Below are 144,179 nucleotides of genomic sequence, written 5' to 3'. Positions count from 1 at the left end.
ATTGGTGTTATGACTGTTGGGATAATAAAATGAATGTATATTTTTATCATAGATGAGCTTAAAATCTGTTGTACATAAATGAAATTTTATTTTTCTATCACACCGCACCTAGCCTTGCACCATCGCTTGGCACAGTAGTGGTCGTAACGGTGGACCACGCATCCCCTTGTTCCCTCGCACAGTTACGAACATACGACGACAGTCTCACTTTGTCAAGCTGCTTATAGTATGGAAAAAAAAGGAAAGAGAACGGGAATGTAAGGATAGGTAAAGTTAGGGATGGGAACGTAAGAAACGGAGTTAGGGTGCTGAGAGGGAGGGAGGGAGTTTGCGTCGTCCTCTATGTCAGATGAAGAAGATATTGTGTTAAACTCTAATTTAAAGAAATGGTATCTTTATAAAAAGCAATTAAAAAGTACAATACATTCCGCTTAACAAGAAAAGACGTTATTATTTTGATGAATTTCATCATCTTTATGCCGATCTGAGAAACGATCGTAAACGTTTCTTTGAATACACGAGAATGACAGGGGAAACGTTCGATTATGTTGTAGAAAAAGTCCAACGCAGTGTAAATAAAAATTGGAAAAATTATCACACTCAACCCATAACAATTCAAGAAAGGGCTATGTTAAGATTAATGTAAGTAGGACCAAATTGATTTAACTATGAATCTTAAAAAAATACAAAAAAAAATATTTGCTCCGTCAATGTATGTACGAGTATGAAGGATATAAAGAAAAATTCTCGGAATGCTCACTGGATTAAAAAATTGGACGACGGTGGGGTGGAGTATATTGCAAATTTGGAGTTTGTGTACTTCTTTTCTAGGTTTGGAGGAAAAGTCATTACAGTTTTAGCCATACTCTGAAAAAAGTCATTATGGGATCCGTTTCAGGTGTAGCGAGAGATGCAGATGGAGCTGACAATAATTCACGAAATAATTTATTTTTCTCTTTGTTTCGGTCAGTATTTCTCTTCGTTTGCACTTTTCTTTGTAATTTCAGCAATTTTCGCGCCATATATTATCTCGCACCACATTATCTTTATACGTTTTTTGCGAAGCATCGTATAGAGCAGGATGCAGTACGTAATCAATGTTAGATTCATTAACGAGGCAAACATATTCATATATACAATCATTTACAAAAGTAGGGGTACGAATAGGTGTGGCTCTACAGAATAGTTTTGTAATATGATGGGTCGCTTACTAATCAATTATTGTACAAGTTTAGATCATTTAATGCGAGTTCCAACACAATTTTTCGATGTACTACTGGTTGCAGTAACTTTTCCTATATAAATGCAAACTGTTATCTTACCGTTTGGAAACTGTCGAATCAGACGCGAGCGCAGTTGTTATGTGCTAAACAGCTGACCTGTCTGTAAACAAAAGTAATAACTATAACCTATAATCTTCAATTAATAAAGGTCTATACGTGTACGAGTAAAACAATTTCAAAAAATGTTATTGCGGATTGGATCAGGGACCAGGGTACCATGAGTGACGTGAGCACTGATAGTGGGCGTTGATTTAGGAGTTCCGACTCGAGCGAAGAGGATGATGAATTGCTTCAATGTATGAATTACTAACGACTATTTCGAAATAACAGTTCCACGTGTACTCACATGCATGTCTCGACTGTGTGTATTTCATATGGATAGGTACCATAAAAGGAAAAAGGCCAACGTGTTTCATTCCTCCGGCACCCCTGACTACAGGGATACCGGAGGCGGGCTGCTCAGGGCTCCTGGCCCTCTTCAGCCAGAGAACGGGATTGTAAGGATGGGTCAAGTTAGGGATGGGAACGGAAGGAACGGAGTTAGGGTGCTGAGGGGGAGAGTACTGCTCCAGCATTCGCCTCGTAGATTTCAACATAATGCTAGCATTATGCGAAGCTACGTATGTCTGAGGAAAATCCCCTGACAAAACCCCAGACAGAGCAGTCGGCAGCGGGATTCGAACCCACAACCTTCCGAATAGCATCGGTGAGCGCATCCACTGCGCCACGTGCCTCGGTAGGTACCATAAATACCGGCTGTTAGAAGCAGAAACCAGTTACATTGAGTCTTGTTAGTGGATACACGTGGATATATATATATATATATATATATAGTTTTTATTTTTCCGCTGAAACGTCTCAAAAATGAACTGATGGGTGGTTCTCCACCAGGTAGCAAAGGATTCTGTCAGCAAATTGGATGGATGAATAGTGATAGATATTAAAGTTGCGTTTATTTATCCTTAATGAATAACCTTTCTCTTAATACATACATAATATATATTTTTTTGTTTATGAATTTATAAATTACGATTTTTTTGTAACGGCATCTGATTATGAAGGCTCTTGTAGTAAGATGTAAAATCTTTATACAATAAAATTATTATTAAATGATTACCTATTATTATTAGTTATATTTTTATAAAATGGTTAGAGTTAGGCGGGGTAATTGTAAAAACGGGGCAATTGTGAACGCGCCCCAGAATACGCTCATTTAGTAATTTTATGCTCTGTGGTTGCTGCTACTCTTTGGTAATGCAGTTCGCACCTACATTCAGGAGGGTTTTTCGCCGGCAATGAAAAGCGCGGGTTTGTAGCGAGGGTTATGTTAAGTGCTGCGTTTTCGTTTGTTGAAGGAATCTACTACAAATTTTTGAAAAAATACAAATTGCCCAATTAGAAGGTAAGCGACAAATGTGTGTTTGGTCCAATCAAAACAGCCCGGGAGAAGAAATTGGTGTCTTTTGGAAAAGCCCAAATAGGTAAAGGAAATGTACGTTTAACAAAGGAAAATTTTGGGAAACTATTGGGAGAGGTATGGACAGAAGGTATGGTGGAAAAAAACATTGTATCTGGATTTGTGTCTACAGGCTTACATCCTTTGGATTCAAGTAAATTTCCTGAGGATTTATTCGATCCCATAGATCTTCAGCGCTATAAAGCTAGAAAAAATCAACAGGCTGTAATAAAACCATGTACTTCAGATCCGCAGCATACAGTGAATATGCCATCCACTTCAGCAGCACCACCACGACCTTCATCCTCAAACTATACAATACAGACGTCATCAGAACATCACACTTTTACCTTACTGGAAAATACAGATGCAGGTAACGACATGGAAAATGCAGTAGTCTTAGACCTCTCTATGAGAATACCGGAACATGCGACGAAGAACTCAACAGAAGATTCCAGAACTGTAATTGAAATTTTTACAAAAGCGTTGGTAGATCAAAAAGCACAGTCTACACAGCCACTCCCTGATAATGTTAAAAAACCTATACCACGATTAAAACAAATGCAATATGGCGAGGTTTTAACTGCGACAGATGTTATTGAGAAAATCAAAGATGCAGAAGCAAAACGAGGAAAGACGCGGAAAGAAAAGGCCCCTGCGAAAAATAAGAAGCCGAGAAAAGACGTAGCAGTAAGGATGACAATAAACGTCTTTTTAGCTTTTTTAATTAAAGTACTACTTGAATTTGGGGTAATTGTAAACATACATGTAAAATACGTTGCACCATTTGATTAAGATGCTTTTACACGATGTTTACATTTTCCCTCATAAATTGTTCTTCATAGTGAAGGTATCTACTGCAACTTGTTTCCAATTACCCCGGTGTACCTGGGGTATATGTAAACGTCGAGGGGAAATTGTAAACAATAAAAAAAATTTTTCGGCTAAAATTTTTTTGAGATTGCTGTGTAAATCTTGATTATTAGAAGCCTCTCGAAAGTAGGTTTTAAGCACAGCTGTTAAATAATTATTTACAGAAGCACCAATTAATTTACAAATTGGAAACGCTTGAAATCCTGAAATTTTTGAAGATTGTATGTTTGCACCTTCTCTCACTACTGACAAACCTCAGGAAGGGCGCACAGAAATCCATCTGCCCAATCAAATAGAGAATCGACCACAGATATAGTGTCAGGGACAGAAACAATTCCATCAACATCGATTGAGTTTGTGAAATAAACACATACCAAACAAATAAAGTCCATAATGCTGGCTAAAAGGAATTGAATATAACAATATAACTGATTGATTTAAAATTTAAAAATTGACATGTCTATCACCATAGAGGATTGCGACGACTAAAATAAAATCTTAAAATTAATTGATCATAGACTAATTGATTAATCAATTTGATTAATTAATTAAATGATTAATGAATTATTTGGATAAAATATACGCCACAGGTTATTAAAAATTTCTGAATTTCTGCGTAAGGGCTAACTTTAGTGAAAATATGCTAACTACATTTTTTGTAGGAAATTTTCGTTTCTTTAATTTTGCTCACCACATATTTTCTCGTAAAATGCGCAGTTTTGGAGATATCGGCGGAAAACCGCCTTTGACGGCCATCTAAGCAAGATGGCGGCAAGTTTAGAATTGTGCATTTTATGAATTTTAGTTCTACGCACTCAAGCATACAAAATTTCTGTACTTCCCGAGTTATTTCCAGGTAAAAATCCTCAATGACTGGCCTCTTAGCAGAACCTCTAAAAATCGAAATAATTTCGAAACCGTATGTTTTGCTGGCAAACTTTGTACGGCACAAACGAAACACTAACCAATCCACCCAGTCCCGAGATTTGTGCCGACAAAAGTGTGCGAAGTTAGCAGCACATCTAAAAATCGAAATAATTTCCAATCGGTACGTTTTGCTGGCAAACTTTTTACGGCACAAACCGGCACAAACGAAGCACAACCAACCCAGCTAGTCTCGACATTTGTGCCTTCAATGTTTTGCTAACTTCACGGACCCGAAACGAACGGCTTTACAACAAACTTATATCTTTCTCTGCTTCATCGGCCACCAAACTACTTCCTTTCGAGATGTGGCTGACCGATTTAAATCGATTAGTTTATTGTTTAGAATTATGAAGCGTCTAACCTTTTATTATTTAAGTGATCTGTCCCCAAATATTATTACATGGCGTGCACAAGAGGAGAAGCAGGTAATTGAACATCATTTCCATCAAAATGGATTCCCAGGGGTGATTGCCGTTATTGAAAAATTGATAAACCAGCGATCAATCCAGAGTCGTACATTAATAGAAAGGGATATTATTATTCCATACAAGTGAGTTTAACATACAATGCGATCAAATATGACTTGCTGTCGAGTCACCTTTGGATTGTTTGTTTACATGGGAATTCGTACTTCACTTCAACTTCCAAAGGCGACTCGACAGCAACTCACCGTTACTATTTACGAAAAATAGTAGATATATTAAGATACAAGTGTATAATCAAGTCTTTAAAGCATGCGCAACGCGTTTAATGGCACGACGCGAAGCGGAGTGCCTTTAACGTAGCAAGTGCTTTAATGATCAATTATACACGTTTTTCTTATAGTATTTTTTATTATACTATGCGATCAAAAATCAGTTGCTGTCGAGTCACCTTTGGAATTTTTGTTTACATGGGAAATCGTACTTAACTTGAACTTCCAAAGGCGACTCGACAGCAGCTCATTTTTGTTCACCCGTTATCTGCAGTTTAATTTAAAAATAGGAAATACAATGAAAATATTCCATGATTAAGAAGATGCTGTTGGTGAACGAAAACATTGACATATCCGCTTTTTCTAAAGTGTGTGCCTTTTTAAAACAAACATGTTCCCGATATGAGCCAATTCGGTCTAAGGTTTTTACGCAGGCTGAAATTCAGAAGTTTTTGAAAGAGGCACCTATCAGTCAATACTTTCTAATGAAGGTTGTTGTTATTAAAGGTATAACAGGTGCTTGTCGATGTGATGAAATGCACAAAATGTTATTCCAACATGTAAAAGATACAGGCACACAATTGGTTGCGACCATACCACAGGAAAACGAAAAAACAAATAAGAGGCGTACTTTCTCTGCCATCAGTGAAGATGACGGAGTAAATTACTTGGAAATATGCCGACAGTATGAAACTCCTCGTTTTTTGTCTTATCGCAATCAAAAATGCATTGATAAACGAATTGGAATTCACAAATTTACTGAAATTGTGCAAGTGACTGCAAAATTTATTGGATACGCGGAAAATGAGGCTAAGGAATTCACTGGACATTATTACCGTCGGACTTCCGCTACATTTCTCGCAAACGCCGGTGCTAATGTCATTGTCCTTAAGCGGCATGGAGGATGGAGGAGCTCAACGGTAGCAGAACGTTATGTGCAAGATTCTGCAAATGAAAAAGAGAATATTGCCCGAATGAGGAGGAAAATCTTTTGTAGAAGTACTACAAAGCAATGGGAAAGAAGTGATGAAGAGCATTGAGAGTACTTCTCAACTAACAATGCCAGTAATTCATCTACAAGAAAATGTGAATTGCACTATTAATATTAATTATAACGGTCATAAAGTTTATTTGTTTGATCTGACAGTAGTTTGACACATGAATATATGTATACCTACGTTTAGATGGATGTCAGTTCCAGTCTGGTAAAAGTTTTCAGTCTTGGTAAAATACCATTTACCAGACTCATATGAGTCTGGTAAAACGGCGATTAGGTACTTACTTGAAGTATCAATCTTAGCAACTTTAAAGCGCGTGTGTTCTAAAGGCCTTTTTTCGCACGCATTTGAGTGTTTAAAACGGAGATTGTAATTCAAGTATAATAAAAAAGAAATTGTTTGCAATCTTTTTAGTTACAAGTGGTCTGTGACTATAACAGGAAGATCAGAGACAAAGTTATTTTATTTCAAAACAATCTTGGATCAGAGATGTATTTGTAGGTTATCCTGGCTCAGTCCAAGATAGCAGAGTTGTTAGGGTGTCGCTACTGACCCAAACTTTAGCATCAAGAGGCGGAGTTTACTATATTTTAGGAGGTAGCGGCTAACTATTATTACGTAACGTGCATGCTGTGTATTACACAATATTGCTCTAGAGGACACAGTTGAGGAAATACTCCCGTTGTTGACATTGACCTCCACTTTGAGAGATCTGCAAGATGATGAGAATGCAATTCAAGATGAAAATGTTGATAGACGAAATGCCATGTTTTAGTTAGGTACTTAAGATCTGATAGTAAATTTATATTATTCTCTAAATACAGTTTTAAATACTCTTTAATTAACAAATTTGTTTGTGTCAATAAATTCAATTTTTCTTTTTCAATTTGCATTTTTTCCAGTTGTATTTTTAAATTTTCGCTATAGTATTCTTTTCTATCACACTGCATTCTTTCCAAATAATTATGCTTTGAGAATGGTCGACGATTCCATTTTTTAGTAGTAGGTGTTTCGTTTGCTTGCAGCGGTGTATGTTCCATATCAGCCCTTTCCACATTTGTGGCCGCATTGTTTGACAGTGGTACGTTTTCTGGATTTTCCTCTGTGTGATCTATAACAACATGTTTGGTAACGGTTTCTATAGACAATAATATTTCTGGGTGAATATTTGTTTTCTTTTCAACTCGTCCAGTTCTTTTGCATACCTATTCAAAGTTTTTCCTGCCTCTCCCTGTCCTTACTTTGTTGTCCACATATTTTCTATTTCTATCGATCTCTCCATCTATTTTCTACTTGCGCAGGTGTAAATAACATACCCAATAGATTCTTGATTTCGTCGGAAATCACTTTCCACATTTTCTTCATGTTCGGAATTGACAATGTTCCAATTTTGTTTCGGTACTTATACAAGTTTATCAACACCAATGTTGCGGTATGTGTACACACTCCTTCCATGATCATTGATCATCCATTGCTTTTGCATAGGTTCTCAATTGAGGTTATGTACACTTTTTAAGCGGGTACGTAAACATAAACAAAACCGTTTCCACACAAACAAATTGCAAACAGTTCCAAATCAGTTGCAAATCGCTCATGCGTATTAACCTGAATCGGCAAACTTATCACGGATCTGTGTATTGCAACAAACCTATTGTTATTCACAGTAATTTCGAAAACTAGGAAGTAATAGTAATAAAAGTCATTTAAATTTGGTAGAATGGCGTGGGTGCAGTCATTATAACGCCCGTTCTCACCACTTTTACTTAAAACTGTTCCTTAACTGAGTGCAACTTAAAGTTAAGGTCCATTTAAATCTAGTCGTCTGTTGCACGGCGCACTTCTATGTAACACTTGGTTAAAGTGTTACTTACAATTGTGGATGTCTGGCAACAATGTTAAAATCTGGGGATTTCTGTTATTTCTAACGTCGGTGAGGTTATGTTTCGTTGTTTTGTTCATTGTGTTGACTTTCAAATCATTTTAAATTTTAATCAAGTCTGGTAAGTATCAACAATCACTCTAATTGCTGCATCGTGTTGGAAAAATGATTTTTCTTAAATTTCAGCGATGGAAGCCCGTGGTTCTCCTCCACCGACAAAAAAACAGAGAACTGCCAATTACTCAACAGATGAGAAAAATGTGCTGTTTAGCATTATATGTGATTATAAAGGGATAATTGAATGCAAAAAAACCAACGCCGTCACGTGGAAGGAAAAGGAGGCCACATGGGAAAAGATTTCCTGTAAATTTAATGCTCAATCCCCAGGCGGTGTGTACAGGTAAAATGTGACACTATGCAATGCACTTACAAAAACACTTACAATTTCTGTTGTAGAAATGTGACATCACTTAAAAAATGTTATGAAAACGCAAAAAAAACTGTTCGTAAAAATGTGGCCCATGAACGGTTAGAGTATATTAAAACTGGGGGTGGTACACCTAATACAATTGTCGACGATAAAAACGAAGACTTAATTTTATCAATCGTCAATCCGAAGACTGTCGTAGGTATCCATAATACCTTTGACTGCGACATGGTTATGGAATGTTTGCCAGAGGATATAGCAATTTCTACAACCATGTCCCACGAAGCATTGCCAGTATCTAACCTGGAGGCTCCATCAACATCGGCATCTGAAATGGCCCCAGAGGCTGAAGAGGTGTGTAGGTTTTATTTTGCATAGTTACAGATATTTTGATTTCTGGTTGTAGGATGTTGATTGGGGCGATTACAAGGTGGCCCACTTAAAAACGCCGGTAAATAAAGCCTTGCAAACAAGTGGAAATACTAATAAAAAAAATGGACATCCAGGCGCCGACCAGTGGGTCAATCCCTTCACTCGACAGACTTAACAAAAACATATAGTGAAGTGGCTAAACTCAAACATGAAATGTTAACCATCCAATTAGAGATAATTAAAGAAGAGAGGGAGGCCAAAAACCTAGAGAGCCAGCTGCGACAGGAGGAGCTACGACTCAACATAGAGCTTAAAAAATTACAAATTGAAAAATTAAAAGAAATTAAAGAATAAACTTTATTTAATTAAAAACAGAAAAAGTATTATTTTATGTACCTATCATTTATGCCATTTTACAATGTATTTATGTTCTTATTGTAATTATAATCTTCCAAAATAATCATTTATAAAATTCAAACGAACATTATTTCCTCCAACATGATTTATATCTGCAGGAACAACCGGAATGTTCCCTTCTTCTATCAAGACATTTAATTCATGGGGATTTCCTTCTACTGGTGGAATTTCATCCTCCCCCATCTCTTGTGCCACATTATGCAGTATTGCTGTTGCAACTATAACTATCAATGTGGTGTCTAACTTTAAACGACAGCCGTAAGCATTCACAGGAAACCTACGTTTCCACACACCAAATAGTTTTTCAACTACCCCTCGTGTTCGAATATAGGATTCATTATATAGTTGCTCTTGTTGTCCATTAGGATGTAAAAGTGGCGTAAGTAAGTATGACTTTACTGGGTAACCACTGTCACCTACAAAATAGGTAATTGATAAAAAGGTATTCATAATAAAGCAAGTATGCTTACCCAGAAGCAGACAATTTGGATAACTTCCATTTTCAAACCTTGCCTTCAGTCTACTACTATTAAAAATTGTTGTATCATGTGCTGATCCCGGCCAGCGTACTACTATATCTACAAAGTTCAATCTAGCATCTGTAACTCCTTGTACATTAATAGAGTGATAAGATTTTCGGTTACGAAATACTTCAGCATCGTCTCCACCTGTTTTAAATAGTGTTTAAATTTGTTTAAAATGAGTTAAAAAACAAACCGGGAGATTTTATTCTTATATGAGTCCCATCAACTGCTCCTATCACCCTTGGAAACCTTGCCACTTCATAAAACTGTTGCTGAAGTTCAAGCAATCCGTCTGCTGTAAATGGTAACTTGATGTACCTAGCCCGAAGTGAAGCTATTGCTACTGATACCTTCTTAACAATTCTAGATACACTTGACACATGCACACCTGCAAAATCAGCAATGCTGAGAAGGTGGTTGCCAGTAGCATAGTATCGAAGTGCTATTAATAATTGTTGCATCGGAGATATGCTATTATTTCTAAAAGTACATCAGAATACTTATTGTGGATATTAATTATTGCAGATGTATCTTACGTATCATATGGGAACTCCAAATTATTTTCTATTTGGATTAGTACTTCCATTACTGTTGGTTTCGTTAGTCGAAACCTTTTAAAAAATGATAGATCATCCATACCATAAAAATGATCATTTCTTTCACGTATTTGTCGTGGAACTCCTACTTGCAGTACCTCCAACACGTCTAAATCGTCCTCAATAATATCATTTCCCAAAAATAAATCCATTTTGAAAATGTGAAGGTTTACAAGGAATGTAACTACCGAACTTTTAGGTTAAGTATCAACTTAAGTAGTAAAATTCTTAGGCTTAAACTTAACTTCCACTTAAACATTTAAGAAAGACTTAAGATGTTGGTACAATGAAAAATCTGTCCCTTAGTTTTTAAGTCGCACTTAAAGTAACTCTTAAAAGTTAAGGAAATGTGGTGAGAACGGGCGTAAGAACTCTTAACGTTTATTATTTTTATTCCGAATAACGTGAATATCACTAAATCACACAAATCGGGTGACTATTATAACCCCTTGGACGGCAGTGCACCAAGCTACCACTTAAATTATTGGGTGAATCAAGTCACATAGCGCAAACACAATTGCTGAACTTTCCAGTTTGTGGTGAAACGGACCTAAATGGTTTGTAGGCCCTTCCACGCTATGGTCTCAGAGGAACCTATGCGATGAGGAACTCCCTGAACAAAAAACAAGAGTTCTGGATTGCATTTTACCAACTTCCGAATTAATCTCTTTTGAACGATATTCGAACTTGATTTCTTTACAGCGAACGGTAGCATTTTGCTACTACGCCAACCAAAACTTACTAGGTTCAAAATGAGCTTACGCGCGGAATGTTCGTGTAAATTAGTCAATTAAGCGTGAATGAGACATGGATCACTTCTTGGGCATCGAGCAATTGATTTTGGTCTTTTTCCCAAGAGAATGGTTGGATAAGTAGCGATTTTGGCATCTAAAAATATTTTGCTTACCAAAATTGGTACATAACGATTTTGACGGATTTTAGGCGACAACGTGGAATAGCGAAACCCCGAAGTCGATACTCGGTCTAGGAACTAAACTATAGCGCAGAACGACGGACAGACGGGCGTCAAAGTGAGGACATAAGCGCTCCACTTTCGAGGAAACTATATGGGCAACTATTTCAATACCTTATGATCATCTCAACCTAATGTCTATGCTGAGATGGGCAATTATGTATTTGCATTTTCAAAATTGTTCAACTTTTTTCCTTTTCTTTTAGCACAGTTTAGCACGTGTTTTTGAAAAGATTTAATCCATTTTTTCATAATCAAGTATGAGATATTCAAGACCAAATCTAAAAAAAAAACTATGGCCATCTATCCCTGACTTTACCCTATGCCTTACAAGCGGAATTTTATTCATTATAAGTATAACTCACTATTAGAAATTGGAACGCAACTACGAAGTTCCCAAATTACGGAATTTGTGGAAAAGGAAATTAATGATTTAACTCTATAAATCCAAACTCAATGCAGATTCTAGATACGCCCAACTGCAATTTATTACATTTAACACAGATACCACCACATTACGTCGGTTGTGTCCCGATTGATCCATGAAACCGATATAATACATATTGTAGAGGGTTCGGCGCGGCACTTAGTTTAGCACATCAAATTACGCACGAACTAAGTATGCGGAAACCACGATTTTAAAGTAGGGTTACCGCTAAAATGGAAATATTCCGTAATTGATTACGGTAGCCGTACTTGGTAGGTAGTAGTGATGTACATTACTCTCCGAAATTTACATAATTACACTCGTGCCATAATGTAAATTTCACTGCTTTGATTTTAAAAGGACCACCTGGTGTTCTCTGAGTAAAAGTGCAATGTCAGGACAGTCTTCTATTGAAAAAAAATCATATGAAAAAAGTACAATTAGGTAATCTTAAAAATTATCAGTCGAAGTCTTTGAAAGGCCAACTAATTTTTAATTTTGTTTTTTTTGTTTGCCAAATAGTTCTGTTATTATTGACTGATTGGAAATGTGTAAAGGCAAGATATAGATAACTATGTAGTCATAGCGAAACCGTTTTCTCGTGAAGGAACCATTTACCGAGTATATTGCTGTGTGCAATGGCTATGTTATAACTATGTAATATAGTGCATTATATAGCATCATTGTGCAATGGTGTGTGATCATTACACCACCCACAAAACAACATATGCGATATAAGGGGTACTTAACTCATAGACACGCTGACAGAATCTGAACTTCACTTTGCTTGATAAAGCGAAACTGGCTTGATGAATAAGATGTACAAATTTTCGGTGGATGTTCGGACGGTAGAAACTTCTAACTTCTAATAAGAAACCGTACTACATTGCTTCCTTTTTCCACTCTACAAAACTTTTTCTGTAATTGAACACGCGTTAAAATTCTCACGGTGAGCTTTTGCATAGATTTATCATTTAAAAAAATGACTGCGTCTTCATCAAAAGAAATAGGGTTAACTGCCCGAGATTTAGCGTAAACCAGTAGTAGCAGCGGTATCATCAACTCCGTTGTTTCCAATATTTCAGGAAACACCACTTCCATCATTAAATAAATCCGACAAAAGTAGGATAAAAGCATTCGAGATGTGGTGCTGTGGAAGGATAATGAGGAATGAGGATTAGCTGGATGGATAAGACTAGAGCAGGATAGGAAAGGGTACGTCCAACCAATCCTAGAATTGTGGACCCCGAGAAGAACATAAGACAAGTTATTAAATCGAAGGCCGTAAGTATATTGCTCTAGACTAGTAATAAGATTTGAAGAATCACGATGCACCGTGACTGCGACGTTTACTCGCACAGTCGCACATTACGTAAACGACACTTCCTAATGGTTCAATGCTATCATAATTAGTTCCCATAGTCACCACATTATTGTCCATCCATCGTAAAAACAAAAGCTTTGCATTTCCATCGTAAGCAAGTTCCAAATAACCCCGTTCTTTTCTTGGGAAACCTTTTTTATCTAACAAGGGACATTTCTCAGTTCTGTTTTCACGAAGAGTTGTCGTAGCCCCCATTCCTTGTTCTTTTAGGGTTTTTAGTAGCCCATAACTCTCAAAGAAATTATCCAAAAAAAACCGCATGGTCGGAAGACACAGCTATTATGTCTAATAGAGACAAGACTACTCGTGATCCCAGTGGAAGGTTGGAATATTTGGCAGAATTGGTTTTTGAAACTTGTTGTGAGTCACAGTCGGTAAGTGTCGAAATAATAACAATATCGGGTGTGACTGCACAACAACCAATTTTTGTACCCAAACCGACAGGGTTTCCCACGGAGAAACTGTTTGGCGGAATGATGGCCAAAGTATCTAACCATTGATTCATCAATGGCTAAATGTTCATTGAAAACGCCCCACTGTTGGTCTTTATCATTTAACATATTCATTAGTGGGCGTACTTTGGCCATTTTATCTGTCTTATCCAAATTGTCATTATTGGCCAAATGAATGTATTGCTTTATCTGCTGAAATCTATTTCTACACATTGCGTTGGCAAAAAATCTTACACCCAAGTCATCATCGAGACTCCAATCATATTTTTCGCGTGGTAATTTGTGATACCCAGATAGTAAAAGGATTCCAATAAATATTTGCATATCTGGTTTCGATACAATGAAGCTATGATTATTATTTTGCGTAGAGTATTAGACCTGGAGGCAGCGTACATAGTAACTAAACCATAAGCGACAAAAAATTCGACAATACAGGCTGAAAGTACGTTGAAAACTAATAATAAAATCACTCGTCTGCCAGTCGTAAATGGCAGCATTAACTTGGGGCGGCGCTGAATAGGTGACTTCTTTAGGTGATCAACTAAATTAACAAACTATAAGGGTCACGGAAAAGATTTGTATCAAGAAATCCCATTTTTTCCATAGTTTTCAAATATGCTATGGCAGACGATTTCAAGTGCAGCGTTGGTAGCGAAAGACGCCTTCCAATGTAGGGAAAAACACCCCTGAACTAAACATGAGGACCGTATAAAAATTATACATAAAAAATTCCTCTTTTTGTCACTACTTTAAAATATATCCTGGCAGACGATATTAAGTGTAGGTTTAATAGTGGCAGACGTCCTAGAAGTTAAAAAATTTAGGTATAATCTCAGCGAGTGCGAGCGTGTGAGATAAGCGTGCGAGAGCACAACGAACAGAGATAGCTATATTTACGCACCGCTTGGAGTTACCAAACGAATTAAATTAGGGAAAATAATAAATTGTTTATTTCGCGATAAGATTGTCGGTATTTCTTGAATTCTTCTCAGACTGAGAAACAGAAAACTTGAAGAGAAAAGAAGATAGATCTTCAGCTCGTTCTATCCTCAACTATCCTCTGACTCCAGTTTCGTTGTCTCTATGCAACATTGATGGATCGATGATTAAAATCGACAAGTTTGTTTTGCTGAAACTTTTTCGGAAGTATGATTTCTTCAAGTGCTCCTAGTCCATCGCCAGTTGTAGATGTTGTTTTAATCGATGGATTATTTTTTTTTGCATCTTTTAAAAGATCTCCGGTAAACCTTTGAGCGATTTTCTGAACACATCCTCGGCAAGATTTGTGCTGTGTCAGCGAGAGAAGTACATCTTACTTTTGACAGATAGTTACCCCTTCCATGAAGGACGCAGAACATGATCGTTGGGATCAAAATAAGGAAAGATTATAATCCTACTCAACTTCTGATTCCACTCAGAAGCAGCCTGCAAATTTCATAAAACCACTTCGCAATGATAGCTCAAAGCCTCTCTTATAGATTACTTATACCGTTCATAGGCAAAAAAGACCTGTCGTGCTTTACTTGGAAGGAAAGTTGTGTTTGCCACATATGAAGATAAGTGCTATAAATTTGTGACAAGAGAAGATGATGTGGTAAAAACTGAATTGTTCTGCAGCCACTAAAAGGCAGATTCTCGAATAATTTACCATCTTGGTAAACTACCAAGTAGCGAAGTCATTATTAGCGCTTCCGATATGAATATTGCTGTTATTGCTTTGGGAAATGTAAAATTGACGCTACCATCAAGGTATAGATGGAAGTAGGTCTCTTTTCCAATAACACGCAGAAATTCATAAATCTTCGAGAGATGTTCGTGAATTTGGGTGTTGATGTGTGTAACGCGCAGGGTAACGCGTTACCGGGTTCCCACGCATTTACCGCATGTATGACTTGTGTATGGTCCTCATGGTTTAGTTCATCGCAATGCCACCGAAAAATGTCTGAGTTTCTACAATCCGTTTGATTGAAGTGGATGGAACTATGTGAATCAGAAGTTTAGAATCAAATGGTTTGAAAGATCTCAGTAGTTAGTATCCTATCGCTATCTCTGTTGGTTATGCTCTCGCGCGGTTATCTCTCACACGCTAGCACTCGCTGGGATTTACTATACCTAAATTTTTTAACTTCTAAGACGTCTGCCACTATTAAAGCTACACTTAATATCGTCTGCCAGGATATATATTTTGAAGTAGTGACAAAAAGAGGAATTTTTTATGTATAATTTTTATACGGTCCTCATGGTTTAGTTCAGGGGTGTTTTTCCCTACATTGGAGGGCGTCTTTCGCTACCAACGCTGCACTTGAAATCTTCTGCCATAGCATATTTGAAAACTATGGAAAAAATGGGATTTCTTGATACAAATCTTTTCCGTGGTCCTTATAGTTTGATAAATTAGTTGATCACCTAAAGAAGTCACCTATTCAGCGCCGCACCAAGTTAATGCTGTCATTTACGACTGGCAGACGAGTGATTTTATTATTAGTTTTCAACGTACTTTCAGCCTGTATTGTCGAATTTTTTGTCGCTTATGGTTTAGTTACTATGTATGCTACCTCCCGGTCTAATAAATTTGTTGGCCGAACAATGTGATCTAATACCTGGTCATAACAAAATTTTTCAAAAATTTCCAGTGGACTTGCATGCTCGAAATCATTTACAACCAACTCAAGGTGTCGTTGGTTCCAAAAGTTTTCGACAGGATAAGTGGACCACTTGCGCAGAGGTGATTTCTGTTCTTACTGCGGATAGATGCTGTTTTACCAGATGAAGTACTGGGATCCGTTAGTCGCCGCCTTCTTTTGAGTACAACAATTGGTACATTTGATTCGCTATCACTGCTGCCATCATCACTTTTATGGAAGTGAAGTTCAATTTCACCAGGCACATCGTGGGGCAAGGAATTTTGTGCGTCCTGGATGTTGTCATCAACGCCTTCTTCTTCCTCAGTTTGTATGTCGACACTTGGAGGAATGACGACAATATCCACAGCATCCATTGTGGTGGAAGAAAGTATATTCTCCACTGCATCTCCCAACGTTTTATATTTCTTCCCGTAGAAGTTTATGGCTGGAATGGCTTCCAAATTGTCAACATCCATCACAAACACTCTTATAAACACCTACAAAAAGTTAGCCTTGAAAATATGTATATTGAGTTGCATGATCCCATTGTACTCAAATAGGTACACCAAAGTCTACCCCTCCCCGTATAAGAGATTGCGAGTAGTTTATGCACATAAATCATTTTAGGCACTTCATTGGATTTAAAGCAAAGATTTAATTCAAGTTGAATCACTAAATATTTTGTAACAACATAATATGATGTGATAATTACATACATGTTCACAAAGCGTTTGCAGTTCTTAACACAAATGGCAGTTAAACCATTTAAATCACAACTACGGTGTGCAACATTGATAAATACTGGTAGAAAACAATGTAAGGAATCTTATAACTATTGCTAGGATCAAACATCTTCTATTACATGGCGCACATATGGACTTAAGTCCTTGTACTCAAACGAGTACATTGGGAACGAATGGGTTAACTAAAGCACAAAAATCCATTATTAGAAAGAGATATTTGCAATGCTTGCATAAGTAAGACCGCAGAGAAGGAGCAAACATTGTTATCAAATAAAATAAACACTCCAAGTAAAATGTGCTCAAACGTGTTGAGTTGCATTAAAAGACATTCATTGTCAGACGCAAAACATTCGTCTCTATTTATGAATTGAGATATTTTAACGAAGTTTATAATGTTACATGTACATTCGTTAATATAGAAACACTTGAAATTATACGAGACACCGTAGTTTGATGACTACCCATAAAATCACCGAGGGATAGTTGATGTTAATTCGTAGCATTATATCATAAAGTAGTTAAAAGTTGGTTAATGGAAGATACACTGTTGTTCCTACAAAATATGTGTTAGACCGGTATTACACTATCAAAGATTTGATTTACTAAGTATAATAAAAATATGTTTTATAAAAGATTGACAAAGATGTTATCAAATGTAATAGTCTGTTATTACTTCCTATAAAATATAAAATTTTTTGTCACATATCTTTGTCTAATACAGGCCTTAGATTATGAGAATTGATGAAATTGATTTATTTATTTATTATCTCTCTCTTGTTCTGGGCCCTCAACAGGCTTGCACGCAATTACAGAGTGACCCGCATAATGCTTTTTAGAGGTGCAATTAAAATTTAATTTGAATAATACACTGTATACATGGGAACTTACAAATTATTATCAAATTCGAGTTGATTTTCAATCTCTTATACTAAATTAGTAATCCAAAACGAAAAGAAAACCTATTTAGATTACCACATTAGGACTAGTATTAAGAGGTGCTTGTGAATACCACCGAGGCACGTGGCGCAGTGGTTGCGCTCACCGATGCTATTCGGGAGGTTGTGGGTTCGAATCCCGCTGCCGACTGCTCTGTCTGGGGTTTTGTCAGGGGGTTTTCCTCAGACATACGTAGCGAAATCTACGAGGCAAATGCTGGAGCAGTACTCCCCCCTCAGCACCTTAACTCCGTTCCTTCCGTTCCCATCCCTAACTTGACCCATCCTTACTATCCCGTTCTCTGGCTGAAGAGGGCCAGGAAGCCCTGAGCAGCCCGCCTCCGATATCCCTGTAGTCAGGGGTGCGGGAGGAATGTTCTAGAATTGCCTTTATTACTTCTACTGACTGGTCGAGCACATTTATTCCATTTATTCCATAAGTGTCAACATTCGACCATGATAGTAGTACGTTAAAGTGGCACTTTTGTTAGTTCTAACTATTGAATAAGTATGGGTGACGCAACGGAAATGATTAGGCAATACTATCTCATCATTATTCGGTTTATCCTCATCCTTTACATTGGTCTCTATTCTCTAGCAATTCGTCATCTTCTTCTTCTTCGTCCGTGTCAGTCATCAACTTCTTCAGTATCTGAATTTAAAGTGCTACCTTATGTATGTTAATACCAAATTATTTAAATGCCTTTACAAAATTAGATCCATTATCTGTTACTGTTCCTACTATTTTCGTTTGGGATAGGTCAAAGAAGTTATTTGTATCTTCCAACATTTGAGCAATTTCGTCGAAAGAATGTGTACCACCAAATCGTTTACAAGTCAGTGCCACGGATTTTCTATCTAAAGTTTCCTCTTCTATCCAGTGATAAGCGCCAAGAAAGCTTCTTTTTTTTGAGGACCACATATCAGCCATCCACATTTTAGTAAAAGTTCCTGGTTGTGGATGAGAAAATGTTCTTGATATTGATGAAATTGTGTTTATACTGGATCGAGCAAAAAAGTTAGTAACCAACAGGAACATAATCTGGATCCTCAGCGGTAAAATGAACTTCTTCCTCATGATAATCCATGCCATCTTCGTCTGAGACTGATGTAGAAGGTATTACGTCATCGGAAATCTTTGATGTGTTCTCAGAATAAAAACAAATTATCAGAACTTTCGAATGATGAATTTTTTTCATGTCTTAATTGCATAAATTTTGTCAATCAAGTAGCTGTGTGTTTAATCGAACCCAAAGTGTGCCCCGGATTAGAGTATATGATATTCGTGCCAAAATAGTTCAAAATTTGAATAATTCCTTCGAGTTGTTGAAAGTGAAAGTCTTGAGAAATGTATTATCAAGTTTATTTAATTTATCTAGCTGCACAGGCGTTTTGTAGATGGCTTAGTGACCGTTTGTCATTGCACACAGCAATATTTTATCACCAAATATAATTTATTAACTTTTACTGAAATTACAATCTTCTAATTAGCTTATATGATACACATAATCAGTGATACCACCACCATACATCATTTGTTTAGGTAATTAAACTGTCCTTAATCATTAATTATAAATTTAATCAACATTTCTAAAAAGCTATAGAATTGATATATCGTCGATTAACTGACAACTACGTACTCAATTTCTCAACGTTAAAAAGGTACTCGAGATGTTTTCAAACACTCACCAGAATAACTAGCGCGCAATCAATTTTGAACGATTCAAAAGTTTTCAATACGAAAAGCGTTAAATAGGAACGTCAGATACAACTTTTCGTTAAAAAGTTGACATGTTGATATATGAACATAATTTATGGGTATTTCTCGCGATAACGACTTTCAGATTTACTCCTTCCTTGACGTTGTCAGTCACGTTGTTTACGAAAGTTTCCTAAAGTTGCAAGCACAAAATATCCCTACCTTTACAATAAATGGCCTTGTTTTCCGTAAATATGGCAACTGTTTGTTTCCTTATTTTATTTCTTCGTCGATATTCTCCAATTATACTTATGAATTAGTTTGCCCGTTAAGAAACGTGGAAGCTGTGTAGATTCTGTAGACAATTCCAAAGTAAATACTTACATAAATAGTATCAATGTCAAGTTACTTCACTACTTGTTTATTCGAAAGTTTGGATCGCATGGAAGGTTCAATGCTTTGCTGCTTCATTGAGATCCATGCTGTTTTATTTATATAATAATTGTAAATGTTCAAATATTGAATGTTATATTCTTTACTACCTAATTAAACGTGTTACGTTTTTCGGAGCAGCATACAAATACAAGAAACGTCAAACGTATTGTAACATAAATTTAATTACGTGATTTATTTATTTACAAATTATTTAACAATACATTTATAACAGTCTTGAAATAGATTAATTATTAATTTATAACAATAAATTAGTATTTATCACACAATTTATTATGTAACACGAGCACGACCTATTTATCACTAATATTGACTATCCGCACTGATCTTGGAACTGTCTCGAAACACAATTCGATTTGCGTATATAGCAAACAATCTTTCTAGAATGGTTTAGAGTGGTCTTGAACGCTTTCGAATGTTCTTGAACAAACGCGTCATATTACCCGGAAAGAATGCGTCAGATGCGCCTTAATTTCTTATCGCTGACGACTAATTTTCCGTGGCGCTTCGATGTCTATCAGAATTCCTAGAATATTCGCTACAGTATTTGTTTTATTTCAGGTATACGTACTGAGAAGAAAATTAGAGAACAAAGGTAAATTTTTGTATTTTTAGAGACGTCGCTCCGAAACGAAACATATATTAGAAGAATGTTTGTTAATCCTGTATATTCTCTACAAAGTTCTTTTATTAGACGTCAATTTACATATTTATTCAATCATCGCAACTTGCAGTGCAGTGGTTTCATAATAAATAACAACCTTTATGAATATTAATATATCATCACTAGATTTTAGAGGCGTCGTTTGTTAATCATTACGTTCGTTATATTAACTAACTAAAAGAGTTGGGTAATAATGGAAAATTTAATTAAACATTATTCTATTTTTTGTGGAGCCATGTTTAATAGAAATTTTAATTGGGTAGGTATAAAACCCGGTACACGTGGAATCTATTGTTTGACGTTACTAAAGGTTACATTTTCCTGTTTAATTGTAAAGAACATAAAAACGGTTACAAATGTATGTAACAATGCCGCCCTTACATCAAGAGCCATTTTTGGAAAATTTACATAAATAAGATTAAACTCACCCACGATGATTCAGGTGCCGACGGGATCTGAAACAAATTGATACTTTCAAACGTCATATAAAAAGAATTCGAATATGTTTTCGGTCAAACTTGACTTTGGTATCAAGTTTATTCGCGCATTTTCTGAGAAAAATGCGTGACAGAATATCAGTATTTTGTACCTATTACTTTTCTACGATCACATAAGATAGCCTCGGTTTCGACATAGATCGTATTATTCGCGTATACAGGCTGTTTCACGCAAACCTTTACCTAACAGTATTTAGGCTGTGATTGATAATTTAAATCTGAAAGTTTGCGTACCGACATAGTTTTTCATGATCTATCGAAAGAAAATATTACCATGATCATTACACTTCCGGTTGTATCCGATGTGGATAGCAACTTTCTAATTTTAAATAGAACACCCTGTATTTTATTGCATTTTCGAAATCTAGATGACGTAGTTTGATACCGCACTTCTTTATACCCAGCAACAAAGGTTTTCAAGTTATTCAGGATTTTTCAAAATTTTTGACATTTGACTGTACCTCCTGTGCCTACTCCGTTGACTTGAATTTCAAAAACTCTTCCAAAATCAACAATACTGATTTGTGCAGCGAACCTCGAGAAGGAAAAGAAAATTGGCCACGGCCAGCCAGGGGAAACGGATCTTCGGGTGAAACAACCACCGAGGTCAAAGCTCATTCACAGACAGACAAATACATTAATTAAATGAATTACTTTGCGTCAATACTAAAACGACAAAGGCAAAAGATAAATGTAAAGTAGTAAACAACCATAACTTTCTATTCAGAGCTATTCGTCACGACATTGGTAAAGATAAACGGCAAAAGATAAACGGATAAACTAACGACTAAAACAGTTACATACACGAAAGTTTGCAATTTTTGGTATTTGCCATAAACATTTGGGTAGCGGTCCTTCCATTTTAGATACAATGTAATAGATCAGTTCCAGCTAGTCGACAGTTAGCATTCTTCAATACGAAAGCGAGTGTTTGTATTTCATGCAGAACACGGCACTTCTTTAATACAATCAACCCAATTCCACGTAACGTACAAAGAAAAATATATCCAAAAACTACAATGTGAAAAATTAGATCTGAATCTATTTAATTCGAACTACGTAACCCATTAATAAATGGGTTCCAGATTACGAGATAGATAAAACAAAGATAGGTAATTAAATTAACACATATTGCATAACCTACCAAGAAACGTGCTAACAAACAGCAATTATATAAAAATAACTTTGCCTCAGGAGGAATATAGCCCCGGCCCATTCGCGTAAAGACGCTTAGATAATTAAACAATTTTAGCGTGATGACTGGAATTTTCCAATTCAAATCGACATTCTTCGCAAAGATAGACCTGTCATTACCACGACACCAAAGTAGCACACACTCGTGTTTACGTACGAAAGTGGTTAAAAACTTTTTTTTCCGTTGAGGACACTTTTCGTGTATCGGACAACGTTTTTATTACGTGAATATAGCGGGCTATTTCTTACGATTCTTTAGAGAACGTGTTTTTTTACGTTTTTTACGCAGACGTGTAAAATGCGTTTAAGGCGCCATGTGAATTGTCGGTTTAATATAACACGATTTATAAAGGTTTTTAGGTTTGTTAGGTTGGTTTAACACCAACTAAATAACATGATTTGCACGTAAAAGTACCATGATATTCTTATACGTAACAGTGATGCTAGCGCGGACGTCTGCATATGGCGACTTGGCGTAAATGTTTGTTACTCGCGCTTACTTCAGTTTTTTTTATAAGGGCTCGGGTTCAATGCCCATTAACCCTACGTTTAGCAAAACTCAGGACAAGAAGAATTTGTACTTTATACGCCCCGGGCCGATCAGGGCGACTTCAGACAAGACTGGTAGGCCGCGAAAAATCAGGTATGTACCTATATTGTATAGGTAGGTATACAGAGGTCAGAGAACACAGTTTTAAAGAGCTTAGAAACGACTATACTAACATAGTTAAATTATTTTTGCGCGATCGGTCATTTCTGACTATTTACCATGGGTGTTTCCATGAATTTTTTTGAAATGGAATTAAATGATGGTGAGACACCGTGGGGGAAATATATTATTTCTGACAAGGGTAATACACTACATACAGGGTTAGAACCTTCCCTATTCGTTTTCTATAAAAATGATGCACTGCATAACGTGTATGTTGAGTATATAAAAAGTGGCTGACAACGTTGCTCCAAATAAAAATACTAAATGGGATACATTTTAAACAGCTTTATTTCTTGTATTGAAACAAAACTTAGTATAAGATTTTTCTCCGTGAGTGAAGCGGTTACGGGGGTGGCAAATATCTGTAACCAAATGAGTTACGACGGACGTTTCGCGGAACTTTTGAATCTCGGTAGCAGTCGGCTCGATATGGATGGCACAAATGAATGATATAATCAAGAAGGGGATTGAATAAAACGCAGAATTTTGTGCGTAAGAAAAGACAAGAACAGATAAATATATTACGCACACAACAAGGCGATACCAGGGAAACCTTCTTCGGGACAAAACCCCGGCATAGCCCACACAAATACATGAAATAAATGAAATATAACAACATAATTTAAAAAAAACTTTTAACATTGAAAATTGCAGTCGGCAATAATTGTGTATCAAATTATATAAACTGAGGCTATTATTAACGTCTCTTATTCTTACATAAGTGAACACTTAAATCAATGCGGTGATTACGTCTTCAGGAGATAGTAGATGTTTACAAAAAGTTCTACCATGGACTTTAAGAAATTCTTGTCGAATGCTTTTTCCTAGTTGAACTAAAGCCCGTTTGTAACGATCATTTATTTAGTCAATTTTTAAGTAATTTTTTTAGGAACAAAAAAATTGAACATTTCATACATCAACTTTGATCAATTTTTTGGTACTTATTTTAGGAACTGAAAGTTGTCCTATTTTTGTAATGTTTAGAACCTGTCCTATTTTTCCCTCAATTTTTTAGTTACTTTTTACAGATTATAGGGAATTTGTAAATTTAAATGTTTTTTCTAACCTTAAATTATTGTCGGTATTAGTTCTTCGTCAGCGGCAGCAAGTGTTTAATAAAATAAAATTATAATCATTTTTATTAGTTTATGTTAAAAGGTGAAAATGTCTTGGAGCCAAGAACAAGTCTTACAACTTATCGACCTGTATAAAGCTAGACCCTGTTTGTACGCCGTCAAAACAACCGAATATAAGAACAAGCACATGAAATTAACAGCTTATCAGGAGATAGAACAAGGTCTACAGAGTCTTCGCCCAAAAACAACAACAGGGGAAATTAAATCTAAAATAAATGGTTTGCGAACAAACTTTCTAACGGAACATCGTAAATATAAATCGTCATTAAATAGTGGTGCTGGTGCAGAAGAGGTATGTTGACGTTATTTTAGAGGGATCTAATTAATATTGCTAGAATTAATTTATATAGGTTTATTATCCGACGTTATGGTATTATGAACACATGTTGTTCATTATAGACCACACAAATCCACGACCAGCAGTTGATTCAATAGCCACCCAACAAACTGCAGAGGACAACAGCCAGGTATATTATGTAAGTTAAAATATTTGACTTATGGGATAATTAATATATTACTCTAACCACAGGACGAAGAAAGTGACACATTCTTTCAAGACGACGATCAGTTTCAAATTGAGTATGTAGATGAAGGTGTGTCTGACACTCCTGTATCTGGTTCGTCTACACCAATTTTGTCAACACATTCAGTAAGCCAACAACCGCACAATGTAAACAACAAAAGGAAAAGAAAAATGGATGATGCATCATTAATAACAACTGCGAATGACACAATGGGAAAATTAGCCGTGGCAATTGGGGATATTGCAACACAACAAACCATTAGAACGAGACCATTTGAACATTTTTGGAGATTTTGTAGTTAGCCGGCTGAGAATGTTAGTAGATAGGAATGTTTTGAATGATACGCAAGAACAAATTGTGCAACTTCTATTCAATGCAACTAGAGACTAGGACTCAATTAAGAAATATCTCATTTATAATGATAATGACTAATAAAAATAAATTCCATAACAATGTTTATTACAACCTCCATTTGAAATCAAGATCAGTTACATGTTATAGTTATTCACAGCTCTTTCTTGCCACTCAACGCTTCCAATATTTGAACAAAAGTACTGTTTAAATTCTTCCCGAATGTCCCTTGCATTCTGAGTCGATTTATTACCACCTTGTCTACTGATTTTATTTATGTCTTCTTTAGTACAATCATTTTCATTCAAGTCGGTGTATAAATTTCCATTTTCTGTAGCCAGATAATTATGTAGGGCCACACATGCAAGAGTAATTGTTTCAACTTTGGTGACTCGAAGATGTATAGGATTAAGCAAAACTCTAAATCTATTAGCTAAGATGCCAAAGGCATTTTCAATAATCCTCCGAGCTCTAGACAACCGGTAATTGAATATTCGTTCGTCATGAGATAAACCCCTAAATGGATATGGTTTCATAATTGCATCTTTGAGTGGGCACGCGTCGTCTGCAACAATTACATATGGTACTGGTCGTATTCTTCCTGGTAATGCTGTTGCAGGTGGAAAATTGAGACGGTTTGTGGACATTGCTGTTGCTAATGCAGAATCTTTGAACCCTCCTCCATCGCTTACACGGCCATTACAACCAACATTAATGTATGAAAATTTATACCGAGCATCGGCTAAGGCTAATAGTACGATGCTGTGGTCCCCTTTATAATTGAAGAAATATGACCCATCGGACCTAGGAGGAGTAAATTTAATATGACGGCCATCTAGAGCACCTAAGCAATTTGGAAATTGCCATAGGTTATCAAACTCTTCTGCAATCGTCAACCATTCTCCCACGGTATCTGGTGTCTTAACATACTTTATGTGAAGATGTTTATATATTGCTTGAGCTACTTCAGGTATAAATCTAGATATGCTACTTTCATGCACTCGTGTAGAATACATTAAGGATCTATATGACTCCCCTGTTGCTAAGAATCGTAAAGTTATTTCCAGCCTGTCAACAAAAGTAAATGATGGGTAAGTACTAATCGAACATGAATATATATTACTAGGTACCTGGTCTTTGCAGAAATTGTTTCTTGCATGAATGTATCTGTCTTTTCAATGTCTTTTTTCAACATACTTAATAAATTATTAAATTGTTCTTTATTCATCCTCAAGTAATTCCTGTAAGAAGGACAATCTTCTACAGCGAGTTCATCGTTTAACATTTGTAAAACTCCTGGTCCAAGAACTGTTCTGCGACTTAACCATTTCCGCACAGGTTTCCTTTTCATAACTTTTTTCGTTACTTTTTTATAGATTACTGCGGTTGTAACAACAGTAACCGCAGCAGCAAGGTTTAAAATTAACAAAAGATGATCATCTAATAAATTTATATTTATATTCATTTTTCAAGCTCACAATAATAGTTGACAGTAGACAGACCTTAATTTAGAGAAGATAAATATTTAACTCTCCAGATTTAATATAACATATAGGTTATGTACAAATGTTTACATTTTACAGGTACTAAAAAATTGACAATATTATGGAATGTTACATACAGTTTCATCATTTATGACATTTTTAGGATAGCATTATCTTAATTGAAAGAAAAAATGACTAAAAATTTGACTAAATAAGTGATCGTTACAAACGGGCTTTAGTCTGCACTCGGGTGGTATAATTTGTCTTTTGATACATAATTGATCCAACTTGGCAAATCTGATGAAACTGACATCTCTTCGTTGGTAAATAATTTATATTTATGCTTAAATTTAAACGCCACATAACCCGCAATATATTTTAAACCGTCATCCTGTATTTCATTTGCTATTTCTAAATTTTCTTTGCTCATTTCAAGCTCTTCTAATAACCTTTCATAATCTTCAAAGTTTGCTATATTTAATAATAGTAATAATAATAATATAGCTTTATTGGGTGATGCAGCAGTTGACAAATACGATTAGGTAGTACATATTTTTACAGTTTAAAGATACAGATGCACGTATATGCAATAGACTGCAACCCCAAAGGCGAAGTTCGGTTGAAGAGCAATACTGAGGGACTGCTCTTCTCCGCTCTACCACTTAACCTCAAAATTGCTGCGAAAAAACCCATAACTGACAGAATGTAAATATAATCCGACCAGTGTTACCCTATAGACAGTGATGCCTACTGTGATTGCCATATTTGCTTTGTGCACGTTAATCGTCTAACATTAAAGATGTCATACGATATTTCAATAATTTTAAGGGTAAGCGTTTCAATTCGGGTGAAAGGGCATTGTACATTACAACTGCGTTGTAAGAAAATGATTTCAGATAAGCTGATTTAGAAATAAACTTGAAGGAGGGCATCGATAATAATCCCCGTATATTCACGTTGTGTACGTCGGTACGGTATCGTATCTTGTTATTAAGATATTTCGGAAACCCAGTAGTAATTAAAGAGTGATACACACATAAAGAATGAAGCTTCCGTCTTTGTGACATATTAAGCCATGCTAATTCTCTCAATTTGTGAGAGATATGACTGCGACGCCTAAGACCAAAAATGAAGCGAACACAATCATTTTGAACAACCTGTATACGTTTGTCAGAGGCAGCATCAAGACATGGCCCATAGACCATGTCACAATGATTAAATTGCGACAACACTAACGAGTCGCACAACATTTTTTTTGTCTTAACGGACAGGAATGCTCGGTGCGGATACAGGCATTTCAAATTTCCATAAGCCTTGCGTATACAGTTCCTTACATGTTCTCTAAAGCAAGATCACTATCTACGCACAATCCTAAATTTTTAGCGACATTTTTTACAGTAATTGGTACATCATCAATACGTAATTTTACATACTCAGCAGAAAGTAATGCTCCTGCACCAAATACCAACGCGACGGATTTCTTAGGATTGAGCAGTAAATTATGATCTTTGGAGTGGGAATAGAGAAAACTCAGATCCGCATTTATCTTTGTACAAGCATTATGTAATTCATGTTTAAAGAAGGAGTAATATAATTGTGTGTCGTCCGCATATAGATGATAACTGCAAGTCTTTAGAACTTTGTGCAACTGACTTGTGTACAACGTATAAAGCAGTGGTCCTAATATAGAACCTTGAGGTACGCCGGACTTAACAGTCAATACATTAGAAAATGTATTGTGATTTAAACTAACTAATTGAGATCTACCCTCTAGAAAACTTTTCATGAGGTTAAGTGCACAGTTACCAAAGCCAAGGTGCCGTAACACTGCTAACAGTATATTATGGTCAATAGTGTCAAATGCTTTACTGTAGTCTAATAGAACCAACACCGTAATCTTCCCACCATCAATTGCACAAAGTATATCATCCATCACATGCGCCAAGGCTGTAGAGCAACTATGATTTGGTCTGAATCCGGATTGCATTTCCGGTAGTAGATTGAATTGTGTGACGAAGTTCCTTATTTGCAACTCTAAGCATCTTTCCAAAACTTTAGATAACATTGGCAGTATAGGTACTGATCGGCCTAAGGTCCGAATAACTTCCTGGTTTTAATATTTTTGGTATCGGTTTAACGATTGCTTTTTTCCACAAGGACGAAACTCACACTCCAAAATGGCTGTATTTACAAGATGAGTGATGAATGGGATTAAGAAAGGACAACACAATTTGATGAATTTTACATTAAAATTATCTACACCACAAGCGTTAGATTTCAGGTTTAGAATAATGTCAAATATTTGATCAGGTGTGACAGTTTGAAACTTAAACTCCGGAATGTTAGCATTAAGCTTTCCACTATTATAGAACCTTATAACTCGATCAATATTACCGTTTAGATTAGGTACAGACTTGATGAAGAACGTATTAATATCATCAGGTATTTGAAGGTGCAAAGGTATGTCGACGACTTTTTTAGATATGATTCCGCTGCTGTATAAGTTAAGCCATGAAGTACATTGTCGTGCACGGAAATTAAAATAAGCTTTTTTATCATTCTTAATAGTAAGATTAGTAAAATTCCTCAGAGATTTGTAATAATCTCAGTGTTGCGGTTTTCCAGTTTGCCTACTTTTCCGCAGGGCGTTATCCCTTAATTTAATTAGCAACTTTGTGTTCTCGGACAGCCACAGTGAAGGAGTTTTCTTAAAAACTTTGGATTTGAGAGGTAAATGCTTATTCAGTAGGTAACTAAGCAGACTATTAAAGTATTCTAATTTTAAGTTCACTCCTTCTAATCCTAGCATATCGAGAAACGGTAAGCAATGCAGTTCTTGATCAAAAGCATGCATATCTAGTTGCTTATAAGCACGGTATAGTACAGGGAGATTCGGTACAACATGGTCATCCAACTCCAAAGTCGCCACAACCAAGTCATGATCGGCTAAATCACTGACTGACACTACGTCACAAGCGGACACTAAACCACAGTCGTTGGTAATTAGGAGATCCAAGAGACTACTAGTTGTTGACGTGATACGAGTCGGGGAATCAACCAATTGATAAAACCCAATGTTTTGCAACGACATAGTAAAATATTCAACTGAGGAGTTATTGTGCAATAGCAGATTGAAATTAAGATCGCCCATGGCAAGTACATAGTCATGGATCATAATCAGATTGGTTAGTGTCTCCTCGAGCTCGTCCACAAAAAAGTTGGGATCGCAATGCGGCGGTCTATATAAACAACCCATTGTCACCTTCTTACGATTGATTTCAATACCTACCCATAATTGCTCAATACTGGATGGTGTATTCAAAACTACATTATTCAACGGTTGTTTAACGTAAATAGCAACACCACCACCACGACTGCACCTATCTTTACGCAGAACTGTATATCCTACAATATTAATAAGATCATCACTTATATCACAGTTCAGCCAAGTTTCCGATACCATAACGACATCAAATTTTCCCTTGATTACCATATCCTTAAAATTACTAAACTTACTGATCAACGAACGAACGTTAACGTGCACAATTTTCATTATTATTTACAAACCGTGATTCAGTTGTAATAGGCGAATATCGAAATTAGACAAAAAACAAATGAGTATTGTGAGTCAACAAGTAACTTACAATCTTAACAAAGGTCGGCGCTTGATTGCTTACTAATAAATTAAATCGGTTCGGGCTCCCTCACAGCAGGTAAGTATCGCAAAACAGAGTGTTAAAGCAAGCAAAAGATCAGAGACCATTTCTAAGCATATACGTGCACTCCATTTCACCCAGAGTAAATCAGCTCTTGGAATTAATTATGTTGGAGATGTACTGAAATAGAAAATTAATATTAAAAGCATATTGTAACCGTTATCAAAAATTCAACAAACCATGTATCCTAATACAAAAGTTAATTTCTATTATTTAATGAAAAAAAGTTAACATAAATTGATAATTCAAAGAACAGTGCAACAATGAAATTAAATTCCACCTAGAAAGTTTTACATAAATATCACTAGCGAAGTATTGAGCTATGATAAGGATAACACATAAACAGATAAGCTTCAACTAGAAAAGGAAGCTCCTAAAGTTAGTAAAATGAAGTTTTTGTTATACAGAGAAAATAAAATGAACTAATAACCAACACCAAGATTTCCCTCACTTCACAGATTACACGTTGGAACCCATCACCGTTTAGATATCTTCCGACGTATTTATAGCTTTGATCTTGCCATTATGTTTGACAAAAATTTTTCCGTCAATTGTCCAAGTATTATGTGCACTAAACTTCTTAGCTGCGGTTTGGAGTAGTTGCAATCTGTACTTGGTAAGATCTTCTCGAATAGTGATGCCGGAATTTTTCAGTAGCTTTTTCGAAGAAAAAACAGCTTGCCTAATCTTATAGCTATGGAATAGGACGATGATGGGCCTGGGTTTTTGATTATTTGGAAGTTTAGGTCCAATTCTATGAACGCGTTCAATGTCATTCGGTTGTAACGCAAGTTTCAGTTGCCCATTGAACACACCTAAAACTAAATTTTCGGGATCATCCGAACCACTTTCTTTTATCCCAAAAATGCGAAGACAACGCCTGCGACTATATTGTTCTAATGAATCCATCTCTTTCTTCAAAATAACTACTTCCTTCTGCAAACTTTTGTTTTCCCTTTCCAGGTGAATAACTTTTGCATTAAGTTCCTCAATTTCTTTTGATGCATTTTTGAGTACGACGTCAGCCACACTAGTAGAAATGATATTAAGGAACTCTTCAGTTTTAAATAACTCCTTGATATACGTATGAGAAAAAATTTGTAGACTAAACAAAATTGGGGCATCCGTTATCATACGAGGAGACGCTGTAGCCGAGTCAAAAAAGAACGTTCTTAGAATAGAAGAATAAGCTTTGTACAAAATTACTTAATATAATTAATCTGATTAATACGATGTAAGTGAACTAGGATATTTACAGTACGCGGAAATACTTTTATTGCTTCGATCATTTAGATATACGTGAGTATATCAAATTATTAAATACATTTTGATTGATTACAAGCCCTAGTCTAATATATTTTCAAACTGTTTAAAAAATAGAGGTACATGATCTTCGTTTTCCATTCACGTACAGCCGCTTGGCGCACCATTTGAACAATACCTCTACTTACATTTTATCTGCTTTGCATTTCATTGTAATGTTTTTGTGCGAGCTTGCATTTGTGTGTGTAATATTATATAGACACTCAAATAAACCTAAATTTCGCCGACAGATACACAAATAATAGTGCGTTTCCGTAACCTCTTCCCTATGCATTTGTATACGCGCGCCGGAGTTTGTAACGTATTGACATCATACGGCGTGGGGAAAGGGGACACGATGCGCGTTGCGATACCGTTATTATACCATGCTCTGAAGACAAAATTGGATCTCTTCAGCATCAGAATATAGAAAGCCTTTCCGGTTGACGAAGAAATTAAAAGAGAGATCTTATTAACCGGAAGTTCGTCAATCAATCGCAAACTGTCACCATGCCAGCGCCTAATTTTGAAATAGGCGGGCCCTAGGCCCCTCAATATTTGGGGGCCCCACCTCATGCCCAAACAGTGCATGTGAATTTTAGGTAAAATCAAACTACTTCAGACATTAGCGTATATGTCAGATTTAGGTATACAAAAAATTATAATAAGCATAAGTAAAAAATATATAAAATTTAAATCAAACAAATATTCTCATAATGCGATACAAAATATAAAAATCTAGTGAATAATAATTAAAAATCAGTTGTAAGTTAGGTAGGTAAATACTACAATGCGCACACAAACATACATCTAAATTACTCGTTTCCGTATTTTCAGATCAGCGAATTGGTCTATAAGTTTATTTACATCTATTACATTTAGGATGTCACTTTCTACATTAAGAACTGCCAAGGACGAAGTATTGTCTTGATTCAAACAGTTCCTTAAATAGGTCTTGACTCGTTTTAATGTGGAAAACGATCTCTCACCCGATGCGTTACTTATAGGAATTGAACGGTATATGCTCAATAGAATCTCGATATTGCATATCTAGATTTACATATCCTTACAATCCATTTTGTAAATATCCCCACATTCTTTTTAAAGGATCGTATAATTTCTGTGTGTCCATGAAACACCTCAAATCGTTAATTTTAGATCGCATTTTACGCGGAAATTAAATAGCCCTGACCAATGCTACTCAATATTTGAAATTTGGTTCTTATTTTATTGTAATCACTGTGTCGATTTCGGGCCCTTTCAGCGTGCGGGCCCTAGGCCAGGGCCTGATGGGCCTAGTGGAAAAAAAGGCGCTGCACCATGCCATGCCTTTTACATACTACCGAGAATCCCAGTCAGCATTACTGTAACTTGCATCTTGGAAAAAAATACCATCACGCGAAAGACCTACGTAAATCGAACCTTTAAAAGAGAATTTTAGGTATTGTGCTGTTTATATTCCTAGTACAATATAGACCACGCTCATCGGAATAATGTACCTATACTCTTACACCAGAGAAGGAACACAAAATAAAACCGAAGTACCTAGTATAATTTGTATATAGACAAGTCTTCGTATTTTGATCAGAACCGTTGAGTACCTATTTTAATAGTTAATAATCTCGAATAGGTAGGTACCTACCTAAGCAATAGCAAAATTATGTTGCCAATGAGTTGTAATAAATGTTTGATAGCAAAGCATGATAAAGTTAAATCTTCACTCAACGGTTAAATCACATAAGTAAGAGTACTACACGAAATATAGTAATTTAAAAGCAAGTTGCAAAACAAGAAGCAGATAACAAACCTAACACTGAACTGAGACGGAGAAATTGTCATTTAAATTACTTGCTTTTGATTGGTGTTGATCACTCAATTTTATAGGAGTTTATTTTCTTTTGTAGTTTTATTATTAATAATTTCATTTTATTTAACATTTAGTTCGGTTAATGTTTTTATTTTTTATTTATTTTTTGAAATTAGTTTAATTCATACTTTAATATTGATTTTAGGCTGAGGCTATCAACCTTTTATTCATGGTGTGGATAAACTCGAACGACGTTTATTTGAAGTACGTGGAAGGTTAGCGTAGCCGAATTTTGGCATTTATTACTATTTGAACGTTTTCTATTAAGGCATCCTACTTTTTATATGAATTTAATACTGAATGAATTAGGAGTAAATGCTCAATTCAAACCACCGGCATACACAACGGTCTCGAAACATTGTTGTTTGAGACGTCTCTTACATGTCGTCAGAATCGTAGTCCCTCACTTAGATACCGGGTGGCGCATAATTAAGGATTAGGCACCCACATTGTATAGTCAAAGCGAGTATAAGCCCGCGTGTACGTTGGCGAGCGGTGAGCATTGAGCGGTGAGCGATGAGCGTTTGTAAAATAAAATCAAGCACTTGTAAAATTAATCCAAGTGTGTACATTGGCGGAAGCTGTGAGCGGCATCGCTAAGCGGTAACGCTGCGTTTCAAGCTGACTTGAATTATGAGCAATATCGCACAGTAATATTCCTATAGTGCGGCGCAGTCTATGGCAGTTTAATGTGCTCTTGAAGGTTTTTTTAAAAATATATTGGTTTCCTTTCCAATGCAAACGAACTGCCCTTGAATGGAGGCATGTAACACTGTAATTTTGCGATGTCGACGCTCATTAAAGTACACATACCAACGCTCCATCGCACAACGCTCACCGCTCACCGCTCAACTCTCGCCAATGTACACGAGGCCTAAGCGTACGTACGTACTAACGGTTTCGAATTTTCCATTTTTTTTAAATTCTTTACTAACAATGGCAGTGCTATGTGTGTACTAGCAAATGTCTCATGAAAAGAAGATTTTTGCTACCCGCAATAGTAAGCTGGAAGTATTGCATTGGGGTGAAATGACCCCACCCCCCATTTTTTTTACGGAAATACACGTTTTAAAGCACAAGGAATCCGAATCATTTCCGGCTAAACGGCTCTACCGATTAGAACCAAATTTGGTACACATAGGTATTCTTAAGACATAAAAGAAAGAGCATTTAATCTTGCGCAGGCCGTACGCGAGTGTGCGCACTAACGGGATGGAGATATAGTGACAAATCAACAGCCATTGCCCCGTATGAATAAAAGTAAGCAAAATGCTTATACTGCAAAATTCAAAGTAAATACTCGGAACTGCCCCTTCATGCTGGTCTGTTTAGCATGGTTTAGCAGCGCTGCACTGCGTCTTGTCCTTCTGCTTAGAAGCGTTGCTAAATCGCCCAGTGCGAAGGAGCACTTACGAGTATTTTACTTTGAATTTTGCAAGTATCATTTGCTTACTTTTATTCATACGGGCCATTGTATATACATACATCGCAACAGCGTAGCTGCGAGCAAAGCAAATCAACTGATTCGCCTTTCACGCACCGCGCATGTGTCACAACGGCCCGGCCGTTGAAACTATATAGTGTAACGAAGCACCCCGAATTTCTGAGTGGAGTTTGCAGTTTACGAGGACCACCCTGTATAGTAACGATTGGTTTGGGCTTCGTTACATTGAAAACCTTAATTATCGACGCGGGGGCATGGAGATCAGGAGAGGCCATAATTAATTAGTCCGCCTACCACCGTTCCTGTTGGTATTTTGGAATTATTTTTGTAAGCACCGAAGGATCTTGTTCTGGAGAAGATGAATGACAATTAATATTCTTTAGTTTCGGCGCCGTTAATTGTTTAGGTATAGGCCGTTTTATTTCTCTATACTTAAAAAGTAAAACCAAGGATAGAACAAGTTCCGAAGCGAGTTGTTTTGCTCGTTAACAGTTGACGGCCTGCCTGCAAGAAGAGATAACCGCAAGCAGCCTTTGTGGCCGAAAACGTGAAATTAACATAAAGATAATTAATGTAAAGAATTCATGAGCTTTCATTTGAGTACCTATGTATAGTTAGCATACACTAATTAAATGAGTTCCAGTAAAGAAGTACCTACCGGTGAGATTTTGGTGTCAAATTGTGCGCGCTTAATTAACGAATCGATTGCCAGATGTTCGGGAATTTTAGCACGGACAGAGTAATTAATTAAAAATCGAATTTATTGGTTTCGATTTCGTATTGAATGCGCGACGAGTTGGATTTTCCTTGTTTCACTTCTACCAAAATGGGTTTTCTTTATAAGGAAAACGCTCAATTTTGGAAGGATCTATCTATCTTTTTACGTTCTGCTTGCCGTAAGTAAGTCCGTAATATCTTTTACTATTTTGCGTACCGTAATTTAGATCTATCTATTTGCGTTTTACGTACAGGGAGTAAGTTTCATCTTTTGTCTGTTTTATTGACCTTTGTCCGACCGCGATATTAATTTTCGAAGGTAAACCGTTTTTTTTTAATTGGGGGGGGGGTTGTCCTTTTTTCCGAGTCTGTCCGCTATAAAAACGGCCACCTTGTGACTAATTACTTTTCTTCCGCTAGGGAATTTGCCGGTAAGCCATATTTTGTTTTAGAGTTCCAGACACTGACCTCTATTTCAATTTTTTATTCAGGTCAGTGGTTCCAGACAGTACCGCCGCCATTTGCTGAACCAGGGCCGCCGAGTCCTGGAATTAACATCTTCGATTGCAACTACTTCCGAGGCTACCGAAACCGACCCATCCGTCCGTGATTACCGCCGACATCGTCCAGGCGCGAGATTTTGGTCTGGTGGCGCCCGAGTCCACCCGTCCGTCCGTCTCTTGTACTGCCGTTTTCTACCGCTTAATCAATTACCATACTTTGTGTATTAATTAAATAGACTCAAATAATAATTCCACTCCACTAATTGGTTTTTAATTCCGCCAGCTCACCGGCTATGCGCGAGCAGCTCAAGTTTGTCGCAATAGGTATGTATCCACTGTACTTGGTTGGGGTTATTTTTCCACGCGCAGGGTCCTTAATGTACTGCTTCTCTATTTACAAATGTAACTCTGTAGTTCACCCGCGGTGTTCATCATCTCCACTATATTATTTATATACATAGCGATCAAAAATGAGTGACCGTCTAGTCACCTTTGAAATTTTTGTTTAAGCTGGAAACACACGATCGAACATCACGACAAACATGTACGCGCGTACATGTTCGTCAAACATTATCGCACAGACTAAATGAATCCACCTCAGAGATATAGATCTATATCTCTGATCCACCTACATGTTCGAAAGCGTTTTTCGGTGCAACACACACGCGTTGATGTTTGACGAACATGTATGCGCGTACCTGTTTGTCGTGAACGTGTGTTCCCTACTTTACATGGGAAACCGTACTTAACTTGAACTTGCAAAGGCGTCTAGACAGTCACTCATTTTTGATCGCCCGATATATGCACGCCACAAGTAGACGTCATTTTGTTCTGAATATAACCTCACATATTTTAATCTTCATTTTTAAAATTTAAAATACAAGTAAATATGTTAGAAATGGAATTGTATAGTGATGTAATAAAATTGATCAGCGATATTAGGCATAGGTAAAATATAATAGGCCCACCAATCGGACCTACGAAAACAACCATATGTACATTTTAGTAAGCTGCATAATTCCTATGATATTGCTATCCATACTGAGAAATTGATTGAAAAACTAATATCGGAGGGAAAATGGAACTCTGCAGAGTATTAACTTATTGTAGATTGTATTGCACAATTTGATCATTATTTTTAGGGATCTAATGACGTTAATAAAACTACGTATCACTAGGTTTGCTAATGCTCTACCACAGGAGGCTACATCTGTAAATATAATGCGGCATATTTTAAAAATAATACGGGATGAGTATGATAGCGGATTTAAAGTAAGTCTTCCAAAAAACAATGCATGACTTTTTAAAATGTGATCACTATGAATTTATGTTTAATGTAGAATAAAGGCGAAGGACAACAGTCAGCACATCATCTTGGATCAACCACTATGGATGACTGTGAAGATTATTCAAAAGTGTTACCATCTTTAAAATCATCACTTTTAGACAATTTGGCCGAATATAAAGTTGAACTGGAATCAAGGTATTTCAAAGGATCTAGGTCTATTTCTAAAAGTCTCATTTTTATTTTAAGTGCGGACAACATCGCTGCACAAGCTTTAGAACATATTCATGCGAATGAAATTATTTTAACTGTAGGTAAATCAAGTACAGTAGAAAAGTTTTTGAAATATGCCGCAAAAAGTCGTAAATTTCAAGTCGTTGTCGTTGAAGCAGCGCCCCGATTTCTCGTAAGTCCTGAGCTGAAAACATAATATGTTACAGTTGTTTTCAGGGTCATTTGATGGCATCCAATTTAGCTAAAAATAATATAGAGACAACAGTTATACCAGACTCCGCTGTGTTTGCTATGATGTCTCGGGTTAATAAAGTAATTATTGGAACACATACTGTTTTGGCTAATGGAGGACTTAGAGCTGAATCTGGCGTCCACATGGTGGCTTTGGCTGCTAAACATTATTCAATTCCTGTACGTATATAGTGCGGCTTTATTTAAGGGTATACGTCGTATACTTGAGGATGAGTACCATTGTCAATCGTAACTATATGTTTATATATGCACATAAACCAAGGGTCCAAAATATTTGGTATGGTCAAATATTCCCAAATTAATGTGTTTTAATTTTATTCTCAGCAACCTTAACAGAAGAATAGAATTCACAGGTTTGCTTAGGTTTTTAAAAATGATTTTCTTAAATACAGAAGTGTAGTGTATTCATGAAATTCTGACAATTTGGTGATCCCATCATGAATTGCAGTTGAATTCTTTCTCAAATTTTCTAAAACTAATTTCGGATTGGTTATTTTCATGTTGATGAAAAACCCTTACCAGATTTTGTCAAGATCTGAACTTGTTACCTCCCACAAATTCCATTCTTCTATTTGTTATGGTTTCCGAGAATAATTAAAGATCGTATTTGTGTAATTATAACACCATTTTGCAGATAATGGTATTGGCACATATGTATAAATTAAGCCCAATGCATTTATGTTCAAGTGAGCAAGATGCTTTTAACATTTGCGCCTCCCCAGCTGATGTGTTGCCATATTCAAGTGGACCACTGTTGGATAAAGTGCATGTCTACAATCCTGTGTTTGATTATGTCCCACCGGAATTAGTAACACTGTTTATTTCACACCAGTAAGTACATACTCGTTAGCAGTTTTATACATTCTGTTTTATCCAGAGGAGGTAACGCCCCATCTTATGTCTACCGTCTATTGTCCGAGTTGTATCATCCAGATGACCAAGAATTGTAAAAGTCTTGCAAATAAATACCACTTCTAAGAAATGTGATTATTTATTTACCACTGAATACAAATTACAAAGGTTTAATGCATAAAATACGTAATTGGCTAATTGTAGCCATTATAAATTAAATGGTGTAGTGTACACTGTAAACTATATGGGTTTAATTTTGAAGTGTAAACCAATCAAAGAAAATACGAGACATTTTAAATCTTGCACCAAATAGTAAAAACATCGCAATCCCTCAGGATCTTTCGACTGACTCACATCAACCAGCGAGCCCGTTTTTGAAGTTGTGAATGATATATGTTCGTCGCCGATCACAATTTCCAGTTCTTGACGTCCAATTCGATCAGGTTGGGGCCACAAAGAATCGTCCTCCTGCATAATTTCAGAATCCAAAATTATTCTTCTTAGCTCCTCCATAACACAAGGATGCACGTAGACTTCCTTACGAATCATGGTATCATTTTTATAGTTCGAGTTGTTTGCATACCGTAGTTTACCATCAGGTCGAAACTCGAACTCGAGAAATTCGTGTCCGAATTTACCTTTATGACCAACGTAATAACGCAAATAGAATTCTGAAGAAGAAGTAGCCATATTAAGTGAAAATATGTAATAACTGTAATGTGCTTGATAATTAAAACTGGGGAAGGAAATAAATGAGGTTAAGTTGTATCAATTGAAACGTCAAACGAGAGCGTCACTCTTCAAGTTGAGTGTTGACCACATGGCACATGCGCGCAGCGCGTGCCAATTAATGGTTGCATTCATGAATTTAGATTATTCTTTTCAGTGTTGGTATTTAAAGTATAGGGGCGGGCAAGTCAACAGACTTGTCGTGGTCTAGAGTCTAGGCAAAATCTACAACCATCGATCGATCATAATGCTTCTCCTCTACCTCTAAACTAAAAAAATAAGTGCCAGGTATATCCACTATATTATTATTAGTATGTATATATTGTCGCAACACAGCTAATAATTTTGATATGAGTAGGCGAATGTCAATGAATGAAAATGTAAGAAAAATAATAAAAAGTCATTCGAAATAAAGTTGTAAGGTTTTTCAAGAATTCGTTTGTTATCAGGTTTCCTTGTGTTTACTAACACTTATTCAACGTGTGCAAGTATTGGCAACGCAATATTTTCCCGACCAGAATCGAAACGGTGAATTTGATCTTCGGCGGGATACAACATTTTTTGGCGACCGTGACAGGACATTGCGTGTAAATACAGCTGCAAAAGAATAAGTGTACGTACGAAAAGTAAACAGAGGTAAAAATGGTTGACAACCTGAAATCAAAAAGGAAAAATCAGAGAGTTCTCCGCGCGTCCTTTATGAAGATCGCAAATGAGTTAGACGGACATATAATACAAGTTCCTTTGGTGAGTAGCAATGTTGAACTATTTTGGAAGTGCTTACAGACCAAGTGGGACAGTTTAAATGCCTGTGATAATGGGATCTATGACATAATGCTTGAAGAAGACGTGGAGGAGGACGCGTTGTTGATAGAAATGGATGAACGAGAGGTCTACTTCAAACGGTTTACAGAGCTTAAGTTACGAATCGAGAAGTGTCTGTTGAAGCCTGCAGTAAGACCAGTTATGGATGAACGAGAGGTCTACTTGAAACGGTTTACAGAACTTAAGTTAAGAATGAAGAGGTGTCTGTTGAAGCCTGCAGTAGGACCAGTTATTAGAGATGGCAGCGAGGGTAATGTAAATATTGACCTTACACCAGGTAAGGACAAATTTAAACTACCTCGAATGCAATTTAAACAATATGATGGAAACATAAGAGAGTGGGTAGGGTTTTGGTCTCAGTTTAAAAAAATACACAGCGATAGTGGGATAGGAAACTGCGACAAAATCGAGTACTTGATACAAGCTACAGTTCCAGGCAGTCGTGCGCGTCAGATAGTAGAGAGTTTACCAAGTCTTGGCGAAAACTACGATAAAATTATTGAGTGTATGAAAAGTAGTTTTGGGCGAGATTTGCAAATAGAGTTCTACGTGCACGAGTTGCTAAGACTAGTTCTAAAATGTAATGATTCGCGTCAAAAAATGGATTTGACTAAATTATATGATCAGATAGAGACACAGTTAAGAGCGCTTGCCACTCTGGGCATCAGTTCTGATAAATACGCTGCTGTTTTGTTTCCACTGATGGAGTCGTGCCTGCCACAAGAGTTGTTAAGAATTTGGCATAGGTCGACATATAATTCATGTCGTAATGTTGAAGCTGAGTTAGATGATAATCAGAGTGTACAAAAAAGTGACCGTAATAGTGAGTCACCATATGTGGAGATAAGACTTAAGAACCTGTTACGTTGTTTGCGATCAGAGGTTGAAAACGAGCAGAGAATTGTTCTAGCGAGCGACGGTTTCGGGTTATCGAAATACGAAAAATCGAAATCCTTCAGTGATGAAAAACACAGCTCTAAAGCGAGTATAGCGGGTATAATGATTGCCGCTGGTTTAGTAAACAACACCAGTACGGTAAAATGCATATTTTGTTCGGTTTCAAACGACAGCAAACAATTCTGTTTTAAAGAAAAAGGTATGTTACTTGGTTGTGAATATCCACAACAAACAATAGAAAAACTTGCCAGTACATTCTATGTTAACAACTGCGTAGCCAGTGGGTCAAGTAGAAATGATGTAAATAAGTTCATCAAAGAATCTGTACAGGCCATGGCAGAAGCGCCATGCGATTTAAGGGGCTGGGAGTTTTCGGGAAATTTAAGTGGCACTGAAAATAATATTTTAATGCTTGGCTTAAAATGGTTTCAAGAGAAAGACGTGTGGTGTTTAAATGACACTTGGAGCACAATTGAAATAGATATCGTTGTGACAAAGAGAAAACTATTAAGTATGGCACAAAACGTTTTTGGTCCCATAGGCTTCATTTGTCTTGCAACTTTACAACCAAAATTATGGTTACAAGAGGTTTGGGCTAAAAACATTACATGGGACACTGAAGTAGACCAAGAGACGGCTGTAGCATTCCAAAATTGGGTCAAAGACTTAACAAACTTGTCAAAATGGTGGGAGGGACCTCGGTGGTTATATGTATGTGAAGAAAAATGGCCCTACACTATTAATGTTCAGGTAAATGTGAAAGAAGTAAAAGAGGCGGAAAAAGAGTGTTTTTCTGGCAATACTCAGATTAAAAGTTTGAAGCCCAGAGACAATGAATTTGCCTTAATTAGAATTGAATTGAAAGTAGCAAATAGACCAAATGAGACAAACGACTACAGATATCTTACTTTGCCCAGTAAGTACCCAGTTCAGAATTTGATTTTGGAGAAACGTAAGGAGTTTTGTCGTTTAGGAGTCCAAGGTTTGTTTGGTGTGCTGCGGGAATGGTATTGGATATTAGTGGGTAGAAAAAAGGTGAAAATTAAAAAATCACGTTGTGAGCTGCTTAGACCAGTCCATCGAAGACTATATCCACAGGAGTGTGATACAAATGTTCCAGAAGAAAAGCTTGAAGCAGAGTTTGATAACGAAGCTGTTACTGTTCAGGAGATGACAAAAGAAAAGTCGAAAGTAGCTAGTTCAAGATTTCTTAAAGATAAGCAGACAGAGTCAGTTTCAAATGATTATAAGGACTGTAATAATTGTAGGATTACACGTAGTGGCCGTATTATTAAAATGCCACAAAGAGTTTGTTAAATATGTAGGTAGGTTTCAAATTGTGAGAAAAACTTTCTGAAAAAAAAAGTGTTTCTCAGGTGGGAGAATGTCGCAACACAGCTAATAATTTTGAGATGAGTAGGCGAATGTCAATGAATGAAAATGTAAGAAAAATAATAAAAAGTCATTCGAAATAAAGTTGTAAGGTTTTTCAAGAATTCGTTGGTTATCAGGTTTCCTTGTGTTTACTAACACTTATTATTCAACGTGTGCAAGTATTGGCAACGCAATATTTTCCCGACCAGAATCGAAACGGTGAATTTGATCTTCGGCGGGATACAACATTTTTTATATTATTAGTTAATTATAGGTAATATAAAAATAAGTAGGTAAGGATAGATTAGGCCCGTTTGTCACGTTCACTATGCACTACATTCTGCATTTTTTAGGTGGAGGAAAAACACTCCATAAAATTTGTTTTTTTTTCACTATTATACTCTTTTTGGCGTTCGCAACCTTTGCCTAATTCTATTTAGTTATTTCTCCACTCTTTGCATTCTGTCGAGGAGTTGTAGTAAAGATGGTTCTTTTCCATTGGATAACTATATCACCATTCACCAACTACATGTAAAATGAATGACTGTCTGGTAATGTAGGTAATTTATACAATAAATGTAGTTTTAAAGTTTTTTCGAGACGGTGGTTAACTTTTCCCAATAGATAATCAAATGTTCTGACGGATATTCTTAGATAATTAAAAAATCGATCTCGATACATTCTTAGCTCATGATACAAATGATGAAATTCACCAAATACATGTCTTTCCCTATTTATGGGATGGATCTCAACTTTTCTGTTTAATCTGATAACATATGGTGTATCTAACAAGGCCATTAACGTACCTAAACGAACTGCTTTTCTTGGAGCCATTATTCCAACTGAGTTTACTTGTTCACCAGTCTAGGGAGACGCTGTTACTGCGAATGCTATGACACAACGCAAGGCAGCGCGACGCACGACGCTCGATGCGGCGCGACGCCCCCACTCTATACCGGCCTTTAAACTAAATGATAGTTACTTATTCAAACTTTATGCAAACAACTACATATACGACATTGTTGGAATTATAAGTATGCAAGAAGGTCTTCAATATTCAGTACACAACTTTTGTATCAAAGGAACAAATCACACGTTTCATATCGTATTATACTTAGTAATGCTGGTTTTCACTGGATTACTTTCTGTAAGTTATTTTATATTCACAAAGTATGTAACAATTTCTCTCAAATTATTTGACATGCCAATAATATCCCTGCAGTAGAAAATTAGAAATAAGCACTTCAGTACTTTTGGTTTTAACGACCAGATAGGTAGATTAATTTATACCTGCAACATAATAATTGCTTATTGACGAATTCGATTATGGAAACGGAAAATAATTCAGAAAGTAACACTAAGAGCTTATCCAGTGGTGGTAATTTTTTGCGTTATAGAATTATTGGCAGTGTTGGTAATGCTTTTGTAGGTACCGTTGAAAAGCGCCCAGATCACAAGGAACCCGATGGAACAAATGGAGGAGCAGCAGAACAATTATTACAGTACCAGACAATACTCACTGAAATTAGAAGGTACAATTTAACAATATGTATCATTGAAAAATTGTTAAAAATAAATGCGCCATAAACGTGTTCATTTAGATCAGATTCCCACGTACCGGAATTCAGTAGGTAATTCAACCAGGAAGAATATCAATTAAGTTTAGCAGTATAGATAAGGAAATGCTGGCAAACCGGGAACAGTTGCTATACTAGGAGGCAACCTATTCAAAACAACATAGTATGCAATTTTCGCAAGGACAAGGCGTCAGCATTTCCTCAATAACAATAGAAGTAAACTAGGTTAAGCGCATGTAATCTCTGTGATATAAATAGCTTGTAAGAATCTGCAATAAAACATTATCAATTCGCAACAGTCAAGTGAAGTACCGAGTTCAACAGGTTACAGGAGGAGGAATAGTGCGACAGCTCCAGACGAGTGAGTTGCGGTGGCATGGACTACGATGGCTTCAGGAAGAAACAACTGCGAGGAATACCATACCTGTACCAGAGACCCAAGAAGAAGCACGAAGAAAGTTGGCCACCCTCAGCATTCAAAAACAAGACTGCATCACGGCCAAGTTTTTCTCCCTTGACAAGATGATAAGGGTGATAGCATACTGTCGAAGGTTAGGGGGTAATTTATTAAGCGGTAGTCGGCGGTAGAAAACGGTGAAACGGCGGTACAGGGGACGGACGGACGGACTCGAGCGCCACCAGACGAAAATCTCGCGCCTGAATGATCTCGGCGGTAATATACAGGGTGGTCCACATAAACGGCAAACTCCACTCAGAAATTCCGGGTCCTTCGTTACAACATTTGTTGGTATAATAGACACATGCAAACACAGTAGTTAGAGCGCGTTCGGCTGAAGTCAAGTGATGTACTCGGCCTACCTATTACTTACGGTAAACGTCCCCAAAAAAATGTTGTTATGAAGGAAACATAATTAGAAATACGGTATGAGTGGTATTTTGTACCTCAGCACAATGCAAACGACTTACATGATTTTTAAAAAGGTATATACAGTAGTCAACTTGACTAGTCTCCCTACTTTTCGACCCTGTTTCAAACCTTTGCACACTAAATGTTGACGACACACCGCGACTAAATATTCACAGTTAAGCGGTAAATCCTAAACGAATGTATTTCTTTTTAATCAACACGTATGCGAGACGTATGTAAAAACCGGGAAACTAAATAATTTGGCGTTTTACGTGAAGTCGGTGTAGTGGATTTGGTTTTTCGATGTTGGCGCCAGAGATCCCCAGCCGCTATTTTGATTTCGATCCGATCAGTGTGTCAACAAGACGTGTGCAGGCCTTGATAAATATCGCTGGTTTTGGTGTTCTTTCTGAAAGACACCATGCCTTTTGTGAAGAAAAGTGCTTAGCAGAAGAAGGAAAAGATTGTCCTAGCTCAGTTATATATACTAGACCTAGTGGAAAAGTCATCAGATTGAAACGCGTGCTGCATAGCGTGCCGCCGCGTCAGAGCAGACGCCGCTTCGGCGGTAAATATCTTCCTTATTTCATCATGAACATGTACTTTTCCGTGCAAATTTAGATTCGTCAAAAAATGTCGCTTCTAATGAGACCCATCTTATTTAAGTCTTGATACAAACACCTTCGCTAGCTCAGAAAAACTGAGTCTGTCCATAAGAGCCCATGTTAAAATACCCTGTTTTTACTGTCAAATATCTCAGAAACGGTACATAGGAACACTTTTTTCTTTTGACCATTGGAAAGTGCGTCTCTCAGAGAATAAGTGACCAATAATTTTCACCAACTTCTTGTTACTTTTACCTAGGCGCTCTAACTACTTTAAAAACTCGTTAGTAGTGAGTGGTGATTAGGGAAACATAAAATTTCACGTTGGTAGAAGGATCCAAAAAGTGTTCTCAAGTTTTGTTGATCATCCGTTACACGAACAAGACCTTTTGGCTTTTGTAAGATAAATCAGTTATTACTGTTCTGTGTCAGTTATTATGACAATCTCGATAACAATTGACATTTAACCGAGCGACAAAAAGCAAGTTCATGATTGACTTCCTGTCGTCCCTCGGCCCGTCTGTCCGTCCGTCGCTGTTTACATGGTACCTAATAACTCGCGTGCACAACATAATTATAGAACATACATTTGAAATCAGGAGTCTGGCCCTGAGTCATGGATTTGTGAATCAATTTCAGTCGTGTTTTTTATCGATTCGCACACTTGATAGATGCTATAGTGTTTTAGCGTATGTTGGAAAATGATTGACAAATCAATGACGCAGAGCCACAGAGCAGTTATAGTATTTTATTTGTTACTCAGTTGTAAACGTTGATTAACAAGACAAAACGCAAACGGGTAAACGTCATGTTTAAACGCTACTGACTAGTAAAACTGACAGCAGACCTGTAAAACTGACAGCAGACCTGTAAAAATTTTACAAGTTAGTAATCTAGTAATTTCATTGGCCAGAATTAATGCGAAGTCTCTGTTACATGGATAATATGATATTTTAGACATTTCTTCGAGATCAATTTAAGAACTAATTATTTACGTTTACAAATGAGTAACAAATAAAATATTGTACATTATACGCCAGGTAATAGTTTTTACTGGCTCTAGGAGATGACAAGCTCGCCTAACGGCTCGCTAGTCAACTTCTCCTATCGCCAGTAAAAACTCAGTTACCTGGCTAATAATGTAAAATACTATTACATTATTAGCCAGGTAAGTGAGTTTTTACTGGCGAGCCGACTGGCGAGCCGTCAGGCGAGCCTGTCATCTCCTAGAGCCAGTAAAAACTATTACCTGGCGTATAATGTACAATATTTTATTTGTTACTCATTTGTAAACAATAGTAAACGTAAATAATTAGTTCTTAAATTGATCTCGAAGAAATGTCTAAAATATCATGTTATCCATGTAACAGAGACTTCGCATTAATTCTGGCCAATGAAATTACTAGATTACTAACTTGTAAAATTTTTACAGGTCAGCTGTCAGTTTTACAAGTCAGTAGCGTTTAAAGATGACGTTTACCCGTTTGCGTTTTGTCTTGTTAATCAACGTTTACAACTGAGTAACAAATAAAAAAAATAGCACAAATGTTGGGTTTTTCATGTTCACTTATTTTTATGGCATGCTTGATTATTATATATAAAATTCGTCTTGGGGACATAATAATAATAATAATAATAATAATAATAATAATAATAATAATAATGATTTTTTTTGTTTTGTTTTCCTCTTTCCTGATAGCGTTGGCTATTGTGCCCATCAATAGGTATGTTGGTAAGTACGAATTACATTATCCCTAGATGTCCAATGTACGTGTGTGATTTTTTTTTTTTTTTAATGACCCTACATAACTTCACCAGACACAGACACAGACACTAATCGTTACTTGATTTTAATCCGTGCGATTAGTTAACCAGGCTAGACCTGAGTTCTCACAAGAAACACCGATAATAATAATAATAATAATAATAATAATAATAATAATAATAATAATAATAATAATTTATTGCCATAAGTTTTACATTAGTTACATATACATATGTAAACATTAGCATTGTCAGAGTAAGAGAGGAAAGATTTAACAAATAATTTATATGAAATGTGCATTGTATAGATAGGGTTAATCGTGTTAAATAGTTTCAACTCATTTTAAATCGATGCGTTGGTATTATCTTTTTAAGTTGCAGTGGTAGCATATTATATGCTTTAATTGCAAAATAATAAGGGCTTTTCTAAAATGATGTAGAGGAATTCTCAATTCTTTGTTAGGCAGATTTGTCAAAATTTTACCATCGAACAGCTTAAATACTCCATTTAACCACCATGATATAAAATATTGCCTCGATTAAAAAAAAGTTGTAGTGGCATCAAAATTATTTCTACCCCACTGAGTTCTACGTGAAAATGTACACTTACAATTTTTTTTCATAATGAAACATCAATTTATACCCGCATACGCTGTGCTGATTAATACCCTGTATATTTACCATGACACCCTAATTTTTCAATTAAAGAGCATAATATACGAGGTCAAATTTCCACTGGAATTCATGAGATCGGCAACATGATACCACAGATTAACTACTAAATCCTCTCTCTTCTTCCTTGTCTTATCTTAACCTATAAATTTTTTTAATAATAATAATTATTAATACATGAGTAACCAAAAGAATGTTTTTCTACCACCTCTTAGAAAGTGGAAGAGTGAAGAGGTTCTCCCGACGGAATTTGTTAGTCTTTCCAGTCTATCAAAGTCTGTTTCAAACTTATCGTGGATTCTTCCTCAACGACTTATATCGTCCTCGCATTTTCTGAAACCTGCACCCGCTTATACCAGATACCTACACTTAATCGCTTTAAGATGTTTATTTTGTCAGGCAGACTACGATTATAGTTTACAAATACATACCCATATGAAAACTCTAGAAAATTGTAAATCATTATGGAATGATCTTGATGTAAATATTGTTATTGAACATGCTAAAGCTCAAGAGAAAGTAGACGAGATGTTAAGCAAGTTAATGCCAAAGCTCGACTCTGTGGTTGGCGAATTTTTAATAGCAAATAATATACTAGAAAGTATACAAAATTACGATAAGTTTGTAAAACTAGCCAACAGTTCCATACAACAAGTGAGTAGCGATCCACTCCAAACAGAAATTGACATCAACAAAATATTGATGATTCTTCTATCTCATACAATTACCACAGAAGATATAAAAAGAAACACAACCAATTTTCCATTGATGATTAAACATCTTGTATACGAAGGGAAAAGATTTCGTAACCTTGTCTGCCTTGTGATATCTAAACAAACTGTGCTTGCCAAACTCTTAAAAGATCCCGCTTCAATTAAAGTTACTGATGTTCCATATGGACTTCCTAAACTTTGCGACATAGAAGATGAGGCTGCTGCATTTTCAGCCGATGATTCAGAACCTGAGGATTATGTAGATTCTTACCAGTATGGTGATGATGAAGTCTGATCGCAATATTTGTTTCTTTAATGTTTCGTTAATTAAATTTATTTATAAAAATGTTTTTTATCATTGTATGTATGTTTAATGAAATAGAACCAAATAAAATCAAAATATTTAGCATTATACAAAATTTATTACTTTAGTATTACAAGATTGGAATGAGATTTACACTTCATCACCAAAAATATCTAAACGTGATAACCATTCATTGCTGCAAATTTATCAGAAATGTTTTTCAACAATAACACATCAACTTGCTCCAGAATTTCGGATAACATTTTTTGTTTTGTCACCAATGCGGAAGAAAGGCTGAGAAACTTTTCCCTCTCAACACAGAGCTGTTCATAGAGTGAAGCATGTTTAATCTCTCCTGTTAATTTTCGTATCGCATTAGCATTACTGGAAATTGATGATGCAAGCTGATTATAATCACCTTGTGTCTCAAATGGTTTAATGTTCACCAAACTAAGACAATTCGTAACTTTCTCCACAAAATTATTGTAATATTCAATATTTTCTAAAACATTATTATCACTTATGGTTTCATTTAATTCATCGACTGCATTTTGCATCTTTAAAAGTACATTATTCGCATCAATGTCTATCTCCGTTCGAGCAATTTCATCTTCTAAAACCTGTTGGTGGTTTAAGGCTCTACGTAAAATATTACACTTCTCTGCCAATTGATCATCGATGAGCTCCTCGTATTTTCCAAGAGCGTTTGTTACTAAATCTTTGATAGCAATGGCCTGAACGTATTTATTGTAAGCCAAATCGAGCTCCGTTGAAAGATCCCGGGTCACCGAACAAGTTACTGTTTGGGACGCCAAAGACAGGTCGCTTAATGATTTTGCTCTGTTCGATAGAAGTTTTGGAGTTTTCCCACTGGTGGAAACATTTCTAGCATTTCCAGGTGTACGAGGATTTCTTCTTTCGCTCATCATGATATTTGAAAACTTAGGTTAGGATTTTATAGTAAACATTTACAAATATGGTGCCTCCCAAGCCTGGTATCTTAGGGTGGGTCCACACCACATTGCTCCTGTTCGTACTCGAGCTCGGGCTCGTGATCGCGCTTACACCGTTGCCGGACCATTGCTTGTTGCGATTGTACTATTTTGTCAAGATCGTTTTGTTGTTTGCGCTCTTTCGATTCGGATATGGACAACGAACAGTAAAAACTATAAAATGACAAAACCGCCGTCAACTATGCTCGCGCGCACAAGATGTATCCCTTTGATGTACCGCTACCTGACGGAACAGTCGAAACAAGTGTTTTGACTGATTGCAAGCACAAGCTAGTTGTTAATGTTCACTCGATGTTTTAAACACATTTAGATTGCGACTTCAATTCCTTCTGTCTTCTGCCTTTTTGGAACGTAATTAACTGTTTCACCGTGCAGAGGTAAATTCCGGAGTGTTAAAGGTAATTAGTGCGATTCATCTCGAAATACAACTTTAGTCTAAGGTTACCATATCTAGGACCTTCAGATACCTTATTTGGACTGGAGAAGGTCTAGCTAATTAACAATGCATTTCATGTACTTTTTTATGCAAGAGACTACGGAATGTTATTTTTCACAATGGGAGAGAAGTGGAGTCGCTTTAAAATATTTGAAATATATTTGAGCTGGCCAATTGTTGAGTGTGAGGTTTGTATTACTAGGGCGGTGTTCAAAGTTCGCGTTTTTCCTGTTTTTGTTAGGCAGGGGCTGTCGACTTAGGTACACGTTCATATGACAAAGGATATCGAACATATCGATCTATTTCAAAAGAAAATACTTTTTAACTACTAAAGAAGGATATAAATTCTTCTTCAGAAAACTGGTAAACATTTCAAACCAGAAGATTCCAGAACACACTATTGTAACTGAGTACTCGTGCGTTCGCATGGAAATTGTTGAGATATTGAGATATTCGGCGCCACTTATCAAGAACTTGCTTGAAAGGAAAATGCACAACCCCACAATAGCTCAGCTCCAAATAATCGATATTCAGAAAAAATAAAAAAAGAGAGGAAGAGAGAGAGAAAGAGAAGTGGAAGGGAGATGATGAGGGCGAGGGGCGAGGGAGAGGGAGAGACTTAAATAAATAAATAAAGACTGTACATCGTAAATAACGATCATATAATTCTGCAGTAACAGTACATAATTATAAAACAAAGCTTGGAGCACGCCATATTTGTTTATTGAAAACAAATATCATCATTTTATGCAAAATAACCATTCAGAAAAAGCAGCACGCCAGCACTGCTCAAGCCATCCAAATCTAGGTTACTAATAGCAAAGACTATCCTCCTCCTGGAGGAGGATAGTCTTTGCTAATAGTAACCACGTCAAGCCTTTCGAAAATCCCTGCTCTTCGGCATCTTCGCAGAACGGTCGATGAAGTCACAGATTTATCACGATTGTTGTGTAGATTTCGTATTTATTCCATATTATGATATTGGTATTCGTTTGAGATGGAAGGGGTGTTGCCTAACCGTAGGTTAGCATAGCACACTTTCTAAACGCCTTTCTGAGTACCTACCCCAAAGTTCGTGACATACCCTCCTCCGACACTAAAGAATTGTAAGATCTCGATAAAGTATAGAGTGGTGGTTGGTAGATAAGGTTGATATAGCACAAATCGCGACAAACGCGGCACTCCAACACACCAAGTTTCGTTCGGTACGCGTCAACTCGCCAAGGGCGACTCGCCACCGGACCACTCGCCACGGACTGACTCGCCAACGGGACAACTCGCCAACGCGACAACTCGCCAATGCGACAACTCGCCAACGGACGACTCGCCACTGCGACAACTCGCCAACGAAATATTTTTCCCTGTTTAATGTGTCGTTCAAATAACCATGTGATTGTCAAATTTTCTGTTCAAATAATAATTTGCAGAAGATGTCGTTATATCAAAATGCAGTAATAGAAACAGGTACAGGCGGTTGGGTCTTCATTCAAATATTGACTACAATTTTTCGATAAACTTTTTTTACAAAATTAGGGAAATTGACTATTGCATTTGTGGGATGCATTTGTATGACACATTAAACAGGGAAAAATATTTCGTTGGCGAGTTGTCGCAGTGGCGAGTCGTCCGTTCGCGAGTTGTCGCATTGGCGAGTTGTCGCGGTGGCGAGTTGCCCCGTTGGCTAGTCGGTCGGTGGCGAGTGGTCCGGTGGCGAGTCGCCCTTGGCGAGTTGATCGTGTCCCAGTTTGTGTTGTCAATGCCCTAGCTTCACGGGTTTACTTGCTTTATTTGGTTTCAATGCAAGATTATTTAAAACGCAGCGATGCCTTAGGGCTTAGTTTCTGCAAATGTACACAGTACATGCTGCATTATTTCTTTAAAGTACAGGCATTGGTACAGGTATTTAAGGTTAAGATATTACTATTTAACCCTTTGATTATATTATTAACCCCGAATGGTATATATTTGGTATGTATTTCATTCCTAAAGAAACAAAAAAACCCATGAACGGACGCACGAAATGTGTTTGTCAACAAAAAAATCAGCAACGTTGCCAAACTTACAAAAAGATTACAAAATGCACATAAAGTACTTTAGGTTCGGCTCATTTAAATAAATAAATGATCTTCAATAAGCAAATAGCGTCGTTTTTTCTCAATTAATTATCTCTTCCTTGCACATATGTTAATGAATGTAACCTTATTTTTTGTTCAAAATTCACTTTTTCAAAAAGTTTTTTTTCACATCTCCAAATCAAAGGACTGTAATAATGAAATTAGGCGTAATCAAAATGCCCGGTAAATCGCGTTTCGTTCCATTGCATTCATAAATATTCGGTTACAAATTACATCAGTTATTTAGAAAAATGGCGGATGATGAAAAACTAGAAGACGTGCAATTACTTAAAAGCACTTTAATTTCGGTTTACGTCGATGAAGCATTGCAAGATATGCTCGTTGTTACATTTAAATATGGGCTGAAACTGTTTAAAGGGATTCTTTTGGATTCTACCAAAAGGTAGGTTAATCATTTTTGTTTTTGTAGCATAGATACGCAATTGTTTTTGTCAATATGCCTAGGATGGGAAATTCGTTTCAATTGTGCCAAATGCAGATTTCGTGTGATATTTAATATTAATATCTCAGTGGCTGTTGAATGAAAGGGAAACCGATTATCATATCTATCTAATCGGCCTAGTCTCAGGTATACAATTCCAAGAACAAAACAAATTACTGTCATTATGGTTTCGGATATTGGAATATTTGATTGGAGTACTAATGCTGACATATACCAATGTGTTTTTCTATTTTATCTTGGTCGCAGGTTGGTTGGGAGCAGTTACTGAATTGGAATGTCAGAAAGACATTTAGGGATAGTGAAGTAATCGAACATATCAAATAGTGGTACTGAGCTTGGAATGTTGATAAAACAGGGTATTAGAGTTATTCTGAAAACGCATAACCTTCAACCATAAGGTCGGGGTATAGGCTTGATAGCATTTCCGACTATAATGCTTGTTATACAGCAATGCATTGAACAACAATACAGCATGGAGTAGTAGATGTGTAATGAAATGACCAAAACAGTAATTAACGTTTCATCCGAGCCTCAAAGCAGAACAACGGGAGACATAGAAACAAAATCATTGCTGCAGAAAGGTTGAACAATTGGATGCAAAAAAATGTGCTCCCAAGGTCACACCTGTCAGTCCTGTGGCACCGTGCCGATCAGTGACTGCAGTTTGTAATGATTTTTCTGTGCATTGACGAACATGGCAGCTTCCGGAGAGCGTGTTCTTTGTTCCTTATTTCTAAACAATTTCAGAACTAGGCTCCATTCTAGTGTTCCCGTATATAGACTATCACGTGGTACTTGCAGAAACATTAAAAACACTCTGCTTTGGTTCATTTGAGGGATTTATCTATTGCAGCATTGTGGTGTGGAATACTGGCATTATTTAGCATTCTGGTATGTTATTCTGCTTAGAAGCAAGTCAATTATAATCTCGGAAACAAATGGAAATAGATTTCTGATAATTTGTATGTAAGGGGTATTTAATGATACCGCCTCAACTAAAATGTTATCACTTCTATATGATTTCCGGTTTTACCTGAAATTGACCCTCACTTTGCTATTTAAATGGGGGTTTTCACTAATTACTTTCTGTGGTGCAAGCCAGACCGATTATTTTCAAGATTTGTGTAAATAAGATCTTATACCTTACCCAGTACTTGTGTAAAATATTTCTGTGATAGAAATCGCCTTTCCTCGCTTCATCAGTCTATTCCACACTACAAAATATCGAGCAGTTTCTGTGCCCGTGTAAAAAATTAATGGTTCTTGCAACAAAACGAAAATTTGTGCAGCTACTGCAACAGCTGACTTTGGTTTAACAGCATCATCATGAAAGAAATGGTATTTTATCATATAAATAAATTAATTTGGAATGTTAAACTAGAAAACTTCTTGGGATTTAACAAGAAAATTCTAATTGCCTTAGTGTCAGAAAATATTAGATAAATACTAAAGAAGCAAAAATTAAAAAAAGACTTCTTCCACAGAACACAGGATCTGAACTAAAAAGTCAAAAATAATTTTTTATTATTTTATTTTATTTGTGCCTCTATTTTTGAGTGGGCGGGGTTTCAGCAAAGGCTGTTTTCGGGCCGTAAAACTACTTAAGAGATTTTAATAGGTGACCAACAGTTTTCAGAGCTTCCAAGAGTCGATAAGAACCTTCTAAAGACTGTTAAAGTTTTGTATGTAAAAAACCTTTCATTTCAGGAATATTCAAACGAGTCCAAGGGTTTTCTATGGGCTTTGGAAGTTTTTCATTGACTTTTGGAGTCTTTACGTCTAAACGGGCGTTTGAAAGTAGTGCCTTGAAGAGAAAGTAAACGTTTTCCACTAGTTTCTAGAAGCTTCATAAGGTCTCCAATAGTTTTCCAGAAAGTTGTAGTCATTTTCTCGATCCTTGAAGAGCTTTTGTGAGAATCTTTATAGGCCTTTAACATTCTTTAGGAGCGGGCCTTCTCGGGTGCCTTTAAAGGATCTAAAACGTAATAGAGTCTACATTTCGTCTAAAATCTTCAAGCACCTTTTAAAACCTTTAGTAGACGTTCAGTTTTTATGAGCTTTTAAGAGCCTTAGTCTGTAAATCGTTTAAAAATCAAACTTTGAAGAGCCTTTAAGGAGCTGTTATGAGTTTTTAAGGTTTTCTAAGAGCTTTAAGAGTTGTTTGTCAAAGAAACTAATAATCTCAAAGTCTTTGAAATTAATTCTTTAAGGTATGAAAGAAGCAAAAACATTTTTTCCAATTAAAAGAAAGTGGTCATTCTGGCTCGTTTGGCTCCATTTTTTTAAACCTTATTTAAAGTGTGTTGGAGAGAAAGGTTGCTCGGGGACCTCCTTGTGTAAGAAAATATAAAATAATAAGAGTTATATACTCTCTATCCTTATCTTTCTTAAAAGCTGGGCATGATTCCAGTTTATGGTCGATTCTATGAGAGAGACGCCAAATTTTTGCTCCGTGTATCACACTTCCACCATTGGAGTCTTACGTGGAATTTCGATCGATCGAGACGATCGCGTACATTTATTTCAAAAAGCAGGGCAAACCAAAATAAATTGTTAGCACTATCAATAAAAGTAATAGAGACGTTGTGTACTCTTTTTGAGTTAATCTTAAAATTGGAAAATCAAATGACCCCATATTTTCTTAGTTAAAAAAGACACAGAAATATGTTATTAGAAAAGTTCCTTTATAATGATTGTTGAATAATCCACCTAAATAAGGGAATACGGGATCTGGTAAAAAAGTTCCCGGACCTAACCTCATTTTCTTTTCCAAAATATAGCACAAAAGAGAAATTCTGAAAAAATTAACTCAAATTCATAAAGGTTAAACAAATTCAAAAATCTTTTTAAAATCATTTTTTAATATCTTTGAATTGTTTTTAATCACTTGAATATTTTTTATTATCATCCATGGTGCGTTACTTATGTTTAGAAACAAAATTTAATATGCCATTTCTAAGTACCGAAAATTGGTTTATTTTTTCTCGATAACGTTCGCTAATAGGAAAAAATTACAAGAAACCAAAAGTTTCCAAAAAAATCAGAAAATCAAATTCTTATTTTACAATCTACCAGTGGTGCACCGAAAAAAGTTTGAGAGTAGAAAACGAAACCCTTGAAACAACAACACCCTGTAGATTCTTGCTACCACTAACATGACCAATGATGTAAGCCCTTCAGTGTAACTTATATTTTAAATTTGAGCAAGATACCTCAAAAACTGCAGGAGATATACAAGAAAAACTTAAATAATTGTGAATTAACACCCTGTAGATTAGTAATCAGAATTAGCCCTTTCCATACGTACATCATATTAAGGAACACCCTGTATAAGGTATAAAAAATTATACTGCCTCAATTGCAATTTTTTACTCAAAAGTCACCCCCGTATCACCACCCCTGGCCATCGCCGGTCAATTTCGAGGACATATCTAGACGCTGCGCTCCCAAAAAAACCTCGAGTAACGATTTCTAAGCAATTTCTCCACCTAATAATAAATACATTTTTGCCTCCATTACGCAATTTAAAAAAAAAATGGGCTCAACCAGTAGTATGCAACATTTTTCTTCGTATTTATCTACACACTATGCCAAAAAGGCAAAAACCGCATATCTGTTTGCAAAAATGTACAACTGTTTTCCTTATTTCCCTCATCTATTCTACAAACGGTATATTATTCAACATTCATTATAAATAAGTGTAAGCGAGAGTGTAAGTTTCACCCAAAAAAAGCACATAACGCCTATCTTAAAGATGTAATGTAAAATTCGATTAAAGAAATCCTATCCTTTGTGTTTCTTTTTGATATTTTGAAAAATAAGTCATCTTTAAAAAAATAAATATGACAACCGCGCAGTTTTAAAAATTCGTTAAGCCGCTTGTGAGCAAGAGGTGACGAGTGCACTTTCAAATTTTTTTTTCGATTTTAATAACCCTTGTGGCCATTTACGAATTTACGCCCCAATGCTAATTTCTTTATATCGAAATATTTTCTGCCATAATTAATGTAGTTTTGGAGCAAATATATGTACCTAAATAGGTTTCTTGTAGCTTGAAAAATTCTGCGTCTGCTCATGTCTCATTTATTATTTTTTAATTCGGGAAACCGGAAAAATTAATAAAGTAGAATTTAGCATTTGCGTAAAAGCATGCTGCATGGACGAATTTTTGTTTCAACAATCTCTCTACACGAGTGATTTTTACTTAAATGCTAATTTATCATTTCCTTAATTTCTCCCATTCCCCAAAATAAAAAATTCCAAATGGGCACATGAATAGACCCAGAATTTTACAAGCTACACAAAATTTATTTACTTTGGTGTAAAATAATTAGGGGAGAAAATATTTCAATATAAAGAAATTAACGTTGAAATATCTATGGTGCGTAAACCAATTCTCGAGCCAATTCTACACCCTGATGTATTGTGCTATCTAATGCTTTTCCATTCTGTAAATCTCTACTTTAGCCACACCTTTATTTCCTTGTATTTTTAGCATTCTTAACTCTCTTCAGTCGTATTTTAACTTCCTCCACACACACATGAGCACTATTTATTTTCTGCATCGCCCAATGCTGCAGTAGAGTGTCCCTAGTCTGCGATATGGACCATCAAAATATTGTGTCTGCGTTGCGGGCATTCGGCGAAGCAGGGGCGGATGGGCAACCTTGCACCGGCCCTGGAGATAAGCCGCCCGGGCGGTGGGGGGGGGGGCTTCAAAATTTTTTAAATAAGCGGAAATGGTTGAATTTTATTTTATTTTAGGACATCTAGTTAAATAATACATAAGTAAGTGAAATAGTCGAACTTAACATAGGTAAATGGATGACTAAACTATCTTAGTAAAAGCATAGGGTAAAAGTAAACAAAAAATGTAACTCTAAACCTAATTTCACTTTGCTGAATCAGCAGTCAGTTTAAAATTTAACCAGCCCACTTCGGCAAATTTAAAAGAGCTAACTTGCCTTTTTACTTGGAAATATGCTACATAGGTATACTTTACGGAAAAGTAGTTTTTTTCTAAGAAATTCAGGAATTGTTAGAATTTCGTCGCATAACGCATAAACTATTTAGTAGGTAGGTATTTATTTAGGTACATTTTGCAAATTTGAAGTTATTATAAGGATTACGGTCTACGGATGGTGAAAGTGAAAAAAGCGTATTACTTATTAGAAAGATGACATCAGACATCAACAAGTCTAAGCGCCTTCTAATTTGTTCACCGCGCCACGCCGGACTCCACCTGCCCATATGGAACCGGCCCTTCGGGCACTTGCCCGAATGCCCGGCCGTCCCATCCGCCCCTGCGGCGAAGTGTCCTAGACCCCTGCAGTAGAGACCACTCAATACTATCCATGTATACTACAGCATTTCAATCCCGCATAAAAATACTGCAGCAACCTTGTCCTGCAACTCTCGAGATGGTTCCAATTTTTCTTCAGTTCTTTCTCTACCTCCTCATCATTATGATCAGTGGTAGGCCTATATGAAATGCGAAAAAAATCAGTTTTAGTTGTTTATTTATCCACCACTCACAAGACCACGAACTTATAAATTAAGATGGACTGCTAATGCTGAATTAACAAATGACACCTACATGGGGGCCGCCATGATGTGCACTCACATGGCGCGAAATTCAAATCAACTAATAAACAAGCATTAACCTCACGTTTTCTAAATAAATTACTGTGATACATGTCATTTTCCAAGACTGCAATAGTCTTAAAACTTGAGCACTAGGAAAATTCCCCTAGAAAATAACTAAAATGTGCACATCATGGCGGCGCCCACGCTAGGGCCATTTCTACCTCTATGCAACTGTTTGATCAGCAGTCCATCTTAATTTATAAGTTCGTGCACAAGACACATGTGCAGCTAGTTCAAAACAAATCAAAATTGAAACTACTGTTGACTTAAAATTTCTCAATTTGGGAGACTCAATGGCCTCGATCAACTTCAGAAAATTCCAAATGATTAACTACACAAATTTTCATTAACACCTGACAATTCTTGGAACACGAAGAGAAGAGAACCCTAACAAAAGGCCTCACTGCTTCCTTTTTCAACTCGAAAAAACTATCCGTAATTGGACAACACGCGTTAAACTTCTCACACAACTTTGGTTAACTTGCTTCTGCACATAAGTACATATTTACTTCCCCTAATTTGTTGTACACGTTTTTTAACTGTCGTGAAAAGTAACAGCAGCAGAGGGCAGCCCCGTGTTTTCGGTGGCTCCAGTATTTCAGGAAGCACCACTTTCACCATCAAATAAGACTCCTTCGTTATTAATTTTCAGATAAATCGCTAATCTGCGACGGAACGCGCCAAACGTCCCCATTTCTCCATTATGAAACGCACAATTCTTCGTAACACCTTATCTCTTATTAGCACCAGATATGCATTCCCTTGAAATTAATTAACTTTTGCCTCCTCATTGCAACCTTTTATATAATATACAAACTTGACCAGATGTGTCTCACTTATAACACTTTATCTAAATTAAATAAATTACAAAAGCGATAAAATTTCAACAAGAATTACGCCTTAGCAAAATTTTTAAAAGGAAAAACAACACTGAGATACAAATTCAAATAAAACGAGCCAACTCTGTGCTTGTTTCGTAAATAATCCTCCAGATTTACATACATTAAAATATTCTCATATAGGTACAGGATGTCTCCATTATTTTTGGTGTTTATACCGAAATAACGTCTACATGACGTTGGTTACGCAAGTCTTGAAATCGACTTCCTAAATTCTCGATGTAACTTTTCAGTTAAAATCAAAGTTGGCCTTAGATGCGCAGTAAACGAGTTTGCGCGGTTTACTCGAATCGACTCGAATGTTTCCAGTGCTGTAGTCATGATAACAAGCCGCAAGCGTGATATTATAAGTGAGATATACTCGTCAACTGCACGCCACTGAAGTAGAAATCTCAATCGTCAAGTTTTCTCGACAGTTGCCGATTTCATAATCGGACTGCGCCGTTAGTTGCCGTCGAGGTTGCGATTTGTACTTAATAATAATAATAATGTATATTTTGCCCAAGAGATGAGTTAACAGACAAAATCCATATAAACTATACACAAGCAAGTACAGTAACAAAAAGAAAAATTTAAATATATGAGTAGAATAACAACAAAATTAAAAATACATCATATAGCAAAGACAAAAATATTTTAACATTTCTTATAATATTAATTATTAACAATAAGAATCTAAAAATTGAACCTTTGACATACAATACAAGATATAGTTTTTAGAAAACATGTTACAATACTTACACATTCTATAAAATGGCGAATTCTTCAAAATATTAGATTTACAATACGGTATATAAAATGTATCATTACCACGATAACCAACACAGGGAACATAAAAGTTAAGGGATTGTAACAAATCAGGACAATCGATCTTATTGTGGATAAGGTTATGGAGAAAAGATATACTCGTTTTTACTCTAAGATTTTCTAGAGAGTCCATATTCCTTGCTAACAATAGTTCAGTCATGATCGCAGTGTAAATCGGGATAGGTGCGATGCATGCTAAAGTATAAGTATCGGGCGATCAAAAATGAGTGACTGTCGAGTCGCCTTTGGAAGTACAAGTTAAGTACGATTTCCCTTGTAAACAAAATTTCCAAAGGTGACTCGACGGTCACTCATTTTTTATCGCTTTGTATTTACAACATTTCCTTTTGACAGACAATTTATACACATTATAGGGCTCCATATTAATGATGCATACTCAAGCTTAGATCGAATTGTCGCAAGATATAATGATCTATACTTGCAGCCAACTAAACTTTTTTAGTACCCCAGCTATATTAAAAAAATTTTAATGAATTTATTTGAACAGCATTTACATTGCTTACATCTTTTTTAGGAATCTGCCGTTTGGTGTGTCAAAACTGCATCCCGCTTTCACAACGAGTAATGCAAAACCAAACGCCGATGATGACGTCTTATACTCGGTCAACCAAAGATTTGCATATACAGATCCCACAAATCTCACAAAACCTAAAAATGTTCGAATTCCATCCAAATATAAGAACAATAAAATGACAGTTAGACTTAGGCCACGTCAGGTATTATGCTCAAAATGTAAAGGTATTTGCAACGAAAATTCGGAGAATATTTCCAAGAAACGAAAACTGCCCGAGAATGTTCAACAAGCACCGCCACCTAAACGATCAGCAAATGCACCGATGACCCGATCAGTATATAGCGAACAATTAACTAAAAAGAAAATCACGGACCAGCAATTGCAACCCACATTAATTCCAAAATTGTCGAGATTATTACCTCAAGATATATCGGATGCACTAAATGGTAATCTGGATAATTTAAATCCGAAGGACGAAGTCAAAAAAGAACTTGTAAATATATCGAATCCCGTTACAAAATTAAATAATAATAGCGATACGGACGTAGATGAAGATTCTAACAAATCACTTACCGACAAAATAATAGATCATTCCATGCAGCATTCCGACAATTCAAATTCATCTCAGATCGTATCAAAAATTCCCGTATTAACTATGACCACACAGGGTACAGAGCTTTGCGTTAAAAATATTAAGCGAACTTTAAGGAAAAAGCGGAGTGTCGGATCAATGGAAGATTTATGGGATGAAAGTGTATTTGAAGAAAGGGTTCATCTCAGGAATAATGACTCAAACGGTAACAATGGAGGAATAGTAACAGAACAAATGAACAATAACTCAAACACATGTATTAGTACAAGAACGATAAAAATATGTTACGGTCCACAGGGTGAGGGTACTGTACTTAAAATTCCAGCTCCCATAGACAAATTTAATGCTAGCGACGATTCGGAAGAAAATATTAATATAGATAATCAAAATGTGGAGCAGGATTCCGATAATAAAGCAGTTAGAAAAGCTTTGAAACGAGCTAAAAGAAAGGCCCGCCAAAAACGTATGCTGTCAGGAAACTCGCCTAATCACATTCACTCGTTATCACCCAGATATAGTATAGGGGCGGGTTCGCCGAGGTATTCGTTTGGCACCTCCCCACGTCATTATATCGGGGGTCACTCGCCTAGATATGTAAGTTCCTCCACTGAACTCCATCTTTCAAGAAGACACAAACATAAATTAAAAAGAAAGAAAAAACATAGAGTGGAAAAAGATCGGAAGCATAAAGATGGTGATGTAAGTATTACGTTCCGTTACTGTTCAATTACTTACTTTATCATTTTTAGACATCTGGTCCGGAAAATACGGGAAAGGAACAGGCTGTGACCCAAAAGTTATCTATAAACTTAAAGCGCTTAAATAATACTTACACATCATGTTCAAATGCGTCGGACAAAGGTGAAGAAAATACGTCGAGTTCGGACGAACAAAGTGAACTGGTGCCCGACTTTCCTCCTTCCAATTCTCCCATACTGTTACGCGTAAATGCACAAACTGTCGTAAGTGCTTCGGGTGCTGATGGTAAGACAAAAAGTGTTACATAAAGTGTGTCTTATTTCGATAAGTTCAGGAGGTCGTGTGCTGGCGGGTGATGTTGTGTGGGGTAAAATTCACGGATTCCCATGGTGGCCCGGTAAAGTACTTACCATCAGTTCGGCTGGAAATCAAGTACCTCAAGCTCATGTTTCATGGTATGGTTCTTCTACCTCATCTTTAATACAATGTGATCAACTGGCACCCTATTTGGAAAATTTTAAGGTAAAGTTTATGAATATTACTGAGACCCCATGATTTTCAATGACACCAGTTGCATATAGCACTTTTGGAAATGTTGATCTCTGATTTGCATCCCAACCGAGCTCAGAGTGTCACCCAGTCCTTCTTTTAAAAATTTAAATAACTATATATCTGTGTTAAATCACATAAATGAACAAATTGTTAAAAATGTATTATGTTTTATAGTACAGTTTGTATAATGGATCTTTGATCGCGTGTTTTTTAAGAAGCCGACAAGAACACAGTGTTCTGTTTCAGCAGGGGCGGATGGGCCCACCGGGATACCGGGAAATTTCCCGGTGGCCCGTCGTAACCAACTGTTATAAATGTATAGTTGTATTTGTATACTTAGTCGTTCAAGATTGGAAGAGACATAGAAAAATAAAGTACGGAAGATTTTTCTCGATTTAGGTCACAGGAATGACTGACTCTCGGTCGACTGAACTGTGATTCTCAGCGCGAGGCGTGGTACGGTGACGATCGTAACTTGTACCGTATCCGTACGTTGACTGGCGATTGCGTCTGCTCACTGCTCTATTTCACGGAAACACTTGTTTGGCTAGTTCAAGTTGGGCACTGCACGATGACGATGGTTTAGAAACAAGATATGCCGAGGCCGAGGAAGATGGATCAAAGTCAAAAACATGCACTGAAACCAAAAAATGCCAGAACTGCGTTATATGCTGCTATTGTGCAATTTTAAAATATAACTTGTTTAAGGGAGCCTATTCTACACTGGCACTGGCTTATCAATATATACTTTCATTACCCATTTCGCAGGTAGCTTGTGAGCGTTCTTTTTCGACGCTAAAATTAATAAAGAATAGGTTAAGGAACACTTTGTCTGATAATAGACTTGAGTCATTCATGCGTTCACAGAGTTGGACTGGGTCAAGCATAGAGTGACCCAGTGACCCGGTGACCCAGTTAGTTTACTGACCCGGTGACCCAGTTGACCCAGTGACCCAGCTTGACCCAGTGACCCATCTTGACCCAGCTTTACTCAGTGACCCGTCTTGACCCGGTGGCCCAGTAATTAAATTATTGTTAGGTATCATCCAAAACAATTTCAAGTAACTTTTAATTAAAAAAAAACTTCCTCAATAATATTCGGCAACAAGCACGTAGCCCAATTTCATTCAAGAGAACTAATACCTAAAAAAAATCAAATGCATTTGTTTATAGTTTGTAGTCAAGTAGTCAATGAAAGTATTTAGAGAAAAGATTTATTTGGATTAAGCTAACTAGTAGAAAAAAATTAAATGTGAATGAACACCTGTAAGCAAACTGGAAAGCCCTGAAGCAAAGAAATAACATTATTCTAATACAATTCGGGACATGGAAAGTTTTTTACGGCAGTATTAAAGCAAACATCACAGAAATATGGCAGTTGTCAAGCAATCGAGTATTATTTTCAACAAACCAGCATTTCATTTATTGCATAATCTGTACACTTGAACCGAGGGCACTGAGTTAACTGCGTTATTCGATCAAACTAGGTGACTGGGTCGAATTGGGTCCCCGGGTGAAATTGGGTCGCTGGGTCAAACTGGGTCACTGGGTCTAACTGAAAAGAGTATGACGTGACCCAGTGACCCAGTTTAATTTAGTGACCCAGTTGACCCAGTGACCCAGTCCAACTCTGTGATGAACATCGAGAATGAAATTTTAAACGATATCGACAATGAAGACGTAATCAATCGTTTAGGTCAAACTACCAAACTAATGAAGGGTGCATTATTGTATTAATGATTTTTATATTATAAATTATAATATTTATATTCTCCAATAATCTGTAAGAATACTAATGTTTTGGGTTACCTTACCTACTGTTTTATTATAATAATGTTTATGTTCTGTAAGAAACTTAATTTTATGATTTTTTTCATTATCATACATATTTTTTAATAAACACACCATTCGTCAAAAAAAACATAATTTGCTGATCGCTGCTTATAATTTTGGCCTGCCATCAGTCAGTTTCCCGGTATGATTTTAGTTGCCCATCCGCCCCTGTGTTTCAGTCTCTAGTGCACAATCCAGAATTTATGGTAACTTGATGCGTGTCTGCATTGATTTCATTTCATAACGATCGGTTATTGTTGCCAATCAAAGATCCATTATACAAACTGTAGGTGTATGTACAGCTGTATAAACTCACCCGGTTACTTAATTTGTTTGATATACGTGAGCGAGTGGCTCTGAAATACGGTCCCAATTTTGTAAATGCGTGCGAAAGCTGGCGGCGCCAGTGAGTCGTGATAGATGGCGTGTTCGCTTCAGATTACAGGAAATATTTTGTTTACTTTGCAGCGAGCTTGCTGCGCAGGATGGGTTTTGCAACGTCAGCGGCAATTACTTCACGTTGAATCAATTTATTGCTGTCAAGTTACGCAAAGGTTGGTTTTAATTGGTGGAAAAGACAAAATGAGGGTCAATCAAAAAGTAAAGTAGTGGTAGTGTTTGAGAGAACCGTGACGCATTTAGTTATTTAATATTGAGTCGTCAGACAGATAGTGTGTAGCGCTGAGCGAAATTAAGTCGGTCACCTGTGAATCACTGTAAGGTGTGAAACGGGTAACATTTTAAACGCGCTAATAAAAATTTAGTACCCTCATACACAAAGTAAAATCTACAGCTTAAAAACTATTACGTTAAATACGAACAATAATGGAAAATTTAACCCACAAAGATTAAAGATGCGTGATAAAGTGAATAAAGTTTCATTGCAAGAAGGGGAATATTGTTACGGTAAATACGGATAACGGCGTAATACTAGCAGTGCGAAATTAAATTCTTTCATTCAAGGCGAATACACTTATCACTGGAACTGGAAAAATGGGGAAAAAGTATAACGTTTTTTTTTTCAGGAAGTCGATGTTGCCTTAGAATTATAAAATCAAAAAATGATTTACTTTTCCGCACGGTAGCATTTGTTGAGACCCAGCACTTCCCTTTTATTGTATTTAATTTTCATGCATCGCTTTCGCCGTTTATTGAACAAAGTAGCAATTTTTCACATGGATGTTCAATTTGCTTTTATAAGATGTACATACCGTTAAAATTTCACGAGAATGGGGTCATCCCGCCTTCATTTTTTATTTCTGATCCACAAAGTACATTAAAAATAAAAAGACCCGTGTGTCCTCAATTTTTATTTGCGAGTAAAATAAACCCAAAATAAATTATTGAAAAGCTGTATTTTTAGTCCGAATTTGAAACGCTTCAGACTAAATACGTCACAAACCTACAACCAATCACGTAGAAGTGACCTTACGCGAGGGTCTGACGTTTGTCACATTTGACGTTTTGAGAGGGATGTTTAACTGCATCTAGCACGAAAGTGACAAGTGCCTGTAACAGGTGACGCAAGTTATAAATGCCACTCTCCTGCAATATTGCCAAGTCGTTATGTCATCTGAATGGTTCTAGGAGCTGATTGGTCGGGCTTATTACGTCACAGAGCCCGCCACAATCATATCGTTTTGAATAAACCTTTAAAACCGCACATGTTCATTATTTTTTTGTTAATCAGCCTCTATTTTTAAATAAACTTTTACTGTCTACAAAAATGTTTTATGGTTTCAGGTACACGCTTATTAAATTAGAACTGCGGAATTCAACTATACTGTAAACCCCCATTAGTCCACAAATACATAATTTATTTTTGCACATGCGCGCGCTAATTGATATAATCGATCGATTTATATGTCCTCTGAAATGACTGAATAAAGACAAATCTAAAAAGCTCAATTTATATTACACTTTTTTCGTCTAGAAACTTTGACTAGAACTTGTACTAGATCCGACACTATACTAGAAATTTAAATTTACCGCTTTTTGGTGCATTGACTTTTTTTGTTTCAATGGCAGTGCGGCCAATTTCGGAAAACAAATCTCAATATTGTACATTTTGAGGTTAATTTAAATGGCTTGAAAACAAACATGAATAACATGCAAAAGAAACTCTTTTTTGCTATGTACATGTACCTAATTCAAGAGACATATTTGAGGTTATGTTCAAGAGTATAAAAATAAAGTTGTTGGCAGCACGTAATTTGTTCTAGTTTGGTACTAGTGCGCAAGTCACAAGTATGAAAGTTGGATGGAAAATGGGTCTGGACCGAGTTTCAAATCTAGTGTCTAGATTAGAAACTTGGATGGAATTTTCTGATTTACATTGTCAAAATTTCAACAAGTTCGTCTAGTACAAGTTCTAGTCAAAGTTTCAGGACGAAAAAAGTATAATGTAAATTGAGCACAGTTGCAACAGTTGGTTTTGCGCATACGCAATGCCAACTTCCTTATTTACTGAAGCATTTAAATGAAATTTACTACATAGACACTTGGAATTCAACCAAATCTAACACCAGATTTAAAATTTGGTTTTGCGCATGCAGAATGGCAACTTTCTTATTTATGAAAGCAGTTAAATGAAATATAATCAGAGCTGGGTAACATATGTACTTTTCAAAATCTATTTAAAATAGAAAATACAGAATAAGAAATGCTAATTTATTTTAAATACAAGATACTAAACAGGTTTGGTATTTCTATTTAAAATACCAAATAGAAAATAGGTATTTGAACTAAATATCTACCTGTTCATTGAGCGTTATTATTGTAACATTCATAAAGCAAGAGAATATTAAACAATCGTTTCTCATGATTTAATTATTTGTTTTAAGTAAAAGCAGTTTTTTAAGTTGTGCGTCTGTTAAACATCTTCTTTTTGGTCGCATAATCATTATTTCTGCATAGGAAAACAAGCGTTTCACAAGAGCCGACTAAGGAATTGTAGTTCTATTATTATTGGATATTGATCCAACATGGGCAAGTCCATAGGCAACACTAAAACCGATAGAAACGATAGATTAACATAGGCTCAAAAATGTTTCAAATATAAAATAGAAAATACCTTGAGAAATCTATTTCAAATACAAAATATAAAATAGTTTTTATAAGTTTATTTAAAATAGATTCATTGATTGAAAGAGAATGGGGGTAAGGATCTCATGCCTACCAGTATTTTTTCCTGGTCCTAGCATTAAATTTATTAGGAGGAAAATACGCTCTCGTCATTTATGTTTGCATAATGACTTTTTGCGCTTTAGGCGACAAAACACATACTATATCGAAGTACCTACTACCATTGTATATACGAATAATATTGGAATTAATAACAAAAATAGCAACATAATACCATTAATTTTTGTACTCGTATTACGCAATATAATATGGTATGGTATTACTAATAATACTAAAACACAGTGTAAAAGGTACTGTACTACGTATTATAATACCAGCGAAGTGTACCCCTTACTGAGTCATCCCTCATTGTGAAGATATGTGATTCTGATGATAATGTTTATTGATAACACAAGTCATCTTCATCAAGCATGCTTTTACCAAAAAATTGCTGCCGCAATGCGCTCCTAAATCCAGGAACTAACAGATTATTTATATATATTATATATGTTTGTTTTGTTTTGTTTTTTGTATTAGTGTACTAAAGTATATACTTGATGACCCATCACGCACGAGCCTTGGCTTATGTAATTGTTGCCAATTTTTCATTATATTCAATAACCATATATTATGCTAAATAAATACAAATACAAATTCCAGCAAACAAAGTTGTCCACAGTGGCACAACGAGTATTTTGCATAAGAACCCTGTTATCATTGCTTTGATTTGACAGCATTCGATTTTCTGCAAAGTCAAATTCAATGGTCTTGTAAACCGTTGCTTTAAGCTGAATTTATAGTTCCGTACCCGCAACATTGTACCGTAACGTTTGGAATTAAACCATACTTCTTGCGCGTGAACATTTATAGTTGGCGTTAACGTTGCGTTAGAACGGTTACGGTACGTAGGAAATGCCCAAATCTTATTTCTTACGGTCAATCGTGCTAACGCGCTTGTCTTCGGTAGTACTCGGATAATTCAAACAGTTGAGTTTATTCTGACGTTCGTTTCGTTTATTTACAATAATTATTGACACTTTGTTGGTTATTATTATTTTGAAATGCACGTTACTCTTACTGACAGATGACATCACAGAATAAGACATAATAATAATAATAATAATGACATACAATGACAGAATTCGTTACGCGCTAATGTGCAAGCTGCCGCTTGCCACTACGGAACTATAAATCGTATTATTTTCGTTAACGTAAGATTTTACGGTTCCGTTCTTACGTTATTACGGCTACGGAATTATAAATCCGGCTTAACACACGAGCCCAATGGATTGCGGTACTTTCTATATTTAGTGACTTTAGATTCCAGATTGCAGTTACGCCCCCTAGCGGTCATTTCAGAAACTTAAAAATATTTTCCAGGTTTTGCTCTTGGCCGTTTTAGTAATAAATTTTTTACCGCAAGCCTCTACGATGGATAGATTCTCAGATACTCACATTCTTAGTTGGCCACCCTGTACAGATGGTCCTTCGGAAGCGTTAAGAACTGCCCCTGACACGTTTCTCCCTTTATTAACGAGCTCATTTATAAAAGTAAATGAAATTTGATACATAATCACTTGGAATAAAACCAAATTTAACGCCAGTGTCCAAATTTCGTTTTGCGCATGCGCAGTGCCATCTTTCTTATTTATGGAGGCATTTAAATGAAATTTCATACATATACACCTTAAATAAAAGCAAAACTAAGATCAGGTTTAAAATTTGGTTTTGTCCATGCTATAGCCATACCCAGGAGCTCGTTTTCTATATATGTTTAGTTTATTTTATATCAAACGTAAATTCAACACCTTGTATAAAGTGTGTGGCCGGGTCCCCTAGAGATCTTGCACTCATTTTTTAAAATGTTGTTTTTTTGCGTAGCATCCCACGATATATAAACAAATCGAACAAACCGATCAACGGGGCGGTATGCCTTACACGAAATTTCTGTGCAAAACTCCTCCGGGCGAAATCAATCCGCTCGCGGAAAATGAGGAGTTGAAGACTGCGCGCCTGCAAGCGGCCCGAGCGCGCCTGAACGAGTACTCAACGCCAGCCAGTCCCAGTCCGCCTAGGGACGTTTCGATTATCACGCCCCCCGTTGTTATACCAACCGAAAAGGTTCCACGGTAAGTCCATTCCGGCAGATGGTCACATGCTAATAATAAAGCGGTGCCTATTTTCAGAAAGCCGAACCCGGACGATTTCATGATCAAATCATGGGACCACACCTTCGAGAAGCGTTCCTCCCATTCCAACTCTGAGCATTACAAAACCGATAAGCCCGACATATACAGGAGGGCCGCGGAGAGTCTGACGGCCAATCTAAACAAAAAACCCGTCTTTGAAAGGCTCGGCACTCGCGTTGATATGAGCGTACCGCCTCTGTCGGCCGAGGACCTAATGCAACTCACCGAATCCGACAGCGTGACTGTGACCGATTTGGAGCACGTCCGTGACGACCTGAAGAAGAAGCTTAGCCAGGAGGAAGGCAAATGTCATATACCAGATTTGCGAATGAAATTGACGAGGGATCGCCAAAAGGAGCACAACAAAAGTCAGAGCTCGTCAAAACCGCGGACCGAGAAGGTCTTCAAGGATCCCGACAGTAAATTTGGCAGTCTCCTCTCCAGCATTGACGACCAGATTTTGGAAAAGAAAGACACTAGCAAAAAGGACGAGAAGCGGTCGCGAAGTGATAAAGACAGAGAACGGGATAAACACAAGCACAAAAGCAAAAAGCGGGATCGGTCCAAGGAGCGACGTCGGTCGAAGGATCGGAAGCATCACGACAAGGATAGAGATAAGGACAAAGACAAGCCGAAGGACAAGAAGGAAGAGAGCAGTAAAAAGGAGACTGTTAAGAAGGAGAGCGAAAAGAAAGACACGGTGAAAGAGAAAATCGTCGAAAAGGTGAAGGTGGAGGTACCCGAGAAGCCGGTGTTCAAACGCTTAGCCGACAAGTACAATCCGCGCCCCAGGAAGAATAGCATCGAGGTGGTGGAGCGGCCTCCCGAAATCCCGATCAAGGAAGCCGTGCCCAGTGTTAACAAAGATGCGATACTGTCAACGGTGAAAAGTAACCTGTTGCGTAGTATCGACGAAACTCTACTGTGCAACGTTAAAGAGGTACTGCTCTCGAACAAGGATACGCTAACGAGAAACCCAATCGCGAGTCCGGTCGACAAGTTAACCGCCACCATGAAGGAAATCAAGTCGGATAATGATCAGTACTTGACCAGCATTAGAGATACATATTGTCCCCCGAAACCGATTAAAGATATTGTTGGGTCGACCAATCAGATTGAGAAATTTGCCGGTACTGTTGCTAAAGAAGCCAAAAAAGACAACGAGCAATATTTAACCACCATTAAGGATACATATTATCCTCCTAAACCGGTTAACGAAATGTGGAGCCCTTCCTATGGAATGATGCCACAAACCACCATGGAATTCATACCTCCGGTTACCACAAAACGAGCGGGTAACACTTACCTGAACACCTTTATAGTTCACAATAACGTAAGCTCTCACGGCCAGTACACTCAACCGAGCAGCTCATTTCCTCCTAAACCGTTTCATCCGTACGATCCGCTTCCGAGTCCAAATCACTACGAGTCGAATCAACAGCAATTAGACTACTACTCTCATAACCAACGGCCAAACTACCAAAACCGCCCTTATCAACAGCAGTACTCGCGCGATCGCCAACTCACCGACGTGTGGAGCAGCGATCGGCAGCAACCCGACAATTGGAACAACTCGGATAACACGTGGAACCAACAGTCCGACGCAACTTGGACCCAAGATCGGCAACCTTCGGAAAACGCGTGGAGCCAAGAGCCGCGCCAACATTCGGATAACTGGAACCTGGATCCGAGGACCGCCGCTCGTCCCTCGACGTTTAATAGAGATCCCCGCATACGACAGCGAGAGGAAAAGGAGTCGACGCAGAAGATGGTGTTCGTGCCGCCGCCGTCGCAAACGAAGCGGCGCTCCGTCGACGATTACCCCACGTACGGTCAATCGAGGTACGACATGATGTACAACCAAGACCGGATCAAGAACGAGGAAACCTTCACCTCTCCGCTGAACAGCCTGTATACCACCGGCAATGACAGTCAACGCACAGGCAAAGGGTACGGGGTACAGAAGTTCCGCATACCGAAAAAGAAAATGGAAACCGAGGAGCCGAAGACCGAGGAGTGTCCGAAACCCGCCGACGAAGATAACGTCGACGAGTGCGTGCCCAACGACCGAGACATCGACGAGCCCACCGACGTGACACAAGAGGAACAAAGTGAGGCGATACCGGAAACCGTCGCTCCAAAGGAACCGGTCGAAGAAAAGGAACCGGAACCCGCAAAGGCCTCGGTTGCTGAACAGGCGATGTTAACGAACTTTTTTTCCGACTTTGTAAAAAATCCCAATAGCAAGACCATTCTAAACGCCATCCTATGCTCAATGGCGGACAACACGGGCGACAAGAGCAAGTACAAGCAGATCCTGGCGATCATGAACTCCGATGGGAACGAAGAGGAGGAGAAATCGCAGGCGGAAACTGACGACAAAGATAAACTGTCGGAGATTACCGAGCCGGTGACCGAGCAGGCGGAGGTGGTGCCGAAGCAAACGGGAAAGAAGACGGGCTATCGCAATAGAAGAAAAAAGCAAATCGCCAAAAAGGTGAGGCTGAGGAAATCTCGCCGCAACAAGCTAAAGGCGGCGAAAAAAGCGGCGCTCGCCAAAGCCGCCATTACTAAGCAATCGGACACCGTTATCGAGACCGTCGGCGAACGCATTAAGAACCGGAAGCGCAACATACCCGCGCCCGATCCACCCAAAGTCCGCTGTACCGAGCTGGATCGCCTACACAACGACATTAAAGAAATGTTCATATGCGATGGCGTATTGACGGCGACCGGTAAGCGAATGTGCCGCATTTTAAAATCCGACTCGTCGAGCGACAAGGAATCGCCCGACCTGTCCAAGTCGAAAGAAGACGACGCCACGGTCTTAGACTCCCCGAAACGCAGAGCTCGCGCCTCCAATCCCAAGGTGCTAATCGAGAAGACCGACCTCTCTAAGCTAGTCTCGACGAAGGCGAGCTCCGATTCCGACTCGGAACCCGAGTCGCCGGTCACGAGACGAGCCTCCAGACGTCGCCTCCTCGACCTGGACAGCACACCGGAACCGGTCCCTCCCAAACCGGTCTCGGCGCGCGCACTGCTCAAGCGCACATCTAAAATAAAGCCAAACTACACCGAGCCATCCGAGGACGACATCCAGCTGCCGAAATCGCCAAAGCCAGTCGAGAAAAAAGAGGTCGTCGAAGAGAAGGAACCGGCTCCGGAAAAATCGGTCGAGAAAAAGGGCATCAAGAAGAAGAGGCGAGGCCACAACTGGGCGGTCGGCGTGATCAACAAAAGGATCGTGAAGAAAAAGGCGTCGGTCGAGGAACCGGAGACGGTGGCGGCGGAGGTACCGGAACCGCCGGCCAAGGAGGAGAAACCCAAGACCAACGAGCACGACACCAGTTATTACGTCGACTCAGCGGAGAAGAGCGACTGTCGATTGTGCCCGTTCAAGGGCAAGTTCATCGTTCACCACTACCGAACCGTTCATCCTCAGCACGAGGTTTTGATCTCGAGAGTGTCGCCCGAGAACGGGCAGAAAGCGATCGAAGAGTCGACCGAGAACAATTACGAGGAAGTCGAGCCGGTGCATATTTTCGAGGCGAAAAATCGCAAGAAGAGGTTCACGTACCAATGCAGGTTAGTGGATCACTTTGATTTAATCTAAACATACCATGGGTAGAAGGGGGGTGGGTTGATCATTGATTGGGCAAAACATAAAGCTTGCTCGGGTCAGCAATAATGCGCACGTGTTAAAAAATGATCGCGCATGCGCAGACTCAACTTCCTTAGTTACGGACGGATATTTCTGAAACTTGAAGGATGCGCATGCGCGAACTTATATTTCTTATTTGCGACCCAATTCTTCTGAAATTTGAAGATGCTTCTTGTAAAAGCAAATTGAAATTAGAGATCGAATCGAGCTGACCCTAGCGCAGCTTTCTCAGAAAACTCGACTCTGCTTGAAATTATGGATGTTCAGCTCAGACTCGAAACTCCGAAATAAGCTTGGATTCAAAACAATGGATTTTAAAATATTAATTAACTCGTTCTTTAGAAGTTTTTAAACTTGCAGATGAAATAGAAACTTGAAAATTGGGTCACATAAGCGATTGTTGCGAATTGAAATAAAATAACTTTAGATGGCGCCGCTTCTGTAAATACTGGAAGTTGGCGCCATTTTGGTTTTTTAAATAGAAACATTTTCTTTAAAAAAAGGTAATAACTCAAAAACTACAGAATGTAATTAAAAGTGGCCCTAAAGTTCAAATCTACATTCGTTTCTGGCGTCAGAAATAGTAGCAATTAGAAAATATGAAGTTTTTGACATTTTTTGATTCCTAATTTTGAAAAATCGCGGTAGCCCTGGAAACTTTTTCAGCGGTCATTCCAAAAGTTCCTTAGACTTTAAGGATTTGTTATAAACAACAGCACTCACGTATCTTGAACAGTTTAAGAGATGAATTTTTGAATGGACCCTTGCATCTCCAAATTTTTAGAGAAAAATTGACATATGCCAAAAACTAGGTACGCAAAATGGCGCATTTAGAAAAAATAGAAAATGGTATGTTTCTATTTAAAAAAAACCAACCAACTTCTGGTATTTACTAAAGTCACTAAATATAGAAAGTACCGCAATCCATTGGGCTCGTGTGTTGGAGAGAGAACGCATGATTTTTGCCCAAAAATGGCGGAAGTTACCAGATTCTAGTAACTTTAATGTTAGGGATTGTTCCACCTGTTTGGAGATATCTGTATGTATTTTTCAATGAAGAAAGAATACCAGGAAGGAGAACATCAACAATTTACGTGAGACCACGATGGCTTTTGCAAATGGCGGGCAGTAGTTTCCTGTTCCAGTGGCGTACCTACCTTACCGTTGTAGAAGGATACAGTTGTAAACTCCGCCTATGACTTTTGTTTAACTAACCTCAAAGTACATTCCGATAAAAAATTTGTAAATTTACATGTACTATATAAAAATAATATTGGTATCAATACTTACACATGAAATGTAATTCCCAAACTTTTATTTTTTTCCATTTTGGAGCAACCACAAGCACAACAACTAACCATTATTTTATGTCACTTCAAAAGCCACAACAAAAATGAGTCATAAGTGGCTTTTGCAAATGGCCGACTTTCATCCCACTCTCTTGTATACAACCTGAGTAATGCTCCTTCCTGGTATTCTTTATTCATTGGTATTTTTATAAAACATGACAGTACTATGAAGTTAGGTTATAAAAAATTGCAGCTATTCAGATTTTATTTGTCAATTTTTTTAAGTTGCCAGCAAATTTGCCCAAGAATGGCAGATGATTGCGGTACTTTCTATATCTACTGACTTTAGTATTTACGGAAGCGGCGCCATCTTGAAATTATTTTATTTCAATTCACAATAGTCAACTATGGCTGTGAACCAAATTTCAAGTTTCTATGTTAACTGTAAGTTTAAAAACTTCTAACTAACTAGGCTACGTGAATCACCCTGTATATAGATATGTGTAAACCTAAACAATGAAACCTCTGTTTAAAAAATAAAATTTTTTTTTGTACTGCAAAAGTGAGGCATCAGGTGCCTTTAAAAAAGAAAATTGTTTGCAACCCAAAAATTACGAGGAACATGGGGCTCCTGACTGAGTCTTTTTTTGTTTTGTTTCCGTAGCACCAATCCGGCCATTTAGAGTCTGAATAGATTTAGTCGATCTGCTCGACAAGCTCGAAACTGGAGTCTCGTGAAAATTTTAGTACTAATTTAATTTGTCTAACCAACAGAATCGAACGGTAGACGCCATTTTTCAAAATTTCCGACACCGATTTTATTTTGTATGTATTACTGTATAAAAATGACGAACAGTAAATGACAAGTAAACAAAAGGGCTGACTGCCCGAAAATTTAGCGTAAAAAATACACACACACGTCTTCAAACCTGGTGACACAGCAGCCTCGTTTTTTCGTTCATTTCAGTATTTTAAAGAACCACCACACCATAATCTCCTTTAACAAAATTTCAGAAACCTCGCCAATCAGATAATCCGAAGAACGCGTTAAAAACGTCCTCACTTATAACGACACAATTGTTCAGCACCAGATGTGCATTTTTTTATAAATTAATTCACTTTTGCCAGATAAACAGTCCCAAACGATTAAATAAAAACCTTTTTTTCACTACTAGCGTCTGATGACATAATTATTAACCTTTTTTCCACTTGTAAAGTAGGCTTTCTCGGCAGTTGTTCAAAGTGGTTAATAATGTGGACATTATTAACTAGTAGTCAATAATGAGAACTGTCACGCTGTCACTTTTAGAAAACACAACCCCAAATTTCGCTCAATAAACGTTTAGACAAGTTCTCTAAAATGAATAATTGCCACCATCCGTCATTTTCAGAGGAATTACATACCTAAAATTATCACATTTTGAAAAAATTCGAACGAAATTACTCTTTGAAAATATCTCAATGACAGAACAAAATACGGCCTGTTTGACTTGTATTTCTACGTACTTGATTGACATGTTAAATTAATAAACAAAAAATTCTGTCCAACCGTTCATTTTCTTATCAATATAATATGTTAATTTAGAGGATTTCAAGTGCTAGTAGTGAAAAAAATAGTATATACAGGGTGATTCCTATAGTACCTGCCACCGTTTAGGAGCGTATAGGGGGTGTCTAGGGGAGTATTTTGATATAGGACACTTGGGGGTCGGAAATATAAAATAAGGGCGCCAGAACCAAATTTATCTTCTGGAATTTCACGCCTGTATGTAGGCAACCCAACCGACCGCCGTTTCGCGCGGAGCGATGCAGAGCGAGTTAGCGCGAGGAAGCGACATGGGAGGGAAGGAGGGAAAACGACAGTCAAAAGCAATAACGTTTACAAGTGTTCAACGTGGCCACCGTTGTTCTCAATGCACTTTCTACATCTAGCCAACTATTATTATACTATTGCCATAGTGTTTATTCACTTGATACGCGTCGTTGCAGACGGGATTTCGTGGGTTTAACCAAAATTCTGATCAAGTGTCAGCCACACATCGCCGCCTGAGATCGCTCCGTGTGCACCGCCGGCCGGTTGGGTTGCCTACCTACAGGCGCGAAATTCCAGAAGGTAAATTTGGCTCTGGCACCCTTATTTTAGATTTCCGACCCCAAGTGTCCTATATCAAAATACTCCCCTAGGCACCCCCTATACGCTCCCAAACGGTGGCAGGTACTATAGGAATCACCCTGTATACCACGGTAGAGAAGTCTTGCTTTCGCACCTTACACCCCTCGGCGCAAGCGCCTCGAGATGTAATCTTGGTGCTCAGGCAATAATACTGTACTTCTCTACCTTGATATATAATGTACTATTTTATAGTGTTCCGTTCATTGAATATTTGGATAGATATCTCTTGGATGTAGGTACATATCCTTTTCATTTTTTCATTTTAGGAGGGTAAGAAAAGAGCATCAGTGCACACTTACTTTAAGCTATTTTGGATATCTTGCTCTGGAAAAGATTCGTTACAACAAATGGCAGTGTATACCTCCGTGCAATTATTTGTGGATGGTTCGTTACCTTTAGATGCACAATAAAATGGCACCTTTACGAAAATGCCATGAATTTCAAAAGCCTCAGGTGCAAATTTCCCTTTAGTCTCCGACACTATCAACAAGTAAAGGCTATCGATGCGAAGATAAGCTTACCTTGCGGAAGATTTGTCCCTTTTTCAAACGGTCGTCGGCGTTACTATGTAGGATTATCTGTATCATCCTTTTTAATCCGCCTCTTCATAGGCGCGAAAGGGTACATTTTGTATTCCAAACAACAACTATAGTGTCTCATTTCGACACCAATTTCTATTATTTCACATCATTATCCAAAGGGTCACTGACGGCTACCTACTGGACATCGTTAGTAACATCCTATGCGATGTCGCCAGAAACGTTATACCTTCATCCGGTCAAAATCAATTAGTTAATACTTATGTAAATAAGATTGCCGCCTTTTATAGTTTCCCTACACTTGTTTTTACTTTCTTTTACGCTATTATGCACAGAATATGGAAGCGCGCTTCAATGAGCATTTAATGAAACAATCACACGAGTACCAACAAATGAAGCGAAGAATAATGGGTGGTACGGGTCCTTCGGAAATCGGGGTCGCAAGCCACTTCTCAGCGTTTTTTATCAAAAATTTTAAACGGTTTTGACCTGAGAATCGAAAGGAAAACTAAGTGGAGCAACGTTCACTTGTCTTCTTCTCATTTTACACAACACCTCCTTCTTCCTGTGCTTTGAAAGAAATACGTTACGGCCTTTTTGAGAGTGACAGTATTCTAATTTCATCCCATAGATATCTAACGACTTTTATCTGTACGTTTTTTTTCAAATCTCGATTTTCAAAGTTTGTATGCGAACGCGGCATAATAAAAGCTTTTGTATGTAGTGCATTTTAAAGCAATTTGGCCATATTAAAGGCAATTTATTTGAAATTTATTGCGAAAAGGGAGCAGCTGTTTTAAATCATATATCACTTCACCTAAACGACGAAAAATCTTTAACTAATTGTAGAGAACCCGACCTTTTATCCATTCACCCAATTCTCTAAGAACCATTGGTGTCTTCAATGAGTTGCCCTTTTTGTCACGTACTCATGCAACCGTAAAGAAATTCAAATAAACTATCCATAGGCGTTACGTAAATCGTTCAGGAAGTGCACACGTTTCGGCCCATTGCACATGCAAAATTGATGCATTAACTACCGAAGTCATTAATTTACAATGTACCCTACTCGAGGTGTTAAATTACCGTAAGAAATTTTTAAGAAAAAATTAATAATCGAGGGGATACGCCAGTGATGCTAAAATCTAGTGGCTAATAAGCTTCAGGGCGAACACTCAACAGGTCCTTGGAAGGGATTTTAAAGGTGGGGGTTGTAGATATCAATTTGAGCATCTTGAAAGCTTCCACTAAACGTCTAAACTTTAAAAGTTTGCTACCGTAAGGAAGAGGTAAAGTTAAGTTTGATTGATTGTGCGATGAAGAACGATTACAAAAAGAACACCCACGTTTCGGAAAGCAGAAAGGTACATTTTTTTATTAACTTTAGTTGCAATTACTAAACAAATTGTCCCTACGTCTGTCGTCACTTTTTCTGACCGCTTCTTTAAGATGAAGTTTGGCGTGCGGTTACTACAATAAAAATGATGGATAACGTCCGCTAAAAGAATTATCTATACATATAAACATCCTAGTTTGTAGATGTTTACATAAACTGGCAACTTTTGTAAATTTCTTGAAATGTGCACAACTTCTTTATTTAACAAATGTAAATAAGGGGGGGGTGCATAAACATCGGTAGAGTAAACAAAGCAAGGGTGATTTACGGGCGTAGTTGGTTGTTTGTAGATTATAGGGTAACATATTGTGGGATGTCAGAAGACGACCAACGGACCAACAATTACATCCCCCTTAAATTACTGTTGGGAAACTTTGTCTTTTGATTTGAACTACTGCAACTTTATAAGGGTGTTAACTGAACTTGGGTTTCGCCCGTCTGTTATTAGCTATGTATCCTTTCGGGAAAAGTAACCACCCACCTGCAATTACTTTCGCATAAAGAGATGTTAGGTGCCTATACGATTTTATTGCCGAAAGAGATTTGGTGCTCCGTTATTATTTACAGGGCGGAATTTTTTGCCCTCTTTTTCTAGATTTTGATAGACAGGGAACTTGAATCTTAATTAAAACATTAATCCAAATAAAGTTTCACGTGGGCGTTAGCTTAAATTTATCAATGGTGTTATTAATATTTGTTTTATTTAGGTTACGTTATTTACTAAATGCAAAAATAGTGGAAATTCTATTATTGAAACAAAAATAAAATTTAAAATAAAACCAATGCAAAGATGCAAAGATTTTCAGTTGATCAATTAATTATTAGCATCTTGTAGATGCAAAACACACCTTTTTTAAAAACTACAATTATGATTAAAACCCTTGCAATCGTATACAGGGTGTTCATTTTATTTTGTCAACTATTGTGATCTCGAGAACTATACGACCCGAGTTAATTAACCAACAATTTCTACAAGACTACTTTATTGAGCACGAAAAAGAATTTTTTTCAACCAGTGGTTCACAAACTGTGGATACCAACTTTGTTATTTTAAACGGAACTGTATTTTTTATAGGTATCCTTATTCGATAGAGAATTTTATTCTGAAGTTCTGTGATATAATATTTTTATACCCTCTTAGATACCAATGCGTCTCTCTATGTAAGTATTATGAGGTAGTTGTCTGCATAGTGGTGAGTTTTTATTCTCTTGTGCCGAGACACATCCTGGGTTCTAAAGTGCTAATCTGGTCTGAAGGTTCCCTCTTCTTTTGTTTCGGCTTGGGAGCAACAACAGAGTTATCGAGCTACTCAATGCACCCAGCGCCCCTGCCGCGAAGTTTATCATTAGTAAAAGTTGTTATTAGAACTCTACAGTAGCAATAACAAACGAGACTCCTAAAGTCTATGTTCGCCCAAATACAAATATGTGAACTTTAACGGAAGGTGGGCAAATCGACCATTCATGATCGGTTTTACGTGTGTCAATTAAACTTATCTGATACATATATTTGTCTCCATGAAAACTAGACAAAGTTAACGGTAACATGAAAACCGGCCATGGCCCAATAAATACAGAGAGAATATAGAGCTCCTCTAGTCGCGAACACACCCTTCCACCGTGATTGTGGTAACTGCTAATTATGGTATCGTGTATGTATAACAATTTTTTTGTACTCCGTGGACTAAATCAACGTGTTTTGTCATTCATTTAAGGGACTAAAATGCAATTTTTTTCCCGGAGGGAGAAAAACGCGACGCGGGACTAAAAGTGACAGTACACACTGAATTGTCAAACACAATTTAATGATTAACGGTTACCTGTATTGTACATATTTATTCTTGCACCATATTTTACACTTATATTATACCGTTTTCCATATATCTTTTTGAATTTGGAAGGCAGTAGGTTTGCTTATAGCTTGTTCTTCAGAGTTTTAAATGATCATTTGTACGCCGTAGTTTTAAACTAGAATTTTAAATCAAACTGACATTTATCGTTATACGGTCACAATTTGACATTACCAGGTATATTTGATCCTACAATCAATCAAATTTTTTCTTTCAAATTTGCACTTTAACATTGAAATTGCCGTAGCTGATTACCGGAGTACAAAAAATAGGGTATATACCACAGGACTAAAGTGCCTCCTAATCCCTCGGGTGCTGCACCCTCGGGATTAAAACACACACTTTAGTCCCTCACGGCCGGTTGCAAGACGGTTGGAATATACATGAATTAGGAAATCCGGAGTTACATATAAGCCCCAGAACAAAAAACTTAGAAGGGAAACGTAAACGGGAACAACTGAGTACAAATATAATTAGTTTGGAGAACATTCAATAGATGGCGCATAGTTAGCGTTCGTGTTAAAGTTACTAAATCTAGTGACTTTAGTGCGTGTGCGCCATTATGACAGTTGAATTTTGAATTTTGATTGACGGCTTATTGTGCTTTAAGTATAATTACTATTCATTATTTACAATGAATTATGCATATACAAGTCGAGAACGTAAATGTTGTGTGACAAATTGTGAAGACGTTTCCCAAAAATGGAGCCCGAAGTTTTTAAGAATTGGTTTAGAATATAATGTGGAAGAAATTTACACAACAGTTTTTGGTTTGTGAACGTCATTTTTCTGGCTGCCCTTTAGAACCTGGAACACGAAGAGATTTAAAGCGTGTGGCAGTTCGCACATTATATTTAGCAGGTAACACTAATTGAATTGTAATAAATTGCTACATGTTTTGTTTTTAGAGCGATCTCGAGAGCATCATACAGTAGAGTTCCATGAAGTTGATCTTGTATCTTGTATAATCATATTAAATTAAATATAACTCCTTGATTGGATTAATTGGAGTTGTTACTTATAAAACAAGTACCCTGTACTCTTTGAAGGCCCTGACTGGTGAGGTGCATCCGCATTAAACTGAATTCATTTGGATCCCTAACAAACACAATTGGACTTCACTGGCTGGATTCATTTACCTTTTAGGTTTCAGCTAGTCAAATCCAATGTTATTGTTACAGATCCGGAGAAATTAGTATAATGCGGACGTAGCTTACATTTTAATATTTAAATTTGGCGCCATTCACGCAAAAGCTGCTGAGAACATACACGAGATGGCGCGTCATTTTTACATTACATTACAGTTTCCATTCTAAGTTTGTTGTTCTATGATATAAGCCGAGATTAGTCCACGATCGGGTTTCTCGTACTTAATCGAATCTTAGATTTTGAAATTCTAGAATTATTATAATCTAACGCCAGGTCGTTGTGAATTCACCCCTATTTTGACACAGCACTAATTTGACGTTTGTGAGGTGATAGCGTAGTGTTAAATCTTTGATCACGGTTACGGATCACATCAACAAAAATGAGGAAGGAGAAGTGCAAAAATTGCACAGAGGTAGAGAAAGAGTTTCTATTAGAAACGATCAACAGGTTAGTAAGTATAATTAGTATAGATAGGTATTGTAATTTTATTGTATAATTTCTGTATAACTGATGATAAAAAAATAATATACCTATACAGTTCAGTTTTTCAACAATAGTAGAAAGTAAGGTAACAAATGGACCATCGTGCGAGAAAAAAAATGATACTTGGAGAACATAGATATATAAATACATAGATACAGCCATACCCCAACATAGTTCAAAAGGACGTACCATCTATTACCATCACTTTCGGCACATTAATTACGTATAGCGCTATCCTTTATAGAGGTACCCTGAGCATGGAAGACAAGATTCGCATTATTTATTATAACTGTCAATCAAATTGTTAGCACAAATCACACAGAAAATTATCAGATTTGAGACTTTACAACATAAATAAACCGCCTTTTTATTTATTTAAATCGCATAGCAGCAAGAAATGTTACATTTAAAATGGAAGATGTTACTTATAAAGCTGGCAAATGAAGAATTTGAAAAAATTACAGCTGACAACTGGAAGAAAGTGTGTGAACATGTGGAAAGTGATTAATTTAAAAGAGAAGTTATATTTGGTTGATGTTGCTGAACTTTATAATACCTAAGTGTTAATAATGACAGTGATGATAAATTTCATCTGACGATGATTCGGATTGTGAGCTTTTACAAACGTAATGAATGTTCACTAAATGAGTATTATCACCAATTGGATATCATTGTTAAGGTGTTGTATTTATTTTAAATAAATGTACACGTGTAGCTTACTTACTACAATTAGCACTATAATTTCAAAAAGAAACCCCACCGAATGGACATATGCCGAAAGGTAGGCAAGACGCGTAGCGACCAAAATTTGATATTGCACGCACACACAGTCTAAAAACTCGTTTTCCTAAGAATATTGGACGGATCCTTCTTTGTGATCATGATACAAACGCACTGCATCAACATCATATAGGCCAAAATAATAATTGGAAACGAATTCACTTCCTGTCGCAACAATTTCCTTTACCATTACGCCTAAAACCATGCAATTAAAATTAAAATGTTGAACATAAACTTTACTTACTTACGGTTTTTTTGATATTCTGCAAGCCAGCAATGAATTCAATGCAGCACATCATGCCAAACAGGGTAAACATTATCCCAAATTTGAATGGCGTAGTTCGATGTAATAAAACTATTTCAGGAATAACAATTATGGACGCGTCTATCATTATGGCAAGCACTAATGTTATTCGTATTCAATTGATAACGCAATAATTACATAATATTTAGTGAAAAAACCGCCCATCATGTTTAGGGCGAATATTTTTAGTTAGATTGGATTTCGCGCTATCGTGAAATGGGTCAACTGTCACATGACTTATGGGACGCGCTAAGTTTGTTTCAAGCGTCCGATTCGCGTACGACATAGTGGTTAATGCAATAAAAAGAGATAGAACATGTTTCATCTTGGTTAGAAAGTAATGGAGAGATGTACAAATTTCTTTGATATGTTTTTTAAAAACCGAGGTACGTTTGTTAAGGATGGCTGTATCTAGGTATTTATATATCTATGTTGGAGAAAAATTGCTAACGCCCTCTCAAGTCTGCATCGAAACCCAATACTCATTTTCAAATTCTCCCCAACAAGGTCCAACATTTTCCGTACCGGGTCTTTGAAAATCGGAAGCGCTGTTTGAAATCGAGATCATCATAATTTTCCATTGGATTTGCCCTGTCTCTAAAAAGTCTTGGCCTAGGCAAAACCAATTCATCCTTGTCGCTTTCCAGATTTGATAATGATGTACCTATCTGACATTGCTACGTTCTGTCTAGGGAATGCAATACCGGGATCGCGGGATCTCGAAATACCGGGATCCCGCAGCATTTTTGCGGGATTAATCCCGTACAGAAATTAAGCGGGATCCCGCGGGATTTGCGGAATTGCAAAATTTACGACGTTGTTTAAAATTTATTAATAAAACGCGTAACGGAGAAGTGCAGATACGTACAGGTCCTCCGTAAATCAATATCTCGAAAACCGCCATTTTGAAAATTTTTTTCTACGTCCATTTAATTTATACGATCGAATCTTGCAACTTTTATTTGAAACTTTCTTCGATAGCTCTCTTTGTTACTAAAATATTGACCTTTTTAAAAATGTCGATTTTCACTTTTTTTCCAATTATCTACGAAACGAACTATATTTTCAAAATATCGCGTCGAAATATCCACCAGCATCAAAAACTACACAACTTTGCCAATTTAACCGAATCTGTAAGTATAACAATAACAGAGATAACAGTCCTACTCAATTTAAAACACCCTGTATACTCATCGATGGTTTATAAAAACTTTAGTATTAGCATAGTATAATACAAAATGGTATTAGTATGGCTGTATTAATTGTAGTGAATATTCTAGAAATCCAGATAAACGTGGAGGCCGAAAGCGGATGTGACGCATCCTTTCCGTGAAATACGATATGTTTTGTTGGAGAATATTCGGTTAATCCGCACAAAATTGCATATTTCCCAATACATTTAAAATTTTGCGGGATCCCGCGGAATTAACATAAACGATCCCGCAAATACCGGGATCAAAATTTTGCCGCGGGATTGCATTCCCTAGTTCTATCGTTATAATTCCAGTTTAATTCTCCGATTTGACGAATTAGAATAATTTTGATTTAATCAATGACAAATGTAGGATTACAGATTCATGCAACCCAAAACCAACGTAATCAGGGATTATAGTAGGAATAAACTTAGATTAGAATAATCAAGATTAGTTTAATCCAATACTTGATCATGCAACCAAAATTTTTGTTTAATCTCGGATTTGGCAAATAATCTTGGATTTCGATTATAATTCGCTTTCTTGCAACCGGCCGTCAGTATATAATACACTATTAGCAAAGAGGGTACTCTGCTATTAGGTAACGGTTTGCGTGAAACAGCCATCCGTGACAACTATATTTCAAGTAACATTTGTGACGAAGTATTGCATGACATTTAAACGGTACCTACTTATATACCATAAAAAACGTCGGCATCCCTACAACATTGGTGACTGGCGAATTAGTTACCCATGCCCGTTTTAACAATCCAAAATAAAAAATACAAATAAATACAGGTTTTAATTGCAGATCTATATTTCAACAAACATCCAATATCACAAAGTGGTAAATTTATAAGATTGTGATTATTAATTAATCTTCGTAATACAACACGATTATATGTGTGATTGCATAGGTATCTTTACACAAATATATTATTTAGTGAGATGAATACGAGTGCACTACAAGTTCTATTAAAAAAACTGCTCCAGACAGGATGATGCCTATTCCAAGCAAGACAAACGTGAAAGAAAGATGGCCTAATGTTAAGACCACTGCTGCTGGTGGCTCAATATTGAAAATATCTCGTTCGTTCGTAAAATTAGTTTCATAATCACTCAATTGCTTGCGCCCAATTCCAGAATCTCTCATCAAATCTAGAAAGTGATTTACGTACGGGAAAAAATGATGCTGGGGGTAATAGTGTAGCGCGTATTCAATTCTTCCTGTTACACTACTGTCGGTAATTAGGTGTACATTCAATTTTTTCTTCATCAGGAATTGACATTGCAAGAATTCTTCATGTACCATTATTACAGCACGGTCACCGTGTTCATGTATATTTTCCAAAACTTTAATGTAGCCGCCATGGATTGGAACCAAAGACCTTTGTAATTGTTTATAAAGATTACACTTAGAACGATTAGGGTTGAAATATGCATTCATAAAGCTTAAATCCATGTATATAGGTAACTTCGCATCTGCCAATTCTTGTAAGGTATTAATTTGATGTTGGTATCGTGGAACGGTCAGTATGTTAATCAAATTTGCTGTAAAACCGCAATTAATATGAATAATGTAAATAACGTATGATAAAAAAATGCAACGTAAGGTAAACCCTCCTGGTACGTTTGCAACCAGCGCAAATATCGTAAGCGAGATGACATCAGTTGCCGCCATTGTCAAGTTTTCGAAGTTCAAGTTGCGTTTATTCCATGACAGTATACACCACCAGACAATCGTGGTCACGAGAATTGCCACCATGATCATAAACCACAGAACCGATCGAAAAGTCAGAAATATTTTAAGCATTGCGGGAACGGCTCCAGATTTTGGCACTATCCAAATTATTTCGCAACTGTAAGTGGCATGAGATAAGCCATAACGATTTAAGATTAGGGCATTTGAAGGTTGCAACATAATCTGGTGAGTCATCATGTGGTTAAACCTTTCTTCCAAATTTCTATATGGTACTGTGACAAACGTTCCATTATGACGGTGTGCTAATAGTTTAACAAGAAAAAATTCGTATTGCGCACCAGGATAGAACAGTCCGCGACCGGGTTGCCGTACTAGTAATGTTACTGGACACCTGTTAAGGTTTAGTGCAGTGATTGGACCAATTATTGTAATCGGTTCGTTGCAATCTTGAGACTTGAAATAAGTTGCCATTTTCCCACAATTATTCGCTGGGTCATACCAATCTGCTGCGTACAACATTTCCTCTGGTCCACTGTTAATTACTGCTACATTGTATACACCATTTACCCAAAGTGCGCCGTATAACGAATCTATATTTAAATCTATTTCACCCGTTATGAGTAATAGGCGAATAATTCCAAGCCCTCTTCTTTGAAAATCTCGTATCTTGGCCATGGAGTTCATTGACAAAGAAAGCTCCTTACCACCTTTTCCGCATAGCACAAAATCATCACCATAAGAAAAAAATGAAGTTCGATTGAACTTCTCATTAACGTTTAATATTGTGTGTGGAATTACTACTTCCTCGTGAAATAAACTGCTTATGCACAGCTGACTACCGTCCGTTATCACATTTAAGAACGTAGATTCGACAAACATTTTTTGTATCACTCGATGAGTGCAAACATGCGCCGAAGAATTAGCGTTGAATTGCAAAAACGGCGAACCGACCACCACATACACGAAGAAACTCCCGAAATAGAAACTCTCCATTGACATATACTTCTAAATCGACGTCGAACTGGAAACTACGTTTTATATTAAAATACGGCGCACACCAATCACAAATCATATATTATTCAAAAAGCACAACTGAATAAGTTACTAATAACAAGGCAGGTTGGTAATGCGACCCAAGCAAATAATGTTTGTACCACAATTCATTCTCGGGGAAAATTACAGGTCACCCTCGTGTAAAAACGCTGTAAACGGTTTGCTATCGATCTTCAGAACGCGACACAGACTCTTTTGTACTCCGTGGACTAAATCAACGTGTTTTGTCATTTATTTAAGGGACTAAAAGTGCAATTTTTTCTCCCGGAGGGAGAAATACGCGACGCGGGACAAAAAGTGACAGTACACACCGAATTGTCAAACACAATTTAATGATTAATGGTTACCTGTATTGTACATATTTATTCTTGCACCATATTTTACACTTATTATACCGTTTTCCATACACCTTTTTGAATTTGGAAGGCAGTAGGTTTCCTTATAGCTTGTTCTTCAGAGTTTTAAACGATCATTTGTACGCCGTAGTTTTAAACTAGAATCTTTAAATTAAACTGACATTTATAGTTATACGGTCACAATTTGACATTACCAGGTACATTGATCCTACAATCAATCAAACATTGAAATTGCCGTAGCTGATTACCGGAGTACAAGAAATAGCGTATATACCACAGGACTAAAGTGCGTCCTAATCCCTCGGGTGCTTGTTGCCATCAACTACGTTTCGGGCAACAATCTACACCCTCGGGATTAAAACACACACTTTAGCCCCTCAGTATATAATATACTATTATTAAAAAATTATATCGTCACTCAATTTGAAAGACCGAAAAGAATTGTTTATTCTGAGTTTTAATACTTCAGCAGCCCAGAAAGAAATGAATGAATAATTTCTTCCGACGGGTCCCTCTTCATTCCTTTGTGATTAATTACGCCTACAAAATGGCGTATAGTAACTAAAAAGAGCCAGCTTTAATTTTTAAATTCATTCGTTTTCTTCGATTCTGCCCTACGAATCAAATCAGAGTTAGGGTAATAAATCAATTCCTAAGTATGTGCAAAATATGCCACATTGCATTTTCCACGCTACCGTGTATTTAGCAGTTTTAATCAAGTCCTAATCTGATCCGAACCCCGGACAGGAATTTTCGGGATCTAATTAAGAGAACTTCATACATTTTAATTATGCATAGAAAAACGATCGTGAATTTCACCAAAACACTTTTCACATTTTCACTAATTATTTGAGAATTCAACCCTCTAAATTTGATTTAGTTTATTTCCTAATGGTATTATTTATGAAAAAGTATCAATTATCAATTGTAGTTTCTAACGGGTGCATTTTTGCAGATCCGTAAACCACTGATGGAGAAGAAACGTCGCGCCAGGATCAACGACAGTTTGGAAACGCTGAAACAAATTCTGCTCGATTCGAAGACAACGCTTAAGGAATCGACGCCAAAACGAAACGGTCAAAGAACGACGAAACTCGAAAAGGCCGACATCCTGGAAATGACAGTCCGTTATCTGCAGCATTTACACAACAAATTAGGACAAATTCAGGGAACGCGTCCCGTCAAAACGAACGAAATCCTTATACGTCCTGCCGATAGTTCGTCCGATAGTGGACTGAAAGTCGGAGTAACTTTAATCCCGACGAGATTGGAGAATGGGGATTTGGCATTTGTCGTGCCTTCTAGTTTGCAAAATGTAGCTCCCGAAAGTGAAGGACAATTTCAAGATGATTATAGTGAGAATAACGGTGATGGAGTTTGGCGCCCTTGGTAGTATAGTATTTTAGATAGGTACATAAATTACGGTTTAGTAACTAAAGACTGTGATATTATAAATAGGTGTTATTAATAAATCTTGAAAAGTTGTGTTAGTTTTACTTACTAGGTCGAAAGGTTTAGAGCAAAACGTACCTACCCAAAATTATTCTTTACACATGAATTTGTAGTTGTAAAAGCTTTCAAACGCATTAAACACATTCTCCTGATGCCGAAAGAGTACGTCACTGCACATTTGATAACCAGGTGTGTTTGATTCTTTTTCTGAGGCTACATGTATTTTGATCAAATCATGTCAATGTCGTTATGCATCAAGATCGTTGGGAAAAAGACCAAAAGCATTATCTCAATGACGAAGACATTGGAATTTGATATGGGTCGAAGTTGCAAGGTTAAAATCACAAAAGTTATGGTAATACTGAAGATCCTTCGATATTCTGTTGTACCGGTTTATTTGATTAACAATCCATTTCCGCGAAGGGAGTAGCGCATACAGTTCAGATTCTTCGCTGGGACCGAGACCATGAATTTTCTTTGAATGATGTTTTTATGTACCATGCAATTTATCATTTTACGGGTTGTTTTGCCTAAATTTCTTATACCAGTTATATCCTTAAGAATAAGAATAAGAAGATTGGGCTACAAGTTCAAAAGTTACAGCCCTTTGAATTTTTTTTCGACATTGGTTTCTAGTCTATAACTTTTTATTGAGAAGTCTGATCGAAAAAGAACGAATTGTTTTGAATTCTACGCACCAAAATTAATAAGAAAAAGTGTTTTCCCGAGAAATTTTGGTGCAGTCGATTTTTGGTAAAAAAGGAAGGTTATACACTGCCTTTTTTTGAGGCGCGAAAAAAAAATTGTTTCAGATCGACCCGGAAACAAAATTTTCTTATAGAATGTGGCCTGTAGAATCCATAATTTCAAACAGTTCCAAGATTGGACTACTAGTTCAAAAGTTACAACCCTTTGAATTTTTTTTTACATTGGTTTCTAGTCCATAACTTTTGATTGAGAAGTCTGATCGAAAAAGTACGAATAGTTTTGGATTCTACGCACCAAAATTAATAAGAAACGGTGTTTTCCCGAGAAATGTTGGTGCAGTCGATTTTTGGCAAAAAAGGAAGGTTATACACTGCCTTTTTTGAGGCCTGAGAAAAAAATTGTCTCAGATCGACCCGGAAAAAAAATTTTCTTATAGATTGTGGCCTGTAGAATCCATAATTTCAAACAGTTCCAAGATTGGACTACTAGTTAAGTAGTAATAATTTGGCGTCCGATGTAGGTAGTCTAATAAATAATTTGAAAGGAGGAATAATAAATTGACGATTCAATTAAGGTTTTATCTAAAGTAAATGAAAAGTTAGCAATTAACGCATTTTCAAACGGATTAAAAGATCCTAATTTAAAAACTATTATTAAGGCTAGAAGTTACGAAACTTTAAAAGATGCAATTAGCGGGGCGAAAGATGAGGAATTGAACGACAAAGACGTAAACGCACATGCGACCTCATATCAAATAAGAGGTCATATTACCGAGGGCGTCAATACAACGGTAGATACAATGCAAAATCAGGGGTGGTGAACTGGTGAGGCATCAATATATGAGATTGCAATGCATTAGATATGGGGTCAATTATTACAGTCCTCGCTTTTTAAACAAATTACCTAGCGACGTAGTAAGGCTACCATCCAAAATTTTCAAAAATAAAATTAAATCATTAAAAAAAAACAAAGTTTTTACGACATTAACGAATTTTTGAATTGTCAATAATGGTCTTCATCCGATTTCAATGTAAGTTAGTCATTAAATGTATTTGTCCCTTGTTTTTTATCTTTTCCTAAATTGACGTTTGTAAACAAAATTTTTTTTGTCTTAACAACAATAAAGATTATTATTATTATTATTAATAAATGCGGTAGGGAAAAATAAAAACTCATTCGACAACCAGCAAAAATCTTTTAGTAATTATAATCCCAGTTGTTATCGGAATCATCAATTTCGAGGTTACCAGGGAAGAAGTAGAGGTACTTTTTTCAATAAATATAGACAAAATTACAGGGGCGCAACACGGCAAAATTTTTACGTTAACGAAGGAAATGATTACGGGGCGCAATCTAAAGAATTTTTTAGAGACCCCCAGTAAAATTTCAAAAGAGAAAACTTTTAGTATGAACGGATTAAATTGTATAAATATTAACTTAGGAACAGAAGAATTAAAACCTTTGTTAGATAGTGGGTCCTCCTAGGGATCCTCAATCAGCATTATTTTTATTTGTAGTTTAAGTAATAATTTAAGGCAAAATATAAATACCCATAAGAGGATTAGAATATAAGGATTAAACGGTTCAGTATATTCATTAGGTTCATTAAAAATGCACTTCACAATAAAAAATATCGTGATTCATCGTGCATTTTTGGTCGTGAATGATTTTTCAAAGGAAATGCAAGGAATATTAGGTCAAGATTTTTTTGGTAAATACTTGGCGATTCTGGATTATGAAAAATTTTAAGCGTCCTTTCAACTAAATAATGAAAGAATAATTGTAACATTAATATCAAAATTCGAAATTTATACTCAAATATCGGCTCGATGTGAAGTAATTAAGTATTTTCGTTGTAACATGAAAGAGGAATGTGTAATAGAATCTGAACAAATTTCAGAAGGAGTGTTCGTAGGAGGCACAATAGCTAAGCCTAATAGTGATAATTTAGTACCAGTTAGAATTTTAAACACTAATGATAGGGATATTTCAATTAAGAATTTTAAACCAAAATTTGAAGAATTTTCTGACTATGAATTTCATAAATTAAGTAAACCAAAAATATCAGTCGAACGAGCTGAGAAATTATTGAAATTATTAAACGTAAGTTCATTAAACGAGCAAGAAAAATTAAACCTACATAAAATATGTCCTAAGTTTGCAGACGTATTTTATATGGAAAATGACCCATTAACCGTAACAAACGTGTGTAAGCAAAACATTCAAGTGAAGCCAAATGCAACTCAAGCATATATATTTAACCATACAGAATACCTTATGCCCGAAAAGACGAACTAAATCAGCAAATTGATAATATGCTCCAAAATAATATAATAGAACCCACAAAATCTGATTGGTCCGCTCCAATCTTAATTGTTCCAAAGAATTTATACGTACCTAATAACAAAACAAACAAATATTTGCGGGTCATTGAAAATTAGAAACGTCAATTATTAATTGTCAATACCTACTCGGGCCTATTGGCCCTCGAGCTTTTTAACTCGTAGCCCTCGAAAATATAAACATCACTATTATGCCCTTAATACATAATTACCTTGTATACCTTGTATAGACGAAATTTTAGACGCATTGTCAGGCGCAATTTATTTTTCATACTTAGATTTATATCAAGGCTATTACCAATTAGAATTAGAAAAATCCTCTAGAAAATGCACAGCTTTTACAACGCCTAAAGGTCACTTTCAAATGACTAGAGCACCCATGGGTTGAACAACTAGTCCAAGTCCTTTTTCACGTGCAATGACACTTGCAATGTCCGGATTAAATTATGATATACCTATTTGTTTTATTTATCTCGATGATAATTGTTTTTGGAAACAGTCTTCAAGATCATAATCGAAATTTAATTATAGTATTACATAGGCTCCGAAAAGTTGAATTAAAATTAAACCCAAATAAATGCGAATTTCTAAAAAAGTATATTTTGTATTTAGGACATGTAATTTCTGCAGAAGGCACTTTACCAGACCCAGAGAAAATTAAAGCTATGCGTAGCTACCCTGTTCCAACAAATGGGGCAGAAGTTAAGAGGTATGTGGCATTTGCAAATTACTACAGAAAATTTATACCACATTTTTCGGAAATAGCGTCACCATTAAATCATTTAACGAAAAAAGGTGTCAATTGGACACAAGAATGTCAATTAGCTTTCGAAAAATTAAAAGATTGCTTAATAAATCCACCATTTTTAGAGTATCCAAATTTTTCATTACAAAACAAATTTATTATTAAAACTGACGCATCGAATGTAGCGTTAGGTGCAGTTTGTGTAATAACTAAAACGATAAACCAATTGCATATGCAAGTCGAACATTAAATAACGCAGAGAAAAATTACTGTACAATCGTTGAGTGAATACTGAATACTCAATGGCACAATACAAAAAGAGTTGTTGGCGATAGTTTTTGCAGTGAAAAAATTTAGACCTTATTTATTCGGCAGAAAATTTTCAATTTTTACTGACCATAAGCCACTTAAATATTTAATTGGTATGCATAATCCATCTAATAGGCTCACAAAATTTAGACTAGTACTTGAAGAATACGATTTCACAGTTAATTACGTAAGAGGAAAGGATAACGTTTTAGCAGACGCATTGTCGCGTATTGTAACTGACTCAGAGGAATTAAAAAATATGTCTCAAATAAATAATAAAGCGTTTGTTGTTACTAGAGCGCAAACTAAACATAGAAAGGAGGACAACCCCGAAAAAACTTTAGCTATCGATGAGGAAGGATTTGATCACCCCGGAATCGTCGAATTAGTTAAAATACCGGAAAAAGCAGTAGAGTTAATTGTTGTTACAGGAAATGAAATGTTCTTTAACCTAGCAAAACAATGTAATAGAAAATGTCATGACAGTAAATTTTATAAGATGAATAATCTAGTATACCTATACCGTATACGATAAGCAGGCTAATGTTATATAGGTACGTAAATCAGAAGACTCGATCAGCGATATTATCCCTAGGGAAATCGTTGTAAGATTACGGAAAAATTTGAAATACGAGAGATATTTATTATTAAAAATACGAGAGCTCGCAAGGTTGTATAAGTAAGTGAAATGACGCATCAATTATTAAAATAATTAAGGAAACAGACCTAAAAATTTGCGTAATTCAAGACGTAGAAAAAATTGATAATAAGGACGAAAGGCAATTAATTTTAAATGATTTTCACATTTTACCGACAGGGGGACACGCAGGAATAAACCGAATGGTAAATAATATAAAACGTTATTATATCTTTGGATACGATTACAAAGAGATGTTGAAAAATTTGTTAAGAAATGTGAACTTTGTCAAAAATGTAAGTACTCTATAATTAAAAAAACAGCCTTTGTGCATAACATCTACAGCTCAAGCAGCTTTCCAAAAAATTTATCTCGATCTGGTAGATCCTTTAAAACCCGACGAGAGTGAAAATCAGGGTGAAAATAAATACATATTGCGTTGTAGCTAAAACTTTCGTAGAAAATTTTATATTACGGTACAGTATCCCTGAAATGATAGCAACTGATTTAGGAAGTGAATTCATATCCACCACATTTAAAGATATTTGTAAATTACTCAAAATAGAAAATAAATAAATAAATAAATAAATAATATAAATAAATAAATAAATAAATAAATAAATAAATTTCCGGATTTGGTAGAGACAAAAGTCAGTAAAACCTTGACAAAGGTCGCGAACACAAAACGATACAATAAAATAATAGAGATCTTTATTAAAACTATATTATACACTAGCAGTATATAGTAACTGAGGAAAACCATTTTGTACAACAATGATCACATAGGAATAGGAAATTACTTTCCATTTTCAATATACTTCGAAGAGCTAAAGTGAGACCACTTAAGCGCCGATAAACCGTTCAACGCGGATTTGTGGATATACTCCTTTTGCCCGTGCTCACCGTCGATTTTCGCATACTGAGAGTCACCGTTATGGCTACGTTTTGTCGGTTTTCTCAAAGCGTTGTTGTCGGGCGATCCGTTTGGTGTATTGACGGGCGTCTCGACGGATTGCAAGCTTTGCGTTTTGTGCAGCGAGAGTCTGAGTGGCTTTTTGGGTGGCATCGGTCTCGGTTTTATGTTCTCTAGGTAAGTGGGGTGCAGGTGATGAGGTTTGTCGAAGGATTCGATGGGTTCGGATGTATAGTCGATTACTTTATCTCTGCGCGGCATGTTGGTATCACTGTCAAAATCGAGAGATTTAACACTGCGACAGTCCATGATTTTTCGATGATTGAAATGTTTGAGAGGAGTTTTATCGTTGTCGGAAATGTCGAGACGTTCAGAGCTCCGAGACTCTTTGTACTTTGAGTTTGATTGGGACCGAAAATCTAAGACGCTCGCCGATTTCCTCGCGTTGTAATGTTTCAGAAGGTGCGTGTTGTACTTCTCTGAGGCGGTGATACATTTCTGTTTGTGCTTTTCGTATACGCTATCGTATCCATTTTCTTTCGCTTTTGTAAGATCGTGCACAATCATAGATGCCTTTTTGTAATTTTGGTCCATTAGAGAACTTTTGGAAGTATACTCGATTACTTTCTGTTGCTCTTTACCTCGAGAATCTACATAGTACTCCTTCTCCTGTCCGTAATGGTAGTGAGTTTTATAAACAGAGGGATCTCCTCCATCGCGCGAGGTTTTGTTTTTCGGACTCCGATGGCGGTGACGATGAGATCTATGGCAAGAGTGATTTTCTCCATTCTGAGGGCTGGGGGCAGGAATGTGCGTGTTGGAAACATTCGACATGCTACTTTTCGACCTTATCGGAAGGGACGTATGCGATTCCTGGGTTGCTTCTAAGCCCGGTAAATTCGCAACCAAGGCAGTGACCTGGGGACCTTTTTGAAAAATTTGCAAATCGCTGTTGGCGCTAGGTGGCCTATTTTGTGGTGGAGCGCTAATGTTTATATTAGTTACATTATGGCTAGTTTTAACGGTGGAGGTCAACACTGGGCTTTTTGCAACGACATCATTATGTTCCGATTTTTTTCTGGAAAGCAGTTCAGCGACCTACAAAAATGTTAAGCGTAAAATTACGATGGGCTATTTATCATACCTGTTCCTCCAAGTAGGATATCCTGTGCGTCAAGCGGATGTTATCAGAAACCAAGTTATCTTTCACCTTTTGCGTTTCCTCCGCGCGTTCTCGCACGACCCCTAATTCGCTTCTGAGTGTCGCAACTTCGTCGGACGATGGCGACTTGTGAGCGTGGTTTTTCTTCGACGGCTCGTTCTTTCGGAGTAACACTATTTGGGCTGGATCTGGAGCGGCCGCCAATAGTCTCGTTAAATCCTCGCGAGTTTTGTTTAAAACGATCTTGCCGTTAACCTCGATTAACCTGTACAATAAAAAAAAGACTCTTAAGAGTTAGCAATTAGACACGTTTGGTATTGTAATAAGTTAAAGACATGTAACCGTTGATTAAGTCCATAAAATGTTCCAGCTATGGTTGAATAAGAGAAACAGTAGGAAGCAGGAAACACAAACAATAGAAACCCAGTCAGCTATAATGACCTTCCACCCATATATCCGGTGTACTGAAACACCTGTGGAATTACTTACGAATAGCTCCTCGTTACTTTTGTCGATTTTATGTCTCAATTTGTGAATTTAAATATTTTTTCTGGAAAAATTAACGTAAACGTAAAATTACGTACGTACACAAGAAAAGTAATTTGAGAAGCTTTCGTTACACTGTATGTTGTAAATCGACCGAAAAATGTGTTCATCGGCCTTAGATTAAGTTATTAAAGTAGTTAGCATTTTAAACTAACAGTGTTAGTAACACATACGTAGTTTTCTCCTAGTTAATTACTAAATCACGAACGGCATAGGCACAAGTTTCCCTATCATTATCAACAAAACAGCGGCAAGGCTGTAATTTTATAATAATTTAAATTTGTTTACGCAAGCATTGCAATTAAAATATCATTAACGGTTTGGTAGCTATAACATTAGTTTATTATATCTATAGTTAACTGTCAAACAGTTTAACTTTTTCCACCAAAACCTACCCCGTCGAGACCCACCACTGTCCCTTTGTGCTTATAGCGCTGCGTTTAAGGTATGAAATATTGAAATTGAGACCTACGAAGTGTGTAATAGATTTATTTGATAAGTATTTTTACAGTACAGAATGCAGAAAACCTCGATTTATCAAAACCCCAAGAGCAATTGGAGTTATAACGGGGATGGGGGTGTACTGAGGGAAAAAATATTTGCCATGTGGATTCCGTTTAAATATTGTGAACAGAGTTTGAAATAGCATAAAATTGCATCCCCAAATATTTCATAGATGGTTGTAACTGTATATTCCCGTTGGGGTTGAAATTTTTTCCGTGAAATTTTCTATTACGTAAATATGTTTTATTTTTTTTAAGTCGGAGGTTGCAGGATGTATCATGGGACGTTTCAATTGCGTGATAGGGTTAGGTATCGCTCTATAACCTGAGGTTCTGGAGAAATACGGTACGGAACTGCTGAATCATGTTCATAACGAAGTTTTGCTGATGGGTAAGGCGGGACTAGTTGGTTATAAGAAAGAGAAGATTAATTATTAATACGAACCTTCAAAGAGCGGAAATTCAACATCTATTTTGGACCGTCATAGAGCTCTGGTCTGGGTAATGCGCATTTTGAGCCTTGGTAGAGCTCAAGTTAGAAAAGTTGTAATTAAAATTAGCGTCAAACCATCCATCACTCAAAAAAATATTTGAAGGGCTGTTAATGAAATTCAAAAAATCGGGAAGGTCATTAATACGGAAGTTTGGTTACACATTGTCAAACGGTCCGGTAGTTCTAAAACGTACAATTCCATCCCCTCCGCGCCCGCTGCCATATTGAAAACACCGAAAAAAGTCGAAACTTTCTTCTGATTTTCGCTTATATCTTCTCTTCGGTGCATTTTAGCTGGAAAAGAGTTCCACTGAATGTTGTAGTTAGAGAATTAAATTTCCTATAACTTAGGTTTTTCATGTTGTTTCTAGGACTGGTAGTTAAGAAGATACGTACTTTTTAAAAAAATTGCATTTTCCGGAAATTTATCAAAGTTTCTTGTTCTTTGCTATAACGGGTGCCTAGAGAGTGAGCAAAGTTTGTGGAATTACTGTTTCAACATCATTCAAAAACATGTCAATGGGCGAGTATTCATCAGTGATATTGTACACCTAAGATCGAATGTCTTCGAAAATTAAGGCCGCTGCTGCGCTCACTACTTTTAGTCTCTCCCCATCTGCGATTAGGAGATTTCATTGTGCTGCACCAGTTGCCAGTGAGTATTTTATATCCTGCATTTTTGAAACAGGTCGTCGTTGCAACGAGGCCCAAGTCCCTAATTCATCTCCACGTTTCTGTATAGCATTAAAAAACTTATCCCTTACCAAGTTCATCTGGATAATGATTCGTTGTGTAAGAGTCTTCTTTCAAAAAATCAGCTCTTGATCATTCCTTACAAAGGCAGCAACGACTCTTGAAGCGAAATAGTAGATTACATACCGAGCTGGGAGGTGGTTCATTACCTACGCCGAGGGCTTAAGGTAGCGCGAGGCGTTGGTTATGAACCACTGACCAGCGAGGTTTGTATACTATTTTACTCACAATCGATCATTTAAGGTAAAGTATATAATTCAACAAGGTGTTACTTTAACTGTCAATAATAGTGACACCGCCAATGTAACCATTAATGTTTACAACAATAGCAAATAGTTTCGTTCTTTTTCGTAATTTGCTATTGTTGTAAACATTAATGGTTACATTGGCGGTGTCACTATTAGTATAAGTTTCATATAAGGATAATATGAATAGCATTTGCAGGTAAGGAAAGTGACAGATGCTAGCCGGGAAAGTGACAGCTAGCCGGGAAAGTGACAGCTAGCCGGGAAAGTTACTTTCCCGGCTAAGGTGAGTAATGAGTCGCTTCGCAACCGCTATGAAGGTTAGGAATTCAGATAATACTAACCGATTGTGAGTAAACATTTTTTTGTACTCATTGAATGGAAAGATAATGTTTCCAAGCATCCTCGATGCACGGGAAAACGACTTTCCCGCATCGCGGTGTTTTTTAGTTTCCGCTGGAGAGAAGGGGTTATGCGCGTTCTTCGGTTGGTAGTACTTATTGAAGTCAACGAACGTCATGTCATGATTAACTGTCATCTGCTGTAAAATCAATTAAACCGTTGGTTGAGAGTATTTAGTGCGATTAATCGGAAACAGACGTAAACTAAGTTTTACGTAAATATATAAACAAGAACTTATAACGCAATCAAATTATTTTTCAGAATTGGAACTCAAGAAAAAGTAAAATTTATTGTTAAAACGTCTTAAAATGTGACCAGTGATATTCTGCAACTATTCGCATATGCAGTTTAAGAAAGCACATATTAACACACACAAAGCTTCCAAGGATTTTAAATGTAACGAGTGTATTTACGCAACTCAAGATATTCAGTGCAAACGATGCAATGCCGTGACCAGTAGTAGCACTCATTGCAAAGGCAAAATATGTATTAACCAAAGATGTGGAAGTTTTAAATGTGAGCAGTGCATTATTAAAAGTGGGTAGTTACAAAATTATGTTACCCACCAAACATATGATTGTGTTACCAACTCATGATTAAAAAAAAGCTAATTTACAAAACTTTATTAATTTTGACCTTTTTTTACGTAATTCGTTACAAAAAATATTGTACCTAACTCTTTCGGAAAGAATTTTCCCGCATTCGCACTAAATGCAGCACTCCCTACGGTCGTGCTGCAAACAAAGTGCTCATGCGGGAAAATTAACTTACCGAACTTGTTAGGTAAATAACTATTTCACAACTGACCTGATCACAGACATTCAAGAGCTATCGGTCATTCTCCTAACCTTATAAAAATTTAAAAAATCAACCCAATTCAAGGGCTCCCGCCTCCCGTTACAGCCTTCCAACAAGATGGCGCACAATCCCATGTACGATAAGCTTTTATAATTGCAGATTTGATTGAACCCAATGAAATAGCTCTGTTCTTAACTCCGTCGGTTACAATATAGGGAGTACATTAAAACCAGGGTTCACGAAGACACTATTTTCAACATTATATCGATGGACATCGCATAGTCTTTCGTTGGAACCAATTTAACCAAGAAATTACTAACCGATCAATTGGACAGTGGCGCCGAAGACAACAAGTTGTAGTAAATAACCACAGAGGACGACGTGTCCTCTTGTCCAAATTGGACCAAACCCAAAAAAGCATAGTGACAGTATAAACCATTGCTACCAAATTCACTCTTAGTTCAAATTCCTGGTAACAACGGGCATTACTGGACTGCGGTATTTGGACATTTTGATCCGGTCATTTAATTAAATTTAATTAAATGAGTTGCACTAAACAGCCTCCGATTTCTCAAAAGAAGCCAATTACAGATTTTTCGCGCATTTCAGCAGGCCGCACAATTAATTAAAGAAGTTTTAATTTTTAGACGTCCTTATCAGAATACACTGTGCTGGCTGGGAAACCGGCGTTCCTTGCCGCTTTCTATATAAGTTAAATCCTTTTTTTGCTCTTCTTCCGGGGGGGGGGGGTATTGATTTGCTTTTCCTACATTTCATTTCCCGAACCTACCGCTAATTCAACTAATGCTTTGTTGCTTGCGTTCCCATTGGGATTTATTTGTATTTCTTTTAGTTCAATTTTAATTATGATTCCGCTGAGTATATCGTTTAATTTTCATACCATTTGTACCTATTAATTGAAGTTCGTCAAATTTTTTAATATGTCAATTAAAATGATTCTACGACTACGAACAGTCAGTATTCAATCCCTTCTTTAGGTTCACGATAGTAATAATTTACACAGCAGTTTTAACAGTTCTTTGTGATAGCAACCTATATTAGCGCGCCGACTTTAATTGTTCTTGATAAATTACAGTAGTTTTCTATCCCCCTACATCAGGGGTCGGCAACTTGCGGCTCTTTTAATATAAAGTTGCGGCTCTCCGCATTTATCTAAAAAAATTAGTTTCCTTTTTCGAAATTCGCCTTTTTATTTAATCTTGTACATTCAAAAAAATTCTGTAAATGACGTGGGTATATATTATTTTTATTATTATTTTTTTTATATACATATTTTTGTATATACTGGGGGAGCAAAGATAGTATTCGCCCTCCCTTCCTACGCCTCTGCGATATTATATTTGCACAAAAGATTTTTTAAAATACTTTTTTACCAGCTATGAACTAAGACACCGATGCACTGTTGCATGACCCTGTATATAACCATAGTATATGTGTTATATTATGATATATGTAACCAAATACTATAGTATTGAAACGAAAATTTTTTTGTGGCTCTTTCAAAACTGGGAAATCTTGTTTCAATAGTTTGCCGACACCTGCTCTACATAAACAATTATTACGCAACGTTAACTGTCTATTACGTCATTTTAATTTTCGTAATAATCCGTATTTTTGCTATGTGTATAAAACCGACACGTTATAATTTATTTACTTCAAACTTTTTGCTTTTTGAACGATAACTACCGGAACTCTCGTTGCTATATTTTACCTTCCAAACACAAATACTGGATGTGACGGTTGTCTAAAAATAACGTCTTTCCAAACGCTAATGTTTTATCACGAATCACGCAATACTATTGGCTCTACTGCGATCAGGAGGCGAATTAATTAACAACTCTAATTTGCAGACTACAATAAATCCCAAAATCTTCCTCATTTTAATTTTAATGATGCCGAAACGTTGTCCTGATCAGGGTGACCTAATGCTGAGCTAGCAGTTGTAACCCAATAGCACTAATTAAGAAGACGAAATATGGCATAAATTTGAGGGACCTTAGCTGAGGTTGTGTGTAACTTGAATTTTTGAAAAGTAGTTCAAACTCGAAATCCTGTAGCTTGTTATGTAGGGTTGGGTTTTTATCTAACGGGCGATCAAAAATGAGGAGCTGCTGAGTCGCCTTTGGAAGTTCAAGTTAAGTGCGATTTCCCATGTAAACCAAAAATCCAAAGTCAACTCATTTTTGAGCGCACAGTATAGGTATATATGCTTATTTGATCCTAATCATTGTCTTAACCATTGAATTCAAAATTTACTTCATCTGGGCCACAAATTCTGATTGGTTGTAAACTAATAACAAAGCTTCAAATGCTAATTATACATGAAATGTTCTTGACATAAAACTTCTTTGATTCAATAGATGTACATGCGAAAACGAGGATTGCAGTTGATGTTTTTATGTTAATTCAGTAACAAACAGTTCTCGTAACTTGACCTTACGTAATTAAAAAGACAATTTGGTACGTGAAATGAATCGAAATTGCGCACTTCAGAACTTAATTAACAAATTTGAGAACAACTCCAAGATTGTGTATTGAGGAAGTTAATTATAACAACGAACACAATGCCCCGTATTTTATAACATGTTGTGTTTACGCCTGTTATTAAAAATTTCACACACGCACACAGTTAGATATAAATCTAATTGCATACAGATGTACCTATGTAGGTAGGTAATAATAAATTTACTAACCTGTCGCCTTTATTCAATCCGGTGTCGTCTAAAGCCCAATCAATCCACAATCCCGAATTGGAATCTTTACTTCCAGCACCAAAACGAGGACTCTTGGGGTCGTAAACAATTTCAACGGCACAAAGAATGGAAGTACCGCAACTATTAACGCAGCTGAAAGTAAAATATCTCCTTATAAAACTGTATGTTCTCAGAAAAGAGGATTGGAAAAAACAAGTACACCAAACTCCCATAAATGTAAAATGTAAAGTTTACTGGTGTACAGAATGCTAATTGGAAAAGGCACGGATCGTATTTACCTGTACAGTGTGTCAAGTTCAGAAGAATTCTTCGCCGATTCCTCTAGGCAAATTTGTATCGCCTTAGTTTCTTCTAAAAGCGTAAGTAAGTTCAACTCCTCTCTGCCTAATTGGTATTCCAGCTCTGCTTGCTGTATTCGAACGTCGATGTTACTGAAACGGTCGAATAAGAAACAGCGTAAATTACTCACTTCAAACTTACTCAGTGATATCTAGTCTTTCGAGTGCCATTTTTAAGTTTTTTATTGCCAGTCTTTTATTATCAGTTTCTCCCCTTAGCTTGGTAAGCCGATCTTCGGCCTGCTTCCTTTCCAAATCGCAAAGTTCCCGAGTGCTGCCATTAGTTATACCGTTCGTCTTGATCAGGGAACCGAAAAATCCGGGTATGCCGAGCTGCCCCCTCAGATTTTGAATGATGTTTTCTTTATCTCGAAGGGCGTTGCGAAGGGTTTCCAACTCTTTTAACGCGAATTCTTTCGGTATCGAGCGGATGGACGAGCCCAAACTGACGCCGCTCAAGCTTCCGTTCTTCTTACGCCTCGGCGTACTTGAAAGGGATACCTCTATGCTTGCCATCTGAAAAAAAAGGGGAGAAGAATTGGTTAGTGCCTCTCGGCGGACCATTACTGCTGTAATTTAGGATATTACACGCGATGTATGATAATGATACCATTCCAAGCTCTAACTAAATTTGTTACAAATTTATGGTGATTGTTCAGAATTAAAGTTCCAGGCTTGAGTGGTTGTAAACGCAACAGTGTTCATACATGCAATAGACACAGAAATGCGCGGAATGGAAATTGTGAACCTTATTAATGGAATTCAAAATTCTGGATTATAAAGTTCACGATTTGTTAAAGAAGAGATTTCAATAATTGTCGACTATAAATTTAACAATACAAAGAAAATTCCCCTCTCGTGAATCAAGTCCATCATTTCACATGAATATGTTTGTTTTTTTCTATTAAACAACCCACCTTAACTTGACTATCAGTTAATTCTTTGATTCAAAATTCCTTTATAGCAACCGTTAACCGGTTCAGTGATATATTTCGATTCAGCGAGTGAAAGTACGACAAAAGAAAAAGACACATTCCTACACATAGTTCTTGGAGTATCTTGGAAAAAAAAATTTTTTTGCACGTCATACAACCTTTACCTGCTACCAGCTTAGATTACGTGCACACAGCCGTTCGTTAAATTAAAATATTTACTTCGTCTAAATTGTCCCCTCAGAAGACGAAGTGTTAGTAGCATACAAATTAGAGATTTTTCGCGCCCATTTTCCGCGGTAAGATCTACCAGCTTTGACGATCGCCTGGTACATGAACGCGCAGTGTTGAGACGTGATATAAAGTTGTGCTACTTCCTTACAAGCAATTGTAGCTTCTGAACTTAGGACCTAAGAGAGCCCTCGATATTCGGTAGCAGGGGAAGAATTAATATTTTAGGATTTCAGCTCCTTTAATTAATTACTAACAGATTCTAAATTAAAGCTGCAATACCATGCAGTTTATTCCATTATCGCAGACCTTTTGCGATGGGCCCAAAATTTCATGTAACAATAGAGACTACCGGGCTACCGAATCTGGTAATTTTAATCCGGCCAATTAAGTGAGAATAATTATCTGTAGTTAATTAATTCTGTTGCAGTAAACTTTGTTTGATTAGGTTGAGTTTCATTAGAAGCATGATTAATTAATATAGATTTTGAGTTATGTGCCATATGTTTAGGCCGTCCAGGAACTTGAAAATTAACTAAAGAAGTTGTAATTTTAGGACGTTATCACAATGTTGTTTTGGATTTTCTTTAGTGAAGGTCGCCAGTTGTCCGCGGGATCCGAAACCGACCGTTCTTGATGAAGAGCAAGAGTTGAAACCTCTTGGTGGCGCTCGAAATTTCCGTACCGTTCCCCCGACTACCACATCCAGGTTGCCATCACCTGCTGGTTCGAATGTAATTAAAATAAGTTGTAATTGGGATACGAGTTTCGCAAATTGATGTTTACTGTTGGCGTGCTTCAAGAGCGAAACGTTCGAGTTCAGTTAAAAGGAAGATCCCTCCAAACCACGTGTGGCGTTTTACCTCAGCAAAGAACTGGTCGAACACTGTTGGGCGTTAAGTTTTTGAGAGACGCTAAAGTGATTCTGGATCTACCTCACAACCAGTGCTATTTTTGCGACAAGCCCTGGCAACGATTTCAGTTCGTATTGGCATCTACTAAGCTGTTGGTGCGGCGAAGGTGAGTAACTTACCCTTCACCAGAGAGAAAAGGTCAACAAACCTCTTGGTACTATGTCAACTGTCTTCAAAATAGGGGGAGCCCTAACCGAATTCCCGGAACACCACATCGAGACTAACCGAAGAACCGATCGCGGTTCCACTGCATCCTTTGAGCGCCCCAAACCACAAATTCCTACAAGATGATTACAAGCTTTCAGAAAAAATTTTCGAGGAATGTGAGTTGCCATGGGCATTCCCGGTGGTCTTGGTTCCGAAGAAAGACAATATTTAAGATTATGTATAGATTTTCGGTGTTTGAACAAAATGAAAATATATGTCCGATAGGTATTCTCGCACGATTAGGGCGTTGTGTGCGGGTGCACCATCCTGTTGAAACCAACAGCTTAGTAGATTCGCATGATAGACATCCTTACCTTTGGACACAGTACATGAAAATTGAACATTTCTTAACGGTGTTTTGTAGAGCTCCTATGATCTCTCATCTACACAACAATTCCAAAGGTAACTCTTTTTTGGTCGCATAGTACCTAGTTTTTTCGGCCTTCGTTTGGATTAAGCTGAATTTTGGTATGGTGTATTGGTCCAAACAAAAGAGGACAATTTTAGAAAATCTAACGTCAAAAATGTTGAAAAATCTTGAATAACTTGATAACCTTTGATGTTGGGTATAGGGAAATGTGGTATCAAATGACGTAGATTTCGAAAAAGCAATAAAATACAGGGTGTTCTATTTAAAATAAGAAAGTTGCTATTCACATCCGGAAGAACCGGAAATGAAACGATCGTCTGATCGGTAACGGCTGAACGGTAACGGCTTGCATGAGACAGCCTGTATATACCCACTTTACAATGATAGCAATCGTTTTTTATGGCACATTTCAGTAGCATTGGAAGAAAATGCTTCGTCGTTTGCGCTTTTTTTTTAGTCTGGCGGTCGTTTATTTTTTCTTTGCTATATTAGTCGAGTCTATAATATCAGAATGTATTTTGACTTCAATCGCACGACTATTTGGGAAGTGAAGGTTAAAACATTTTTAGTGATACCCTATAACAATATGGGTGTCATATGAAAGAATTTCTGGTAGAGATTCCGAATATCCATTTCGTTAACCTCCACGAATAACCCTCTACAAATCAAGATCAAAAGTAAAAACCTCAAGTTCGATACTGAAACACCTCTTAACATTTCATTGCATTATTAATAGATGACTCTCGTCCAATCACAGATTCACCTAACTCCGATAGGCCAAAATCTCAAATGTAGATGTATCTCGAGAACGGAGTGTCGGAAGAAGATAGGTAGGGGTACCCTGCCCAGATAAAGCTGTCGGTGGGAGCCAACATTTAAAATGTAAAAAAAATGTTAAAATGCGTATACGAGAATGATGGGTGTATAAAGTTGGGCCCCCAAAGGAACATTTTGATTTTCTCGTAAACGAGAAGCACAAAAAAATTTGCGATTGGCACACAAAATGAGCACAATACTCTGCCGATGCAACAAATTGGGATGCTGACCTCTAACTCTAACTTAATCCAGCTTTTTTTAAATTTATCCAATGGTATTTTTTGAAATCCCAAACAAGAATGCACTGTGTCCGAGACAAGGAGGGCCTGCAGTATGGGCATTGTAGAAAGGGTAATGGATTTTTTCATTTTACAAACTTTTTTTTCTGACGTTAAACCGATGTCCATTAACCTAGCAGAGCAGGGTCAGCAGAACACAATCAAACATATTGCATAATTAGGTGCTAATTAAGTGCCCTATGCTCGAATTAAATGCTCCTTTTTTTTTAAATTACAATGAAAATGAAAAGTGAACTAACTATAATTAGGTGCTAATTAAGTGTCCTATTCCCGAATTAAATGCTCCTTTTTTAAAATTATGAACCTGGCAGAACATGGAATAATTAAAAAAAGGAGCATTTAATTCGGGAATATGGCACTTAATTAGCACCTAATTATAGTTAATTCACTTTTCATTTTCTTGGTTTTTTGAGGTAGTGCTCTGCTGAGTTTATAGGAACCTGGCAGAACATGTAATAGGTAATTTAAAAAAAAAGGAGCATTTAATTCGGGAATAGGGCACTTAATTAGTACATAATTATGCAATATGTTTGATTGTGTTCTGCTGACCTTGCTCTGCTAGATGACACTTGACGTAATTAAAGCCCTTTTTATGTTTACTGAAAAAAGCATGCTTTGGAAAACAAATGAATGTGGTATAATATACAGTGAGTGTTTTTTAAATGCGAACATTGGAGTTTGCATGCAATGTAATTTCCCTCTGTTCGATTTTTCAAAAAACACATCAATCTATGAGGTGTGCGCGGTTCACATTCCCACCAGCAAAACGCGCAACTTGTGTGACTATGAACAGCAGCTTTATAGTTTTGATGATGAAGAGCACTCGGTAAGATTTGTTAAAGAAGCCACGTGAGATCATAGCAGCTTTAGGATACATTTTTCTTAAACTTACGATAACTTGACCTCACAGGCCACGCACTGACACCACAACTCATTGTGAACCAACGTTCAATTATTTGTAGGTCATGTGCACCTGGTATTCTACTAATTTGATCTATTCAATACATAAATGAAGAAAATAAGAAAATAAATACCGAAAACAATTACAATAAATTTCGTAATTAAATTGGACGGCGGTATTTTTAAAAATGTGACAGCTGTCAATTGTATCTACTACTCATTTGAACTACTCAATAGAGTGATGTGTTTTTTTAAAAATCGAACATAGGGAAATTACATGGCATTCGCATTAAAAAAAAATTCACTGTATGTATATTTGAAGTGACACTACCTAACGTTGGTTTTTGCACATATTATGAGTTTAGTGTTGAACTTTTATATTCGGTACAAAGATTGTTAAACCATTTATGTACCAACATATTTTAACACCCGAACGCTACTTACAGTTACTACAAAACGATTTAGAGGATACTGCACGACGGTGCACCTGCACATAATTCGAGAGCTGGTTGGATTCAATGAGATTTCTAGAAAACTTCTTCGCGCAGGATCTGTGATAGAAATTTTCTTAATTAAGCCAGAAAAAAGGCAAAACCGCAATTAAACCATACACTGCTAAACATCGTTGAATTCAAAATAAAAAAAGGCTTTAAGGAATATCATCAGTTCCGTATTTAACAAAATGAAGTTGATGACGGTTCCGCGAACACAAAACGTCGGATTAAAAAATTAACAACGCCACCTTAAAGAGCATTAAAAGTTCAGGTGTAGAAGTTTCATTAATTTTGCTCTAAGTTAATATTAACTTCAGAAAAAAGTAGTGAGTAAAATCTAAACATATTTTAAAAATATAATAATAAACGCTATCTTTGATTGAGTAATTTTTCTCCCCTTTAACCAAATTTGTATATCTTATCGTTCCTAGAATGCCCATATTGGCCCTCCGTATCTGGAACGCAGTATATTTTTTTAAGCTAAAATAAAATAAATGATTTTAGTGATGGTCCAGCTTCGCAATATGAGATCAAAAGAATGTTATAAATTTGTGCTACTATGAAGATGATTTTCTCATGGCGAAACACCTTTTGATAGTTTGATAGTGCTGGAAGCATAATCAAACGAAATCTATTTTGTGAAAAGCAAGTTCCATCAGGAATTACCTAAGTGCGACGATATTCAAGTTTAGAAAATCATATTAAAAGGACAGAATTGCACTAAATGGACTAGATTAACGAAGATAGGGTAGGAATAGGGTAGACACAGGAACCTCAAATGGGTACAAAAATAAAGGTGGTGGTTTAGCATTTCTGGTACTTATGTTCATATAGACATAGAGGGACTATAATAAAGTATTGGAATTTTAAAATCGTGCACGTATGGTTCATGAATGAGCAATGAACTTTAGCTGCAAATGATTCTGTAAAACTGAGACAATTTTACAGTAAGTATAAATTATGGCCTAAGAAGAAAAAAAAGTTAATAAACACTGTGCAATAACTACACCGTGTAAGATGCTTAAACATGATTAATAGATTGATATGAAAGCTTCAATTATGTAAATTCAAAAATATTGCCACAGGAATATAAAGTTACCTTAGCTTCTAATGTTTCCAGTTGTGCCATCCTCGGTTGAATCACAGTTGGTTGTAAAGTGGTCTGAAATAAAAAAAGAAAGAGCACATTAACATGCCGTACATTATTTAAAGCGGCTATCATAAATTGAGTTATTATTAATTAATAAGAAATTGACTGCGTCAAGCTGAAAGTAATGGCTGCAGCTTTCATTATTGTTATCACCCCGGCAATTATGAGTTAATAAATCTTTTAGCGAGTAAAGAAATGAAATAGCTTTTGTCTATTTAACATGCGTGATGAGCATAACAAAGAAGGCCATCAGGTTTGTAGAAATTGTCAATTTAATTAGGCGGTATTTGCGCACGATTAGCTACACTTGCGTTAGTATCTTCAAAAAGAGTGCACGAAAAAATCATGTTCGTGTGGGCATTCTTAGTTATCGTGAGCTTTTGGTTTGTCCATCATCACTGGACGAGAAGAAAGTTGTATACGTTGGCGGCTAAGATTCCAGGACCCAGAGCTTATCCTCTAATTGGTAGCGCATACCTCTTCTTCTCATTTAAAGGTATTTTTCTAAACATTTTTGAATAATTGAAATCATTTCGCGTTAACGGCACATTTACGACTTATACGAGGGATATCGTGAATTACTTCACGTCTAAACCTCGTTAACCTTTTGCAAAATAAAGTAAAAATGAGTAACGGTCTAAAATACCTTGAAGTAGGTACACCTATTTAATTGTTTATGTGTTTTTTTAGTATTGTTGTTGATTTATTAATGTCAGCGTGGGACGTAATACAGATGATATGGCCAGATTTGCCTCCCCCAAAAATTCATCGCCACCTTCACTCAGTAAACATTTTCTCGCCATGTAAAAGTGTGTTGCTGTGTGTAATATTTTGCAATTGAGGAGAATTTTGTAGTTATGATTACATTATATTAGTAAACATATAATAACATTTAAATGGGTAGAGAAAAAGAACAAATACAAGTAATTATACAACGTGAACTCATTCATCCTGTCTTGAAATCTTCATTAAAACAAAGCAAGTACCTGTGAGAGTACTTTCTACGTTTATCAACCGTAATTGTTAAATAATACCTGTCTTTTATACACATGGTGCAACAGGCGAGTGTCACCAGGAACGAAAAGAAACACTTTCCTTTCAAATAAAGCAAAGGTTTAATTAGTTCCCAAAGTTCGAAACTTGAGCTTTTTACAGAGTAAATTTTTGCGTCCTTCATGCTCAACATGTACAGGGTGTCCCATTAACAAAGGTCACAGGTCATATCTATGGAAAGGTTAATTGCACAGCGCCGAGAAAAGATTTTGTTAGCAAAATAGATCAAGAGAAATCGCTAGAAATAATTTTTAGGTTTCTAGGTTTGCCACTAGAGGGCGTACGACTTTTTTCCTAAAATATTGTGATGCAGCACATATTGCTCCAGCCCATAAAATATGAGGAGTGGGGGAAAGGGAAAATGACTTCATCCTTCGAGGAATTGAATATAACTTCGGTTTACATAGTAGGTCCTGTTAGAAACAGCTCTCTTCGTGTTATCTGCATTTATATGAATAGAGTCTTTTAGTAAATGTGATGACTGCTAGATGGCGCGATGTGACATTAACATAAACTTTGCAGGTTTTTTGAAAATTCTAAATGTAACGATATAATTGTTATATGATATTATCAAATAAGAGGAAAAAGTGAACATATCAGTGAAAACCGAATTTTGATATTTGCTTCCTAAGCAAAGATATGGCGAAGATACGCACAACGCACATTCACAAATTTAAATTCCAATCTTTATATTCATCCATGTTGGATTTGAAACAAATGAACACATAGCAAGCGATAATTATGTCAAAGAGAATGAGGCGATGGCAGTCTAAAACAAAAACAAAACAAACAAGTTAAAAAGTAATCGTAAACGATTTACATAAAGCGCATTTCCACTTGCATTCATTTCCCATTTGTAAGATGCAACTTCTGTTAAAATCGTAAAAATCCGGTCACAAATATGAAAGATAGCGTTGCACATGGGCAATCCATTGTTGACGTGCTACTTCAATTTCAGTTTATGAGAAGAATTTCATTTCAATGCTTTTCTAAATAAGAAAGTTGGAACTGCGCATGCGCAAACCTAAATTTTAAAACTAATGTTAGATTTTCCTTTGTTCCAAGCGCCTAAATATCAAATTTCACTTAAATGCTTCCATAGATAAAAAAAGTTGGCACTGCGCATGCGTAAAACCAAATTTTGAAATTGGCGTTTGATTTTCCTTTATCCCAAGTGCCTATGTATCAAATTTCGCTTAAATTCTTCCATAAATAAAAAAGTTGGCACTGCGCATGCGCAAAACCAAATTTTGAAATTGGCGTTTGATTTTCCTTTATCCCAAGTGCCTATGTATCAAATTTCGTTTAAATTCTTCCATAAATAAAAAAGTTGGCACTGCGCATGCGCAAAACCAAATTTTGAAATTGGCGTTTGATTTTCCTTTATTCCAAGTGGCTATGTATCAAATTTCATTTAAATACTTTTATAATTAAAAAAGTTTGCAATTCGGTTTATAAATGGTCGAGATGCGAAAAGGGCACTGTGAATTTTGAATCGATTCGACTCAACTTTTGGCATTGCGTATTATATGTGGCTAAAGCTATGCCCATATTGAATTTCATGCAATTCAGTTAATAACTAACGGAGATGTAAAAGCAATCGGACATTTCTAAACAAAGTTATCGTTCACACGGACAGATACAGGGACAGACAGACAAAGGAACAGACGGACAGACCAACAGACAGACGACAGACAGCAATACAAAATTATAAACGATCTCTAGGATCGTTAATAAACGGCAAAAGTGTAAAATTATGGAACATGTAAAAAACGGTTTTTTTGTTTTTTTTACAATAACTTTTTTTGTAAGCGGTACAGAAAAAATTCCTTCCTTGGTGCAAGACTCGACACCATAACGAACCAAATAGCGAAAAAAGTAGAACAATAGCTCTTAAGATAAAGAACTAGTAGCGTCGCAAAACGAGAGGACGGACTGACGGACGGACGGACAAAGTGGCCACAATAGCGCATTTTTATTTTTATTTTTGTGGAAATGCGCTAAAAACAAAAACACTCAATTTTTAAATTATGAGCAACAAATAAATTATTTAAACTTTAAATAAGAGAATATGAATTAAATAAAAGAAACAATAATAATATATTACGTTTAAAATTTTTAAAAAAACCTGCAAAGTTAATGTTAATGTCACCTCGCGATCTCTACCTACCACTCATCACATTTACTAAAAAGCTTCTATTCATATAAAATCCGATTACATGAAGAGAGCCCTTTCCAACCAGAACTACTATGTGAAAATCTGTGCTGAATCAAAATAATGCAAATTCATTCAGATTGCGATGAATGTATTTTTTACGCATGTTTGTTGGGTATGTTTTAGGAAAAAGTTATTTTTCTACATAACCATGAATCGTGCGCCTTCTAGCGGTAAATCTAGAAACTTGAAAATAATTTCCAGCGATTTCCATTGGCCTCTTTTGCTAACACATTTTTTTCCAGAAGGTGTGCAATTTCGTCACTTTACGCAAATAGTTATTCACGCTAAACTGACCTGAACGCTATCAGATTTCACTGATAATTCAACTAATAATGTTCACAAAGGAAAAGTTTCAGTTCTTCAACGATGAGGATATAAATAATTCCATGATATTGAGTGCTATGTAATCCAAGAGGACCAGTTAAAAAGATGAAATACGATACAAACTCAGACTTTATGGCTCTACCGGTGTCCGGAAGCAATTAAGAAACAAAGCCTCATAGAAAATAAACAACGCAGGAATAAATGCACGTCCAATACCATTACCTGTACCATAATTTCAAACCTCAAACTTTTGACATCGGAGAAATTTTGATGATACGCGATGTTTAAATTACCCAAACCCCTAAAGTTTTAAAAACTCTAGAAGGTAAAAAAATGTGGTACCTGTCATTGATAGATGCGAATATATCCAAAAAGCTTGAGTGCAATTAATTTCAAAACATTTGAGGACAAATAGTAGGTAATTTTTGGTGTTTGTTTATTTAATTATGAGGAAATTGTAGTGTACAAACGTAAAATATTGCCGCGATCTCAATATGGGCATTTTTCAGATTAGGAGATGTTTTTTAAAAGAAGTGCCATTACTCAATTTCATAAATGAAATTTGAAACGGTACCGGCTACAAGTAAAAAATATACGTATAGTAATATAGTAAGGCGTGTCATTAAACTTGTTAACTTCTATGTCGTTGCACAACATATTTTATTTGTAAATTTATTCATGGTTTATAAATTACATTAACAAAATCAAAATATGTGTTAACATTGTATAAAAGAATTATTAGTCATTGTCTACCCATGTAAATGATTAATTGATTTTTAATAAGCGTTGATTACCTCACACAAATCAACGTTGATATTTCACGCAAACCCATTGCTCGGAATTGTCCTTCCGCCTGACATTTTTTGGCAGGAATTCGCATAAATTGACGACTACATTTTTGAAGATATCGCACAAAATGCCTCGAAGATCATGGAGAAATACGGCTCAATACTGAAAATATGGATGTTCAATGCGCTTGTAGTGGTAGTAGCGAAACCCAAACACGTCCAGATTATCTTAACGAAGTGTCTGGAGAAAGAGACCCGTTACAAGTTCGCTAAGGATGCGTTCGGAAACAGCTTGCTTACAGCGCCAGGTGCAGAGGGTGCTTTCGAGATGGTTAGTGATAATGATAACATTTTAGTGGCAACTTGGAGAAGTCATCGGAAAACCATTAATCCGGCTTTTAGTCAACAAATTTTAGACTCATTCGTAGACATATTCGTTAAGCACAGCCAAATTTTAGTGCGGAAACTAGAAGAGGAAGTCGACGATCAAAAGACTTTTGACGTCCACGAACACCTATCTCGATGTTCGTTGGATATAATTTGCGGTAATTGAAGATGTAGACTTGCACAAGTCTTGACGTTAATTTTCCTTTAGAAACAGCCATGGGAACTACTGTTGATGCTCAAACAAAGCCATCCAAACTGTTACATGCAACTAGAAGGTATCGTATCCGTGCCAATTATCTACCGTTTTAAACTTGAAAGTTTAGGGGCGCCCAAATCCTGGTGGAAAGATGCGTGAGGTTGTGGCTACACCCAAATATCACCTTTCGACTTAGTCAAAGAGGCAGAGAACTGAAAGAAGTGCTTGATTACGTCCAAGGTTACACTGGCAATGTAAGTAAATTGACAACTGTCTTGCCCAAGAGACAATTAACTTCTTTCAGCTGGTCAGGAAACGTTACGAGGAATTTCATAGCAGAATAGATGACAATTTCCGCGGTAAAACGTATAATTTTTATATCGCGTGTATATTAATTATTGTATACCTTTTAGATACTTCCAGGAAACCGTTTTTAGAGCATCTTCTGTCGCTCGGCGACCAAATGACATTTTTAGAATTGAGAAACGAAGTCGATCTTTTTATAACCGCGGTGAGTTAGTGCGAAACTAAAGATGAGCTAAAGATGAATTTTCAGGGCTCCGACACGGTAACGACGACAACGGGTTACGTTCTCGTGTGTTTGGGAATGTACCAGCACATTCAGGTAGGCTCGCCTTTTTTGCATCATTTAATTTATCCATAAATTTGATCGAAAGGGATTCATTCTTTGAAACTATGTTGTCTCGAGATTGTATGGAAATTGTTGCATTAATTTATAAAGCAATTGCCAGAAATGTTGCTAGTGTTTAAATTTCTGTACTGAAAAGCTAGAACGAGCACATTTTGTTTATAATTCGCTTGTTATCATTCTGGTGAAAATAATGTAATCGAAACTACTATTTGTCTTCTAATATAAGGTAAAAAAAAAAACTTCTTAGGTAGTATATAAAATGGGCTTATGACCGAAATTTTTTGATTAAGCATTTATTATTAGAGAAAAGATTTTAATAAAGACGAAGGTACTCAAGAATTGAATCCATAACAAATATTATAAGAAGAGAAAAATTTTTCCCCTTTCACTGAGGCTTTCTTGTGAGATCGAATATGTGGGAAATATAGTCATTGGTAGTGAATATTCTGAAAGAGAACTTCTCGCAGTGAATATTCTGCAATTTTTTCGACGAGGTTTAAGGGATATGTGCTAACATACTCATTTGCATAGAAAAAAGAATAGAACAAACAATATACCAGAATTTGCAAGTTTAAGAACCGGATTTTCGTTGTCTAATTCCAATTGTTCCATAAATTTTGGAAGTTGGTTCCAAATTTAAATAAAAAATAAATAAATTCAAACTTTATAAGTGATTACAGCCAAAGATCGCGAGTCATAAAATTAGTGCTTGTAGTATGTATAGCCTTCCTTTTTTTACCAAAAATCGACTGCACCAAAATTTCTCGGAAAAACACTTTTTCTTATTAATTTTGCGGCGTAGAATCCAAAACGATTCGTACTTTTTCGATTAGACCTCTCAATCAAAAGTTATGGACTATACTGCATTCATTATAAGAAGGTAGTAGATGGCGCTGTGTTTAAAGACAGACACACACAGGATAAATATAAAACGGCATCAAATTTGAAACATATGAAAATAAATCAACAGATTTCACGTTTGGATCATTGAAATTGACATCTAAAGTCAGTTCGACAGTTTTGTTCGTAATCGAAACTACTAATATAACAGAATTGGTCACACATTTTATTTGTCGGCGTAATACAGACTCGTGGTTTAACCAACCACAGTCAAGGTCAAAGCTTCCCTATGCTTTCTACCGCTACCTTCTTAAAATGAATAGAGTATAGAAACCAATTTCGAAAGAAAATTCAAAGGGCTGTAACTTTTGAACTAGCAGCCCAATCTTGGAACTGTTTGAAATTATGGATTCTACAGGCCACATTCTATAAGAAAATCTTTTTTCCCGGTCGATCTGAGACAATTTTTTTTTCGGGGCTCAAAAAAAGGCAGTGTATAACCTTCCTTTTTTACCAAAAATCGACTACACCAAAATTTCTCGGGAAACACTTTTTCTTATTAATTTTGGTGCGTAGAATCCAAAACAATTCGTACTTTTTCGATCAGACTTCTCAATCAAAAGTTATAGACTAGAAACCAATTTCGAAAGAAAATTCAAAGGTCTGTAACTTTTGAACTAGTAGCCCAATCTTGGAACTGTTTGAAATTATGGATTCTACAGGCCACATTCTATAAGAAAATTTTTTTTCCGGGTCGATCTGAGAAAATTTTTTTTTCGGGGCTCAAAAAAAGGCAGTGTATAACCTTCCTTTTTTACCAAAAATCGACTACACCAAAATTTCTCGGGAAAACACTTTTTCTTAATAATTTTGGGGCGTAGAATCCAAAACAATTCGTACTTTTTCGATTAGACTTCTCAATCAAAAGTTATGGACTAGAAACCAATTTCGAAAGAAAATTCAAAAGTGAAACAGATACCTATAAAGAAATTGTGTGGAAAGAAAGAAGAGGGGAAATGAAGAAAAATGCGAGGGAACAAAACTAAAGTAAAGAAAAAAGATGGAGGAAGGGGAAGAGCCAACCATAAGGGAAATAAAAACAGACAATAATTTTTGGAAGGTGATACCTAAGCAGAGAAAAAACAAAAATAGAACAAGTGGGAGGGAAATTCAACTAGAGGTACTACAAGGAACTCAAGAGAAAGAGGACGAGGATCGAGCAACAATTTAAAAAAAGAAGGGTAAAGGGGCAGAGAGAGGGGCCAAATAGGAAATGCGGCTTGGATTTTCGTCACAGATAGCGCCGGTGGAAAAGCCGGTCAGGCACCCAAAGTGCGATTAAAAGCTACCTTTTTACCAATAAATTTTCAAGAACAGAACAAAAAAATACATGTTCGGTCTAATGGCGAGAGAAATGGGACGGAGATATGGTGGAAGGAATGGAATGAACTGGAAGGAATACAAAGGATATACCAATTATAAATGGGCATTATAGGGCTAAACTTAAGGCCACAAAATGTATAAGTACTACAAGAAGAAACAAAAATGTAGAAGATAAGCATAGCGCCGCGCCGGGACGCAGGGCGACAATGTTCGAGAAAAGTTGTGAAAGAGAAAGCGTATTAGTAAAACAATGCTTGACAATGAGCATCAACGCAAAAGGAATATGGGAAGTACAAATTAAAAAATGCAATTAAAGAAATCGATTTGCACGGACTGAAGTCGAAAGAAAGAGATGAATAGGAGGTGGAAAAAAAGAGATCCTGATGCACAATTATAACAACAGAGAGAGAAGATAGAGGTCGCATGAGAAAGTAGGAACTAATAAGGGAGTTGTTACCAAAATACTTATGGGATGGAACAGAAAAATTAACATAATGGCAAGTTTAGGAGAGATGGAAGGAGAAATGGAGACAAGAAGAAGAAAGAACATGTAGAATCTGTTGAGAGCAAGAAGAGGACATAGAGGTGGAAAGGACAAGGAGTTGGAAGAGGTGAGAAGTGAATGATGTGGATACTAGAGAAAAAAAGAGAAAGAAATGCATTTTAGTGTTATTTTGTTGTTATATAGTGTAAAAAGTTTTGCCATTTTGGCGTCAAGCAAAATCATCGTAAGTGAAATACTTGTAAGTTGGACAAGCATCTCGATAGGTGAAATTTAGAAAAAGACTCAAAAATCTTTTTTGATGTAGGTCTCCATTTGTCGATAAACGTTTATGAGTAGAGTAAAATATAACATCGAAGTTGAATAACGTTTATTATAATTTTTCTATGGCTATCGATTTCGGCAACATTGCCATCATCAGGCCTAGCTATAAATATATCCTGTGTTATATAAAAGATACACTTATAATTGTGCTTACCGTCAATATTTAAAAGGCAGCATATTTATACATAGCATGAAGTGCGTGTTATTGATGGAAGTGGAAATTGAAATTCAATTTATTCAACTTCGATGTTATATTTTACTCTACTCAAAAATCTATTTCACTTCAAGTTGGAAACTTTTTAAGCGCCTTTAAAGCATAAAGTACCTACTGAGTTGTTAACTTCATGACACGATGATTGGCCTCATAATGGACTGTTAGTATGAGAAACCCTTTAAAAATTCGTAGATCTTTTTAAATTTGAACTGCAAATCGTGTGTAACTGATAGGTATTTGTTAGCGAATTTACGATGGCACACAAAACACGCTTTCCATAATTTTGTTTCAATTCAACTAATAATCAAATGGGCAATTTAACTTTAATGTAGCACGTAACTCTCGTCGATGGTTTAATTATTCTAATTAGATGCTATAGTAATATTGGAATGAATGGAACAATTGATGAACTGAAATAATTCCGGGTTAGTTCGCAATACCGTATATGCAAACAATCTCCTTGAACATAAATTAAAACGGAATAAAGAAATTCAATCAAATCAGGTAAATTTAATTAATGTAATTTAGATCTGTTTAATTAAGTGCCGATTAATTTTTTTCTATTTGTAATAGAGAGTGAGAGTGAATATTAGTATCGACCATATTGTTAATTAGTCAAAGCCAAAGGTGGAGGTAATAATGAGATACCAATTACCAGCTAATAATGGGCATGTAACATGTGGTTTATAAGTGCTCAAATTACAACACATAGGGAAATTTGTATTTAATTCTGGCAAACATAATTGATATTGTTTAGAAACTGGTTTACATCACATTTTTTTCGCTAATGAAACCAAACACGCATCATGTAGAACAAACTTTCTGAGGCTATTCTCATTGATCGCAATCCCCCATGTAATTATCGCGTTTCAATTAGTGGATACGGAAAGTACGATATTAACTATCTTTAATGAAAAATTAGTGTTTTCACCTAAAACCTACATCCTACTTTAATAACTAACTTCAGGACCGACAAAACAGCATGATATTCATATAAATAATGAGTGGGAAGCCTTTTCTGGTTCGCGAGATATTTTTGCGCGGGTAGTTTTGAAAAAAGTGAAGTTTGTAAATAAAAATCGCTGTTATACTGGGTGACCTAATTCAAGTCGGGTTAATACGAGAAGCTGTCATTGTTCATAATAATAAACTACCACACTACCATAGAATAAACTCGCTGGAAAATAAGTCCAATTTCAAGCAGTGTGAATTTGTATAGTATTTTTTCGAATCCAAGACGGCGATTCAGATTTTTCCAAGGTTGGACGACTAGAGGGTAGTTAACATGTCTTATAAATAATGTTTATGTTTATATTCAATGCAGATCGTGTCCTTTTAAGGATTTTGATTATTAAAATTTAAAGTTTTGAATAGTGATTCTTGTAAGACAAGATAAGATAAGGAATGACATCTCGTCTTGCAAATTTGTTTTGTCTTGTTTGTTTTCTTTCAATTTTTTTGTTTGGTATAAGAATTTACTCATATTAGTACTGTAGATCTCTTTTTCATTAATTCGGTGAATCATTTTTTTAATTTAAAGTAATACTTTTCAAATATCTGGCAAAATTTTATGATAGAATTACAAAAAATCAAAAGTTCTAAACAACATTTTTAATACTTTGTTAAAAAACCCAAAAATTGGATTGATAGGTATATCGCGATTTGATTTTAAATTTAAACCCATACATTTTGTGACCAGTGCAGGAGTCAAGGTGTTAACCTTTACCTTTAATTTTGCAAAATATTATGCTAACCGAACTTACTCACTCTAAATGCTTATACTATTTGCCAGGATGCTGCTAAATATATGTATACTGAAACATGACGCAGTCGTCCGAGCTTTTTAACGCATAATTTTTTTCCCCCGACCTCGCCATGAAACCTTCATTTTCATGCCTACTGTATACCAGGAAATTTTATTTTCCATGACCGTGATAGTAACACTTTACCTGACCACTTTTCCTGCCGCCTATCACTTTAGCAATGTCTAATAACTCCTGGCCTCACTGCCAGATTGATATTAATGAAAAGTTCTATATGATAGGTAAAATTTTGTATTAAAAAGACGATTACGTGAACAAAACTCACCAGTAAAATTATAGGTAGGGCGAAAATTAAAGTACTCGGTCCCAAAGGGCAATATTTCCTCGCCAGTTATGGTAAATTTTCTATGTAAATAACTATTAGCACGATGATCCTCAGGCTAGCTACTTTCAACGAAAGCAAATATTTTCAAAATCTATCGCCAAGACCTTGAAAGAAGTGCAAGTAATTCAAGAAATTCCTTGTCTTGCGATGAGTGTGAATTTTCCCCATTGTAAATAAAATTCATCTAGAAGTTCTCCATTATTTTGTGCAATATTAAATACCGGAAGTCTTCTAACTGAGTGAAATATATAAAGTATGAATTTTCAATTGTGTACATAAAATTAAACAGTACAGTTTAATCAGATATTAGGAAAAACCATTTGGAAGTATTGAATAATCTACTGAGACTTTAAATACAAAATATGGTGATCGGTGTTCGAAACTGAAAATTTCAAATACGTATTTCAGTTCTATGAATACTTCAAAGAAGGTGTCCGACTGAACATCCTGAAATAGTCCTTGAAGACCAGGGACGTATTCGTTGCAAGCGCTGGAACAGCGGAAAAAAACACTACCAGTTTAAAATTATTTAAATAATATGTAATATTGTAAATAAGTGCGTTTGCGATAAAGTTGCCATACACGTTTCCATTTTCAAATGTCGTTGAGTATTTTACTAAGTAAGATATGTACATTGTACGAGTACAAACTCGACCCTTTATTAAAATTTTAATTATTCTACGAGTAGAAAGTAAAATTTGACAGGGGGTGGCTACTGGAAGTTTCACATTCAATTATTATTCAACTATTCCCTCTATTTCACCTTCAAGTTTGATCTTCAGTGACATTGCTTTACTTCAGGAAGCAATCCCCGCCTATGAACCTCAGTGGGTGTTTAGTACGATCAACTCACTGTCAACCTAATTAACATTAGAGGTAACCTAAAATTTACACGGCCTTCCCCTAATCAAAGTTTGTTGCTCATACCTTATTCAATAAATATAAGGTTTGTAGCCAAAAGGACATTTCCCATTGTTCAGTCGTTTCTAAAATCTCTTTCTCAGCTTTCAGGAACACCAGAGAGAACATTGGTACTGCTCCTTACAAACTTATACGTAATTCAATAAATATCGATTGTATTGCCAAAAAGGCATTTGCCATTTTCGAATCGCTTCTAAAGCTTTTCAGCTCTCGAGACCATTTAAGTGAACATCCAATTTCCAATTTCAACCAAATCGGTACGGTAGTTTCACACACACATACACGCATATGTACATACAGACGTTTTTTAAAAAGCACCTGGGAATTTGGAGTGATTTCAATAACTTGCCAATTTTTATTCAACCGAACAACGAAGAAGCAAAATAAACTTAGTTCATTGCCGTAAGCGCATTGTTTAATTTTCATTGGAAAATACGTGACATTGTACTCGGGTCATTTCATTTTCGGAAAAGAGGTGTAAGAGTGATTTTCTTTGGAAAATTTGAGCGACGCAAATTAATTTTTGTGTTGCAATTATGATACTAAAAATAGAAAAACCAATTTTGCACGAAATAAAATGAGTACATTAAGCGTTTCGTACGTTGAGCAACTATGAAATATTATCGTATCAACAAAGCCGCACTTTGACATCAGAAAAGCTGAAGCCATATAAATCCAATAAGGCAAACTTATCTACATATTTTGAACAATTGTCCAACACTGTCAAGTTCATATACCACGAATACGATCTTCGACCTCGCGGAATCCTTAATCCAGACAATTGTTGAAAAGTATTGAAACTCATTTAGCATAGACTTCAAATTTGGGTTGTGACTTAGAGACATCCTTATCTAACGCGATGCTTTCTCCAGCGAAAGTGCTAATGTGGAAGGAACATTCTACCAAAAGTTCAGAGCATGCATAAATTTTCGAAAATGATTAATGTGTTTGGTTTCAGCAAGAAATTATACAGGAAATAGACGAAATATTCGGAATCTCTACCAGACCAATAACTCGGGACGATTTGCCAAAGTTGAAATACATGGAACGTGTTATAAAAGAAACGATGCGCTTGTATCCACCGGTTCCTTTGATAGCTCGAAGTGTTACCGAAGATATCGATTTAGGTATTATACGCATCCATCCTATTGACGAGATACCATCAAGATTTTATTGTATAACCTGTTCAAAGTGAATTCCATAAAATCATGATTTACAGCGCTTCATTCATATGCATAAGCCGCGCCTTAAACTTTTACCTTCCATGTCCGATTATGCATCTCGTAACTTCTTACGCATCTAATTTCAGGCGAATTAATTTTACCGGCTGGATGTTCGGTTGTCGTTGGCATTATTGGTATGCACAGAGACCCCGAAACTTGGACCGATCCTTTGAAATTTGACCCGGATAGATTCACATCTGAAGAAGCTGCTAAAAGGCACCCCTACAGTTACATTCCGTTTAGTGGAGGTCCGCGAAATTGCATTGGTAAATCAAACTCACCAGTTTGCCCAATTTAATGTTGATTGTAGGTATCAAATTCTCGATGATGGCAGTGAAGGTCCTCTTGGCTACGATTTTGAGATCGTATAAAATACACACCGACATTAAACCCCAAGATATCAAGTTGAGTGTGGAGATTGTGTCAAAAATGATCGGAGGCGCCAATATTTCTATTTCAAAACGGTAACCGAAGGTGCGACAATAAAAATAAAATATTAATTGAAAATTGGTTATACAAAACTATTTGCATTTGAGGTCGCTTTGTTCGCAGAACTTGGCGCCTCGCGTGTAGGTTGCTGTTAAAATACCGGTATTAATTTGTCATTGTTCTTTGTACGTGAAGTACAGAATTGATAACAACTATCTAGCTTTATTGAAATGTGCCCGTTGAGTTACACAAACTGGTAGGAAAGGAAACCTGAACTATTGAAAGTAAATGTCTTTATTTACTACAGGCGAAAAGACCTGGGTGTCGTAGGTCGTAGAGGCAATTAAATTATTCCCATTTCTTCATACAGTCCGCCTAAATTTACAACTACCTACTTCCTGTTCGTTCTGGATCTAAAAATATAATAAAGGCATTAGTATGTAATATGCAAAAAAAAAATTATTGCGATGAACCTTCGTAATAATTAAGTTGGACATATTAGGAACATCCTATTTCGCTCTAATGTCATACGCAGAGAAACTTCGAATGTTGACCTTATTAACGAAATTAATGGCCACGGAAGAATAATAAATGTGATGATGGTATTTGGACACAAATTCCAGCGTATTTGAGTGGGTCGAATCAAATGAAAGTTATAGTTAGTCTACAGGAAGGGCGGAAGATATTGGGACAAAGGTGGTTAACATTCCATTCGATGTGATACTAAGCATACCAAGGATAGGACCATGTACGTCTTCCCAAATTGCCTACAAAGTACATTAATATCCGTGGGTGCAAAAATGATATCGAATGATATAACTGAACTACTGGATACAAGCTAGTATGTAACAGGAAGTCGCAATAAGAAGTTACGTATATGGTTATTCGAATCAAGAAGTCAAGTACGTCCACGTTATACGTCGAAAAACTTCCGGCCCAGCTTGTAGCATTTTTGTGCAGAAATTTTGATCGTACCAGAAGATTTAACTCTTCAGCAAACATGCCTCTGGCGTAGGAGATACATAAATTTTGGTTTGTTAGAAGAGATAGCCCAGGTAAGAATGTTTTTTTTAATACTTCGATAATGAGCACGTCTTCTCATAAAAGCTGGCTTATTAAACACTTTACCGTTACTGTAGATAAACGTGCTGATGAGAAAGTAGTTGGCATCAGTGAATTTCGAATATAGTGTGACCGTGGGCGTAGGGTGCGTGGTCCGAAATACGTGAAGCAGAGAAATGATTACGCACGGGGCCGTAAAAGCGACAAGTGCCGCGACCTTTTGGAAATACATCAGTAAAGCAGCACGTGATCGAGTCAAATTCCTAGGAAGTTCAGGGTGGTGGATACTATGAAATAATAAGGTAATCGTATGGTTCTAATATTTGTATGTTCAACCCATTACCTTGCTTTTAAGGGCAAATAGAATTAAAATTTGTTCATTTAAATAATAAAAAAAGAAGCCCTTAAAGAACGGTACCTCCATGTTTGAACCACCCTGAAAGGATCAAAATTATTTGCTGTGAACGCTAATATTTAAATTATGAAGACTTAATAGTTGGGTTCATATTTCTCTATTTTTTAATATTATAGGTTTTGTTTTAAAATATAGGGTAGTAATGGCGTTATCATGTAACAAGGGGGCTAGGTAATTTAAAAAGGTAATCACTTAGTTAGGCAGAGTATGACTACCTATAGCAAAACTTTGAGTAGAAATAGTTAATATGTAAATGAACGATCACTTCTATAAGTGGCCTGTTTGTGATTGCACCACAGTTTTTCAAAAACAATTCAAATTCGTAAATTAGTACCCGCGTACCAGCGTGAGGACTAACTTCCCCTAATTAAGAAACTGCCCTTCTATCAATCGTAGGTAATTTCCTAATCTATGTTATCGTTTCCAGACAAGGTTTAAAATTACGCCTACTTTTCCAATTCCTCAATTAAGTATTTTTAATGGTGCGCATTGAAACTCAATTAGGAAATGTAGCATATAGTATTTGTAAAGAAAATAAATAAATCAAACCGAAGTTTAAAAAGTCCAGTTCATAAGCAAGGTTGTAACCTTCGGTAGGTAACAAAAAGGAGCGTCTGCGGGTCGGCATGTCCGTTTCTCATACTTTTATTTATCTTCTTCAAGACTACCACACAATTAACCCACCCATTAACTTACTAAATTGTAATCTTTGGTACGTTTCGATTATCCATCTCGCTTGCGGTTTTGTTAGGGAAGAGCAACTCCTTGTCTAATTTTTTTTTAGATCTTGGGAAGAATTTTAGGCATGGTGATTGCGTTTTTAAACGATTTAAATTTTTTTGGCGTAAGCAAACCTTGAGTTGTTTCATGCTTTCTGGGCCTACTATAAACGTAGAAAATATCGCAAGAAACCGCCTACAGATTCATTTAACATTTTGATACAATCGTAAATTTGAAATATTGTTGTCAGTAAATCCAATCCCATCGAATACTAATTTTATTAAGGTATACGTACAATGTTGTTAGTACCTACTAATCTAACAAGAATCGACCTTTTAAAACCGTTTTACAATTTTATTACAGGGTAATAATGGTCATAAAATAAACCATTGTAGGTAACTGATTGCGTAATTAAATGTCTGTGTTTCGCTACCACTTACTGGTAAATGGTATACTGATCTTTCTAAAACAATACCCTGATAAACCGAAGAAAATTACAAACGCTACCCTTACACATGGAGCGTTATTGCCTAACAAAGACCGAAGAGAATATAAATAAGAAGATAGAATATCTTGTTCTACATCTAATTCAATACAAATTGAACAATATTGATAATTTGTGAAGAAGAAACCTAAATACGAGTCTCGTCTAGCAATAAGGTAAAAACGTCAATTTCTCGGTGTGAAATTTGGGCAAAAGTAAACAAGTATAAAATGTGCACAGGTCTTGTGCAGATAAAGCGCATTTTTTAACCGAAATAACTTTTGTTTTGACATCACCAATGGATATATGTCTTGCAGATGTCTCAATCGCTCTTTGAGAGTACCCTCTTCCGATAATCCGTTCTTGAGGTATAAGGGACTATACCCGATCATGATAAGAGGTCGAGTAGGAGGGCTATGATTGGTAGAAATTAATTCCTTTCGTTGAGACCTTTCATTAGAGCACCATGAAGGATAAAACTATTTCCACTCCTCCTCCCCCTCTCTCCCTACACCCCGTAATTTAGTCAGAGGACAGAAAGAAGAGCAGTTGTTTGTAGAAAACGGTTTCTTTCGTTGAGACCTTTAATTAGAATAGAATGAGAGATAAAATTAATATTAATTTTTAACCCCCCCCCCCTCAGGCCCGTCGCTCACTGATCTCGAAAAAAGTCGCACGGGAAAATTATAGTTTGTACAAACCAATTTATTTCGATGGGACCTGTCATTAGAATACCATGAAGGATAGAATACTTTCAAAAACAGCATCTCAGGAAATAATTCATGGGGGGGCCCCCTTCTAGACAGCGAAAGTTGATGGTCGTCTGACACACCTTCAAGGTATAAGATACCTACTGCAACAAATTCCAGGACTCTAGGACCATTTCCCTAGAAGTAGTTCGAAACGGCAGAAGTGGGTCCGGACGGACGGACGGACGCACAAAACGCAAACAATAGCACATTTTTTTTAATTATTATAAAATGCGCTAAAAAATAAACGGTAGAAAATCGACCCTTTTCGCCCTAAATTTTTATTCAAATGGTGTCAATTGAAATATCCGGAAAAGGGTCAAATTTGGAAGACATTCAAGATTTTGAGTTTTTTTGCGACAATTTAACTCATGTATAAAAAATTATCAAGGTCCTCGTTTGAGATCGAAGGGACTTCAGCGCATTTTTGTGTGGCAGATCAGTATTCTATTAGCCACTTTCGACCCAACCATCAATAGCAGATCTTGTCGAAGGCTACTACATTCACTATAACCGCTTCCCACTTTCCCCGTGCACCCGCAATTCGCTTTTAAAGTTTTGACTCCACCATCAGTAAGATCGTGTCGGGGGCTACCACATTCCCTTTGACGGTACCCACTTCCGACGTTCCGTTCACCCGCAATTCGCGTTTGAAGATTTGACTCCAACATCAGGAAGATCGTGTCGGGGGCTACCACATTCCCTTTGACGGTACCCCCTTCCGACGTCCCGTTCACCCGCAATTCGCGTTTGAAGATCGTGTCGCGGGCTACCACATTCCCTTTGACGGTACCCACTTCCGACGTCCCGTTCACTCGCAATTCACTTCTATTGGCGACACGAGAAAGAGAGACAGCGATTCGAGATTTACGAAACGTTAAACCGCGTGAGTTCGCAACGGAAGGTAAAAGGCGCCCGAAGTTGACTACTTTTCAAAGACGCGCGCGCGCGCCTCGCAAAAGTTCGTTAATTTCGCCCCTAGGACAAAAAACAAAATTCCGCCACGCAGGAGTTGTGCGCGTTTACAACATCTTTCCGACGACACCAATTTGAAAAGAATCGGACCAAAACTGTAGTAGAAGATAGGAAAAAACTGAAAAACCTTCACGTTAGTATACTACGCTCGAGGATGACGCCCAGATGTGGCCAACCCCACATCATGTAGCCATGTCCCTAAGGTTGACAAATTTCACGGCCCTGTAGATACACGTACGTACACCCGTTGCCTTTCTACAAGAGTTCTTCTACGCGCCCACATTTGCTGCCAGCCAGCCAGCCAGCCGGCCGGCCAGCCAGCCAGCCAGCCATCCATCCAGCCATCCAGCCAGCCAGCCAAAGTGAGATTAAAAGCTACTTTTTACAAATAAATTTGCAAAAATGCGCTAAAAATCGCAGTGGAATTGTCACCTTGACAGCGGCAAAAAGTTACCTGCAACTTTTCCATTAATATACGACCAATCAGCTTGGTGATTGTATCAAATTCTAACCAATCAGATGATTTTTTATCTGATTAAAAGCTAAGTAGGTTTTTATCTTTTTATTTTAATTCACTCAAATTTTGTTACCTCCTGGAAAAAACTCTCGATCAAAAGCATATGAGAAAATCACACTTTTGATCTTTAGTTTTTTCCTTTGCAACAAAACTTTCGTGTGAAAATAAAATTATCCGATTAAAAATCAAGCTCTTGTTTTTTTTGTGTGTTTACCCCTGACCAATGCTGCACTAATGGTTTTTTCACTTATTCATTTTCTAACCAATTATCGCATTATCCTTTCCCATATGACTAGTTTGACGTCTGTCAATAATTGATTAGTTTGGTGAATTTCTTGTTCGTTAAATTGTCCTGCCGAATTACACTCGAGGTTTGTATTTAAACCGAGTAAATTTGTGTTGTTGCAATTCGGTGTCGCATTTTTATTAGTTTTTCTCGTCTAATTGCTAGGCAACAGATTTTTATTACCTAAACAACCCAAATTTACTCGGCAAAAAACAAACCTCTTGCGCAATTATAAGTGAAAGTCGATCACAGACCTTTATTCTCAATCCCAAAATGTTTTTGCAAAATAAGAACAGTAAGTCAGTTTTTGTCCAGCTGAATACGAAGTTTTACATAAAATTTCACATGAATCTTGGACACTCTACAGCATTAGAGAAACAAATCTTAGATTCATTGAAAAATCCAGTTTCAAAAATTTTACGAAATGAGGCATGACCACGTTCTGTAATGCTAACGTTAGAACCGTACTATTAGTTTCCTGATCCTTACCCAACAACTAAAAATTTATAATTTGATATGAATAATTTGACTCAGTTAGAAGACCTTCGTTATTTAATATTAAACTGAAAAATGAAATATGTTACAACTTCTCCTAACCAAGCCCCTACTCGATTTTTATTAAGTGACAGATTAAAGTAATGAAAGCTTTTTAAGGGAGACGATGATGTTTGTTTCATTCGGTTCAAACTTTGTACAGTTGACTAATATGCCTCATGTAACAGGTGTAAAATGGGCCAAATCAAATTTAACTTTGACATCAAGCATTAATTAGATCGAATCGTTCACGAATGTCTCTATTTTTTCGGTTCAAACAGCTCAATACAACAAATCAAAATCCTCAAAGGGCACGATCCTATCGCATATGCGGTAGCGTTGGATGGCGAAAATTTTGTGAGTTCATGGTTTTTATCTAAATCGACCCAAAGGGGTAGGAGTTTTTAGTGTAAATCGTGAATTGGTAAATACAAATCAAACAAGTAATAACCGATAGTTTGTGGAGCGATAACCACTGAAAGTGATCTAAAGTTGCGGGTCGTAAGCGGTTCGGACCGACAGCGTTTGATAGGTGGTTGTCAGACCAATCTATAGGTATCTCACTCGAAGGGGTGCGGCCAACCCCATTCGCTCCCAAAAGAGGGCGAACCCATATAAGTCGTAAGACACCCCTCAAAATCTGTTGTAGCTCACCGAGCCTTCACATAACAAACCATGTAAGCGCATCTCAGGCGTTGGACAGAAGAGAAGAAAGAAGACCAGGCTGGCCCAATTGGGTCAAACTGCTGCCACATCGTTCTCCAAACCAACGATTTTGTGTGGCCCAACCCGGACCCAGTGGCAGAGTCCTAGAGCCAACTCTGGCCAGGCGGGCAAAGTGGTAGGTGACGAAAAAAGAGGCCGAGGTCGGATGATTCTACACCGACCCAACGCCGTCAAAGAAGGGCAGATCACAGCCCCAATCCAAGGTGGGTGTCAAAAAGACTGAAGCACCCTTCAATCGTCCTTACAAGGCAATGGTATAAATGGTACAAAAACAAGCCAAGGTTCTTGACCAGAATCTATTTACCCTAAAAAGCACTACCCTAGCACGTTCATGAGTGGAGGTACTCGGGCGAGATTCTGCGAGAACAACCATGAGTCGTTGAAAAAAGCTTTCCTAAGCTGCGTAAAGCTGCTATTTGAGTCCCGGGGGAACCTGATGACCTGGAGGTGGTAAAGCGGCGCTTGGAAGTGCAGAATTCCTGGGCAAGGGTAGGCTGCTGGTGTCTCTTCCACACAGCCGTGAACGATCAACTTTAAGGGAGGCTGATAGTTTTCCGCATTGGGGAGGAGGACCGGGCCAACCTAATCGCCAGGGGAGGAAGACACAGTTATGGGTTTTCCCTCTCTAAAGATGAGGGTCAGCGATCCTGCCTAACCAGAGGTGGTGAGTACGACAATACATCAGGTTCAGGCTGCTAGTTCTCTTCACAAAAGAGCTTCCCTGTTATTCCAAAATCAACTCCAATTTCAGAGTCAGTGAAATATCACACTTGACAAAAAACTGAATTGGAGCAAACATATCCAACTCAAAGCCGAAAAAGCAAATAGAGCGTTCTGGCGACGTCACCGCGCAATTGGCAGACTGTGGGGAATCCCCGAACGCTGTCCTGTGGCTCTACACTGCCTTCTGCTCCCATAGCCGTCATGGAAGCCCCTCTGGGTTTGCCTCCACTAGATCTCTACGTGAGAGAGCAGGCCATACTGGCATCCCTGCGTCTTAAATCTATAGTACTAGCGGTATAGTACTAGCGGTATACCAAAAGATACTGCATTTTCTTATACCAAGGTGCCACTTGGTACAGCTGTTCCTTAGAGCCATTTAGACGATTTGGCCCGAAGAACACTTGACATTTTCCGTGTGGGTAGATTTTAGAGGGGGTGGGGGTGATTTATTGTAACATTTTTTTAAAAACTAAATATGGCCTAGAGACGAGATCTGGGTGTCGATTTCGTATGATTTTAACCCGAGGAATCCAATGGTAGCGCCAGAAATGTAATCCGGATACAGGAAGTCCGTGAAAAGCCGCCATTTTTAGAAAATGACAGACTTTTGATCGAATTATATTTCTAAGGCACACCGGGTCGTGTAAGGTGTCTAGACTTATGTTTTTGGGGTCAGGGAATTCATTTATGATAATAAAAATAACCTACTGGCATCGGAACTGCATGACAGGCTTCCCTACTGCACTTTTTGAGGCGTCGCACGCGGTGAAACCCAAGATATTCCAAAGTTTTAATACCTATATAAATTTGTAATATTTTATTTAATAAAAATACACATTAACAAAACATAAAATATATTAAAACATGGGGTAAAAAATATATAAGCCTATGAAGGATCACCAAGTACATCGCTGACCTCTCTGAGATTGCGTTATCACCACTGAAAAGGAATTTCACATACCGGGTGAATATTTTAAAACCGAACGTAGGAAATTAACATGCGAAAAACGTTTTTTGCCGATCGTTGCTCCCCATGTTAACTTAGAGGGTTTGTAATGACACCAATCAAAAGAAGATTTTTTTTCTCATCTAATGATATACGAATTAGCTTATTTTCAGGTGTATTTCTCATTATTTTATCAAAAATTCGGCAATAAATCCAATTAGCAAAATCATGTTAAGCCATGGAAATTTCTAACGAATTGAAATAGGTTTTCACATGCACGGAAAACAAATATCGCGTACTAGAGTAAATATTTCCGCTGTAAACGTTGTTTATTATAAATACTTTTTCCTCAGTGAACCACATTTTACAAAAAAATTAATGCCAGGTGTCATAAACTGATATTGATTTCGACGTTTGAATCTGCTTTTTGTCTTAGTCATGGCTAAACATGATTTTGGTAAGTGGATTTCTCGAGTTTTTGATAATATAGTGAGAAATACACCTGAAAATGAACTAATTCGTATATCATTAGACGAGGAAAAAAATCTTCTTTCGATTGGTGTCATGATCAACCCTCTAAGTTAACATGGGGAGCAACTATCTACAAAAACCCCTTTTCCCATGTTAATTCCCTATGTTCGTTTTGGGAATATTCACTCGGTATAAATATTAAAGGTTCGGTAGTAAATTAGGTATATCCGAAAGTTTACAATATTCTTACCCTTTGTTTGAGCAATCTCCCATACATTTTTGGCATGCAGGGGAACATGGCAATCCGTGTCGCCGGCAGTTGCACCGAAGGGTCTCGCAGCCTGTAGCGCAGCCACACCTGTCCAGAGCACGGACTGCCTTCCATACTTGTGGCAGCTTGGACTACAGAACCTTCCAGCCTTTGGCTTCAAGAGTCCATCCCCATCCTTCTGGACTTGTAGAGCTTCTCATCACCTGGTTTGCACATTCCCAGATATGGCCAGCGACATACGCCGCCCTCCTTATGTGCTCCTCCACCTCTTGCTGCGGCGACACGGATTACCATGTTCCCCTGCATGCCAAAAATGTATGGGAGATTGCTCAAACAAAGGGTAAGAATATTGTATACTTTCGATATAATTTACTACCGAACCTTTAATATTTACCTATATGTAAAATTCCTTTTCAGTGGTGATAACGCAATCTCAGAGGAGGTCAGCGATGTACTTGGTGATTCTTCATAGGCTTATACATTTTTTACCCCATGTTTTAATATATCTTATGTTTTGTTAATGTGTATTTTTATTAAATAAAATAATATAAGTTTATATATTAAAACTTTGGAATATCTTGGGTTTCACTGCGTGCAACGTCTTCAAAAAGTGCAGTAGGGAAGCCTCTCATGCAGTTCCGATGCCAGTAGGTTATTTTTGTTATCATAAATGAATTCCCTGACCCCAAAAACAGAAGTCTAGACACTTTACACGACCCGGTGTGCCTTAAAAATATAATTCGATCAAAAGTCTGTCATTTTCTAAAAATGGCGGCTTTTCACGGACTTCCGGTATCCGGATTACATTTCTGGCGCTACCATTGGATTCCTCGGGTTAAAATCATACGAAATCGACCCCCAGATCTCGTCTCTAGGCCATATTTAGTTTTTAAAAAAATGTTACAATAAATCACCCCCAACCCCTCTAAAATCTACCCACACGGAAAATGTCAAGTGTTCTTCGGGTCAAATCGTTTAAATGGCTCTAAGGAACAACTGTACCAAGTGGCACCTTGGTATAAAAAAATGCAGTATCTTTCAATAATTTCCGTTATACCGCTAGTACTAACTGTACCTATTAGACATTCTCACTAATTAATGAAAGTGCAGATTCTAGTATGGATCATGTATGGATGACATATTTTTTCGAAAAATGAACATGATATAGTTGCAGTTAGCTACCTAATAGTAACAGCATTGAGACATGAAATTGTGAGAAACAATTCTAGGAATGTTAGTACTTGGTTTCCGTTTGGCGTTGAAAAGGTAGTTTTGTGAAAAAAGCATTCGATAGACGGTACAAAAGGGTGTTTATGCAACGCGGTTGTAGTATGAAAAAATAGATTTACCTTGTCTAACCAATCGTATTTTGATGTATTTGATCTCTCATTTCTGCATTTTCACATCGCTCTAGATGTGCACCTCATAAAGCAGTGGGTTCAATTTAGGCACATCTAGGTAAATGTACCTAAGCGATAATCCAATACCCAGTCTTCTTAGATAGGATCATTAGAAAAATAATAGTACATTATATATCAAGAAGTCCACTATTATTGACTGAGCACCAAGATTACATCTCGAGGCGCTTGCGCCGAGGGGTGTAAGGTGCGAAGGCAATAATAGACTTCTCTACCGTGGTTATATATACTATTTTTTCACTACTAGCACTTGAAGTCCTCTAAATTAACATATTATATTGATAAGAAAGTGAACGGTTGGACAGAATTGTTTGTTTCTTAATTTAACATGTCAATCAAGTACGTGGAAATACAAGTCAAACAGGCCGTATTTTGTTCTGTCATTGAGATTTTTCAAAGAGTAATTTCGTTCGAATTTTTTCAAAATGTGATAATTTTAGGTATGTAATTTCTCTGGAAATTGCGAATGGTGGCAATTATTCATTTTAGAGAACTTGTCTAAACGTTCATTGAGCGAAATTTCGGGTTGTGTTTTCTAAAAGTGACAGCGTGACAGTTCTCATTATTGACTACTAGTTAATAATAAAAAATTATTAACCACTTTGAACAAATGCCGAGAAAGCCTACTTTAGAAGTGGAAAAAAGGTTAATAATCATGTCATCGGACGCTAGTAGTGAAAAAATCAATTTATATTGTATTTGCCATGAGATTTTAGGTCATTATCAAGTTTAGATATAGCTATCTACACAATGATTTACTAGTATCACAGATTTAAATATACTAAAGTATGTACCTCTATTGAATCACACTGGTTTAATCAGGTAAATATCACTCGTCTCTTTGGCCCTTGTATACTTTTATTACTTCTACAGATAATGGGTAAGTTACCTTGTCAGCTTCTGCGATGTCAGCAATTTTTTTGCCTGTTGCAGGATTGAGAACTGGAAAAGTTTTCTTACTAACAGCATCCACAAACTCGTTATTTATAAATAACTAAAAATAAAGTCATTGATCACACAATCCCTTTTTTCGAATGGTCTTACCTTGGTGTATTTGATGGGCGGATTCGATTTATGAGCCATTGTAGAATGTGTTTCCAGTCACTTCTATTACAAAGTACCTAGTTCCCAAATATTTATCGGTCCTTTAAATTCGTTCGAATATCATATCTCACGATATGATAGTAGAGGGGGTCGAATTATCAAAAGTCATGAATGTCACTTCAATTAAAGTGGTAGGTTCGAGTGTATCTAATTTAGGATAACTTCTTCAAATCTAGTAGTTAAAGGAATTCAAAGCAAGCTCTGGAAAGGTAAACGTAAATTTATCTCAGGAGCTACAGGAGATACCTACAGTTTCACTATGCATCCTCATCATCATAGCATTACAAAACTTTAGATCGGGTTTTACGAAACTTAAATGCAATCTATTGACCAATAATTAATTTAACAATTTTAATTCTGGAAAAAAGAAATCTTCAATCTACCACTCACTCAACGCTGAGAATCGGCGTCCTACCTGTATGCCAAATTTCAACATTTTTACACTTTTAAAAATAGTTATGTAGTGCACACGAACGGACGGACGGACAGACAGACAACAATACAAAACTATAAAGGATCTGAGGACCCCGAGGAGGATCCTTAATAAAACCCATGGATTTCCAATTCATTAGTTTTAATCAGTAGGTTTTACATTATAAAACATACATTTAGAGAAAATGGTGTGATAAACGCGAGGATAAACGATTACACTTTTATTGATACGGTTTTCAATTCTAAGTACTCTTTGAGTCCTTCTTCTCCCCTGTAACAAACAGACAAAATGTTAGCATTAAAAAGACGTGAAAGAGATTCGGTTTGAGGTAGCGACAGTAAATGAACATAGTAAAAGAGTTGCTACAACAATGCAACTAATTTTTCATTATGTGTCCCCTTATTATAGTAACCCTGGTAAAAATTAACTTACAACTCTCTTCCTATTCCAGATTGTTTAAATCCTCCGAATGGCGCCTGGGGTGAGAAAGCGTGGTAACAGTTAACCCTACAAACAAAAATACAAAAATTATAGTATTTTCAAGTATTCTTTAGCTTTACATAAGATACTTACCACACAGATCCAGCTCTCACGGATTTGGCGTAAGCAAGAGCAGTTGTAATGTTGTTTGTCAATCCTCCCGCCGCTAAACCGTAGGTCGTATCATTAGCTCTTTTAATAACTTCTTCCAAGGTCTCAAACTTTAAAATGCTTTGTACTGGACCAAAAATCTAAAAATCACGTTTATAAAAGGAGTTTTAGTGTTTGAAAATAAACCTCTTCTCTTGCAATTGTCATGTCGTCTTTAACATCGGAAAATACGGTTGGTTCAACAAAGTAGCCTTCATTTCCTTTGCGACAACCTCCGGTTTGAAGATGAGCACCTTCCTTTTTTCCACTTTCTATCAGTCTTAAAACTTTATCAAGCATCTCTTGATTTACCTACACAACATTAAATATACTTAACGCATTCGGTTATTGAAGTAGGAGTACCTGAGGACCTTGCACGGTATCTTCAGCGAATGGATCACCTACTTTCGTACGCTTTGCCTTTTCTGCAGCTTTCTTAACAAATTCATCATAAATACCAGCCTGCACGTATGTGCGTGATCCCGCGCAACAATTTTGTCCATGGTTAGAGAAACATGCTCCATAAGCAATTTCAACAGCCCTATCAACTAAAAGTTCAGATAGAAGTAATAATAGGTATATTATAACGCGAGCACTTTTACCATCTACATCATCAAATATAACAAGAGGACTCTTTCCTCCAAGTTCAAGTGACACGCGCTTCAGATTGCTTTGACCAACACCTTCCATAATTTTGTTGCCAACCTATTTTAGACATATTTCATTACTTTGGCGATTTTTTTAAATATCATACTTCAGTAGATCCAGTAAAAGCAACTTTATTAATGCCTGGATGTTGAACAATCGCACCGCCTGCGGTTGGCCCATATCCTGGAAGTACATTTACTACTCCTTTTGGAAATCCAGCCTCCTTTGCCAATGCAGCGAGTACGAGAGCTGTCAAAGGTGTTTGTTCAGCTGGCTTGAGAACAACCGTGCATCCCGTGGCCAAGGCTGGCGCCCATTTCCACGCCACCATCCCAAGAGGATAATTCCACGGAATTATCTGTCCAACAACACCCACTGGTTCTTTAATTGTCATGGTCATAAAATTGCCATCTGCAGAAAAGAGCTTATAAATCGAACTAAGCGATCAATGAGAATGTTACCAGAGGGAATTGTACTTCCGTGAATTTTATCGCAGTATCCTGCGTAATACTTCAGCACATCAATAGAAAATCCCACATCGTGAAGTGCGTTTTTGTAGGTTTTACCATTGTCCAACGACTCTAAGGCAGCTAAATACTCCTTGTCGCGTTTCATTAGGTCCGCAAGCTTGGAAAATAAATTTGTACATTTCCACAGTAACTTAACTGTGTTGATAATAATACCTTCAGTATCAGTTCACCTCTTGAAGCCGGCGACATAGTTCTCCATTCGGAATTGCGTTCAAAGGCTGCTTTGGCAGCTGCGACTGCTTTATTGACATCTTCCTGAAATTTAAGTATGGTTACAATCTTCGATCTCATAATGGTACAAACCGGCGCAGATTAAGTAGGTTTTGAATTTACTATTTTAAAGTTATTGGAGTATACAAAATAGCTACTTATATGTCAAGTACGTAAGCAAGGGCTTTACGGGTGAGCTTTATATTATACGCAAAAGAGATTTAGGTTCTTTTTTTATCAAACGAGGTTGAACAAGACGAGTTAAATACAATCCTAAATTTGTAAGAAAAGCAATCGTCCTTATTTTAGGTACCTACATACTACGAGTTGGGTGTGTTCTAATCTTATACAAGGCAGTGATTTTATGCAAATGCATGATTTAAATTAGTAATATCATAGTGTAAGAATAGAATTACACTAAGGTAATATGTAAGGCGTGTGCTTTTGGATCAGTGCTGATCAATCGGAATCAAGTTCAATTAATCCAATTAATTTTTGCAGATTTTGCATATTTCGGGACCCTTTGTGCATAAAATATTATCAAGACCATATTTAAGCGGTTTTTTGCTGGCTTATTATAAACTTGCAAAGCAAGAAACTTTTGTGTTTTCTTGTTCACCCGCCGACAACACGATTGTGGGTGTGGGTAGCATGCAAGTTTTTAAAGTACACAGACCCTGGGAGGTATTTATGCTAAGATTGCCGCAATTATTAGTTTTCTTTGGAGTTTCACGTTAAATTAGGTGCAAGTTAAAATGCCAAAAAGACAGATCTTTAGTTAATTTATGGATAAAGGATTTTCCGAAACTTAAACAACTTATGGCCGTTTGCACAAAGTTAAACCGAGCTTAGCTTATAAGTATAGCTTATTAATTGTAACCATTGTCGCAATAATCGTTGCCAAACGGCCATTAAACTACACAACGATGATATTTTTAGTAAATACCTACTGCAGCTTGAAAGTTTCATAAGTGGCGCGTTTAACGCACGAGTTCAAGTTTAGAAAACGAGCCGCTCGCTGTACGAGTGCGATGGGGCGTTTTATGAAACAAGTTTCTTATACTATTTTTTCTATTGAGAAGATATTTTCGAAAATGTTTTATCAAAATGATGTTATAGTAACTTTTTGTAACTAGGGAATTTTGATATAGAAGTTGTATTAGTACAGGTTGTATTAAGTTGGCAGTACGACGTCCAAAATATTTCACTTATTTAAATACAGTCTCATCAATTTTGTTTTAATTAATAAACTTCAGAAATTAGTACATTAACTGTGGAACAATTCATAAAGGCAAAATACAGTCCTTCGTCCTTTTATATAAGTTATGTGAAATTCAGTCGTGTCACTGTCGATTAACGACAAAGCTAACAGCTAACAGATTTCGCCCATATGACACTGCTTCTACTTATACCTATTGGTGACTGACATAAAAAGAAAAACAAAGGTTTCTTTTCGCGATTTGCCATTAACGGTCACTAACGGATCGGTCCTTAGTGGGTTGTTGTTACGTGATAGGTGTCACTCATTAAGACGGGTTCGGTTTCGGATTGTCACTTCCTCTTAGGAGCATAACGATACTACACAAATCAGGCTCACGATATTAATAACGCAGAACAAGTGCTAAAAGCAATAAGCTGCTTCTTTTTTGAAAGATAGGTACACTCTATTCGTACTAGTAATCATTGGTCACAGATTGCACGTAGATGTTCAACGTGCTACAAAAAGAGGCATTGGGCCGTATGAATAAAAGTAAGCAAATGCTTCTACTTGAAAAATTCAAAGTAAATACTTGTAACTGCCCCTTCATACTGGTCTGTTTAGCATGGTTTAGCAGCGATGCACTGTGTCCTGTCCTTCTGCTTAGAAGCGCTGCTAAGTCGCCCAGTGCGAAGGAGCACTTACGAGTATTTACTTTGAATTTTGCAAGTATAAGCATTTGCTTACTTTTATTCATTCGGCCCATTAATCATTAAAGTAAAAATTTACCTCAAAGCTACATATCGTAATATTTAATTCCCTTTTGAGTTTTGGGAGAAAGTAATTAAGTAGTTTTTTCATATTGTTCTTCTTGTAATTTGATTAACACTTTATCAGCCTTACATGTCTCGCTTTTAATCAAATAGAAAGGGAATCTTGGACTTGTCTTTCTGTATATCAAAACATAACCCTAATTTGTAAACAAATACAATCGAATGTCAAATAGGGTAGTGAATTTAGGTTTTCCTCTTTAATACCAACTTAAAAACGATGCGTTAATAGGTCTCATTAACGCACTGTTTTGAGCGGAAAACAGTGCGTTAATAAGAACATTTAAAAATCGGAATAGAAAAAAACTTATGTCAACCTATAACAGGTGACGGATTAGTGTCTCTAGATTTGTTCAAAATTCGATTGTTATAAAATCATAGCAGTCTACTAAAAAGAAAATCCAAAAAAATAATATCAATTCAATGAAATGCGAATAACTCAAAAACTGTTAAAGATAGCTATAGGAACATGTAACATCAAAATATGTCAATTTCGATTCACCTATTTCACTTTCCCAGAAACGTTTAACTAAAGCTCCCAAAAAACACCCTGTATATGTGCATATTTCTACAAGTTGAAGTGCATATTATTTCTTGGCTTGCTTATAATTACACGTTTACAGTAGAAGATTGATAAAAAACATCTACTTGTGATTAACGTTAAAATCTAATAGTGGCGAAGACTAATTCCACAGCAGTTTCCCTTAAATAAAATTAATTTTGATTGGACTTTTCTTGCAGGTGTCGCAATACCAGGCCGCAGTTTTAGTTTGGCATTATGGACTAGTGCATATTAAATAATGCGAATTATTGTCGCTCATATTTTTAATTTTGGTATTATCAAACAGTAGCCAGGGCATAAAGTACGTTTTAATTTAGGTAACATATGTCGTTTAAAGATCGAGTACCTATCCTCCAAAAATATTCCTTTCGGTTTCGGAATATTTTTAATTTTTAATGTTTAATTCTACCTACTATTGCCACATATAGCAGTTACATTTTAATTTTCATGATTATGTTACAACAATATTTGAGATAAATTTTACCCTGGTAACCACTGAGTTGATAACAAATTAATTATTCTAAGTAATTGTTGTTTTTTCGGCCTTTAAATCACGTAGGCCATTATCCAAGCTAATGATATTAAATTTAGACAACAGTACAAAAAATTGAGGTTTGTGTGTTACGTCTTTGTTTGTTTATCATTCCTTTGATAATGGCCTACAGAATTTACAGGTCGAAACGCAGGCAATTTAAACAAACTAATTTGGGGAACTCTGTTGTTATTTTCATTCACTATAATATGAGAACCATGGATATTTACCCTCGTATTTCTATACGTGTGTTATTGTTCGACTCATTTTTGGCCTCTAAGAAATAGATAACCAATCAGTTACTAAGTTACGTAATTATCCCTCATTAAATGTAATATAGGGTTCATTAAACGATGTCTTTTTAAAAACGTGATTACACGTATATCGATAAATGTGGATTGAATTGAACTGTTGCAAACTCAACGAGTGTTCAGTAAATTGCACTTTCATGATGTGTGATGCAACGGTTGGTCATGGTGTCATTTATTCCTTGTGACCGAAAACTACACCTATTAGACATTCTCACTAATTAATGAAAGTGCAGATTCTAGTATGGATCATGTATGGATGACATATTTTTTCGTAAAATGAACATGATATAGTTGCAGTTAGCTACCTAATAATAACAGCATTGAGACATGAAATTTTGAGAAACAATTCTAGGAATGTTACTACTTAGTTTCCGTTTGGCGTTGAAAAGGTAGTTTTGAAAAAAAAAGCATTCGATAGACGGTACAAAAGGGTGTTTATGCAACGCGGTTGTAGTATGACAAAATAGATTTACCTTGTCTAACCAATCGTATTTTGATGTTTTTGATCTCTCATTTCTGTATTTTCACATCGCTTTAGATGTGCACCTCGTAAAGCAGTGGGTTCAATTTAGGCACATCTAGGTAAATGTACCTAAGCGATAATCCAATACCCAGTCTTAGATAGGATCATTAGAAAAATAAATCAATTTATATTGTAGGTATTTGCCATGAGACTTTAGGTCATTATCAAGTTTAGATATAGCAATATATACACAATCACAGATTTAAATATACTAAAGTTAAAGTATGTACCTCTATTGAATCACACTGGTTTAATCAGGTAAATATCACTCGTCTCTTTGGCCCTTGTATACTTTTATTACTTCTACAGATAATGGGTAAGTTACCTTGTCAGCTTCTGCGATGTCAGCAATTTTTTTGCCTGTTGCAGGATTGAGAACTGGAAAAGTTTTCTTACTAACAGCATCCACAAACTCGTTATTTATAAATAACTAAAAATAAAGTCATTGATCACACAATCCCTTTTTTCGAATGGTCTTACCTTGGTGTATTTGATGGGTGGATTCGATCTATGAGCCATTGTAGAATGTGTTTCAAGTCACTTCTATTACAAAGTAATCCCCAAATATTTATCGTTCCTTTAAATTCGTTCGATAACACTCACGATATGATAGTAGAGGGGGTCGAATTATCAAAAGTCACGAATGTCACTTCAATTAACTTACTGTGATCGTGATACGAAGTATACTACCTAAAGGTTTTTGCTGTCATCTTTTGCGAAAGCTGGTTCTGTAGTTAAAGCAAGCGCACCTTTCAAAATTTTTTGCTTTTAAAAACTAAAGCAATTCCTGCATAAAAAGTGAAGGAAAAGGTCTTGCTTCTGTAAAGTAAAAAGTTTTACGTTTTTCTTATTTATAAAAAAAAGAATTTGCTTACAATGTGAAGGACTTGCGTCTAATAAAAGTAATCTATAGGGTATAGCAATTATATTCTTATTTTATCATTAGTTGTCACGGTATCTCAGAGTCTGCATCTTAACATTTTTGCAATATCATGAATAATAATCTACTATGCGATCACAAATGAGTTGCTATCGAGTCACTTTTGGAATTATAATATACATGGGAAGTCGGCCTTATAGTCCGGGAGCCAGATGTTTTCATGACCAATAATAAGAAAGCTGAAAATTTGTAGTATGGTTCATTTAGTATTGCTAATAAACGTAGTGATCATCAGCTGGCCCAGTAGTGGTGGGTGTAGTCGCGGCAGCCATCCGAAGATGTATAATTATGATGAACAAAAACGAATACTAAGAAAGCTGAAATTTGAGGAAGTGATGGTCGACTTTAACAGTTTCACGAAATAAATCGTCCGCTGAGTTTTCCGCGGTGGAAAAGTGCTCAGCTGACCACTTAAAGATACGGCGTATCGCTATGCGCGCGGGAGTCTAGAATGATTAACTGCATCAGCTGACCACGTTTCCACTGCGAAAAGCTCAGCGGACATTTTTTTTCGTGTAACTGTTTCGAACGCCACTCATTTTTGATTGCCCGTTTATCTGTAAACATCTTTGGTTGTTTAGTCACAGTACCTATTGTGTTAGTTATGGCTAAAGCGGTGTATTTGCGTACAAGAAAATACTACCAAGACGTACATCTCGTGACTTGGATTTCAAAATGTCGTTTAGTCTAGTGTGTGGGTGGTAAATCCTAATGCTCACCCAAGCAAATCTTACACGAAGAAAAATTCGGTCGGGGCTTATCTTATAACTCAAACCGGGTATGTTACCAACAGTTCGAAGATGGTTAACAGGTTAACTGATAATATTTATTGTAAGCGTTTACATGCTGTTTATATCACAGATTTTCTTTCCTTAACCTATGTCAATTACGTTAGTATGCAGAAAATTCTGAATCCGTCATCCTCATCCCTGCCAACAATATGCTTAATATTCCTTTACTACCTTTGCAATTTATTTCCTGCTATTAAAAGTAGTGTATACTATTTCTTTATTATTCTGCATCTCTTTGTTATTCTTTGGTCTTTGCGGTGCTATTTCATTAATTTTGGCTGTCGCTTTAAATCTGTTCTAAATGAACATCTTAGGCCGCCGCGCCGGCAAGAAAGCAAATATGTTCTAAATGAACATTTACATTTAAGTAGGAAAATGTAGTGTGGTTGGTAAACCACTTTGTTGGCATGGATTTCGAAACGATCGAGCCTTGTCATCCGCGCGGTAAATGAAAATGTTTCTGCGGTATTGTGCGAACCCAGGATTTCAAAACGGAATTACTGAATAATACAGCCCACAGAGTCCAGAACATTTCACGAAGTGCTTGAGCGAATTGTACAACATATCAGGTTTATGTATATTATGCTCGACATAAGGGATGTCTCTTCGCTGCGAAGTTTTCGGCTTCGATAGAGACGGGGCCAGAGCAGAAGACGCCGAAGCACCGATCCTATTCTTCGCGGACACCGTCATTGTCACCTTCTTCCGAGGAAATGCGGCCGCCGCCGGTGTCTTCGGCTTCGACGACGGTTTCAACCGAAGCCAGGGGAGAGGCGGCCCTCTTGCGTTTCGGCGAGCCGGCCGCGACCTTCTTCTTTCCCTTTACTCCCGAACCGTCGGAGTGGCGCCAACTTTGAAGGATCCAGATGCGCTCTTTCCCTCCGTTTGGATTAAGGTGGCGGAGGTGACAGTCTGCGTGATGTACTCCTTTATGAAGGGCGCCATCTTCTTGGCGTCGGTCTTGTATGTTACGTACATACATCGTCACTTAGGTAGGTTCCTCTTGATCGTTTGAGGCGAGGATTCGCCGCGTTCCTTGAGAATCTTGGTTGACCACATCGACCGTCGGAGGATGAGACGGCTTTGAGCGGGCGCCCCCGTTTCGTGACAGACCACTTACGTCTTTATTAGGTATTGCTGAAAGTGTTAACGAAATCGCTAAAGTCCGTATCTTTTACTTCATTTTCTCTAAGCCTTTGCTTGTATTGTAAGGAAAAGGTAGAGATTATGAATACAAGACGAAAGTGGTAGTTAAATTTGAATAGTTTGCTCAAGTCGACAACAGAGTGCAAAACACTCAAATATAATTAAATATAAATTTGCGACCCCAGGATGAACGAAACATTGTCAAACATTGAAAAAAGAACAAGGCGCTATAATTATTCTTACACAATAATTGTAAATGTATAATTATTAATTTGTTATAAAAGTTAAGCAAACTTGTGGAATCGTTAAGTAATGTATAACAAATCTTTCATTAAGTTCGCAACCTTTTTTACTAAGAGTCACCTTCATTATTTATCATTTATTTATTTATACAATTATTGTAAGTCTTCGTACGAACTATTTCAAAAGTTATGCAAACTTTATGTATCGCACTCGTTACTTATAACCCTT

At 36.7% G+C, this 144,179-nt stretch overlaps 11 protein-coding genes and 1 long non-coding RNA gene across 12 annotated transcripts; 8 read left to right on the top strand and 4 right to left on the bottom strand.

Annotated features, from left to right (window-relative positions):
- Positions 1–8,171: 8,171 nt before the first annotated feature.
- Positions 8,172–9,173, top strand: LOC116172307. Its single transcript, XM_031489507.1, has 4 exons — positions 8,172–8,231; positions 8,297–8,510; positions 8,567–8,891; positions 8,944–9,173. Exons 2-4 carry the CDS (start codon positions 8,299–8,301, stop codon positions 9,082–9,084), a joined length of 678 nt encoding a protein of 225 aa, XP_031345367.1. The 5' UTR covers positions 8,172–8,231; positions 8,297–8,298; the 3' UTR covers positions 9,085–9,173.
- Positions 9,174–9,247: 74 nt separating this feature from the next.
- Positions 9,248–11,193, bottom strand: LOC116172314 (putative nuclease HARBI1). The gene is made up of 4 exons (XM_031489515.1): positions 10,387–11,193; positions 10,044–10,330; positions 9,797–9,994; positions 9,248–9,742 (listed from the first exon to the last, which is right to left on the bottom strand). Exons 1-4 carry the CDS (start codon positions 10,596–10,598, stop codon positions 9,351–9,353), a joined length of 1,089 nt encoding a protein of 362 aa, XP_031345375.1. The 5' UTR covers positions 10,599–11,193; the 3' UTR covers positions 9,248–9,350.
- Positions 11,194–24,181: 12,988 nt separating this feature from the next.
- On the top strand, positions 24,182–25,165 carry LOC116172698. The gene is made up of 3 exons (XM_031489951.1): positions 24,182–24,631; positions 24,690–24,815; positions 24,869–25,165. The coding sequence occupies exons 1-3, from the start codon at positions 24,368–24,370 to the stop codon at positions 25,163–25,165; spliced, it is 687 nt and encodes a 228-aa protein (XP_031345811.1). The 5' UTR covers positions 24,182–24,367.
- Positions 25,166–28,883: 3,718 nt separating this feature from the next.
- LOC116172298 lies at positions 28,884–31,488 on the bottom strand. The gene is made up of 2 exons (XM_031489491.1): positions 30,895–31,488; positions 28,884–30,534 (listed from the first exon to the last, which is right to left on the bottom strand). The coding sequence occupies exon 2, from the start codon at positions 30,249–30,251 to the stop codon at positions 29,304–29,306; it is 948 nt and encodes a 315-aa protein (XP_031345351.1). The 5' UTR covers positions 30,252–30,534; positions 30,895–31,488; the 3' UTR covers positions 28,884–29,303.
- Positions 31,489–37,034: 5,546 nt separating this feature from the next.
- On the top strand, positions 37,035–39,000 carry LOC116172293 (translation initiation factor eIF-2B subunit beta-like). Its single transcript, XM_031489481.1, has 8 exons — positions 37,035–37,195; positions 37,254–37,340; positions 37,390–37,519; positions 37,588–37,730; positions 37,782–37,938; positions 37,983–38,177; positions 38,653–38,849; positions 38,896–39,000. Exons 1-8 carry the CDS (start codon positions 37,137–37,139, stop codon positions 38,966–38,968), a joined length of 1,041 nt encoding a protein of 346 aa, XP_031345341.1. The 5' UTR covers positions 37,035–37,136; the 3' UTR covers positions 38,969–39,000.
- A 4,749-nt stretch (positions 39,001–43,749) lies between these two features.
- Positions 43,750–44,287, top strand: LOC116172318. Its single transcript, XR_004145626.1, has 2 exons — positions 43,750–44,073; positions 44,125–44,287. It is a non-coding gene; the product is annotated as an uncharacterized LOC116172318 (long non-coding RNA).
- Positions 44,288–52,833: 8,546 nt separating this feature from the next.
- Positions 52,834–63,330, top strand: LOC116172283 (PWWP domain-containing protein 2A-like). Its single transcript, XM_031489466.1, has 4 exons — positions 52,834–53,164; positions 61,112–62,402; positions 62,453–62,687; positions 62,737–63,330. Exons 1-4 carry the CDS (start codon positions 53,013–53,015, stop codon positions 62,955–62,957), a joined length of 1,899 nt encoding a protein of 632 aa, XP_031345326.1. The 5' UTR covers positions 52,834–53,012; the 3' UTR covers positions 62,958–63,330.
- Positions 63,331–69,759: 6,429 nt separating this feature from the next.
- LOC116172685 lies at positions 69,760–73,712 on the top strand. Its single transcript, XM_031489932.1, has 2 exons — positions 69,760–70,039; positions 70,097–73,712. Exons 1-2 carry the CDS (start codon positions 69,840–69,842, stop codon positions 73,710–73,712), a joined length of 3,816 nt encoding a protein of 1,271 aa, XP_031345792.1. The 5' UTR covers positions 69,760–69,839.
- A 5,312-nt stretch (positions 73,713–79,024) lies between these two features.
- On the top strand, positions 79,025–89,432 carry LOC116172309 (transcription factor HES-1-like). The gene is made up of 2 exons (XM_031489509.1): positions 79,025–79,125; positions 88,983–89,432. The coding sequence occupies exons 1-2, from the start codon at positions 79,078–79,080 to the stop codon at positions 89,418–89,420; spliced, it is 486 nt and encodes a 161-aa protein (XP_031345369.1). The 5' UTR covers positions 79,025–79,077; the 3' UTR covers positions 89,421–89,432.
- A 5,482-nt stretch (positions 89,433–94,914) lies between these two features.
- LOC116172678 lies at positions 94,915–109,493 on the bottom strand. Its single transcript, XM_031489925.1, has 6 exons — positions 109,371–109,493; positions 103,251–103,624; positions 103,049–103,201; positions 102,750–102,902; positions 96,278–96,560; positions 94,915–96,231 (listed from the first exon to the last, which is right to left on the bottom strand). The coding sequence occupies exons 1-6, from the start codon at positions 109,491–109,493 to the stop codon at positions 95,017–95,019; spliced, it is 2,301 nt and encodes a 766-aa protein (XP_031345785.1). The 3' UTR covers positions 94,915–95,016.
- A 296-nt stretch (positions 109,494–109,789) lies between these two features.
- LOC116172291 (cytochrome P450 4C1-like) lies at positions 109,790–123,069 on the top strand. Its single transcript, XM_031489479.1, has 11 exons — positions 109,790–109,917; positions 113,921–114,112; positions 114,161–114,349; positions 114,400–114,466; positions 114,515–114,641; positions 114,692–114,746; positions 114,801–114,898; positions 114,944–115,012; positions 122,330–122,498; positions 122,681–122,860; positions 122,905–123,069. Exons 2-11 carry the CDS (start codon positions 113,947–113,949, stop codon positions 123,060–123,062), a joined length of 1,278 nt encoding a protein of 425 aa, XP_031345339.1. The 5' UTR covers positions 109,790–109,917; positions 113,921–113,946; the 3' UTR covers positions 123,063–123,069.
- Positions 123,070–134,981: 11,912 nt separating this feature from the next.
- LOC116172287 (retinal dehydrogenase 1-like) lies at positions 134,982–141,567 on the bottom strand. Its single transcript, XM_031489473.1, has 11 exons — positions 141,312–141,567; positions 141,157–141,261; positions 136,819–136,920; positions 136,597–136,762; positions 136,242–136,546; positions 136,090–136,192; positions 135,851–136,035; positions 135,635–135,799; positions 135,431–135,588; positions 135,290–135,364; positions 134,982–135,127 (listed from the first exon to the last, which is right to left on the bottom strand). The coding sequence occupies exons 1-11, from the start codon at positions 141,348–141,350 to the stop codon at positions 135,070–135,072; spliced, it is 1,461 nt and encodes a 486-aa protein (XP_031345333.1). The 5' UTR covers positions 141,351–141,567; the 3' UTR covers positions 134,982–135,069.
- Positions 141,568–144,179: the final 2,612 nt, after the last annotated feature.

The sequence above is a fragment of the Photinus pyralis genome, unplaced genomic scaffold (genome assembly GCF_008802855.1).
Source record: "Photinus pyralis isolate 1611_PpyrPB1 unplaced genomic scaffold, Ppyr1.3 Ppyr1.4_LG5, whole genome shotgun sequence".
Taxonomy (NCBI): domain Eukaryota; kingdom Metazoa; phylum Arthropoda; class Insecta; order Coleoptera; family Lampyridae; genus Photinus; species Photinus pyralis.
This window is presented reverse-complemented; position numbering and strand designations above follow the sequence as displayed.

Coding starts and splice junctions, on each gene's coding strand:
- LOC116172307 (XM_031489507.1), top strand. CDS start 8,299: ATGGAAGCCCGTGGTTCTCCTCCACCGACAAAAAAACAGAGAACTGCC. Junction 8,511..8,566: donor TCCCCAGGCGGTGTGTACAG/GTAAAATGTGAC, acceptor TTTCTGTTGTAG/AAATGTGACATCACTTAAAA. Junction 8,892..8,943: donor TGGCCCCAGAGGCTGAAGAG/GTGTGTAGGTTT, acceptor TTCTGGTTGTAG/GATGTTGATTGGGGCGATTA.
- LOC116172314 (XM_031489515.1), bottom strand. CDS start 10,598: ATGGATTTATTTTTGGGAAATGATATTATTGAGGACGATTTAGACGTG. Junction 10,331..10,386: donor TTGGAGTTCCCATATGATAC/GTAAGATACATC, acceptor ATGTACTTTTAG/AAATAATAGCATATCTCCGA. Junction 9,995..10,043: donor TATAAGAATAAAATCTCCCG/GTTTGTTTTTTA, acceptor TATTTAAAACAG/GTGGAGACGATGCTGAAGTA.
- LOC116172698 (XM_031489951.1), top strand. CDS start 24,368: ATGTCTTGGAGCCAAGAACAAGTCTTACAACTTATCGACCTGTATAAA. Junction 24,632..24,689: donor GTGGTGCTGGTGCAGAAGAG/GTATGTTGACGT, acceptor TAATTTATATAG/GTTTATTATCCGACGTTATG. Junction 24,816..24,868: donor ACAACAGCCAGGTATATTAT/GTAAGTTAAAAT, acceptor CTCTAACCACAG/GACGAAGAAAGTGACACATT.
- LOC116172298 (XM_031489491.1), bottom strand. CDS start 30,251: ATGAAAATTGTGCACGTTAACGTTCGTTCGTTGATCAGTAAGTTTAGT.
- LOC116172293 (XM_031489481.1), top strand. CDS start 37,137: ATGTTAGAAATGGAATTGTATAGTGATGTAATAAAATTGATCAGCGAT. Junction 37,196..37,253: donor ATCAGCGATATTAGGCATAG/GTAAAATATAAT, acceptor TGTACATTTTAG/TAAGCTGCATAATTCCTATG. Junction 37,731..37,781: donor AAAGTTGAACTGGAATCAAG/GTATTTCAAAGG, acceptor TTTTATTTTAAG/TGCGGACAACATCGCTGCAC.
- LOC116172283 (XM_031489466.1), top strand. CDS start 53,013: ATGGCGGATGATGAAAAACTAGAAGACGTGCAATTACTTAAAAGCACT. Junction 53,165..61,111: donor CTTTTGGATTCTACCAAAAG/GTAGGTTAATCA, acceptor CATCTTTTTTAG/GAATCTGCCGTTTGGTGTGT. Junction 62,688..62,736: donor AAGTGCTTCGGGTGCTGATG/GTAAGACAAAAA, acceptor CGATAAGTTCAG/GAGGTCGTGTGCTGGCGGGT.
- LOC116172685 (XM_031489932.1), top strand. CDS start 69,840: ATGCCTTACACGAAATTTCTGTGCAAAACTCCTCCGGGCGAAATCAAT. Junction 70,040..70,096: donor CCAACCGAAAAGGTTCCACG/GTAAGTCCATTC, acceptor GCCTATTTTCAG/AAAGCCGAACCCGGACGATT.
- LOC116172309 (XM_031489509.1), top strand. CDS start 79,078: ATGAAGAACGATTACAAAAAGAACACCCACGTTTCGGAAAGCAGAAAG. Junction 79,126..88,982: donor ACGTTTCGGAAAGCAGAAAG/GTACATTTTTTT, acceptor GCATTTTTGCAG/ATCCGTAAACCACTGATGGA.
- LOC116172678 (XM_031489925.1), bottom strand. CDS start 109,493: ATGATAGCCGCTTTAAATAATGTACGGCATGTTAATGTGCTCTTTCTT. Junction 96,561..102,749: donor GGATTGAATAAAGGCGACAG/GTTAGTAAATTT, acceptor TTTATTGTACAG/GTTAATCGAGGTTAACGGCA. Junction 96,232..96,277: donor TATCCTACTTGGAGGAACAG/GTATGATAAATA, acceptor ACATTTTTGTAG/GTCGCTGAACTGCTTTCCAG.
- LOC116172291 (XM_031489479.1), top strand. CDS start 113,947: ATGGAGAAATACGGCTCAATACTGAAAATATGGATGTTCAATGCGCTT. Junction 115,013..122,329: donor GAATGTACCAGCACATTCAG/GTAGGCTCGCCT, acceptor GTTTGGTTTCAG/CAAGAAATTATACAGGAAAT. Junction 122,861..122,904: donor AGGTCCGCGAAATTGCATTG/GTAAATCAAACT, acceptor TGTTGATTGTAG/GTATCAAATTCTCGATGATG.
- LOC116172287 (XM_031489473.1), bottom strand. CDS start 141,350: ATGGCTCATAGATCGAATCCACCCATCAAATACACCAAG. Junction 136,921..141,156: donor ACATCGCAGAAGCTGACAAG/GTAACTTACCCA, acceptor CTTAAATTTCAG/GAAGATGTCAATAAAGCAGT. Junction 136,547..136,596: donor CGGAAGTACAATTCCCTCTG/GTAACATTCTCA, acceptor TCTTTTCTGCAG/ATGGCAATTTTATGACCATG.